Raw genomic sequence first — 132,965 nt, 5'->3', positions numbered from 1 at the left:
GGCAACATTCACACTGAACTAAAGGGTAGAGCTGTCGCTTTCAAGGTGCGGGACTCTAACCCGGAAGCTTACAATAAATCCTGCTATGCCCTGCGATGAACCATCAAACAGGCAATGCGTCAATACAGGGCTAAGATTGAATCATACTACACCGGCTCCGACAATCGTCTTATGTGGCAGGGCTTGCAAACTATTACAGACTACAAAGGGAAGCACAGCTGCGAGCTACCCAGTGACACGAGCCTATCAGACGAGCTAAATCACTTCTATGCTCGCTTCGAAGGCAAGCAACACTGAGGCATGCATGAGAGCATCAGCTGTTCCGGACGACTGTGTGATCACGCTCTCCATAGCTGACGCGAGTAAGACCTTTAAAACAGGTCAACATACACAAGGCTGCGGGGCCAGACGGATTACCAGGACGTGTGCTCCGGGCATGTACTGACCAACTGGCAGGTGTCTTCACTGACATTTTCAACATGTCCCTGATTGAGTCTGTAATACCAACATGTTTCAAGCAGACCACCATAGTCCCTGTGCCCAAGAACACAAAGGCAACCTGCCTAAATTACTACAAACCCGTAGTACTCACGTCTATAGCCATGAAGTGCTTTGAAAGGTTGGTAATGGCTCACATCAACATCATTATCCCAGAAACCCTAGACCCACTCCAATTTGCATACCACCCAAACAGATCCATTGATGATGCAATCTCTATTGCATTCCACACTGCCCTTTTCCACCTGGACAAAAGGAACACTTATGTGAGAATGCTATTTATTGACTACAGCTCAGCGTTCAACACCATAGTACCCTCAAAGCTCATCACTAAGCTAAGGATCCTGGGTCTGAACACCTCCCTCTGCAACTGGATCCTGGACTTCCTGACGGGCCGCCCCCAGGTGGTGAGGGTAGGTAGCAACACATCTGCCACACATTGAGCTACCATACCGAGAGGGTTTGGACGTCTGTTTTGAAGCCAGGGCATGAGTCTGAGTCATATTTCTGTGTTAGTATTACACAAATAATTGTACATTTTCAGTTATAAAACAGAACATTTTTATTTTTTATTTGAAGTACTGGTGATGGGTGTACTGTTGCTTCATGTGTTGTACATGTGTGCTTACTGTGACTGTCACCCTGATATTGGCTACTACAGTAGGTAGCTACTTCCCACGCCTTTGCCGGACATTAGTGCTTGACAAACGGGAGCAAAGGGCACTGTGTCCTGGTGTTGTTGCCGTTCATACCCTCCCCATTGAGTAGTATAGTGTATGTACTGTGTGAATTAATGTCACATCTAGATGGTTTTTAATATTACTTATTGCGTATGCTGCTATCCAACTTGAAATAGAATAATGGGATGGTAAAACGTGGTCACGTTAGCTATCGCAGGCGACACGACCATGATATAGCTGTTCACTGGTCGCTGGCTTATCGTCATTCAGCAAAATCAACCATGCAAAACAGTCTGGATTGGCAACAAATCTGCACAATCAGCTGATTTGTTTCCATACACCCAATCGTTTCGACACACCCACTCGCCCATACTGCAGTATGGCTGCAGCTACCCATACTTGTTTTTAGCTCATGATCATATCATGCAGACCTGTCTGGGTGTCAGTGCTACTAACCCACTGGTTCCCAAACCTTTTTGCCCGTAACTCCATTTTGATATACATTATGTAGTCAACGGCCAATGATTACTTTTATAATTGGAGCTATGACAGACTATTACAAGTCAGTACTTTTGACAGTTTTTTCAATGTGAAGGAAGTAAGGTTTGAAGTGACTGAAATGCATCCGAAAAGCATTGGGAAGTTGAGATGATCATCAGGCAATAATGTTGTATGATATTTTGTGTAGAAAAGAACATCATCATTGACGATATTCTTTGTTCCACAGTCTGATTTAGTTCCTGATCTTGTCCAGTCTGTTCTGGCTTCTGGGAATTGTAGAGGGAAACACAAGACACATACGTGTTCCTGAGAGTATTATCCTTCAGTGATGGGGTCATAATATTTTGTAGTTTAAATCATTCCTAAGAAGGAGTCACATTTGTAGGAAGAAAACTGAAACCGCTCTATTTACTACAACTGCATCTAGCGGCTACTAGAGGTTACTGACGTAACCCCGGTATTATGAACCAGCGGATATGTTATTATTTTATTTCAGAGTTTCTCTGGCGACCCTTAGTTTAAAATCAGGTGACCCCACATCAGGCGACCCCTAGTTTGGGAAACGCTTCACTAACCAATATTATTAGGTCAACACTGGCTCCAGCCTTGTAGTTCCTGTCACCTCACACAGTGGTTGATGCATTTGTCACCTTTCTAATGTCAGTTATAAAACAAACAGCAGGAAATGGCCATTAGCTGACACCTATGAAGGACTCTTTTCACGCTTGAATCAAACTCTGCTGACGCAATAAACTGCGGTTTAAGTGACCGATCACACATAGGCATGTTATTCCTGGTGGACTTTGGAGAAAACGTACAGTAATTAATACTGTTCTATTTAATTTCACTTGAAAATATTGTTCATTAATGTACATATAAGTGTAGATATAGTGTAAAAATTTGAAACATGTTAATGTTAATCATCATCTGATTATTCAGGACTTTATTAACTTCAGAGTTCACTGTTAGAAGCAGGACTGATGATACAGTAGGGTGTCCTCTTCCTTCTCTCTGCTGGTCTCAGAGCAGCCAATCAGGCCTAGGGACCATCATTATAGTCATGTAAGACAGCCAACCCCCTGCTTCTCACTCTAATCTGACAGACAGAATGACTAGTATACACCAGTGGTGGTCGGTGCCGTTTAAGATAAGGGAGGATGATAATTTTTTGAATGAACATGGCCTTATTTCTATAACAGCATATTGGATGACTGTCATTCATATTCCATTCACCCAGCTCAACGTAAAATCAATATGTTTTGTCTACTATATGATTTTAAAATATTCCCTGTACTCATCATGAGGTTGCTACAATCTAGCCTATGAATGAAAGTTTACAACGTAGGTTCACTGGTCGAGAGAATTTGGAGTAATCAAGATGCCAGACAGTGACACATTCAATACCGCCTTGCACACTGTTTCCTGCATCTAGTTGATCAAGGGTGTAATCATTAGTCCAACAGTTGCAAACAAGAGTTTTTATTGGACAAACTCAGGTATGCTTATCCTCATTTTGTTCCGTTTGCTTCCGTTTTAGAAAGTTTTTCAACAGAATCGGTGCAATGAATACACCCCTGATCGCATGCAAACACAGTTCACTTTCATAGCATCCACATACAAACAGCTCGTTGTATATATAATTCCTTCTTGTATCTATCTATCATTGGCTAAAGAGAACCACATAACATTTCGACATTCTGATGGAAAATAAACTGAAATTCAAATTGGAAACATAGTTTGCTACTAAACTTTCAGTTTCTTCACTGACCTTCATGGCATATGCACCATCTCCAAAATATTATTCATTATACCAGAATATTCCACAATGATACGAACCAACATCAGTATGGGCAAATTAAAACTCAAGTCATCCTTTGCAGCTCAAGACAAAATGTATTTGCGGAATCTCCCTGGAATTACATAGTAAGTTGGTACATGGGTACAAGTCCTTGTCCCGGTGGTCACAATATTGGAGATAGCTTCATGAGATCAGACATGCACCCTGAGCCCACTCAGACACTCTTGACACACATTTCAAATGGGAACTACAAATGTGTCTCATGCGCACAGTGCAATATCACAATAAAAACATCCTTCTTTAGACACCCACATACAGGTAGAAAAAACCCTGTTCGGGGTATCACCTCATCTCCTGTTCATGTGGGAAAGCCTATGTAGGACAAATGAAAATACAATTAAAACAACGCATAGCTGAACACCGCAGCTCAATCAGGTGTAAGAACATTGACTATCCAGTAGCAGCTGACATTGTTGAAGCTAACCATCTAATCTCCTCCCTCAAATACACAGGCAATGAGCATGTGGCTCAACCAAGGAGAGGAGGTAACATTGAGATCCTACTTCGACAAAGGGAGGCTTACTGGATATCCTATGTAAAAACATTGACCCCTAGTGATCTGAATATTGACTTTGATCTCAGGCCCTTCTTATGAACAATGATCTTTTTCATGAAAAAGTCTTATAAATTGATATATTCTTTCTAGAGCTAATCAGCGCACACCCAATATGTTCCCCCTGTTAATGATGCTTATTATGCATTATGGTTGAACCAAAAAAACGATTAAATATGTGAAATTGAATTAAACTATAATGTATGTTGATGTTAATATTATGTACACTATCATTCAAAGGTTTGGGGTCACTTAGAAATGTCCTTGTTTTTGAAAGAAAAGCAATTTTTTTTTCAATAAATAACATCAAATTTATCTGAAATACAGAGTAGACATTGTTAATGTTGTAAATGACTATTGTAGCTGGAAACGGCAGATTTTTTATGGAATATCTACATACAGAGGCCCATTATCAGGAACAATCACTCCTGTGTTCCAATGGCACGTTGTGTGAGCTAATCCAAGTTTATAATTTAAAATGTTAATTGATCCCGTTTGCAATTATGTTAGCACAGCTGAAAATGGTTGTCCTGATTAAAGAGGCAATAAAACTGGCCTTTAGACTAGTTGAGTATCTGGAGCATCAGCATTTGTGGGTTCGATTCCAGGCTCAAAATGTCCAGAAACAAAGAAATTTCTTCTGAAACTCAGTCTATTCTTGTTCTGAGAAATGGAGCTATTCCATGCGAGAAATTGCAAAGAAACTGAAGATCTTGTACAACGCTGTGTACTTCTCCCGTCACACAACAGTGCAAACTGGCTCTAACCAGAAGAGAAAGAGGAGTGGGAGACCCTGGTGCACAACTGAGCAAGAGGACAAGTACATTAGAGTGTAGTTTGAGAAACAGATGCTTCACAAGTCCTCAACTGGCAGCTTCATTAAATAGTACCCGCAAAACGGTGTTAAATCAACAGTTTCTTTGATACTTTGAAAACTCCATACAAATGTTTGTTACTAAAAGCAGTTTTATTATATTACAAATAGTAACATTTCTTCTTGTAGTCTTTGTGACAGTGGTGACATCAGAGTACACTGCATCCTCTCTGCTGGTCTTCTCTCTTGCTCTTCTAGAGGAGGACTTCTTCTTGGGGGTGAAACTGACAGCTGCATAGTTCAACACGTCACTGTCTTGATTCTGAGGGGGGTGGAGCCATGAGGGAATACATTATGATGACAGCATGATCTACTATATAATGTTTCTATTCTCCTGTGGAAGAAAACACTCTACAAAATGCATGACTGTTCAGACTGTACACCCACTACGATGACCTGACAGTCAGTGGAACAGTGACAGACAGAAGTTCCACAGAAAAATGTAAAACGATCACAAAGATAAGTAGGCTACATCTAGCACAGTGACCTATTACTTCCAAGAAAACTTAATAACAAAAAATGCACAAATAAGCTGAATACTAGCTGTAACGAAAGTTAAATGGCAGTTTCTTGTAAAAACTACAAATATTATCTATTTATAACTGTTGACAAGTTTAACTGATTTCCCTGAGATGTTGGGACATCTATCCTCCCTTCAAAGAGATTGAAATTGAGAAAGGCCAGCTATTATTTTTTATGACAATCTGTCTATTTTTAACCTCATGTAGTTAATTAACAATGCTGATGTGTTGGGCATTTAATGGATATTTACAGAATGTACATTGCATAGAGATGCATTTAACATTAGATACATCAGCTATAACATTAGATACATTAGATATAAAGTAATACCTCTGCAATCTCTGTTCAGAGTCTTGCACAGCGCCCAGACAAGTAGAAGGGTCACTATTCCCAGAACGATGTTGGAGACGACCAAGGCCAGAACAGTAGGACTCAGATCAAATGGAGAATCATGCTCTGGAACTGTAGAAAGGGTATTAGAGAATTCATATTGTATTCATGAGCGCTTAGGAAGATCATCAAACAGTAAAATATGGAATCAAAAGCTAATGGTGATATTGTATAGCTTGTTGAGACAAGTTAATGAGGTCATTTGGAGGTAGGCAGTCTGCACGAATATACTGTATTGTTGGGGATATTTACAGAATAAATGGGATTTACCTTGAATGTTCAGCTTGGTCCCATTCCCAAACAGTATCACCCCACATGAGGCATAGCACAGTAATGAGGCACAGCACAGTAATAAGTGCCAGCATCAGAGAAGCTGAGGTTCCTCTTGGGGAGGTTGAAGACACAGCTCCGTGTATGAGACCCGGCCTCAGGGCTCTTCTCACACTGATCACTCCTGTATCCATGGGAGTAAATTATTCCTGGACGGGATTCTCTTGAGCCATGTCTGAACCAATAGACACTGTGTTCTCCTACACAGGTCTCAGTGTGTATTGTACAGTTCAGAGTCACAGAGTCTCCTGACTGGATTGACATCCAAATCGAGGGCGGACATCTCATAAGCAGAGAAATATAAAAGTTGGACTTACCCATCTCTACAAGAAGTGGAAATATCAGACACAGTGTGATCCTCTTTGAAGGTGTCATCCTCCTCACAACTTGTCTTGAGTGGAAAAAGTCCACCTATGTAGACAACACTTCAACAATGGAGTTGCAGGTGATTAGTCGAACTGGACCCATCATTTTTGTTGACGCCTTATTCCGGTACGGCAATCTTCTTCACATTGTACAGAGTCACAGAGTATAGATTTAGTACAAATTTAGAAATAGTCATTCAAGTTTGACATCCCTTATGCTTTATCACTACAGCTAATGTTGTCTACGTCAAGAGACTCAGTTGTGAACTTGTTAGGAACATGCATGCAATGACACTGTCATTCACTAGGGCTTCTATCACCACACGGTCACTTCACCTCACTAAAAAACATCTATGGAAAAAATATATTTCAGGACTTACACTCAATTGGATTGGCTGGATAGAATCCATTCCCATGATTTTGTTATTGAGGAGGCAGATTCCTCTAGACCTATAGGTGATGATAACACTTCACAGTTAAAACTGTGTTGTGTTTGACTAAGAACTACAGATCTAGGTGAAATGACCTAATAAATAGTACTCCCTGTTAACCCATGACTGAATAGCCAAGCACGACTCCAACACCATTATTACATTTTCAAAAGACACAACGGTGGTAGTCCTGATCACCAACAACAATGAGACACCCTATAGGGAGGAGGTCAGAGACTTGGAAGAGCGGTGACAGGATAACAACCTCTCCCTCAATGGGATCAAGACAAAGGAGATGATCGTGGACTACAGGAAAAGGAGCACCAAGCATGCCCCCATTCTCATTGACGGAGCTGTAGTGGAGCAGGCTGAGAGCTTCAAGTTTTTTGGTGTCTACACCAACAACAAACTATCATGGTCCAAACACCCAAAGATAGTTTTGAACAGGGCACGGCAACGCCTAATTCCCCTCAGGAGACTGAAAGGTTTTTGCATGTGTCCTGAGATCCTCAAAAATGTCTCAAGCTGCACCATCGAGAGCATCCTGACTGGTTGCATCACTGCCTGGTATGGAAGCTGCTCGGCCTCCGACTGTAATGTGCTACAGAGGGTAGTACGTACGGCCCAGTACATCACTGGGGCTAAGCTTCCTGCCATCCAGGACCTCTATACCAGGCTGAGTCAGAGGAAGGCTCTAAAAATTGTCAAAGACTCCAGACACCCTAGTCATAGACTGTTCTCTATGCTACCGCATGGCAAGTGGTACCGGAGCACCAAGTCTAGGACCAAAATGCTTCTTAACAGCTACTACCCCCAAGTCTTAAGACTGCTGAACAGCTAATCAAATGGCTACACGTACTATTTGCATTGACCCCCCCCCCCCCACGCCTTTTTTCACGCTGCTGCTACTCGCTATTTATAATCTATTATCTATGAATAGTCACTTTACCCCTATGTACATATTACCTCAATTAGCTCGACAAACCTGTACCCCAGCACATTGACTCGGTTCCGGTTCCCCCTGTATATAGCCTCGTTATTGTTATTTTAGTGTTGCTTTTTAAAATTTTACCTTAGTTTATTTAGTAAATATTTTTCTTAACCCTTGTTATTCTTAAAACTGCATTGTTGGTTAACTGCTTGTAAGTAAGCATTTCACGGTAAGGTTGTTGTATTCGGCGCATGTGACAAATAAAACTGATTTGATTCAATCTCATTGAAAGCAAGTCTAAGAAGTGGTAGATCTGTTCTATTGGCTCTATTTCTAAGCATCCCGTTCTTAAGTTTAGTTTTTGCATCTTTTACTTTCAGTTATGTACATCAGTTTTAAACAGCTGATAATACAATATTTTTGGTTATTAGAAAGATATTTCACAGCGGTTTAGATTGTACAATGATTCTCTACACTATGCATTGCTTGTTTTGTCACATAAACTGAAATTACGTGAACTATTTGAATTTTAGCAACCAGGAAATGGCATAGCGATTTCTGCATATTGCACCTTTAAAGATTCCTGAGTTTGGCCTAAATACATACATTCAACTTCCTTTGTCTTGACTGTTGTTAAACGCTTTATTCATCTTTTGTCACGTTCTGACCATAGTTCTTTTGTGTTTTCTTTGTTTTAGTGTTGGTCAGGACGTGAGCTGAGTGGGCATTCTATGTTGTGTGTCTAGTTTTCCAGTTTCTGTGGTTGGCCTGATATGGTTCTCAATCAGAGGCAGGTGTTAGTCATTGTTTCTGATTGGGAACCATATTTAGGTAGCCTGTTTTGTGTTGGGTTTTGTGGGTGGTTGTCTTCAGTCTTCGTGTGTCTGCACCAGATAGAACTGTTTCGGTTTTTCACATTTGTTTTTTTGTATTTTGTAGTGTTCACGTTTATTGTCTTTAATTAAACATTATGGACAATTACCCCGCTGCGCTTTGGTCCTCTCCTTCTTCCACAGAAGAAAGCCGTTACATCTTTTCACAAGCAAGTCCATTTAAAAGGAGTCTGGCAGAGAAGCAATGCACTTCATTCAAGTAGCTACAGTAACTATTAGTTACAGTAATACAGATAATAATGTTAATAAATTGAGAGTTGATAAAAAGTGAATTCATTGTACTGTTTCATTCATCCAGTTCTACTGTCTGATCCCAGCGTACACCACTGTCTCCATGTGACCTCTCTGTCTTCTAGACCTGTTCTTCTTGTTGCTCAGATTCAGAGCTACTTAATGGAGACTGTCTCCATCTTGGTCATGTGAGAAACAATTATAAAGGGGGAGGGGGAAATATGACTATGTTATTATTCAATATAAAAATGTTCATACATATTTTTATGGTAATACAAAATAAGGAATTCTACTTACCCCTGCATCCGTAGAAGAGACTGCTGGACATGGTGTCAGAGAGACTGATCCTGAAAAGAAACACACCAAAGATAAAGATGCAACTCCTTCTTCCAATGCAGATGTCCTGACTAGAGTCCTGACTAGAACCAAAAAATTTGATCATATTACTCCAGTGCTAGCCTCCCTACACTGGCTTCCTGTTAAGGCAAGGGCTGATTTCAAGGTTTTACTGTTAACCTACAAAGCGTTACATGGGCTTGCTCCTACCTATCTTTCCGAGTTGGTCCTGCCGTACATACCTACACGTACGCTACTGTCACAAGACGCAGGCCTCCTAATTGTCCCTAGAATTTCTAAGCAAACAGCTGGAGGCAGGGATTCTCCTATAGATCTCCATTTTTATGGAATGGTCTGCCTATCCATGTGAGAGACGCAGACTCGGTCTCAACATTTAAGTCTTTACTGAAGACTTATCTCTTCAGTAGGTCATATGATTGAGTGTAGTCTGGCCCAGGAGTGTGAAGGTGAACGAAAAGGCTCTGGAGCAACGAACTGCCCTTGCTGTCTCTGCCTGGCCGGTCCCCCTCTCTCCACTGGGATTCTCTGCCTCTAACCCTATTACAGGGGCTGAGTCACTGGCTTACTGGTGCTCTTTCATGCCGTCCCTAGGAGGGGTGCGTCACTGGAGTGGGTTGAGTCACTGACGTGATCTTCCTGTCTGGGTTGGCGCCCCCCCTTGGTTTGTGCCGTGGCGGAGATCTTTGTGGGCTATACTCGGCCTTGTCTCAGGATGGTAAGTTGGTGGTTGAAGATATCCCTCCAGTGGTGTGGGGGCTGTGCTTTGGCAAAGTGGGTGGGGTTATATCCTTCCTGTTTGGCCCTGTCCGGGGGTATCATCGGATGGGGCCACAGTGTCTCCTGACCCCTCCTGTCTCAGCCTCCAGTATTTATGCTGCAGTAGTTTATGTGTCGGGGGGCTAGGGTCAGTTTGTTATATCTGGTGTCCTGTGTGAATTTAAGTATGCTCTCTCTAATTCTCTCTTTCTCTCTTTCTTTCTCTCTCTCGGAGGACCTGAGCCCTAGGACCATGCGTCAGGATTACCTGGCATGATGACTCCTTGCTGTCCCCAGTCCACCTGGCCGTGCTGCTGCTCCAGTTTCAACTGTTCTGCCTGCGGCTATGGAACCCTGACCTGTTCACCGGACGTGCTACCTGTCCCAGACCTGCTGTTTTCAACTCTCTAGAGACCGCAGGAGCGGAAGAGATACTCTTAATGATCGGCTATGAAAAGCCAACAGACATTTACTCCTGAGGTGCTGACTTGCTGCACCCTCGATAACTACTGTGATTATTATTATTTGGCCATGCTGGTCATTTATGAACATTTGAACATCTTGGCCATGTTCTGTTATAATCTCCACCCGGCACAGGCAGAAGAGGACTGGCCACCCCTCATAGCCTGGTTCCTCTCTAGGTTTATTCCTAGGTTTTGGCCTTTCTAGGGAATTTTTCCTAGCCACCGTGCTTCTAGACCTGCATTGCTTGCTGTTTGGGGTTTTAGGCTGGGTTTCTGTACAGCACTTTGAGATATCAGCTGATGTACGAAGGGCTATATAAATAAATTTGATTTGATATTAAAGAAGAGCAACTTCTCTAAGGTTGTTACATACCTCTGCACTGCAGACACTTTCTCTGGTTCATCTTGTACATGATGCAAGCAAGGACAATGATCAGGATTAACAAGAAAGCCAATCCTACACCCAGGCAGTACACCAAGAGAAGAAGGTCTGCCCTATGGCCTGTGGAGATTCAAACATTGATAGAGGACACTCAGAATAGCAAGTAAAGTATATTCTACACAGTAGATTAGTAAAATAAAGAAAAAGATTTCAGCCGTATCAACTACCTTGAATGTCCAGCTTGGTCCCGTTCCCAAACAGTATCTCCCCACACAAGGCCACAGCACAGTAGTAAGTCCCAGCAACCTCCCCAAGAGGCTGAGGTTCCTCTTGGGGAGGTTGTAGACACAGCTCTGTGTAGGAGACCCAGCATCAGGGCTCTTTTCACACTGATCATTCCTGTCTACATGCGAGTAAAGGATTCCTGGATGGGATTCTCCTGAGCCATGTCTGAACCAATAGACACTGTGTTCTCCTACACAGGTCTCAGTGTGGATTGTACAGTTCAGAGTCACAGTCTCCTGGCTGGACTGACTCAGACACAGGCTGCTGGAGCACAGTCATGTTTCTGGACCCTTATCCTGACAAGAGGATTTATAAGTCAGTAAATCTGTCCCCAATGTTGTGTCCCAAGTTATCATTGTTTAAATCATACACAGTCATATCTGATTATGCAAATATAGCATATTTAAGCCATTGTATCCAAAACGTAAAGTTCAAAAGCCCTCAAGATTATAGTTGCAGAAAATTTGTTACAATTTTCTTTCTTTGTAAATTCAGATATTGTCCCTTTCACAATGAGAATGGCTCCTTCTTCAAACTCCACCTGGTTGGCATAAGAGTTCCCACAGTAATATGTGGCTGAATCAGAGTCTGAGATCTTTAGGTCATTCATTCCTTCACCGCTTTGCACTGAGAAGTGAGTGTTACCCTTAAATTCATGTTCAAATGTTGCATTCTTGTTATACTTGTAAAAGACTGATAAGATTTGAAGATTGTCACCCATTGTTTGCTGGTACTACATAAAGTACAGTGCCAGGTTGTCTTTATAGAAGCCGTGCAAAGTCACTGTTTCTCCAACATTGGCTCTAACAAGATGAATTTCCAAGGATTGTGTAGCAGCTAGAATACACACAGAGACATGATCCATTACTTACGCAAGTCCTTTATATACATCAATAAAGTACCTGAGTCTACACCCCTTAAACAGAGAAATTTCACAGTTGGACTTACCCATCTCTACAAGCAGTGCCAGTATCAGACACAGTGATATCATCTTTGAAGTTGTCCTCTTCACAACCTGTGTCTTGAGTGGAACAGTCCACCCATGTAGACAACACTTCAACTATGGGGTTATTTGTGATTGGTCGAACTGGACGTGTCATTTTTGTTAACACCTTATTCAGCCAACCATGGTCTTCGTAAGTGAAAATCTCTCATATAATCCATGCAAAGTGAACCAATGCTTACTGTTTAGGATATTTTGTTGAGGGTGGGTGAAGCATAGACACTTTGTGGTGTCTAGAATATTTTTGGGGGGGAGGAAACGTATAGTTTGCTGTGTGGGCACCAGCTGAATCAAAGATGTCCAACAATGAGGCAGTGTGTAAAGAGAATATATGAATATCCTTAATTTAATGGGGTTAAAAGTATAATATTATCTGGTAAGTATGCAGTACATTTTCAAGCATACATTACAAAAGAATGTACCTGTATCCTCTTGTTATTAAACTCAGTTGTGTGCCTAAGATAGATTTAGCCCCACCCCATGTAACAGTTACAGGCAGTACTCCTGATGACCTATAGGGGGACTGTTATACATAGAACATGTCCTGATATGTAGGGTGAACAGGGGTGGAGCATTACTGTGAGGGTATGTGGGGGAAACACATACAGAATGAAAGTCAGTCTTATCCCTGTCATTCATGTACTAACTCAAGTGTAGGCTACTAGTTGAGCGTTTAGTAGGGGTGTACCTCGTGTGTAGGCCTCTTCACTGTAGCCTAATATACATTAATACAATTTCTACTTTAAACTCTGTAAACAAATGATTGTAGTTTGAATGAATTAAACCTATGATCTTGTAAGTGACAAGATACAGGCTACATGGCATACAGTATATAAATGGACTGTGATGTTAATTGTCATGGTTGTGAACAACATTGAAAGAATGAGAGAAAACAGAGTGACACCACATAGACATCCTGCTGAAAACCACATAGAGACACAGGGTGTGGAAAAGGCCAGCAGGCCTGTCCAAAGCGTAGAGACGGACTTGTTTTGTGCTCACAGCAGACCGCAGTGTGCAGGTACCTGTAAACATCTCGCTGTGTGGGTGCATGAATGGGTGGGACTAGCATTTATCAGTAGATTGGGTCTGCAGAAGCCCTCTGCACAAGTCTATTTTAGTCAGTATCAGTTGTTTAAATGGATATTTAATAATACTAAAAGAAGCAACTTATACATGGATTTCAGAAGAGCAATTTAATCAACTGACATACAACTTTTTAAACAAGGTCACTGGCCATTTATTTTTAGAATGCAAAACAACTCAGCAATCTCAACAAATACTCATTTTCAATACAAGTTGATGATATTTCCAACATTTACTGCAAAAAGTCCATCGACATTTGTCTTAGATTTATGTATTTCCTGGTGGTGTAGATGATGATGAAGATGGTCAGACAGCAGAGGAGAACTCTAGTTCTTATGATGGGAGAATGACCAGGATTCTCATCTGTGGATCATCAGAGTGACCACGCTCAACATCCAGTTTGGTTCCGTTCCCAAACACTATCTCCCCACATGAGGCCACAGCACAGTAGTAAGTCCCAGCATCAGAGAGGCTGAGGTTCCTCTTGGGGAGGTTGTAGACACAGCTCTGTGTAGGAGACCAAGCCTCAGAGCTCTTCTCACACTGATCACTCCTATCTCCATGTGTTTAAATGATTCATGAGCAGGATTCTCCTGAGCCATGTCTGAAGCAATAGACACTGTGTTCTCCTACACAGGTCTCAGTGTGTACTGTACAGTTCAGAGTTACAGAGTCTCCTGGCTGGACTGACTCAGACACAGACTGCTGTGCAACAGACATGCTGTTGGACTCTAATTCTGAAAAGAGTGACAAAGTGAGATCATGGTGTGTCAATTGTTTGTCCTGCTAGATTTTTTTATGAACAATTTATTTTGTATATTTAGAATTTCATGAATGCAAAATGAAAATCCAAAACAAAGACTTAAGTTAGTTACCTTTGACAATCAAATCTGCTCCTTGTCCAAATGTGACTTTGCCCACTTCAATAGCAACACAGTAGTATGTAGCTGAGTCCCCTAACTGTGCATTAGAGATGGTCAGGTTAAAGCTGTCAACTCCTCTCTTCACAATCAGACGTTTAGTCCCAGTGAAGTCCTTGGTAAAGTAATATAACTTACTTATTTGTTTGAGAATTAGAAATATCTTAAACAGTGTCACCATCTGTGAATATATCATCTTGAGTGGAGAAAGTCTACCCAAGTGTACAACACAACGGGCAACACAAAGGGCTAATGGGTGATTTGTTGATTTGGACCCAATCTTCTTTCTTGACACCTCATTCAGATGACCATGGTCTTGTTGTCTATTGCACCCTACAGAGTCACACAGTCTACTGGCTGGACTCAGACACAAGATGCTGTAGAATGCAAGTAACTGTCTTGAAGGTTTTACTTGTTTGGTGGTTTGTGGTTTTCACAGCTCTCTGGAGAACCCTGGTTCAAAATAGTAGTCTATTTGTTTTCTCACCTCTCTGGAGAACCCTGGGTCAAAATAGTAGTCCATTTGTTTTCTCACCTCTCTGGAGAACCCTGGGTCAAAATAGTAGTCCATTTGTTTTCTCACCTCTCTGGAGAACCCTGGTTCAACATAGTAGTCCATTTGTTTTCTCACCTCTCTGGAGAACCCTGGGTCAAAATAGTAGTCCATTTGTTTTCTCACCTCTCTGGAGAACCCTGGTTCAAAATAGTAGTCTATTTGTTTTCTCACCTCTCTGGAGAACCCTGGTTCAACATAGTAGTCCATTTGTTTTCTCACCTCTCTGGAGAACCCTGGGTCAAAATAGTAGTCCATTTGTTTTCTCACCTCTCTGGATAACCCTGGTTCAACATAGTAGTCCATTTGTTTTCTCACCTCTCTGGAGAACCCTGGGTCAAAATAGTAGTCCATTTGTTTTCTCACCTCTCTGGAGAACCCTGGTTCAACATAGTAGTCCATTTGTTTTCTCACCTCTCTGGAGAACCCTGGTTCAACATAGTAGGCTATTTGTTCTCTCACACTTACTTAAGTTAAATCAAGTGTATCTTGCCTCCGTTGCAGAAGACAAGAAAAACCAAGTGTACCTAAATAATTTGAAAGAAAACAATTATTATTTTGAACAGGTCATTCAGCAGTCAAAGTACTCCAGATTACCCATAGGAGGGCTGTTTTACATCGACCATGTCTTGTCGAACGGTTAAGATCATTGGGCCAGGAACCAAAATGTCGCTTGTTTAGGTCCCCGAGCCGACTAGGTGAAAAATCTGTCTTTTTTTTTCACCTAATACACATGACACACTATATCCACTCTATATCACTATCTGGTTAGTGTGGTTCTCGTAGGAGGCAATCTATCAGAAGGAGTGTCCTCCTCTATTGGTCTCCTGACAGAGAACCCTGCAGTAGTCCTAGAACACTTGTCTGATTGAGAATGCACTAGTTCTCCCATGACGTCATCTTAAAATGGCCCCTCATCCTGAGCAGATAGATATAGAATAGATGGTTCTGTATTATGACATGAGATGCTTATCTTGGAGAGTTCAATAGAGTTCATTACCAGTTCATTGTGGTTTGAAACTGATTTCAGATAACTATTTTATGTCCAAGTAAGTTTATAAAGAACTGGTTTGCTGTGACTGCAAGCTGTCAGTAGAAACATGAACAACAGTAACAAATGTGAAAACAACAGACTGACACCAGATAGACATCCTGCTGAAAACCACAGAGACACAGAGAGCAGGTAAGAGGGTCCTGTGTGTACAAGGCCAACAGGCCTAACCAAAGAATAGATATAGCCACGTACTTAGAGTAGACCTCAAGTACCTGTGAACTTGTTAGCTGTGTGTGGGGGGATGTGAGTGTCATGCGATCAACTCGTCTAAAAAATAGGTTGTGTGCCTTACTTATGCAAATTACAAACAAATGAGTCATTGTCTTCATCATACAGTTCACTCTACTACCGGTTTCATTTTGAGTGATTGTTGCTCCTTGTTACTAAGCTACACGTTATTATAACTATGTTGAGGTTAGTAGTAATGATCCAGGGACGATGACTGTCTGGCCTGTTTGGTGGTTGCTATTTAAATACGCTGGAAATGATTTCGAACATGTTATAGATGTGTAATAAGCATGTAATAACTATATTACCTTGTTATAGATTCTTCATAGCTACAAGTTGCTGCCAACTTTACTGTTGAGGCAGTTGTGGGGACTTCCATGTACTTTGCTGCTCCCTGTTGAAAAATAAATGGATTGGAGTCCTGCAATGTGCACTTATACATATTCACATGTTGTCAATAGTTTGTGAAAACTGCTCCGTTACAATGTGAACATGGTCATATTTATTATCAGTCTCTCAACCATATCAATTCTGTTCAAAGTATATTCAGCAAAGAAGTTTATTTTTAGTTCAGTCTTTTGTTATGGAGAGAGAGAGTTGGGCTCTTAGTGACATGAATGTTGGTGGTTTTGATGGTGTGTGAAGAGAGAGTGTGGTGAGGACTGATGGTCATTGCTGGGGGTTAGAGTTGAGTTTACGTGAGTGGAACATCTATTCAGGGCAGTCAGAACACCACAGAGACCTGTGATACAGGATACAGCTAAAAGAAGACAGTTTGAGAGGCTAAAACACCAGCAATAGATACATATTTACAGTTATTTTGCAACACACCATAATTTTTACATTGAGGATAGGCTTGAGATGGTTGTTGCACACTGAATCTGTGGGTGAAAGTGTAGAAATGTAACGAAAGAAATATGAATGCTAATCAAACAATTCCTCTTAATGAAAGCAGTTTAATGTTTTATTTGATCAAAATGGAACAACAGTATCAATGTAAGTAATTGTAACTTACAATTAAAAAGACACAGTCAAACATACAGTGTAGAAAACACAGAGTCAATGCAAATTAATAAAGAGTAAAAGTTTACATTTCTGTCCATGTTTTGGCGTCTCACACCAGAGTACACAGTGTCTGTCTCCATGGCGCTCCTCTGTCTCCCGGCCTTTGGTTTCTTGTGGACGACGTTCAGAGCGGCGTAATGGAGAGTAACAGGCTCTTGATCCTAAGAGGAATAACAAAAATGAAAATATTTGCAAGTAGACTAAATATTACAGTATAGTGAAACAATCCTCTAATAAAATGCATATTTTCATATTTTGATTGAAGAAAAAATACATTGATTCAGCAACAGCTAAACAAGTGTTAGGTCAGATTACCTGGTTATCGTGACTGGGGACTGCAGGAGCACTTGGCTGAAGTTGGGTTCCTTTTTATCAAACACAAATAATCAATTTAATCATCATCATCATACAATGAAGAGCTTTTTTGACCAATTTTGACCAAACATGTCAACTAATGTAACTGTACAAACAAATGATAAGCATACTGTATCTTGCACAATAATATTGCTTACCTATGCACTTGATCATCTTGTACAAAACACAAGTAAGGACAATGATGAGGATGACACACAGACCCAATGCTACACCCAGGCAATACATGAACAGAAGATGGTCCTCCTTACAACCATCTGTGAAACATCAAATAGACACTGAGGGATAAAGCTATGACAATGTTAGAGACACCAACAAGACTCGGCCTGATCTGAGTCGTATTTTATTCTCTCATATACAAAGATATCTGAATGATATAAGAAAAACAAAGATATCTGAATGATATAGAATAACAAAGATATCTGAATGATATAGAAAAACAAAGATATCTGAATGATATAGAATAACAAAAATATCTGAATGATATAGAAAAAACAAAGATATCTGAATGATATAGAAAAACAAAAGATATCTGAGTGATTTAGAAAAACAAAGATATCTGACTGAATTAAAACAAAGATATCTGAATAATTAAAAAAGTATATGAACGATACCTTGTCTGCAATCTAAAGAACTTTGATTATATAGATGTCAGAAGTATCACTTACGGGCAATGTCCAGCTGGGTCCCGTCTCCAAACAGTATCTCCCTACATGAGCCCACAGCACAGTACCCAGCAGGTGTGAGGTTCCTCTTGGGGAGGTTGTAGACAGCTCTGTGTAGGAGACCCAGCCTCAGAGCTCTTCTCACACTGATCACTCCTATCTCCATGTGTTTAAATGATTCATGAGCAGGATTCTCCTGAGCCATGTCTGAACCAATAGACACTGTGTTCTCCTACACAGGTCTCAGTGTGTACTGTACAGTTCAGAGTTACAGAGTCTCCTGGCTGGACTGACTCAGACACAGGCTGCTGGAGCACAGACATGCTGTTGGACTCCGAGTCTGAAGAGAGTGAGTAACTAATGTAAGACTAACTGGGTGAAAAACAAGCCATGTATTCATCGCTAGCATTTGATTGTGTAGTTGCAGAAACATACCAATATACAGTGCAATACATTTTTAAAATGAATTAGCAAATGTTTCGTTACCTTTGACAATTAAAATAGTTCCGTCTCCAAATGTTTGCATAGATGGCTGTAGTGGAACAATAGTATGTAGCTGAGTCCCCTGGCTCTGTCTTGGATATGGTCAAGTTAAAGCTGTAGTCTCCTCTCCTCACAACCAAACGTTTGATCTCTGTAAATTCCTTGATAAAATTGTTGGAATGATAACTATCTTGGCCAACATAAAGAGATGATGACATGAGGAGGGGTTTCTGTCCAAAACTCTGCTTGAACCAACCAAGCCTGGTCACTGACACTTTGGGACACTGTCTCTATACTGTGGCCATGAGGAGATAATCTCCTCCAGGAATTTACGACCTGAGTTCGCAGCAGCCTAGTGTAGGAGACAGAGACAGGGGGATGGGCTTGCTTTACCCAAAGAGGGCAACGTCATGACAACTGTATAGTCTGTGGGTCTGACAGTGGGACATCTTATATGCATCTTATATATGACGGCACTTTACATGTACCTATCATGCAGTAGGAGGGAACACTGAAAAGAGAGATTTTATTGGCCGACTACAATCTTAGAAGTGTGTCCTCTGGCTTACCATTGTTTGAGCTTCCTTGTATACTTTTTAAGACATTATAAAGCAGGTCAGAGTAACTGGATCAAGGAAATCAAATATTTGCTTGATACGGTTGCTTCTTTTTTGAGAGAAATTAAACATTTACTTAAATTCTTTCTCTTTTGATGTTTGGAAATTATACAATGAATGATCTTTAGTGCTGCTAAAACTACCGACGCAAACCCAGCCCAGCTGTCACGACTTCGACCGAGGCAGGCTCTCCTTCCCGTTCGGGTGGCGTTCGGCGGTCGTCGTCACCGGCCTATTAGCTGCCACTGATCCTTTTCTCCCCCTCCCTATGTGTTTATTGGGTGCACCTGTTTTGTATGAGGGTGTAATTAGTTGGGCTTATTTAGTCAGCCGGCCCGCACGTTTCTTTGTGCGGGATTGTTTGTATGTAAGTGTGGTGTTGGTTTTGTGCTTCACGTTATTCTGGACTGTGTTCATTTTCCCCCGTGTCTGGGGTAGTTTATAGTGGACTCTCAGTGTGTTAATAGGGTGGCCTATTTTGTTACGTGTTCATTAAAGAACATTTATATTTGCACCTGCTGCTCCTGCGCTTTTCCTTCACACTCCGACACCCAGGCCTTACACCAGCCCAATGGTTAAAGGTACCCATCATGTAAATTTACCCACCACTGCATAAAAGCTGCACCAATAAAATCTAATATTAGTTGTAACCGCAATAGCATTGAATAATATGTTGTTGTTTTTTCAAACCTTTGTTTGGTACCAATACTTTCTCTTTTTTCATGAAGGAAGACTTGACAAAACTATTGAGCTGACACTCAATTTTATCTGCACTTTGTCCTCTTGTTGAATGTTTACTGTAGGTTTCTTAAACGTTTTCAACTCGAGACCCAATTGAGAAATTGGCTGTCCTCCCATGACCAAAATCGTCCTCCAACGACCAGAAATGTGAAGAAATAGCCTGGGATTATAGATGTTTTCTCATAACTCAGGACCTATAGTTTAAGAAACCCTGCACAGTTTAGGGTTTAGGAAATGCTTTTAGCTTCTGGTTTGTATTCTTGACATACTTTGCACATCTAGCGGCAGGTGTCTGGAGTTTACGGTCCAGATGAACAGAAGAGTTGTGTTTACTCTTACACACAAATATTTTCCCGTACTATCTGTCGGCAGGTGGACTAGAGAGCGAGAGAGCGCGAGAGAGCGCGAGAGAGCGAGAGAATAATGGACATTTCATCCCCCAGTGTTAGTCTATGAGAGACCCAGCGATGTTCAGCTCAGCAGGTCTTACTCTACACTGAGCTGCTCATTCCTGTCACTCACACCACAGGAAGTGATGCGTACCCTCACTGGCCCCTCCTCTACCTCAGACCGCAATCATATTCTCCTTATAAACTGCTTCTCGGAATAGATGGCTTTGATTGTCCCCAAAAAATTGTCAAAGACTCCAACCACCCTAGTCATAGACTGTTCTCTCTGCTACCGCACGGCAAGCGGTACCAGAGCGTCAAGTCTAGGTCCAAGAGGCTTCTAAACAGCTTCTACCACCAAGCCATAAGACTCCTGAACACCTAATTAAATGGCTATCCAGACTATTTGCATTGCCCACCCCCCCCCTTTTACTCCATTGCTATTCTCTTTTTTTACCTTTCTTTAACTAGGCAAGTTAGTTAAGAACAAATTCTTAATTTCAATGACAGCCTAGGAACAGTGGGTTAACTGCCTTGTTCAGGGGCAGAACGACAGATTTTTACCTTGTCAGCTCGGGGATTTGTATTTGCAACCTTTAAGGACTAGTAATAGTCCAACGCTCTAACCACTAGGCTACCCTGCCGCTCACCTGCTATTCTCTGTTTTTATCATCTATGCATAGTCACTTTAATACCTCCACCTACACGTACATATTAACTCAACTAACCGGTGCACCCCTCACATTGACTCTGCACCGGTACCCCCTGTATATAGTCTCGCTATTGTAATTTTACTGCTGCTCTTGTTACTTGTTACTTTTATTTCTTATTCTTATCCCTATTTTTTTAAACTGCATTGTTGGTTAGGGGCTCGTAAGTAAGCATTTCAATGTAAGGTCTACTACACCTGTTGTATTCGGCGCATGTGACTAATAGAATTTGATTTGATTTGATCAGTACAAAGCCAAGACAGGAAATACTAAGGGGTGAATAACATCATGACAAAGGCAATTTTGGTTTAACTCTTTATTTGTCTTTAGAAGTGATCAGTATAATACAGTTGTCTACTGCTGGGTACTTTGTCCCTCAGGGTCACACTATAAAAAAAATAACCAAATCACTAACACACACAACAGAGATCTAAGTTAAGAGAGGCCAAAAGAGGCAACTACTCCTCTGCAGCCATTAAATAGTTGTGTTTTGACTTCTAACTCCTCCTCTCTATCCACACCCTGTACCACTGAGCTGTGTGACCTAACTGAGTTGGAGAGGGCTACAGTAGCCCTGAGGTACAACTCACAAACATACACTGCAGAGATCGATTGATTTACATTTAAATAAATGTCAATAAATGTCATATAACTACACAGATACAATATAGCAAGATTTAATCTTGTATTCAAACATATAGTAAATCAATGTACTCAAAGATATGGACAACTATTTGTCCTCCTCTTCCATCCTCCTCCACTTTATCTTCTTGTGGCAGCATACACTACATGGGGGTCCAGCTCCTTCTCTCTTCTCCTCTCCGTCTTCCTCTTCTTGGAGGTGAAATTCAGAGCGGCATAATTCAATGCATCTGGATCTTGGTCCTGTAGATTTGCAAAACACCATGTAGTAGTTGTCATTTTCTCCGTTTCTGAATTGCTGATAATTCCGTATTTAATCATGCACTATTTACCTGATCATTGTGTTGTTGTCTTTGAGAATCAGGTCCTGAATATCAAAGAGAGATGAGAGAACGAACTAATGGATCAATCCATTCTAGTGAGCACACCGACTCCTCTGATCGTGTACAGTATGTCATGGGAAAAACATCTAAATTAAAGGTATAGTTCCAAGGTCCCATATTATCATGAAATGGGCTCCTACCTGTGTTGTGTCTGTTTGCGTCTCGTCTGATCTTGAGGACCAGGATGATGATGACTATCAGTAGAACAGCAGTCACAACACCCAGGATCACAACCAGGGGAAGGAGGTACATGGTGCCATCATCATCCTCTCCTACTAGACTGATCGTTCCATTACAATCTCCTATTAGATTACAGTTTATTAAATCACTTGGTGATCCTTTAATGACAGACCTAAACATTTTGTCATGTAGACATTTTGTCACACTCTTTAGGTGACTCTGGTGTTTCCTCACCTCCGTTGTGCCCTGTAGCATTGCGATTAGTAATAATAGAGAAGTTTTTTTCAAAATTATAATGCTGAAAAATATGTCCATCAATGGTTTGCCTTTGTTTCATGATAACTCCTGATTAGGTTGATGAACATTTTCAAATGTATCAAAAGCCAGATAAATAGTTGAAAACGTACCTTTAGTTTTTAGATATGTTGAGTTGACAAAGAACATGTGGCTATTGGGATGCAATCCACAGAAATACAGACCACAATCAGCTATTTCCACTTTTGTGATTTTCAGAAAGATAGTGGTGTGGTTGCTGAACATTTCAAAATGGCTCCTTTGAAAACCATTGTGGAGAACAGGTGTTGAATTAAAGTCGTACAAAGACGAGATACACACAGGCACTGATCCGTTGACTTGCTTGAACCATGCTGTATGTCCCACAGCCGTTGTAACATTGGAGCACTGCAAGGTGATGGTATCCCCAGTACGGACCTCCATAGTCTGAGACTGAGAAGCCAAAACAGAGACCAAACCTGAAACACAAAGAACAAAGTCCAACATTAATGACTGTAATCGGTGATATCACATTTACATGTTAGAAATCAGGAAGCGCTGTACTGAACATTCTGGTTATACTTGACGAATGCAGTCAATCTTACTCTGTCTCCATGTTAGATTTAACAGTAGCGTACTTACTCAATCCATAGAGCAGTAGAGCTGGTAGGACCGTTTTGGCCATTCTGTGTGTATGTCTATTCTGCTCTGTCTGGTTGTGAATCAGAGAACACCTCTTCATTCACTCTGAGATCACAGTGAGATCAAAGGTGATATCATTGGTAGTGGGCGTGGTAGTTGGTATTGGACCACAATGTCTATTTACAGAGAGCAGAATTGACAGAGACATTTTATATGGAGTGTAAAAAAAAAAGTTTAGCATAGTTATATTGAATTAAAATGGAGATAAGTGTTTGGGTTCATATACAGTAGGTGTTTGGGTTCATATACAGTAGGTGTTTGGGTTCATATACAGTAGGTGTTTGGGTTCATATACAGTAGGTGTTTGGGTTTAGTGGGGTTAATAGGTGACAACAAGACTTCACCTTATCAGGGTTAGTGGTCTTAAGGCTTTATTTGTATTTTCCCCTACAGATGGATTATACCAGTTCAAACGAACTATCCACTACCCAGCTAGCAATGAGGAATCTGGCCAGAAGCGGCCTTCTTCCAGGGGACTGGAACTGATTGAATCCGCCTGGAATCTGGTGTCGGACTCGGCCCGGAATCAAAATGAATGACTGCCCAGAATCGGCCCAAGTACATCGGGCCGTTTCCGTCTAAATGAATTCAGGCGACTATGGTGGGATCTTACCAGAATCCCCCCATAAAGCGTCCTGATGCAATTTTAAATAAATGTATACAAAATTACCCGATTTACTCATTTTAAATATTACTATTATACATTTTTTACATACAAATTATACCCATCCACAATTTAAAAAAATTATTGTATGTATTTATTACACCCTTTTCGTGATATCAAGTTGTCTTGTTCCATCGCTGCAACTCCCGTACGGCCTCAGGTGAGGTGAAGGTCGAAAGCCGTGCGACCTCAGAAAAACAACTCTTATTTTAATAAATACTTATTTTCCACCATAATTTGCAAATAAATTCATTAAAAATCCTACAATGTGATTTTCTGGATTTTTTTTCTCATTTTGTCTGTCATAGTTGAAGTGTATTACAGGCCTCTCTCATCTTTATAAGTGGGAGAACTTGCACAATTGGTGGCTGACTAAATACTTTTTTGCCCCACTGTATATATATTTCTCATTTACAACTGCGACCTGGCCAAGATAAAGCAAAGCAATTCGACACATACAACAACACAGAGTTACACATGGAGTAAAACAAACATACAGTCAATAATACAGTACAAAAACAAGTCTATATACAATGTGAGCAAATGAGGTGAGATAAAGGAGGTGAAGGCAATAAAAAGGCCACGGTGGCAAAGTAAATACAATATAGCAATTAAAAACACTGGAATTGTAGATTTGCAGTAGGTGAATGTGCAAAGTAGAAATGCTGGGGTGCAAGGGAGCAAAATAAATAAATACATTAGGGGATGAGGTAATTGTTTGGGCTATTTATAGATGGGCTATGTACAGTTGCAGTGATCTGTGAGCTGCTCTGACAGCTGGTGCTTAAAGCTGGTGAGGGAGATAAGTGTTACCAGTTTCAGAGATTTTTGTTGTTCGTTCCAGTCATTGGCAGCAGAGAACTGGAAGGAGAGGTGGCCAAAGGAGGAATTGGCCCTGAGGGTGACCAATGAAATACACCTGCTGGAGCGCGTGCTACGGGTGGGTGCTGCTGAGATAAGGCGGGACTTTACCTAGCAGGGTCTTGTAGATGACCTGGAACCAGTGGGTTTGGTGACTAGTATGAAGCGAGGGCCAGCCAACGAAAGTGTACAGGTCGTAGTGGTGGGTAGTATATGGGGCTTTGGTGACAAAGTGGATGGCACTGTGATAGACTGCATCCAATTTGTTGAGTAGGGTGTTGGAAGCTATTTTGTAAATGACATCGCCGAAGTCAAGGATCGGTAGGATGGTCAGTTTTACGAGGATATGTTTGGCAGCATGAGTGAAGGATGCTTTGTTGCGAAATAGGAAGCCAATTCTAGATTTAACTTTGGATTGGAGATGTTTAATGTGAGTCTGGAAGGAGAGTTTACAGTCTAACCAGACACCTAGGTATCTGTAGTTGTCCACATATTCTAAGTCAGAACCGTCCAGAGTAGTGATGCTGAGCGGGCGGGCAGGTGTAGGCAGCGATCGGTTGAAGAGCATGCATTTAGTTTTACTTGTATTTAAGAGCAGTTGGAAGATACGGAAGGAGAGTTGTATGGCATTGAAGCTCGTCTGGAGGGTAGTTAACACAGTTTTCAAAGAAGGGCCAGAAGTATACAGAACGGTGTCGTCTGCGTAGAGGTGGATCAGAGACTCACCAGCAGCAAGAGCGGCAATGTGTACAGTTGAAGTCCGGATGTTTACATACACCTTAGCCAAATACATTTAATCTCAGTTATTCACAATTCCTGACATTTAATCCTAGTAAAAATTCCCTGTCTTAGGTCAGTTAGGATCACCACTTTATTTTAAGAATGTGAAATGTCAGAATAATAGTTGATTTATTTTAGCTTTCACATTCCCAGTAGGTCAGAAGTTTACAAACACTCAATTAGTATTTGGTAGCATTGCCATTAAATTGTTTAACTTGGGTCAAACGTTTCGGGTAGCCTTCCACAAGCTTCCCACAATAAGTTGGGTGAATTTTGACCCATTCCTCCTGACACAGCTGGTGTAACTGAGTCAGGTTTGTAGGCCTCCTTGCTTGCACACGCTTTTTCAATTCTGCCCAAAAATGTTCTATGGGATTGAAGTCAGGGCTTTGTGATGGTCACTTGCAAGCCTCCCACTTTTTCCTCCAAACATAACAATGGTCATTATGGCCAAACCGTTCTATTTTTGTTTCATCAGACCAGAGGACATTTCTCCAAAAAGTACGATCTTTGTCCCCATGTGCAAACCGTAGTCTGGCTACCGTAGGCTGGTTTTGGAACAGCGGCTTCATCCTCGCTGAGCAGCCTTTCAGGTTATTTCAATATACGACTCGTTTTACTGTGGATATTGATACTTTTGTACCTGTTTCCTCCAGCATCTTCACAAGGTCCTTTGCTGATATTCTTGGGTTGATTTGCACTTTTCGCACCAAAGTACGTTTATTTCTAGGAGACAGAACGCGTCTCCTTCCTGAGCGATATGACGGCTGCGTGTTCCCATGGTGTTTATACTTGCATACTATTGTTTGTACAGATGAACATGGTACCTTCAGGTGTTTGAAAATGTATAATCTGTCTGTAAACAATTGTTGGAACATTTACTTGTGTCATGCACAAAGTAGATGTCCTAACCGACTTGCCAAAACTATGGTTTGTTAACAAGAAATTTGTGGAGTGGTTGAAAAATGAGTTTTAAAAACTCCAACCTAAGTGTATGTAAACTTCCGACTTCAACTGTATATCTATGAGGTATGTAGAGTCAGAGAGATTCTTGCGGTGTGCAAGCACAAGGTCTCTCTTGAATTATATATATATATTTTTTTAAATTTCAACTAGACTAAACATAATTAAATAAAGGTTCAATAAAAAGGCACTTCATCTGTGATAAAAAATGTAAATGTGTATATGTGGTCGCAGAGATGTTCTGCAGACAGAGAATAGAGATGTACGGAGTGTAAAATTGTATGGTTTATTATGTTATATCTTTAAAAATATATATATATAATGACGGCTGACTATGGCCTGTCCTCGTTCTGTGGTGCTGGCTACTGTGCAACTTTCACTATGAGTAGATCTATTGCAAGAGGCCTAAATCATTTTCCATAACATGTGGTACTGCTAGACATCACATCATTAAGTCAACTTTGACCTACACATTTGTGTTGATTGGCCTTTGCTGCACTAAGGGTCTGTTTCACACCCACTAAGTAGTGTGAACAGTAAGGGGCCCTAAGGGACAAAGTAGAGAGCAGTGTGGGTGCAGGTCAGTCTTCCTGTGTTAAATGTCTATAAGAGGTTAGTTTCCATCAGTGGAAAGTTACTGCAAAACTTCCACCTTCACCACAAGGCTTTGTAAACAGACCATAATGTCTGAGACAGTTAAGAGCATCTGTCTGTAAAAAGCGCCATATCATCATAGTATGCAATGAGTTCAATTTATTCAAATTCAAACAGTTGGAAACACTTTATTTTTCTTCACACAAGTAACTATTTTACTGTTGCTAAAATGGGCACACAAATAAATACAAATAATAACAGTCTGACGCTGTGCCCTTGAGCAAGGCACTTAACCCTAATTGCTCCAGGGGTGCTGTACAATGGTGACCCTGGCTGTGAACCCACTCCCTGCGGGAGTCTCAGGGGGAGTTGGGATTAGCATAAAAATAACATTTCCATTACACACTTGTGTACCAAGACAAATATAAGCACCACCCCAAATTATTATTATTATTATTATTCAAATAAAAAAATAGCAATGCATTCAATTATTCCAACATTGAATAACAAAATAGCTATGACCACTGTTTTCATCACATTTGAACTGCTTATGCGTTCATAGATAGTTAATGAAGCTAGAACTAGTTATTAAAGAGTTATCTAGTATAAAATGATCTTTGGTTCATTCATCCAGTTCTACTGTCTGATTCCAGCGTACACCACTGTCTTCATGTGACCTCTCTGTCTTCTAGACCTGTTCTTCTTGTTGCTCAGATTCAGAGCTACGTAATGGAGACTGTCTCCATCTGGGTCCTGTGATAGTGAAGTTGGTTAAAGACAGGCTTCACGATAGACTTCAGACAATATAAAATGATTTCTGCTTACCCCTGCGTCTGACCGGGTAACTGCAGGACCTCTGGTCTGTGAGACGAGTCCTGAAAAGAATGACACAAAAGATTAGGATACTTCTACTTCTTCCACTACTGAAACAACAACAAATGGTGACATCAACGAATAGCAAGGGATAGTAACTTACCTCTGCACTGCACACATGTTGTGTTGTTCATCTTGTACATGATGCAAACCAGGACAATGATCAAGGTGAACGTGACACCCAATACTACACCCAGGCAGGACACCAAGAGAAGAGGATCTGCTCTATGGTCTGTTGAAATTCAAACAGTAGTAGAAGAAACCAGAATGGCAAGTAAATGTATGTTCTACACAGTAGACTATACAGTAGATATAAAATGAAATAGAAGCTGTATCATATACCCTCAATGTCCAGCTTGGTCCCGTTCCCAAAGAGTATCTCCCCACATGAGGCCACAGCACAGTAGTAAGTCCCAGCATCAGATAGGCTGAAGTTCCTCTTGGGGAGGTTGTAGACACAGCTCTGTGTAGGAGACCCAGCCTCAGGGCTCTTCTCATGCTGGTCACTCTTGCCTCCATGGGTGTAAATGATTCCTGGACGAGATTCTCCTGAGCCACGTCTGAACCAATAGACACTGTGTTCTCCTACACAGGTCTCAGTGTGTATTGTACAGTTCAGAGTCACAGAGTCTCCTGGATGGACTGACTCAGACACAGGCTGCTGGAGCACAGACATGCTGTTGGACTCTGAGTCTGAAGAGAGGGAGTAACTAAAGTAAGACTAAGTGGGTGAAAATCATGAAAAGCCATGTATTCATTACTAGCATTTGATGAAGCAGTTGTACTAACACACCAACATACAAGGCCACACATTTTGACATTGAAGAAGCAAATGTTTAGTTACTTTTGACAATTAAAACAGTTCCCTCTCCAAATGTTTGCTCATAGATGGCTGTAGTGGAACAATAGTATGTAGCTGAGTCCCCTGGCTCTGTCTTTGATATGGTCAAGTTACAGCTGTAGTCTCCTCTCCTCACACCCAAATGTTTTGTCCTGGTAAAGTCCTTGATAAAGTTGTTCGAATGATAACTGTCTTCGCCAACATAAAGAGATGACGTCATGTGGAGTGGTTTCTGTCCAAAACTCTGCTTGAACCAATTAAATCTGGTCACCGACACATTATGACAAAGGCAAGTGAGAGTCACAGTGCCTCCCAGCTCAGTAACCATCACAGGGGTTGGTTGGATTACGTTTGGTTCGGTGAAAGCACAAACTGTCAAAGCAAACAAACAAAACGGAACAAAGTCACAGGCATTTCTACCCATTACAGACAACATCCACTTCACTTATCATATTCAAACTACATACATACTACAAATGATTAAATAAGGAACTCAATTAAATGTCTTACACTTACCCAAGTTGATGTAAAATATAAATACTTCTCTATTCATCATTGTAACATTAGTCCCTTCTTCACTGTATAGTGTGTGGGTCTGACAGTGGGTGACTTTATATGCACCTTGTATATGATGGCACTTTACATGTACCCATCATACAGTAGGAGGGAACACTGAAACTAGAGATTTTATTGGCTGACTACAATCTCAGAAGTGTGTCCTCTGGCTTACCATAGTTTGAGCTTCACGGGAATGACTTTTCAAGAAGACATTATAAAGCGATTCAGAGTTACTAGATCAAGGCAATCAAATATTTGCCTGATATGGCTGTTTCTTTTTTGAGAAAAATTTTACATTTTCTGAAATGAGATGTTTGGACAAGAAACAGTGAAATATCTCTAGTGCTGCTAATACTACCGACCCCAACCCAACTCAGCCCAGCCCAGCCCAGCCCAAGGGTTAAAGTGATTCATAATGTAAATTTACCCACCACTGCATTTCTGGCTATTGGTTTTCATCATAAGCCTCCAACATTAAATACGAATATTATTTGTAACCGCAATAGCATTCAATAATATACGGTACCAGTCAAAAGTTTGGACACACCTACTCATTCAAGGTTTTTTTTACACTGTAACTCTGTTTTCTATATTGTAGAATAATAGTGAAGACATTAACACTTTGAAACACATATGGAATCATGTAGTAACCAAAAAAGTATTAAACAAATAAAATTATATTTTAGATTTTAGATTCTTCAAAGTAGCCAACATTTGCCTTGATGACAGCTTTGCACACTCTTGACATTCTCTCAACCAGCTTCAGCTGGAATGCTTTTCCAATAGTCTTGAGTTCCCACATATGCTGAGCACTGGTTGGCAGCTTTTCCTTCACTCTGCAGTCCAACTCAACCCAAACCATCTCAATTGGGTTGAGGATGGGTGATTGTGGAGGCCAGGTCATCTGATGCAGCCCTCCATCACTCTCCTTCTCGGTCAAATAGCCCTTGCACAGCCTGAAGGTGTGTTGGGTCATTGTTCTGATGAAAAACAATGATAGTCCCACTAAGCGCAAAACAGATGGGATGGTGTATCGCTACAGAATGCTGTCGTAGCCATGCTGGTTAAGTGTGCCTTGAATTCTAAATAAATGACTGGCAGTGTCACCAGCAAAGCACCCCCACACCATAACACCTCCTCCTCCGTGCTTCACGGCGGGAACCAAACATGCGGAGATCATCCATTCATCTACTCTGCGTCTCACAAAGACACGGCGGTTGGAACCAAAAATCTCAAATTTGGACTCATCATGACCAAAAGACAGATTTCCACCAGTCTAATGGCCATTGCTCGTGTTTCTTGGCCCATTAAGTCTCTTCTTCTTATTTGTGTCTTTGCAGTAGTTAGACCATGTAGGCCTGATTCACACAGTCTCCTCTGAACAGTTGATGTTGAGACGTGTCTGTTTGTCACGCCCTGAACATAGAGAGCCCTTAGTTCTCTATGGTGTTGTAGGTCAGGGCGTGACTTTGGGTGATCTAGTACAAATATTTCTATGTTGGTGCTAATGTGGTTCCCAATTAGAGGCAGCTGTTTATCGTTGCCTCTGATTGGGGATCATATTTACGTAGGCTTTTTCCCCACCTGTATTTGTGGGATATTGTTTTGTGTTTGTGCATGTGCACCACTTAGTCACATTTAGTTGTTCGTTTATTTGATTTATTGTTTTTTTCTTTAAGTTTCACTTTGCAATAAATATGTGGAACCCAACATCCGCTGCGCCTTGGTCCCGTTCTCATGACAACTGTGACAGAATATCCCACCAACCAAGGACCAAGCAGCGTGCTACGATGGGGAAAATAAGTTGAACCTGGGAAGAAATCATGGAAGGACAGGAGACCCTTCCTTGGCAGGAGTCGCAGTGGACGCAAGAAGGACGGCGACGACGCCAGGGACCACGACCACAGAAACCCCAATAATTTTTTTTGGGGGGGGGGGGCACATGGACCTGGCCGGCTGAGCAGAGGGAAGAGCCAGAGAACATATGGGAGGAGATAGAGAGGTTGTCGGTCGACCCAAGGAGAGTACCAGAGCCCACCTGGGAGTCAATGGAACAGTGTGAGGAGGGATACCGGAGAATGGAGTTGGCTAGGAGTATGCTTCAACGCAGGCGTTTGGAGGAGCGTGTCATCAGTCCGGTGAAACCTGGGCCGGCTCCACGCATCTGGCCTCCAGTGCGCCTCCCCAGTCCGGTACGTCCTGTGTCTCCTCCTCGCACTCTCCCTGAAGTGCGTGTCTCCAGCCCGGTACGTCCTGTGCCTGCTTCCTGCACTCGCCCTGAAGTGCCAGAGATGGTCAGGGAGGCATTGGTGAGGTTAGGAGAGAGAGAGATGAGAGAGATGTTGTGCAAGTGTGTTCTGCTCAACATCCGACCAGGGGATCCGGTTAGCAGCAGTCTGGTGCAACTTGGGCTGGCTCCACCCTTCACGTCTCCAGTGCGCCTCCCCAGTCCTGTGTCTCCTCCTCGCACTCGCCATGAAGAACGTGTCACCAGTCCGGTACCACTTGTGTCGGCTCCGCGCACTAGGCCTCCAGTGCGCCTTCCCAGTCCGGTATGTCCTGTGTCTCCTCCTCGCACTCGCCCTGAAGAGCGTGTCACCAGTCCGGTACCACCTGTGTCAGCTCCACGCACTAGGCCTCCAGTGCAAAGAGGAGGAAGAGTTGACAAAACTATTGAGATTACACTCAATCTTTATCTGCACTATTCCCTCTTCCTGAATGCTTTCGGGTTCTTAAATGTTAACTCGAGACCCAAATGAGAAATTGACTGTCCCACCGTGACAAATCAACTTCCAATGACTCAAAGTAAGACGAAATAGTGTGTGATTATAGATGTATTCTCAGACCCCATAGTTTAAGAAACCCTGCACATTTTGGGGTTTGGAAAATGCTTCAGCTTGTTGCTAGTATTCTTGACATGGTTGGCACATCTAACTGAGCGGCAGGGGTCTGGTGTTTACCGTTCAGATGAAGAGAGGTGTGTAAAGTGTCCCACACCCTCAAATCACCCAGGCATTTACTCTTACACACAACTATTTTGCACATTCTATCTGTTGGCAGGTGGACTGGAAATATGGCGAGACATACTGAGAGAGAGAGAGAGAGAGAGAGAGAGAGAGAGAGAGAGAGAGAGAGAGAGAGAGAGAGAGAGAGAGAGAGAGAGAGAGAGAGAGAGAGAGAGAGAGAGAGAGAGAGAGAGAGAGAGAGAGAGAGAGAGAGAGAGAGAGAGCATAAGGGACATTTCATCCCGCAATGTTAGTCTATGAGAGACCCAGTGATGTTCACCTCAGCAGGTTTCACTCTACACTGAGCTGCTCCTTTCTGTCACTCACACCACAGGAAGTGATGCGTACCTTCACTGGGCCCTCCTGTACCTCAGACCACAATCATATTCTCCTTATAAGGTGCTTCTCGGAATAGGGGGCTGTGATTAGTGCAAAGCCAAGACAGGAAATACTAAGGGAAGAATAACATCATGACAAAGGCAATTTTGCTTTAGCTCTTTATTTGTCTTTAGAAGTGATCAGTATAATGCAATTCTCTACTGCTGGGTACTTTGTCCCTCAGGGTCACCCTATAAAAAAATAACCAAATTACTAACACACACAACAGAGATCTAAGTTAAGAGAGGCCAAATGAGGCAACTCCTCTACAGCCATTAAACAGTTGTGTTTTTACTTCTAACTCCTCCTCTCTAACCACACCCTGTACCACTGAGCTGTGTGAACTAACTGAGTTGGAGAGGGCTACAGTGGCCCTGAGGTACTTACTGAGATATTTACTGATTTACATTTCAATACATTTAATTTATCTACACATACAATATAGAAGGATTTAAACTTGAATTCAAAGACATGGCAAATCAATGTATTCAAAGATATGGCCAACCAAACTTCCATCCTCCTCCACTTTATCATCTTGTAGCAGCATACACTACATGAGGGTCCAGCTCCTTCTCTCTTCTCCTCTCCATCTTCCTCTTCTTGGAGGTGAAATTCAGAGTGGCATAATTCAAACACCATGACATAACCAACATATGCTATTTTCAAGATTTCTGAACTGCTTATATTTCACTATTTAATCATACAGTATTTACCTGATCATTGTGTTGTTGTCTTTGAGAATCAGGTCCTGAATATGATATAATAGATAGACGAGACAACGGATTCATGGATCATTCCATTCTAGTGAACTCACTGACTCATGGGAAAAACATCCTCATTAAAGGTGTAGTTCACAGGTCCAATATAATCATGAAGTGGAATCCTACATGTGTTGTGTCTGTTTGTGTCTCGTCGGATCTTGAGGACCAGGATGAGGATGACTATCAGTAGAACAGCAGTCACAACACCCAGGATCACAACCAGGGGAAGGAGGTACGTCGTTCCATCGTCATCCTCTCCTACTAGACTGATAGTTCCATTACAATGTCCTATTAGATGACATTTTATTAAATCACTTGGTGACCCTTTAATCACAGACCTGAACATTTTGCGTTTTTGTTCCTTAATTATAATGTTTACATCTACTTGACAAACATTGAGAAACTCACTCTCTTTAGGTGACTCTGGTGTTTCCTCACCTCCGTTGTGCCCTGTAACATTGAGAAACTCATTATATTTAGGTGACTCTGGTGTTTCCTCACCTCCGTTGTGCCCTGTAACATTGAGAAACTCATTATACTTAGGTGACTCTGGTGTTTCCTCACCTCCATTGTGCCCTGTAACATTGAGATTAGTAAGAGTAGAGAAGTATTTTTTCTCAAAATTATAATGCAAAAAAATATGTCCATCAATGGTTTGCCTTTGTTTCATGTTAACTCCTGATTCGATTGATAACATTTTATCAAAAGCCAGATAAATAGTTGAAATCTTACGTAGAGTTTTTAGAACTGTTCTGTTGACAAAGAACATGTGGCTATGTGGATACAGTCCACAGAAATACAGGCCACAGTCAGCTATTTCCACTTTTGTGATTTTCAGAAAGATAGTGGTGTTGTTGCTGAACGTTTCAAAATGGCTCCTTTGAAAACCATTGTGGAGATCAGGTGTTGAATTAAAGCTGTACATAGACGAGATACACACAGGCTCTGATCCGTTGACTTGCTTGAACCAGGCTGTGTGTCCCACAACCGTTGTAACATTGGAGCACTGCAAGGTGATGGTATCCCCAGTACGGACCTCCATAGTCTGACACTGAGAAACCAAAACAGAGACCAAACCTGAAACACAAAAAACAAAGTCCAACATTAATGACGGTAATCGGTGATATCACATTTACATGTTAGAAATCAGGAAGCGCTGCACTGAACATTCTGGTTATACTTGATGGATGCAGTCAATCTTACTCTGTCTCCATGATAAACTACAGGACTGTTTTGCTATCACAGACTGGAACATGTTGGAACACCACATCAGTCACTGGCTTTATCAATTGCATTGAGGACGTCGTCCCCACAGTGACTGTACATACATACCCCAACCAGAAGCCATGAATTACAGGCAACATTCACACTGAGCTAAAGGGTAGAGCTGTCGCTTTCAAGGTGCGGGACTCTAACCCGGAAGCTTACAATAAATCCTGCTATGCCCTGCGATGAACCATCAAACAGGCTTAGCGTCAATACAGGGCTAAGATTGAATCATACTACACCGGCTCCGACAATCGTCTTATGTGGCAGGGCTTGCAAACTATTGCAGACTACAAAGGGAAGCACAGCCGCGAGCTGCCCAGTGACACGAGCCTATCAGACGAGCTAAATCACTTCTATGCTCGCTTCGAAGGCAAGCAACACTGAGGCATGCATGAGAGCATCAGCTGTTCCGGACGACTGTGTGATCACGCTCTCCGTAGCCGACGTGAGTAAGACCTTTAAAACAGGTCAACATACACAAGGCTGCGGGGCCAGACGGATTACCAGGACGTGTGCTCCGGGCATGTACTGACCAACTGGCAGGTGTCTTCACTGACATTTTCAACATGTCCCTGATTGAGTCTGTAATACCAACATGTTTCAAGCAGACCACCATAGTCCCTGTGCCCAAGAACACAAAGGCAACCTGCCTAAATTACTACAAACCCGTAGCACTCACGTCTATAGCCATGAAGTGCTTTGAAAGGTTGGTAATGGCTCACATCAACATCATTATCCCAGAAACCCTAGACCCACTCCAATTTGCATACCACCCAAACAGATCCACTGATGATGCAATCTCTATTGCATTCCACACTGCCCTTTTCCACCTGGACAAAAGGAACACTTATGTGAGAATGCTATTCATTGACTACAGCTCAGCGTTCAACACCATAGTACCCTCAAAGCTCATCACTAAGCTAAGGATCCTGGCTCTGAACACCTCCCTCTGCAACTGGATCCTGGACTTCCTGACGGGCCGCCCCCAGGTGGTGAGGGTAGGTAGCAACACATCTGCCACACATTGAGCTACCATACCGAGAGGGTTTGGACGTCTGTTTTGAAGCCAGGGCATGAGTCTGAGTCATATTTCTGTGTTAGTGTTACACAAATAATTGTAAATTTTCAGTTATAAAACAGACAATTGTTATTTTTTATTAGAAGTACTGGTGATGGGTGTACTGTTGCTTCATGTGTTGTACATGTGTGCTTACTGTGACTGTCACCCTGATATTGGCTACTACAGTAGGTAGCTACTTCCCACGCCTTTGCCGGACATTAGTGCTTGACAAAAGTGAGCAAAGGGCACTGTGTCCTGGTGTTGTTGCCGTTCATACCCTCCCCATTGAGTAGTATAGTGTATGTACTGTGTGAATTGATGTCACATCTAGATGGTTTTTAATATTACTTATTGCGTATGCTGCTATCCTACTTGAAATAGAATAATGGGATGGTAAAACGTGGTCACGTTAGCTATCGCAGGCGACACGACCATGATATAGCTGTTCACTGGTCGCTGGCTTATCGTCATTCAGCAAAATCAACCATGAAAAACAGTCTGGATTGGCAACAAATCTGCACAATCAGCTGATTCGTTTCCATACACCCAATCGTTTCGACACACCCACTCGCCCATACTGCAGTATGGCTGCAGCTACCCATACTTGTTTTTAGCTCATGATCATATCATGCAGACCTGTCTGGGTGTCAGTGCTACTAACCCACTGGTTCCCAAACCTTTTTGCCCGTAACTCCATTTTGATATACATTTGTCTTTGCCACCCAACCATGTAAAAAAAGTTATGTAGTCAACGGCCAATGATTACTTTTATAATTGGAGCTATGACAGACTATTACAAGTCAGTACTTTTGACAGTTTTTTCAATGTGAAGGAAGTAAGGTTTGAAGTGACTGAAATGCATCCGAAAGGCATTGGGAAGTTGAGATGATCATCAGGCAATAATGTTGTAGGATATTTTGTGTAGAAAAGAACATCATCATTGACGATATTCTTTGTTCCACAGTCTGATTTAGTGCCTGATCTTGTCCAGTCTGTTCTGGCTTCTGGGAATTGTAGAGGGAAACACAAGACACATACGTGTTCCTGAGAGTATTATCCTTCAGTGATGGGGTCATAATATTTTGTAGTTTAAACCATTCCTAAGATAGAGTCACATTTGTAGGAAGAAAACTGAAACCGCTCTATTTACTACAACCGCATCTAGCGGCTACTAGAGGTTACTGACGTAACCCCGGTACTATGAACCAGCGGATATGTTATTATTTTATTTCAGAGTTTCTCTGGCGACCCTTAGTTTAAAATCAGGTGACCCCACATCAGGCGACCCCTAGTTTGGGAAACGCTTCACTAACCAATATGATTAGGTCAACACTGGCTCCAGCCTTGTATTTCCTGTCACCTCACACTGTGGTTGATGCATTTGTCACCTTTCTAATGTCAGTTATAAAACAAACAGCAGGAAATGGCCATTAGCTGACACCTATGAAGGACTCTTTTCACGCTTGAATCAAACTCTGCTGACGCAATAAACTGCGGTTGAAGTGACCGATCACACATAGGCATGTTATTCCTGGTGGACTTTGGAGAAAACGTACAGTAATTAATACTGTTCTATTTAATTTCACTTGAAAATATTGTTCATTAATGTACATATAAGTGTAGATATAGTGTAAAAATCTGAAACATGTTAATCATGTTAATCATCATCTGATTATTCAGGACTTTATTAACTTCAGAGTTCACTGTTAGAAGCAGGACTGATGATACAGTAGGCTGTCCTCTTCCTTCTCTCTGCTGGTCTCAGAGCAGCCAATCAGGCCTAGGGACCATCATTATAGTCGTGTAAGACAGCCAACCCCCTGCTTCTCACTCTAATCTGACAGACAGAATGACTAGTATACACCAGTGGTGGTTGGTGCCGTTTAAGATAAGGGAGGATGATCATTTTTTGAATGAACATGGCCTTATTTCTATAACAGCATATTGGATGACTGTCATTCATATTCCATTCACCCAGCTCAACGTAAAATCAATATGTTTTGTCTACTATATGATTTTAAAATATTCCCTGTACTCATCATGAGGTTGCTACAATCTAGCCTATGAATGAAAGTTTACAACGTAGGTTCACTGGTTGAGAGAATTTGGAGTAATCAAGATGCCAGACAGTGACACATTCAATACCGCCTTGCACACTGTTTCCTGCATCTAGTTGATCAAGGGTGTAATCATTAGTCCAACAGTTGCAAACAAGAGTTTTTATTGGACAAATTCAGGTATGTTTATCCCCATTTTGTTCCGTTTGCTTCCGTTTTAGAAAGTTTTTCAACAGAATCGGTGCAATGAATACACCCCTGATCACACGCAAACACAGTTCACTTTCATAGCATCCACATACAAACAGCTCGTTGTATATATAATTCCTTCTTGTATCTATCTATCATTGGCTAAAGAGAACCACATAACATTTCGACATTCTGATGGAAAATAAACTGAAATTCAAATTGGAAACATAGTTTGCTACTAAACTTTCAGTTTCTTCACTGACCTTCATGGCATATGCACCATCTCCAAAATATTATTCATTATACCAGAATATTCCACAATGATACGAACCAACATCAGTATGGGCAAATTAAAACTCAAGTCATCCTTTGCAGCTCAAGACAAAATGTATTTGCCGAATCTCCCTGGAATTACACTTTTTCATAGTAAGTTGGTACATGGGTACAAGTCCATGTCCCGGTGGTCGCAATATTGGAGATAGCTTCATGAGATCAGACATGCACCCTGAGCCCACTCAGACACTCTTGACACACATTCCAAATGGGAACTACAAATGTGTCTCATGCGCACAGTGAAATATCACTATAAAAACATCCTTCTTCAGACACCCACATACAGGTTGAAAAAACCCTGTTCGGGGTATCACCTCATCTCCTGTTCATGTGGGAAAGCCTATGTAGGACAAATGAAAATACAATTAAAACAACGCATAGCTGAACACCGCAGCTCAATCAGGTGTAAGAACATTGACTATCCAGTAGCAGCTGACATTGTTGAAGCTAACCATCCCATCTCCTCCCTCAAATACACAGGCAATGAGCATGTGGCTCAACCAAGGAGAGGAGGTAACATTGAGATCCTACTTCGACAAAGGGAGGCTTACTGGATATCCTATGTAAAAACATTGACCCCTAGTGATCTGAATATTGACTTTGATCTCAGGCCCTACTTATGAACAATTATCTTTTTCATGAAAAAGTCTTATAAATTGATATATTCTTTCTAGAGCTAATCAGCGCACACCCAATATGTTCCCCCTGTTAATGATGCTTATTATGCATTATGGTTGAACCAAAGAAACTATTAAATATGTGAAATTGAATTAACCTATAATGTATGTTGATGCTAATATTATGTACACTATCATTCAAAGGTTTGGGGTCACTTAGAAATGTCCTTGTTTTTGAAAGAAAAGCACATTTTTTGTTCAATAAATAACATCAAATTTATCTGAAATACAGAGTAGACATTATTAATGTTGTAAGTGACTATTGTAGCTGGAAACTGCAGATTTTTTATGGAATATCTACATACAGAGGCCCATTATCAGGAACCATCACTCTTGTGTTCCAATGGCACGTTGTGTGAGCTAATCCAAGTTTATAATTGAAAATGTTAATTGATCCCGTTTGCAATTATGTTAGCACAGCTGAAAATGGTTGTCCTGATTTAAAGAGGCAATAAAACTGGCCTTTAGACTAGTTGAGTATCTGGAGCATCAGCATTTGTGGGTTCGATTACAGGCTCAAAATGTCCAGAAACAAAGACATTTCTTCTGAAACTCAGTCTATTCTTGTTCTGAGAAATGGAGCTATTCCATGCGAGAAATTGCCAAGAAACTGAAGATCTTGTACAACGCTGTGTACTTCTACCGTCACACAACAGCGCAAACTGGCTCTAACCAGAAGAGAAAGAGGAGTGGGAGACCCTGGTGCACAACTGAGCAAGAGGACAAGTACATTAGAGTGTAGTTTGAGAAACAGATGCTTCACAAGTCCTCAACTGGCAGCTTCATTAAATAGTACCCGCAAAACGGTGTTAAATCAACAGTTTCTTTGATACTTTGAAAACTCCATACAAATGTTTGTTACTAAAAGCAGTTTTATTATGCTACAAATAGTAACATTTCTTCTTGTAGTCTTTGTGACAGTGGTGATATCGCTCACTGCTGCTGCAGGTGCCTGACATCAGAGTACACTGCATCATCTCTGCTGGTCTTCTCTCTTGCTCTTCTAGAGGAGGACTTCTTCTTGGGGGTGAAACTTACAGCTGCATAGTTCAATACGTCACTGTCTTGATTCTGAGGGGGGTGGAGCCATGAGGAAATACATTATGATGACAGCATGATCTACTATATAATGTTTCTATTCTCCTGTGGAAGAAAACACTCTACAAAAGACATGACTGTTCAGACTGTACACCCACTACGATGACCTGACAGTCAGTGGAACAGTGACCGACAGAAGTTCCACAGAAAAATTAAAAACGATCACAAAGACAAGTAGTCTACATCTAGCACAGTGACCTATTACTTCCAAGAAAACTTAATAACAAAGAATGCACAAATAAGCTGAATACTAGCTGTAAAGAAAGTTAAATGGCAGTTTCTTGTAAAAACTACCAATATTATCTATTTATAAATGTTGACAAGTTTAACTGATTTCCCTGAGATGTTGGGACATCAGTCCACCCTTCAAAGAGATTGAAATTGAGAAAGGCCAGCTATTATTTTTTATGACAATCTGTCTATTTTTAACCTCATGTAGTTAATTAACAATACTGATGTGTTGGGCATTTAATGGATATTTACAGAATGTACATTGCATAGAGATGCATGTAACATTAGATACATCCGCTATAACATTAGATACATTAGATATAAAGTAATACCTCTGCTATCTCTGTTCAGAGTCTTGCACAGCGCCCAGACAAGTAGAAGGGTCACTATCCCCAGAACGATGTTGGAGAAGACCAATGACAGAACAGTAGGACTCAGATCAAATGGAGAATCATGCTCTGGAACTGTGGAAAGGGTATCAGTGAATTCATATTGTATCATCATCAAACAGTAAAATATGGAATCAAAAGCTAATGGTGATATTGTATAGTTTGTTGACACAAATGAATGAGGTCATTTGGAGGTAGGCTGCGTGCACGAATATACTGTATTGTGGGGATATTTACAGATTAAATGGGATTTACCTTGAATGTTCAGCTTGGTCCCGTTTCCAAACAGTATCTCCCCACATGAGCCCACAGCATAGTAGTAAGTCCCAGCATCAGAGAGGCTGAGGTTCCTCTTGGGGAGGTTGTAGACACAGCTCTGTGTAGGAGACCCAGCCTCAGGGCTCTTCTCACACTGATCACTCCTGTATCCATGGGTGTAAAGGATTCCTGGACGGGATTCTCTTGAGCCATGTCTGAACCAATAGACACTGTGTTCTCCTACACAGGTCTCAGTGTGTATTGTACAGTTCAGAGTCACAGAGTCTCCTGGCTGGACTGACTGGACTGACATCCAAATCAAGGGCGGACATCTCATAAGCAGAGAAATAAAAAAGTTGGACTTACCCATCTCTAGAAGAAGTGGAAATATCAGACACAGTGTGATCCTCTTTGAAGGTGTCATCCTCCTCACAACTTGTCTTGAGTGGAAAAAGTCCACCAATGTAGACAACACTTCAACAATGGAGTTACAGGTGATTGGTCGAACTGGACCCATCATTTTTGTTGACGCCTTATTCCGGTACTGCAATCTTCTTCACATTGTCCAGAGTCACAGAGTATAGATTTAGTACAAATTTAGAAATAGTCATTCAAGTTTGACATCCCTTATTCTTTATCACTACAGCTAATGTTGTCTACGTCAAGAGACTCAGTTGTGAACTTGTTGGGAACATGCATGCAATGACACTGTCATTCACTAGGGCTTCTATCACCACACGGTCACTTCACCTCACTAAAAAACATCTATGGAAAAAATATATTTCAGGACTTACACTCAATTGGATTGGCTGGATAGAATCCATTCCCATGATTTTGTTATTGAGGAGGCAGATTCCCCTAGGCCTATAGGTGATGATAACACTTCACAGTTAAAACTGTGTTGTGTTTGACTAAGAACTACAGATCTAGGTGAAATGACCTAATAAATAGTACTCCCTGTTAACCCATGACTGAATAGCCAAGCACGACTTCAACACCATTATTACATTTTCAAAAGACACAACGGTGGTAGTCCTGATCACCAACAACAATGAGACACCCTATAGGGAGGAGGTCAGAGTCTTGGAAGAGCGGTGCCTGGACAACAAACTCTCCCTCAATGGGATCAAGACAAAGTAGATGATCGTGGACTACAGGAAAAGGAGGACCGAGCATGCACACATTCTCATTGACGGAGCTGTAGTGGAGCAGGTTGAGAGCTTCAAGTGTTTTGGTGTCTACACCAACAACAAACTATCATGGTCCAAACACCCAAAGACAGTTTTGAACAGGGCACGACAACGCCTAATTCCCCTCAGGAGACTGAAAGGTTTTTGCATGTGTCCTGAGATCCTCAAAAATGTCTCAAGCTGCACCATCGAGAGCATCCTGACTAGTTGCACTGCCTGGTATGGAAGCTGCTCGGCCTCCGACTGTAAGGTGCTACAGAGGGTAGTATGTACGGCCCAGTACATCACTGGGGCTAAGCTTCCTGCCATCCAGGACCTCTATACCAGGCTGAGTCAGAGGAAGGCTCTAAAAATAGTCAAAGACTCCAGACACCCTAGTCATAGACTGTTCTCTATGCTACCACATGGGAAATGGTACCGGAGCACCAAGTCTAGGACCAAAAGGGTTCTTAACAGCTACTACCCCCAAGTCTTAAGACTGCTGAACAGCTAATCAAATGGCTACACATACTATTTGCATTGACCCCCCCCCCCCCACGCCTTTTTTTACGCTGCTGCTACTCGCTATTTATAATCTATTATTAGTCACTTTACCCCTATGTACATATTACCTCAATTAGCTCGACAAACCTGTACCCCAGCACATTGACTCGGTTCCGGTTCCCCCTATATATAGCCTCGTTATTGTTATTTTAGTGTTGCTTTTAAAATTTTTACCTTAGTTTATTTAGTAAATATTTTTCTTAACCCTTGTATTTCTTAAAACTGCATTGTTGGTTAACTGCTTGTAAGTAAGCATTTCACTGTAAGGTTGTTGTATTCGGCGCATGTGACAAATAAAACTGATTTGATTCAATCTCATTGAAAGCAAGTCTAAGAAGTGGTAGATCTGTTCTATGGGCTCTATTTCTAAGCTTCCCGTTCTTAAGTTTAGTTTTTGCATCTTTTACTTTCAGTTATGTACATCAGTTTTAAACAGCTGATAATACAATATTTTTGGTTATTAGAAAGATATTTCACAGCGGTTTAGATTGTACAATGATTCTCTACACTATTCATTGCTTGTTTTGTCACATAAACTGAAATTACGTGAACTATTTGAATTTTAGCAACCAGGAAATGGCATAGCGATTTCTGCATATTGCACCTTTAAAGATTCCTGAGTTTGGCCTAAATAAATACATTCAACTTCCTTTGTCTTGACTGTTGTTAAACGCTTTATTCATCTTTTGTCACGTTCTGACCATAGTTCTTTTGTGTTTTCTTTGTTTTAGTGTTGGTCAGGACGTGAGCTGAGTGGGCATTCTATGTTGTGTGTCTAGTTTTCCCGTTTCTGTGGTTGGCCTGATATGGTTCTCAATCAGAGGCAGGTGTTAGTCATTGTCTCTGATTGGGAACCATATTTAGGTAGCCTGTTTTGTGTTGGGTTTTGTGGGTGGTTGTCTTCAGTCTTCGTGTGTCTGCACCAGATAGAACTGTTTCGGTTTTTCACATTTGTTTTTTTGTATTTTGTAGTGTTCACGTTTATTGTCTTTAATTAAACATTATGGACAATTACCCCGCTGCACTTTGGTCCTCTCCTTCTTCCACAGAAGAAAGCCGTTACATCTTTTCACAAGCAAGTCCATTTAAAAGGAGTCTGGCAGAGAAGCAATGCACTTCATTCAAGTAGCTACAGTAATTATTAGTTACAGTAATACAGATAATAATGTTAATAAAGTGAGAGTTGATAAAAAGTGAATTCATTGTGCTGTTTCATTCATCCAGTTCTACTGTCTGATCCCAGCGTACACCACTGTCTCCATGTGACCTCTCTGTCTTCTAGACCTGTTCTTCTTGTTGCTCAGATTCAGAGCTACTTAATGGAGACTGTCTCCATCTTGGTCATGTGAGAAACAATTATAAAGGGGGAGGGGGAAATATGACTATGTTATTATTCAATATAAAAATGTTCATACATATTTTTATGGTAATACAAAATAAGGAATTCTACTTACCCCTGCATCCGTAGAAGAGACTGCTGGACATGCTGTCAGAGAGACTGATCCTGAAAAGAAACACACCAAAGCTAAAGATGCAACTCCTTCTTCCAATGCAGATACATCTGTAGATGTCCTGACTAGAGTCCTGACTAGAACCAAAAAATGTGATCATATTATTCCAGTGCTAGCCTCCCTACACTGGCTTCCTGTTAAGGCAAGGGCTGATTTCAAGGTTTTACTGTTAACCTACAAAGCGTTACATGGGCTTGCTCCTACCTATCTTTCCGAGTTGGTCCTGCCGTACATACCTACACGTACGCTACGGTCACAAGACGCAGGCCTCCTAATTGTCCCTAGAATTTCTAAGCAAACAGCTGGAGGCAGGGCTTTCTCCTATAGATCTCCATTTTTATGGAATGGTCTGCCTATCCATGTGAGAGACGCAGACTCTGTCTCAACCTTTAAGTCTTTACTGAAGACTTATCTCTTCAGTAGGTCATATGATTGAGTGTAGTCTGGCCCAGGAGTGTGAAGGTGAACGAAAAGGCTCTGGAGCAACGAACCGCCCTTGCTGTCTCTGCCTGGCCGGTCCCCCTCTCTCCACTGGGATTCTCTGCTTATAACCCTATTACGGGGGCTGAGTCACTGGCTTACTGGTGCTCTTTCATGCTGTCCCTAGGAGGGGTGCGTCACTTGAGTGGGTTGAGTCACTGACGTGATCTTCTTGTCTGGGTTGGCGCCCCCCCTTGGTTTGTGCCGTGGCGGAGATCTTTGTGGGCTATACTCGGCCTTGTCTCAGGATGGTAAGTTGGTGGTTGAAGATATCCCTCCAGTGGTGTGGGGGCTGTGCTTTGGCAAAGTAGGTGGGGTTATATCCTTCCTGTTTGGCCCTGTCCGGGGGTATCATCGGATGGGGCCACAGTGTCTCCTGACCCCTCCTGTCTCAGCCTCCAGTATTTATGCTGCAGTAGTTTATGTGTCGGGGGGCTAGGGTCAGTTTGTTATATCTGGAGTACTTCTCCTGTCTTATCCGGTGTCCTGTGTGAATTTAAGTATGCTCTCTCTAATTCTCTCTTTCTCTCTTTCTTTCTCTCTCTCGGAGGACCTGAGCCCTAGGACCATGCGTCAGGAATACCTGGCATGATGACTCCTTGCTGTCCCCAGTCCACCTGGCCGTGCTGCTGCTCCAGTTTCAACTGTTCTGCCTGCGGCTATGGAACCCTGACCTGTTCACCGGACGTGCTACCTGTCCCAGACCTGCTGTTTTCAACTCTCTAGAGACCGCAGGAGCGGAAGAGATACTCTTAATGATCGGCTATGAAAAGCCAACTGACATTTACACCTGAGGTGCTGACTTGCTGCACCCTCGATAACTACTGTGATTATTATTATTTGACCATGCTGGTCATTTATGAACATTTGAACATCTTGGCCATGTTCTGTTATAATCTCCACCCGGCACAGCCAGAAGAGGACTGGCCACCCCTCATAGCCTGGTTCCTCTCTAGGTTTATTCCTAGATTGTGGCCTTTCTAGGGAGTTTTTCCTAGCCACCGTGCTTCTACACCTGCATTGCTTGCTGTTTGGGGTTTTAGGCTGGGTTTCTGTACAGCACTTTGAGATATCAGCTGATGTACGAAGGGCTATATAAATACATTTGATTTGATATTAAAGAAGAGCAACTTATCTAAGGTTGTTACATACCTCTGCACTGCAGACACTTTCTCTGGTTCATCTTGTACATGATGCAAGCAAGGACAATGATCATGATTAACAAGAAAGCCAATCCTACACCCAGGCAGTACACCAAGAGAAGAAGGTCTGCCCTATGGCCTGTGGAGATTCAAACATTGATAGAGGACACTCAGAATAGCAAGTAAAGTATATTCTACACAGTAGATTAGTAAAATAAAGAAAAATATTCAAGCCGTATCAACTACCTTGAATGTCCAGCTTGGTCCCGTTCCCAAACAGTATCTCCCCACATAAGGCCACAGCACAGTAGTAAGTCCCAGCAACCTCCCCAAGAGGCTGAGGTTCCTCTTGGGGAGGTTGTAGACACAGCTCTGTGTAGGAGACCCAGCATCAGGGCTCTTTTCACACTGATCATTCCTGTCTACATGCGAGTAAAGGATTCCTGGATGGGATTCTCCTGAGCCATGTCTGAACCAATAGACACTGTGTTCTCCTACACAGGTCTCAGTGTGGATTGTACAGTTCAGAGTCACAGAGTCTCCTGGCTGGACTGACTCAGACACAGGCTGCTGGAGCACAGTCATGTTTCTGGATCCTTATCCTGACAGAGGATTTATAAGTCAGTAAATCTGTCCCCAATGTTGTGTCCCAAGTTATCATTGTTTAAATCATACACAGTCATATCTGATTATGCAAATATAGCATATTTAAGCCATTGTATCCAAAACGTAAAGTTCAAAAGCCCTCAAGATTATAGTTGCAGAAAATTTGTTACAATTTTCTTTCTTTGTAAATTCAGATATTGTCCCTTTCACAATGAGAATGGCTCCTTCTTCAAACTCCACCTGGTTGGCATAAGAGTTCCCACAGTAATATGTGGCTGAATCAGAGTCTGAGATCTTTAGGTGATTCATTCCTTCACCGCTTTCCACTGAGAAGCGAGTGTTACCCTTAAATTCATGGTAAAATGTTGCATTCTTGTTATACTTGTAAAAGACTGATAAGATTTGAGGATTGTCACCCAATGTTTGCTGGTACAACATAAAGTACAGTGCCAGGTTGCCTTTATAGAAGCAGTGCAAAGTCACTGTTTCTCCAACATTGCCTGTAACAAGATGAATTTCTGAGGATTGTGTAGGAGCTAGAATACACACAGAGACATGATCCATTACTTACGCAAGTCCTTTATATACCCAAAAAATCCATGAATTGCATCAATAAAGTACCTGAGTGTACACCCCTTAAACAGAGAAATTTCACAGTTGGACTTACCCATCTCTACAAGCAGTGCCAGTATCAGACACAGTGATATCATCTTTGAAGTTGTCCTCTTCACAACCTGTGTCTTGAGTGGAACAGTCCACCCATGTAGACAACACTTCAACTATGGGGTTATTTGTGATTGGTCGAACTGGACGTGTCATTTTTGTTAACACCTTATTCAGCCAACCATGGTCTTCGTAAGTGAAAATCTCTCATATAATCCATGCAAAGTGAACCAATGCTTACTGTTTAGGATATTTTGTTGAGGGTGGGTGAAGCATAGACACTTTGTGGTGTCTAGAATATTTTTTTTGGGGGGGAAACGTATAGTTTGCTGTGTGGGCACCAGCTGAATCAAAGATGTCCAACAATGAGGCAGTGTGTAAAGAGAATATATGAATATCCTTAATTTAATGGGGTTAAATGTATAATATTATCTGGTAAGTATGCAGTACATTTTCAAGCATACATTACAAAAGAATGTACCTGTATCCTCTTGTTATTAAACTCAGTTGTGTGCCTAAGATAGATTTAGCCCCACCCCATGCAACAGTTACAGGCAGTACTCTTGATGACCTGTAGGGGGACTGTTATACATAGAACATGTCCTGATATGTAGGGTGAACAGGGGTGGAGCATTACTGTGAGGGTATGTGGGGGAAACACCTACAGAATGAAAGTCAGTCTTATCCCTGTCATTCATGTACTAACTCAAGTGTAGGCTACTAGTTGAGCGTTTAGTAGGGGTGTACCTCGGTGGGTAGAAATCTTCACTGTTGCCTAATATACATCAATACAATTTCTACTTTAAACTCTGTAAACAAATGATTGTAGTTTGAATGAAACCTATGATATTTTAAGTGGTAAGATACAGGCTACATGGCATACAGTATATAAGTGGACTGTGATGCTTATTGTCATGGTTGTGAACAACATTGAAAGATTGAGAGAAAACAGAGTGACACCACATAGACATCCTGCTGAAAACCACATAGAGACACAGGGTGTGTAAAAGGCCAGCAGGCCTGTCCAAAGCGTAGAGACGGTCTTGTTTTGTGCTCACAGCAGACCGCAGTGTGCAGGTACCTATGAACATCTCGCTGTGTGGGTGCATGAATGGGTGGGACTAGCATTTATCAGTAGGTTGGGTCTGCAGAAGCCCTCTGCACAAGTCTATTTTAGTCAGTATCAGTTGTTTGAATGGATATTTAATAATACTAAAAGAAGCAACTTATACATGGATTTCAGAAGAGCAATTTAATGAACTGACATATAACTTTTAAACAAGGTCACTGGCCATTTATTTTTAGAATGCAAAACAACTCAGCAATCTCAACAAATACTCATTTTCAATACAAGTTGATGATATTTCCAACATTTACTGCAAAAAGTCCATCGACATTTGTCTTAGATTGATGTATTTCCTGGTGGTGTAGATGATGATGAAGATGGTCAGACAGCAGAGGAGAACTCTAGATCTTATGATGGAGAGAATGACCAGGATTCTCATCTGTGGATCATCAGAGTGACCACGCTCAACATCCAGCTTGGTCCCGTTCCCAAACAGTATCTCCCCACATGAGGCCACAGCACAGTAGTAAGTCCCAGCATCAGAGAGGCTGAGGTTCCACTTGGGGAGGTTGTAGACACAGCTCTGTGTAGGAGACCAAGCCTCATAGTTCTTCTCACACTGATCAACCCTGTCTCCATGGGTGTAAATCATTCCTGGACGGGATTCTCCTGAGCCATGTCTGAACCAATAGACACTGTGTTCTCCTGCACAGGTCTCAGTGTGTATTGTTCAGTTCAGAGTCTCAGAGTCCCCTGGCTGGACTGACTCAGACACAGACTGCTGTGCAACAGACATGCTGTTGGACTCTAATTCTGAAAAGAGTGACAAAGTGAGATCATGGTGTGTCAATTGTTTGTCCTGCTAGATTTTTTTATGAACACTTTATTTTGTATATTTAGAATTTCATGAATGCAAAATGAAAATACAAAACAAAGACTTAAGTTAGTTTACCTTTGACAATCAAATCTGCTCCTTGTCCAAATGTGACTTTGCCCACTTCAATAGCAACACAGTAGTATGTAGCTGAGTCCCCTAACTGTGTATTAGAGATGGTCAGGTTAAAGCTGTCAACTCCTCTCTTCACAATCAGACATTTAGTCCCAGTGAAGTCCTTGGTAAAGTTATATAACTTACTTATTTGTTTGAGAATTAGAAATATCTTAAACAGTGTCACCATCTTTGAATATATCATCTTGAGTGGAAAAAGTCTACCCAAGTGTAAAACAAAGGGCTAATGGGTGATTGGTTGAACTGGACCCAATCTTCTTTGTTGACACCTCATTCAGACGACCATGGTCTTGTTGTCTATTGCACCCTACAGAGTCACACAGTCTACTGGCTGGACTCAGACACAAGATGCTGTAGAATGCAAGTAACTGTCTTGAAGGTTTTACTTGTTTGGTGGTTTGTGGTTTTCTCACCTCTTTGGAGAACCCTGGTTCAAAATATTAGACTATTTGTTCTCTCACCTCTCTGGAGAACCCTGGTTCAAAATATTAGACTATTTGTTCTCTCACCTCTCTGGAGAACCCTGGGTCAACATAGTAGTCCATTTGTTTTCTCACCTCTCTGGAGAACCCTGGTTCAAAATAGTAGGCTATTTGTTCTCTCACACTTACTTTAGTTAAATCAAGTGTATCTTGCCTTCGTTGCAGAAGACAAGAAAAACCAAGTGTACCTAAAGTATTTGAAAAGAAAACAATTATTATTTTGAACAGGTCATTCAGCAGTCAGAGTACTCCAGATTACGCATAGTAGGGCTGTTTTACATCGACCATGTCTTGTCGAACGGTTAAGAGCATTGGGCCAGTAACCAAAATGTCGCTTGTTTAGGTCCCCGAGCCGACTAGGTGAAAAATCTGTGGCACTTAACCCTACTCGCTCCGGTAAGTTGCTCTGAATAAGAGTGTCTTCGAAATTACTAAAATGTATGTGTGAACAGGAGTAGAACATTGGAAGTGTATATGGGATAAACACCTACAGCATGAAACAAGTCAATTTTATGTCAGTCTCATTCCCTATCATTCACAGAAATATGCACAAACTGAAGTGTAACAGCTGAGAGTGCATCACTGATTGGACTCACCAGCCTAATATAACCAATACACATGACACACTATATCCACTCTATATCACTATCTGGTTAGAGTGGTTCTCGTAGGAGGCAATCTATCAGAAGGAGTATCCTCCTCCATTGGTCTCCTGACAGAGAACCCTGCAGTAGTCCTAGAACACTTGTCTGATTGAGAATGCACTAGTTCTCCCATGACGTCATCTTAAAATGGCCCCTCATCCTGAGCAGATAGATATAGAATAGATGGTTCTGTATTATGACATGAGATGCTTATCTTGGAGAGTTCAATAGAGTTCATTACCAGTTCATTGTGGTTTGAAACTGATTTCAGATAACTATTTTATGTCCAAGTAAGTTTATAAAGAACTGGTTTGCTGTGACTGCAAGTTGTCAGTAGAAACATGAACAACAGTAACAAATGTGAAAACAACAGACTGACACCAGATAGACATCCTGCTGAAAACCACAGAGACACAGAGAGCAGGTAGGAGGGTCCTGTGTGTACAAGGCCAGCAGGCCTGACCAAAGCCTAGATAAGGCCTTGTACTTAGAGCAGACCGCAAGTACCTGTGAACTTGTTAGCTGTGTGTGGGGGGATGTGAGTGTCATGCTATCAACTCGTCAAAAAAATAGGTTGTGTGCCTTACTTATGCAAAGACTCCCCGGAACTCAATTACAAACAAATGAGTTATTGTCTTCATCATACAGATCACTCAACTGCCTGTTTCATTTTGAGTGATTGTTGCTCCTTGTTACTAAGCTACACATTATTATAACTATGTTGAGGTTAGTAGTAATGATCCAGGGACGATGACTGTCTGGCCTGTTTGGTGGTTCCTATTTAAATACGCTGGAAATGATTTTGAACATGTTATAGATGTGTAATAAGCATGTAATAACTATATTACCTTGTTATAGATTCTTCATAGCTACAAGTTGCTGCCAACTGTACTGTTGAGGCAGTTGTGGGGACTTCCATGTACTTTGCTGCTCCCTGTTGAAAAATAAATGGATTGGAGTCCTGCAATGTGCACTTATACATATTCACATGTTGTCAATAGTTTGTGAAAACTGCTCCATTACATATTACATATTTATTATCAGTCTCTCAACCATATCAATCCTGTTCAAAGTATATTCAGCTAACAAGTTTATTTTTAGTTCAGTCTTTTCTTATGGAGAGAGAGAGTTGAACTCTTAGTGACATGAATGTTGGTGGTTTTGATGGTGTGTGAAGAGAGAGTGTGGTGAGGACTGATGGTCATTGCTGGGGGTTAGAGTTGAGTTTACGTGAGTGGAACATCTATTCAGGGCAGTCAGAACACCACAGAGACCTGTGATACAGGATACAGCTAAAAGAAGACAGTTTGAGAGGCTAAAACACCAGCAATAGATACATATTTACAGTTATTTTGCAACACACCATAATTTTTACATTGAGGATAGGCTTGAGATGGTTGTTGCACACTGAATCTGTGGGTGAAAGTGTTGTAGAAATGTAACTAAAAAAATATGAATGCTAATCAAACAATTCCTCTTAATGAAAGCAGTTTAATGTTTTATTTGATCAAAATGGAATAACAGTATCAATGTAAGTAATTGTAACTTACAATGAAAAAGACAAAGTCAAATATACAGTGTAGAAAACACAGAGTCAATGCAAATTAATAAAGAGTAAAAGTTGACATATCTGTCCATGTTTTGGCGTCTCACACCAGAGTACACAGTGTCTCTCTCCATGGCGCTCCTCTGTCTCCCGGCCTTTGGTTTCTTGTGGACGACGTTCAGAGCGGCGTAATGGAGAGTAACAGGCTCTTGATCCTGAGAGGATTAGCAAAAATGAAAATATTTGCAAGTAGACTAAATATTACAGTATAGTGAAACAATCCTCTAATAAAATGCATATTTTCATATTTTGATTGAAGGAAAAATACATTGATTCAGCAACAGCTAAACAAGTGTTAGGTCAGATTACCTGGTTATCATGACTGGGGACTGCAGGAGCACTTGGCTGAAGTTGGGTTCCTTTTTATCAAACACAAATAATGAATTTAATCATCATCATCATACAATGAAGAGCTTTTTTGACCAATTTTGACCAAACATGTCAACTAATGTAACTGTACAAACAAATGATAAGCATACTGTATCTTGCACAATAATATTGCTTACCTATGCACTTGATCATCTTGTACAAAACACAAGTAAGGACAATGATGAGGATGACACACAGACCCAATGCTACACCCAGGCAATACATGAACAGAAGATGGTCCTCCTTACAACCATCTGTGAAACATCAAATAGGTATAGAGACACTGAGACACTGAGGGATAAAGCTATGACAATGTTAGAGACACCAACGTCACCAAGACTCGGCCTGATCTGAGTCGTATTTTATTCTCTCATATACAAAGATATCTGAATGATATAAGAAAAACAAAGATATCTGAATGATATAGAACAACAAAAATATCTGAATAATTAAAAAAGTATATGAACGATACCTTTTCTGCAATCTAAAGAACTTTGATTATGTAGATGTCAGAAGTATCACTTACGGGCAATGTCCAGCTGGGTCCCGTCTCCAAACAGTATCTCCCTACATGAGCCCACAGCACAGTACCCAGCAGGTGTGAGGTTCCTCTTGGGGAGGTTGTAGACAGCTCTGTGTAGGAGACCCAGCCTCAGAGCTCTTCTCACACTGATCACTCCTATCTCCATGTGTTTAAATGATTCATGAGCAGGATTATCCTGAGCCATGTCTGAACCAATAGACACTGTGTTCTCCTACACAGGTCTCAGTGTGTACTGTACAGTTCAGAGTTACAGAGTCTCCTGGCTGGACTGACTCAGACACAGGCTGCTGGAGCACAGACATGCTGTTGGACTCCGAGTCTGAAGAGAGTGAGTAACTAATGTAAGACTAACTGGGTGAAAAACAAGCCATGTATTCACCGCTAGCATTTGATTGTGTAGTTGCAGAAACATACCAATATGCAGTGCAATACATTTTTAAAATGAATTAGCAAATGTTTCGTTACCTTTGACAATTAAAATAGTTCCGTCTCCAAATGTTTGCTCATAGATGGCTGTAGTGGAACAATAGTATGTAGCTGAGTCCCCTGGCTCTGTCTTGGATATGGTCAAGTTAAAGCTGTAGTCTCCTCTCCTCACAACCAAACGTTTGATCTCTGTAAATTCCTTGATAAAATTGTTGGAATGATAACTATCTTGGCCAACATAAAGAGATGATGACATGAGGGGTTTCTGTCCAAAACTCTGCTTGAACCAATCAAGCCTGGTCACCGACACTTTGGGACACTCTGTCTCTATACTGTGGCCATGAGGAGATAATCTCCTCCAGGAATTTACGACCTGAGTTCACAGCAGCCTAGTGTAGGAGACAGAGACAGGGGGATGGGTGTCACGATCGTCTTCTTGAGAAAGAGAGGACCAAGGCGCAGCGCGTGAAAAATACATCTTCTTTAATGAAGGAAAAAAACAACCACTTACAAAATGAACAAAAGTGAAGCTAAACAGAACTAAGTGCACACATGCAACATAGAACATAGACAACTACCCACAAAAGCCTACTGCCTATGGCTGCCTTAAATATGGCTCCCAATCAGAGACAATGAATGACAGCTGTCTCTGATTGAGAACCAATCTAGGCAGCCATAGACATAACTAGACAACTACACTCTTCTCTGCCCCATACACATACAACACCCCTAGACTAGACAAAACACACAAAGACAACCCACCCCAACTCACGCCCTGACCAACTAAATAAATAAAAGAAAAAGGAACAATAGGTCAGGAATGTGACAATGGGCTTGCTTTACCCAAAGAGGGCAACGTCATGACAACTGTATAGTCTGTGGGTCTGACAGTGGGACATCTTATATGCACCTTATATATGATGGCACTTTACATGTACCTTTCTTGCAGTAGGAGGGAACACTGAAAAGAGAGATTTTATTGGCCGACTACAATCTTAGAAGTATGTCCTCTGGCTTACCATAGTTTGAGCTTCCTTATAATTACTTTTTAAGACATTATAAAGCAGGTCAGAGTAACTGGATCAAGGAAATCAAATATTTGCTTGATACGGTTGCTTCTTTTTTGAGAGAAATGAAACATTTACTTAAATTCTTTCTCTTTTGATGTTTGGAAATGATACAATGAATGATCTTTAGTGCTGCTAATACTACCGACCCAAACCCAGCCCAGCCCAATGGTTAAAGGTACCCATCATGTAAATTTACCCACCACTGCATAAAAGCTGCACCAATAAAATCTAATATTAGTTGTAACCGCAATAGCATTGAATAATATGTTGTTGTTTTTTCAAACCTTTGTTTGGTACCAATACTTTCTCTTTTTTCATGAAGGAAGAGTTGACAAAACTATTGAGCTGACACTCAATTTTATCTGCACTTTGTCCTCTTGTTGAATGTTTACTGTAGGTTTCTTAAACGTTTTCAACTCGAGACCCAATTGAGAAATTGGCTGTCCTCCCATGACCAAAATCGTCCTCCAACGACCAGAAATGTGAAGAAATAGCCTGGGATTATAGATGTTTTCTCATAACTCAGGACTTATAGTTTAAGAAACCCTGTACAGTTTAGGGTTTAGGAAATGCTTTTAGCTTGTGGTTTGTATTCTTGACATACTTTGCACATCTAGCGGCAGGTGTCTGGAGTTCACGGTCCAGATGAACAGAAGAGTTGTGTTTACTCTTACACACAAATATTTTCCCGTACTATCTGTCGGCAGGTGGACTAGAGAGCGAGAGAGCGAGAGAATAATGGACATTTCATCCCCCAGTGTTAGTCTATGAGAGAACCAGCGATGTTCACCTCAGCAGGTCTTACTCTACACTGAGCTGCTCCTTCCTGTCACTCACACCACAGGAAGTGATGCGTACCCTCACTGGCCCCTCCTCTACCTCAGACCGCAATCATATTCTCCTTATAAACTGCTTCTCGGAATAGATGGCTTTGATTGTCCCCAAAAAATTGTCAAAGACTCCAACCACCCTAGTCATAGACTGTTCTCTCTGCTACCGCACGGTAAGCGGTACCAGAGCGTCAAGTCTAGGTCCAAGAGGCTTCTAAACAGCTTCTACCACCAAGCCATAAGACTCCTGAACACCTAATTAAATGGCTATCCAGACTATTTGCATTGCCCACCCCCCCTCTTTTACTCCATTGCTATTCTCTTTTTTTACCTTTCTTTAACTAGGCAAGTTAGTTAAGAACAAATTCTTAATTTCAATGACAGCCTAGGAACAGTGGGTTAACTGCCTTGTTCAGGGGCAGAACGACAGATTCTTGTCAGCTCGGGGATTTGAATTTGCAACCTTTAAGGACTAGTAATAGTCCAACGCTCTAACCACTAGGCTACCCTGCCGCCCACCTGCTATTCTCTGTTGTTATCATCTATGCATAGTCACTTTAATACCTCCACCTACACGTACATATTAACTCAACTAACCGGTACACACCGCACATTGACTCTGCACCGGTACCCCCTGTATATAGTCTCGCTATTGTAATTTTACTGCTGCTCTTGTTACTTGTTACTTTTATTTCTTATTCTTATCCCTATTTTTTTAAACTGCATTGTTGGTTAGGGGCTCGTAAGTAAGCATTTCAATGTAAGGTCTACTACACCTGTTGTATTCGGCGCATGTGACTAATAGAATTTGATTTGATTTGATCAGTACAACGCCAAGACAGGAAAAACTAAGGGGGGAATTACATCATGACAAAGGCAATTTTGGTTTAACTCTTTATTTGTCTTTAGAAGTGATCAGTATAATACAGTTGTCTACTGCTGGGTACTTTGTCCCTCAGGGTCACACTATAAAAAAAAGAACCAAATCACTAGAGATCAGAGATCTAAGTTAAGAGAGGCCAAAAGAGGCAACTACTCCTCTGCAGCCATTAAATAGTTGTGTTTTGACTTCTAACTCCTCCTCTCTAACCACACCCTGTACCACTGAGCTGTGTGACCTAACTGAGTTGGAGAGGGCTAGAGTAGCCCTGAGGTACAACTCACAAACATACACTGCAGAGATAGATTGATTTACATTTAAATAAATGTCAATAAATTTCATATAACTACACAGATACAATATAGCAAGATTTAATCTTGTATTCAAACATATAGTAAATCAATGTACTCGAAGATATGGACAACTATTTGTCCTCCTCTTCCATCCTCCCCCACTTTATCTTCTTGTGGCAGCATACACTACATGGGGGTCCAGCTCCTTCTCTCTTCTCCTCTCCGTCTTCCTCTTCTTGGAGGTGAAATTCAGAGCGGCATAATTCAATGCATCTGGATCTTGGTCCTGTAGATTTGCAAAACACCATGTAGTAGTTGTCATTTTCTCCGTTTCTGAATTGCTGATAATTCCGTATTTAATCATGCAATATTTACCTGATCATTGTGTTGTTGTCTTTGAGAATCAGGTCCTGAATATCAAAGAGAGATGAGAGAACGAATTAATGGATCAATCCATTCTAGTGAGCACACCGACTCCTCTGATCATCAGTGTACAGTACGTCATGGGAAAAACATCTAAATTAAAGGTATAGTTCCAAGGTCCCATATTATCATGAAATGGGCTCCTACCTGTGTTTTGTCTGTTTGCGTCTCGTCTGATCTTGAGGACCAGGATGAGAATGACTATCAGTAGAACAGCAGTCACAACACCCAGGATCACAACCAGGGGAAGGAGGTACATGGTGCCATCATCATCCTCTCCTACTAGACTGATCGTTCCATTACAATCTCCTATTAGATTACAGTTTATTAAATCACTTGGTGATCCTTTAATGACAGACCTAAACATTTTGTCATGTAGACATTTTGTCACACTCTTTAGGTGACTCTGGTGTTTCCTCACCTCCACTGTGCCCTGTAGCATTGCGATTAGTAATAATAGAGAAGTTTTTTTCAAAATTATAATGCTAAAAAATATGTCCATCAATGGTTTGCCTTTGTTTCATGATAACTCCTGATTAGGTTGATGAACATTTTCAAATGTATCAAAAGCCAGATAAATAGTTGAAAACGTACCTTTAGTTTTTAGATATGTTGAGTTGACAAAGAACATGTGGCTATGTGGATGCAATCCACAGAAATACAGACCACAGTCAGCTATTTCCACTTTTGTGATTTTCAGAAAGATAGTGGTGTGGTTGCTGAACATTTCAAAATGGCTCCTTTGAAAACCATTGTGGAGATCAGGTGTTGAATTAAAGTCGTACATAGACGAGATACACACAGGCTCTGATCCGTTGACTTGCTTGAACCAGGCTGTGTGTCCCACAGCCGTTGTAACATTGGAGCACTGCAAGGTGATGGTATCCCCAGTACGGACCTCCATAGTTTGAGACAGAGAAACCAAAACAGAGACCAAACCTGAAACAGATAGAACAAAGTTAATTACTATATTCATTGAAATCACGTTAGAAATCAGGAAGAAGTGCTGCACTGAACATTCTGGTTATACTTGATGGATGCAGTCAATCTTACTCTGTCTCCATGTTAGATTTAACAGTAGCTTACTTACTCAATCCATAGAGCAGTAGAGCTGGTAGGAAGGTTCTCGCCATTCTGTGTGTAAATCTATTCTGTTCTGTCTGGTTGTGAATCAGAGAACACCTCTTTATTCACTCTGAGATCACAGTGAGATCAAAAGGGATTTCATTGGTTGGGGGCGTGGTAGTTGGTATTGGACCACAATGTCTATTTACAGAAAGCAGAATTGACAGACATTTTATGTGCCGTGTAAAAACAGAAATGTAGCATATTTGTGTTGAATCAAAATAGAGATGGTGTTTGGGTTCGGTTGGGTTCATATAGGTCAGCGTTTCCCAAACTGAAGGTTGCGACCCCAGGTAGTGTCTGTCCCCTGATTTAAAAATGGGGACATGAGAAAAAATCTGAAATAAAATGTACAAACTGCTCTTGTATCATAGAACCAGGGTTACATCAGTAACCTACGGTAGCTGCGAGTTGCAGTTGTAATAAACAGAGCGGTTTTTGTTTTCTTCCTACCAATGTGTTTCTATCATTTGAACGGTTTAAGTTAAAAAATATTATGACCCCAACCCCGAAAGATAAGAATCTTATGAACAATTATGTGTCTTCTGTTTCCCTCTACAATGTCCGCAATCACTCAGGACACATTTGTCACGCCCTGACCGTAGAGAGCTTTTTATGTCTCTATTTTGGTTTGGTCAGGGTGTGATTTGGGTGGGCATTCTATGTTCTTTTTTCTATGATTTGTATTTCTGTGTGTTTGGCCGGGTGTGGTTCTCAATCAGAGGCAGCTGTCTATCGTTGTCTCTGATTGAGAACCATACTTAGGTTGCCTTTTCCCACCTGTCTGTGTGGGTAGTTATCTATGTGAAGTTGCATGTCAGCACTGTGTTATTATAGCTTCACGTTCGTTTTGTTGTTTTTGTTAGTTTGTTTAAGTGTTCTTCGTTTTATTAAAGAAGAATGTATTCACATCACGCTGCGCCTTGGTCTCCTCACTTTGACGAACGTGACAGAACTACCCACCACCAAAGGACCAAGCAGCGTGGAAGAGAGGACTGGACATGGGAGGACATCCTGGACGGCAAGGGATCCTACACATGGGAGGAAATCCTGGCTGGAAGGGATCGCCTCCCATGGGAACAGGTGGAGGCAGCCAGGAGAGCGGAGGCAGCAGGAAAAGGGAACCGGCGCTATGAGGGAACACGGCTGGCAAGGAAGCCCGAGAGGCAGCCCCCCAAAAAATTTGGGGTGGGGCACACGGGGAGTGTGGCTGAGTCAGATTGGAGACCTGAGCCAACTCCCCGTGCTTACCGTGGCGGGCGTCGTACTGGTCAGGCACCGTGTTATGCGGTGGAGCGCAGGGTGTCTCCAGTACGCGTTCTTAGCCCGGTGCACTACATCCCAGCTCCCCGCATCTGCCGGGCTAGGGTGAGCATCCAGCCAGGAAGGATCGTGCCAGCCCTGCTCTCCAGACCCCCAGTACGTCTCTACGGCCCAGGATATCCTGCGCCGGCTCTGCGCACTGTGTCTCCAGTGCGTCTGCTCAGCCCAGTGCGTCCTGTGCCTGCGCCCCGCACGTGCAGGGCCAAAGTCACCATCCAGCCAGGACGGGTTGTACAGGCTCTTAGCTCGAGACCTCCAGTGCGCCTCCACGGCCCAGTGTATCCGGTGCCTCGGCCAAGGACAAGGCCTCCTGCATGTCTCCCCAGCCTGGTGAGTCCTGTGCCTGTGCTAAGAACTAACCCTCCTGCATATCTCCCCAGCCTGGTGAGTCATGTGCCTGCTCCCAGAGCCAGGCCTCCTGTGTGTCTCTCCACTCCGGTGATGATCCATGGCACGAAGCCTACAGTGATGATCCATGGCAAGAAGCCTCCAGTGGTGATCCATGGCACGAAGCCTCCAGTGGTGCTCCATGGCAAGAAGCCTCCAGTGATGATCCATAGCACGAAGCCTCCAGTGATGATCCATGGCACGAAGCCTCCAGTGATGATCCATGGCACGAAGCCTCCAGTGGTGATACATGGCACGAAGCCTCCATTGATGATCCATGGCAAGAAGCCTCCAGTGATGATCCATGGCACGAAGACTCCAGTGGTGATCCATGGCACGAAGCCTCCAGTGATGATCCATGGCAAGAAGCCTCCAGTGGTGATCCATGGCACGAAGCCTCCAGTGATGATCCATGGCACGAAGCCTCCAGTGATGATCCATGGCAAGAAGCCTCCAGTGATGATCCATGGCAAGAAGCCTACAGGGGTGAGACATGGCACGAAGCCTCCGACGGGGGTCTCCAGTCCGGAGCCTCCAGCGACGGTCTCCAGTCCGGAGCCTCCAGAGACGGCCTCCAGCCGGGAGCCTCCAGAGACGGCCTCCAGCCCAGAGCCTCCAGAGACGGCCTCCAGCCCGGAGCCTCCAGAGACTACCTCCAGCCCGGAGCCTCCAGAGACGGCCTCCAGCCCGGAGCCTCCAGATTCGCTCTCCAGCCCGGAGATTCAAGCGACGCCCTTCAGTCCGGAGCTTCCAGAGACGCCCTCCTGTCCGCAGCTTCCAGAGACGCCCTCCAGTCCGGAGCTCCCAACAAGGGTCCCCAGTCCGGCCCCCACAGCGAGGGTCCCCAGTCCGGGGCCCGCTACGAGGGTCCCCACTCTAGAGGCGCCACCTAAGTGGCCCGAGGTGGAGCCGGGTCTACGTCCCGCACCAGAGCCGCCACCGCTGTGAAATGCCCACCCAGACCCTCCCCTATAGGTTCAGGTTTTGCGGCCGGAGTCGTAGCATTTAATCTGTCTAACCCGTAGCATTTAATCTGTCTATGCACACTAGGTAAGACCTGGGCGGACCACCCCCTGAATTTTGGTTAGCGCGCCAGGTGGTGCTAAAGGTTAGGTTAGAAGGCAGGTAAGGTAGGAGAGGGGATTCCTTAATGTTTACTTTCTTTGCTTTAGTTCCATCCAGCCCGTTTTTCCCCACATTACCGTGTGTTAGGAATAATACATTCCCTGTAAACGGTATTCTCTGCCTCTGTCGTCCTTCCCCGCACCTACGATCACATACTTTTTTCACTCCACAGGGAGTTGAAATGTAGCAGGGTCTTGCGTTCCCTCCAAGAGGCATACGCAACAATGTTCAAACTAACTGTTCACCAACCCTAACCCTTAACTCTAACTCTACCCTAACTCTAGCCCTAACCTCAGCCCGAACCCTAGTCTTAGCTGTAACCCTAGCCTAGCCAAACCCTAACCAACCCAAACCCTAGTCTTTTATTTATTTAACTAGGCAAGTCAATTAAGAACAAATTCTTATTTACAATGACGACCTACAAAAAGGCCTCCTACGGGGGCCTGGGATTAAAAAATAAATATAGGACAAAACACACATCACAACAAGAGACAACACTACATAAAGAGAGACCTAAGACAACACAGCAAGGCAGCAACACATGACAACACAGCATTGTTGCAACACAACATGGTAGCAGAACAAAACATGGTACAAACATTATTGGGCACAGACAACAGCACAAAGGGCAAGAAGGTTGAGACAACAATACATCACACAAAGCAGCCACAACTGTCAGTAAGAGTGTCCATGATTGAGTCTTTGAATCAAGACTAACCCTAACCCTAACTGTCCAGTTTGAGGGCTTTTTACAGCTCATTCCATCGCTAGCTGCAGCGAAGTGAATAGAGGAGCGACCCAGGGATGTGTGCTTTGTGGACTTTTAATAGAATGTGACTGGCAGAACGGGTGTTGTATGTGGAGAATGAGGGCTGCAGTAGATATCTCAAATAGGGGGGAGTGAGGCCTAAGAGGGTTTTATAAATAAGCATCAATCAGTGGGTCTTGCGACGGGTATACAGAGATGACCAGTTTACAGAGGATTATAGAGTGCAGTGATGTGTCCTATAAGGAGCATTGGTGGCTAATCTGATGGCTGAATGGTAAAAACATCTAGATGCTCGAGAGCACCCTTACCTGCCGATCTATAAATTATGTCTCTGTATTCTAGCATGAGTAGGATGGTCATCTGAATCAGGGTTAGTTTGGCAGCTGGGGTGAAAGAGGAGCGATTACGATAAAGGAAACCAAGTCTAGATTTATCTTTAGCCTGCAGCTTTATGTGCTGAGAGGACAGTGCACCGTCTACTAGCCATACTCCCAAGTACTTGTATGACGTGACTACCTCAAGCTCTGCCTGTGACTCACTGGGTGACAGGCAGTGGCTGAGACAGCAGATTTTCTGACTTTATACACTGCACTCTTTGAGAGGTAGTTAACTTCTTAGGTATAGGGGGCGACATTTTCACTTTTGGATGAATTTGTGCCCAAATTAAACGGCCTCGTACTCTGTCCTAGATCATATGATATGCATATTATTATTACTATTGGATAGAAAACACTATGAAGTTTCTAAAACTGTTTGAATTATATCTGTGAGTAAAACAGAACTCATATGGCAGGCAAACTTCCAAAAAGGAAGTGAAAATTCTGAAATGGGTTGCTGTGAAAGGAATCGCCTATTCAATTGCCTTATATTTATGGATCTGTATGCACTTCATACGCCTTCCACTAGATGTCAACAGGCAGTAGAACGTGGAATGAAGCATATAGCTTCATGTGGGACCGGATGAGAGCCTTTGGAGTGACAGGTAGGGCAGATTGCCAGTTCTTGGCTACGCACAGAAGGCATGTGATGTCTTTGTCTGCACTGCGTTAGATAGACATGAAGAAATGCTCCGTTTGGGACGTTATTGGATATATATGAGAAAAACATCCTGAAGATGTCACGAATCCCGCCGAAGATGGTGCCTCTTCCCGTTCGGGCGGCCCTCGGCGGTCGTCGTCTCCGGCCTACTAGCTGCCACCGATCCCCTTTTCTGCTTCATTTAGTTTTGTCTGATTTGTTGCACCTGTTTTGTGTTTAGGTTTATTGTGGGCTATTTAAACCCAGTTGGCCCGCCGACTTTTGTGCGGGCTTGTTTTTCTGTTTGTGGTGTTTCGTTATTTCTTGTGGTGTCTGTTCCGATTAGATTTAGTCCTGTTTGTTTTGGACTGTGACTTGACGCGCCCTTGTGTGTGTGGCGTAGCCGTCTCGCTGTTATTTTTGGAATATTAAATCCACTTGCTTCTGAACTCCCTGCTCTCTGCGCCTGACTCCTTCAATCACCACTTTTGGAATTGTGACAGAAGATTGATTCTCAACTGAGTTTGACCAGTTTATTCGACTTGTAATACCACTTTTTGAAGTTTTCGTTCAACGTTTTCATTCAATTGCGCAAGTGTTTGGACACGTGTACTACACATGCTAGCCAAAGTTGCTAATTCGACAGAAGTAATGGACATTATAAAACAAAACAACGATTTATTGTGGAACTAGGATTCCTGGCACTGCATTCTGATGAAAGATCATCAAAGGTAAGGGAATATTTATGATGTAATTTCGTATTTCTGTTGACTCCAACATGGCGGAGAATGGCTGAGCGCTGTCTCAGATTATTGCATGCTGTGCTTTTACTAAAGTTATTTTTTAAATCTAACACAGCGGTTGCATTAAGAACCAGTGTATCTTTAATTATATGTTAAACATGTATCTTTCATCAAAGTTTATGATGAGTATTTCTGTATTTCACGTTGCTATCTGTAATTACTTTCGCTATTTTGGAGCCATTTCTGAACATGGCGCCAATGTAAAACCACGATTTCTGGCTATACATATGCACATAATCGAACAAAACATAAATGTATTGTATAACATGATGTCATATGACTGTCATCTGATGAAGTTGTTCAAAGGTTAATGATTAATTTTATCTCTATTTGTGGGTTTTGTGAAAGCTATCTTTCCTGTGAAAAAATGGCTGTGTTTTTTGGGATATGGTGGTGAGCTAACATAAATATATGTTGTGTTTTCGCTGTAAAACATTTAAAGAATCGGACATGTTGGCTGGATTCACAAGATGTTTATCTTTAATTATGTGTACAACATGTATTTTTCATCAAAGTTTTATGATGAGTATTTCTGTATTTCACGTTGCTCTCTGTCATTATTCTGGCTATTTTGGAGCCATTTCTGAACATGGCGCCAATGTAAAACCATGATTTGTGGCTATAAATATGCACATAATCAAACAAAACATAAATGTATTGTATAACATGATGTCATATGACTGTCATCTGATGAAGTTGTTCAAATGTTAGTGATTAATTTTATCTCTATTTGTGGCTTTTGTGAAAGTTATCTTTCCTGTGAAAAAATAGCTGTGTTTTTTGGGATATGGTGGTGAGCTAACATAAATATATGTTGTGTTTTCGCTGTAAAACATTTTAAAAATCGGACATGTTGGCTGGATTCACAAGATGTTTATCTTTCATTTGCTGTATAGGACTTGTGATTTCATGAAATTATATTATATTATATCCCTGTGGCACTAGGCTAGGCTATGCTAGTCAGCGTTTCTGATGACAGTTATCCCGGATCCGGGATGGGTGGTCCAGAGAGGTTTTAACAAACCAGGTCAAAGACCCCTCAGAGACACCAATACTCCTTTGCCGGCCCACTAGAATGGACTGGTCTACCGTTTCAAAAGCTTTGGCCAAGTCAATAAAAATAACAGCACAATATTTCTTAGAATCAAGGGTAATGTTGACATCATTGAGGACCTTGCAGTGACCTTGCAGTGACACATCCATAACCTGAGCAAAAACCAGATTGAATTCCCGAGAGAGTACTATAGACATCAAGAAACCAGTCAGTTGATTATTGACACGTTTTTCCAACACTTTTGATAAACAGGGCTAAATAGAAACAGGCCTATAACAGTTAGGATCAACTTAATCTCCCCCTTTAAATAAAGGATGAACTGTGGCTGCCTTCCAAGCAATGGGAACCTCCCCAGAAAGGAGAGACAGGCTTGGCGACGATAGGGGCAGCAACCTGAAAGAAGGGTCTAAACCATCTGACCCAGATGTTTTTTTGTGGTCAAGTTTAACCGTTTTCCAGAACTTCTTGGGGTTAGATCCACAGAAAGAGTACTGCTCTTAAAGTAACTAACGATAGCCTGTCAGCCTGAGTATGCGTGTGCCGAGCCTTTCGCCAAATGCAATTCTTGAGGTGGAGTGACTCTGTAAGATCACAGGCGAACCAGGGGCTGAACCTGTTTTGATTTTCATTTTCTTTATGGGGGCGTGTTTGTTAACAATACCACCACACATCAAAAAATAAGGTCCAAGCGCCTTCGACAGAGGGTTTCAAGCTGATTCTATACCATTTTACAGAGGCCAGTTCATGAAGGAAGGCTTGCTCATTAAAGTTTTTTAGCAAGCATCTATGACAAATCAGAACCGGTCGTTTCACTGAGCAGCCATTAAGAACACAGGCTGTAAAACAGCGATCACTAAGGCCATTACAGAAAACACCAGACTGATACCTATCAGGATTATTTGTGAGGATCGAGGAGAGTGGCCTTTTCTGGGTGTTTGAAGTCATACCTTGTCGGATTGGTAATCTGAAAAAGATTTAGGGAGTCCCATTGCTTTAGGACTTGGTCAGGTGGTTTAAACATGTCCCAGTTTAGGTCACCTAGCAGGACAAATTCAGACTTAGTGTAAGGGGCCAGGAGAGAGCTTAGGGCAGGTAGGGTACAGGCCGGTTCTGATGAAGGACGATAGCACCCAGCAACAGTCAACAAAGAGCTATTTGAAAGTTTAACGACTTATGGTGTAACTGTGATAACATACAGGAACTCAAGTCCTTCTGTTCACCCGACCTAGAATATCTCACAATTAAATGCAGACCTTACTATCTCCCGAAATAATTTTAGTCAACAATAGCCACAGCGGTCTATACCCCCCCAAGCGGATACCACGGCGGCCCTCAAGGAACTCCACTGGACTTTATGCAAACTGCAAACCACATATCCTGAGGGTGCATTTATTGTAGCTAGGGATTTTAACAAAGCAAATTTGAGGAAACGGCTCCAGAAATTCTATCAGCATTTTGATTGCTGTACTCGGGCTGCTAAAACCCTCGACCATTGCTATACTACCTTCCAGAACGCATATAAGGCCCACCCCCGCCCTCCTTTTGGCAAATCGGACCACAATTCCATCTTTCTCCTCCCCTCCTATAGGCAGAGACTCAAACAGGAAGCACTCGTGGTGAGGACTATTCAACGCTGGTCTGACCAATCGGAATCCACGCTTCAAGATTGTTTTGATCACGCGGACTGGAATGTGTTCAGAGTTGCTTCAGAAAATAATATCGACACATGTACCAATACAGTGAATGAGTTTATCATGAAGTGCATCGGAGATGTTGTACCCACTGTGACTATTAAAATCTACCTGAACCAGAAACCATGGATAGATGGAAGCATACACCAAAACTGAAAGCGCGAACCATCGCATTTAACCAAGGCAAGAAGACTGGGAACATTGAAGTATACAAACAGTGTAGTTATTCACTCCGCAAAGCAATCAAGCAGGCTAAACGTCGGTATAGGGACAAATTTGAGTCCCAGTTCAACGGCTCAGACACGAGACGTATGTGGCAGGGTCTACAGACAATCATGGATTATAAAAGGAAAACCAGCCATGTCGCGGACACCGACGTCTTGCTTCCAGACAGGCTGAACACCTTCTTTGCTCACTTTGAGGATAATACAGTTTCACCGACACGGCCCGCTACCAAGGACTGTGGGCTTTCCTTCTCCGGGCCCGACCTGAGTAAGACATTTAAGCGTGTTAACCCTCGCTAGGCTGCCGGCCCAGATGGTATCCCTAGCCGCATCCTCAGAGCATGCGCAGACCAGCTGACTGGTGTGTTCACAGATATATTCAATCTCTCCCTATCCCAGTCTGTTGTCCCCACATGCTTCACGATGGCCACCATTGTCCCTGTACCTAAGAAAGCAAAGGTAATTGAACTGAATGACTATCGCACCGTAGCACTCACCTCTGTCATCATGAAGTGCTTTGAGAGACTAGTCAAGGATCATATCACCTCCACCTTACCTGCCACCCTAGACCCTCTTCAATTTGCTTACCACCCCAAAAGATCCACAGACGATGCAATCACCACCACACTGCACACTACCCTGTCCCATCTGGACAAGAGGCTGTTCATTGACTATAGCTCAGCATTCAACACCATAGTGCCCTCCAAGCTCATCATCAAGCTCGAGGCTCTAGGTCTGAACCCAGTCCTGTGCAACTGGGTTCTGGACTTCCTGACGGGTCGCCCCCAAGTGGTGAAGGTAGGAAATAACACCTCCTCTTCACTGATCCTCAACACTGGGGCTCCACAAGGATGCGTGCTCAGCCCCCTCCTGTACTACCTGTTCACCCATGACTGCGTGGCCAAGCACACCTCCAACTCAATCATCAAGTTTGCAGACGACACAACAGTAGTAGGCTTGATTACCAACAAAGATGAGACAGCCTACAGGGAGGAGGTGAGGGCTCTGGGAGTGTGGTGCCAGGAAAACAACCTCTCACTCAATGACAACAAAACAAAGAAGATGATCGTGAACTTCAGGAAACAGCTGAGAGAGCACCCTCTATCCACATCGATGGGACCGCAGTGGAGAAGGTGGAAAGCTTCAAGTTCCTTGGCGTACACATCACATCACTGACAAACTGAAATGGTCCACCCACACAGACAGTGTGGTGAAGAAGGTGCAACAGCACCTCTTCAACCTCAGGAGGCTAAAGAAATTTGGCTAACACCTAAAACCTTCACAATCTTTTACAGATGCACAATTCAGAGCATCCTGCCGGGCTTTATCACCGCCTGGTACGGCAACTGCACCGCCCACAACCGCAAAGCTCTCTACAGGGTGGTGCGGTCTGCCCAACACATTACCGGGAGCAAACTTCCTGCCCTCCTGGACACCTACAGCACCCGATGCCTTAGGAAGGCCAAAAAGATCATCAAGGACATTAACTATCCGAATCACTGCCTGTTCACCCCGCTATTATCTAGAAGGCGAGGTCAGTACAGGTGCATCAAAGCTGGGACCGAGATACTGAAAAACAGTTTCTATCTCAAGGCCATCAGACTGCTAAACAGCCATCACTAGCACATCAGGGGCGGATCCACTTTAGAAATGGATCTCTAGCCACTTTAATAATGTTCCGTATCTAGCATTACTCATCTCATATGTATAAACCGCACTCCACACTATTCTACAGTATCTTAGTCACTTTTAAACTGTGTTTACATATTGCGTCACCCATTTCATATGTATATACTGTAGTGTATTCTAGACTACACCACTGACTGTTAAATAGCCTTCTCCACCACATCAGAGGCTGCTGCCAAAAGACATAGATTTGGAATCTCTGGCCACTTGAAGGAAATGAATCACTAGCCACTTTAATAATGACTCCGTATCTTGCATTACTCCTCTTGTGTGTATAAACTGTACTCTATACTATTCTACGGTATCTTAGTCACTTTAATTGTTTAAAAATATTGCATCTCTGTCAGGCATGTGCGTACTGGTGCTGAAGTAAGGTGCAGGAGAGCAGAGAATTGTGAACAGGCGCACACTTTATTTCAGCAGGAGAGAATATACAGACGGATGCAGATGCGTCCAAAAACCTCCAACCAACAAGGCAAAGTGTAAAACAAGCACAAACAGTCACAACCATCAAGTGTATACAAACAGGCTTTGTGAAATAACACGAGAGAAAAAGCACGCAAGCCTAGTGCATACAAAAACACGTACCACATAAACAATCTTACACAAAGACATGAGGGAGAACAGAGGGATAAATACATGTAGTGTGATTGGGGAATGAAAACCAGATGTGCAGGGAACAAGACAAAACAAATGGAAACATGAAAAATGGAGCGGCGATGGCTAGAAAGCCGGTGACGTCGACCGCCGAACGCCTCCCGAACAAGGAGAGGAGCCGACTTCGGCGGAAGTCGTGACAGTACCCCCCTCCCTGACGCGAGTCTCCAACGGTGGAACTCCCGCAGCAGTTCAGGGTCCAATACATCCGCCACTGGAACCCAGCACCTCTCCTCCGGACCGTACCCCTCCCACTCCACGAGGTACTGAAGGCCTCTCGCCCGACGCCTCAAATCCAGGATGGAATGGACGGAGTACGCTGGGGCCCCCTCGATGTCCAAAGGGGGTGGAGGAACCTCCCGCACCTCAGACTCCTGGAGTGGACCAGCCACCACCGGCCTGAGGAGAGACACATGGAACGAGGGGTTAATATGGTAATCGGGGAGAAGCTGTAACCTGTAACATACCTTGTTCACTCTCCTCAGGACTTTAAATGGTCCCACATACCGAGGACCCAGCTTCCGGCAGGGCAGGCGGAGGGGCAGGTTTCAGGTCGAGAGCCAGACCCGGTCCTCCGGGGCGAAAACACCGGGGCCTCACTTTGGTGGCGGCCCGCGCTGGTCTTTTGGGGCAGCGCGCTCTGCTGGAGGTGACCATGGGCGGCTTCCCATGTCTCCTCCGCGCACCTGAACCAATCGTCCACCGCAGGAGCCTCAGTCTGACTCTGATGCCACGGTGCCAGAACCGGCTAGTACCCCAATACACACTGAAAGGGGGAGAGGTTAGTGGAGGAGTGGCGGCCATCTCTGCCCAGGGCACGAACGCCGCCCACTCCCCTGGCCAGTCCTGGCAATAGGACCGCAGAAACCTGCCCACATCCTGGTTCACTCTTTCCACCTGCCCATTACTCTCGGGGTGGAAACCCGACGTAAGGCTAATCGAGACCCCACGACGTTCCATGAACGCCCTCCAGACTCTCGAAGTGAACTGGGGACCTTGATCAGACACTATATCCTCAGGCACCCCGTAGTGCCGGAAGATGTGTGTAAACAGGGCCTCCGCAGTTTGTAGGGCCGTAGGGAGACCGGGCAGAGGGAGGAGACAACAGGACTTAGAGAAATGATCCACAACGACCAGGATCATGGTGTTTCCCTGTGAGGGAGGAAGATCCGTTAGAAAATCCACCGACAGGTGTGACCATGGCCGTTGTGGAACGGGTAAGGGATGTAGCTTACCTCTGGGCAGGTGTCTAGGAGCCTTACATTGGGCACACACCGAGCAGGAGGAAACATAAACCCTCACATCCCGAGCCAAGGTGGGCCACCAGTACTTCCCAGTCAGACAGCGCACCGTCCGACCGATCCCCGGAAGACCAGAGGAGGGTGATGTGTGGGCCCAATAGATCGACTGGTTACGGACAGCAGATGGAACATACTGACGCCCGACGGGACACTGGAGTGGAGCGGGCTCTGTACGCAACGCCTGCTCAATGTCCGCGTCCAGCTCCCACACAACTGGCACTACCAGGCAGGAGGCCGGAAGAATAGGAGTCTGATCCATGGGCCGCTCCTCTGTGTCATACAGCCGGGACAGTGCGTCTGCCTTCACATTCTGGGAACCTGGTCTGTAGGACAGGGTAAACAAAAAACGGGTAAAGAACATGGCCCACCTTGCCTGATGAGGATTCAGTCTCCTAGCTGCACGGATGTACTCCAGGTTGCGGTGGTCAGTCCAGATGAGGAAAGGGTGTTTAGCCCCCTCAAGCCAATGTCTCCACACCTTCAACGCTTTAACCACAGCCAACAGCTCCCGGTTCCCCACATCATGGTTCAGCTCCGCTGGGCTGAGGTTCTTCAAGAAGAAAGCACAGGGGCGGCGCTTCGGTGGCGTGCCCGAACGCTGAGAGAGCACGGCTCCGATCCCAGCCTCGGACGCGTCCACCTCCACTATGAACGCCAAAGAGGGATCCTAATCGGCCAGCACGGGAGCCGAGGTAAACAGAGCTCTTAGGTGCCCAAAAGCCCTGTCCGCCTCAACCGACCACTGCAGACGTACAGGACCCCCCTTCAGCAGTGAGGTAATGGGAGCAGCCACCTGGCCAAAACCCCGGATAAATCTCCGGTAGTAATTGGCAAACCCTAAAAATTGCTGCAACTCCCTTATCGTGGTGGGAGTTGGCCAATTACGCACGGCTGCAATGCGGTCACTCTCCATCTCCACGCCTGATGTGGAAATGTGATACCCTAGGAAGGAGACGGCCTGCTGAAAGAACAGGCATTTCTCAGCCTTGACGTACAGGTCATGCTTCAACAGTCATCCAAGTACCTTGCGCACCAAGGACACATGCTCGGCGCGTGTAGCAGAGAATGTCATCGATATACACCACTACACCCTGCCCATGCAGGTCCCTGAAAATCTCGTCTACGAAGGATTGGAAGACTGATGGAGCATTCATCAACCCGTACGGCATGACGAGGTACTCATAATGCCCTGAGGTGGTACTAAACGCCGTCTTCCACTCGTCTCCCTCCCGGATACGCACCAGGTTGTACGCACTCCTGAGATCCAGTTTAGTGACGAAGTGCGCCCCGTGCATTGACTTAATCGCCATGGCGATAAGAGGTAGCGGGTAACTGTACCTCACCATTATTTGATTGAGACCTCTATAGTCAATGCACAGCCGCAGACCTCCATCCTTCTTCTTCACAAAAAAGAAACTCGAGGAGGCGGGTGAAGTGGAGGACCGAATGTACCCCTGACGCAGGGATTCTGAGACATATGTCTCCATGACCACCTTCTCCGCTTGCGACAGAGGATACACGTGACTCCTGGGAAGTGCAGCGTCTACCAGGAGATTTCTCGCACAATGCCCCTGTCGATGGGGTGGTAATTGAGTCGCCTTCTTTTTACAGAAGGCGAGAGCCAGATCGGCATATTCTGGGGAAATGCGCACGGTGGAGACCTGGTCTTGACTTTCCACCATGGTAGCACCAAAGGAAACCCCTACACACCTCCCGAGCACTCTCGCGACAACCCCGTGAGAGCCCTCTGTTGCCAGGAAATAGTGGGGTTATGACGAGCAAACCAGGGAAGGCCTAGTACCATGGGAAGCGCAGGAGAGTCAATGAGAAAGAGACTGATTCTCTCCTCGTGACCCCCCTGCGTCTCCATGGCCAGGGAGATGGTGGCTTCCCTGATTAGCCTGGACCCTAATTTGTCGACTATCCAGAGCGTGAACCGGGAAAGGTCTAACCACAAGAATAATGGGGATCCCTAAACTAAGAGCTAACGCTCTGTCGATAAAATTCCCAGCTGCACCTGAATCGACAAGCGCCTTATGCTGGGAATGCGGGGAAAACTCAGGGAAACAAACAGGTACAAACAGGTGGACAACAGAGGACTCTGGGTGAGAGAGGTGCAGACTCACCAGGGGTGACGCCAGAGTGCCCTGCCTGCTGCCTTGACTCCCAGAGGAACCAACCCGGCACCGACCGGCAGTGTGCCCTCTGCGGCCACAGATGGTGCACATGAAGGCCCCTCCTCCAGCCTCCCTACGCGCAGCCCTTCCCAACTCCATGGGCACCGGAGCGGGAGTGCTGGGAGATGGAACCGACAGAGCCCCCTCAGGACGTCCACGGGTGACCAGCAGGTTATCCAACCGGATGGACAGATCCACCAGTTGGTCAAAGGTGATGGTGGCATCCCTGCAGGCACACTCCCGTTGGACGTCCTCGCGCAGGTTGCATCGATAGTGGTCGATGAGGGTCCGGTCGTTCCATCCTGCTCCGGCGACCAAGGTCCGGAAGTCAAGCGCGAACTCCTGTGCACTCCTCGTCACCTGCCTCAAATGGAAGAGTCGTTCCCCCGCCTCGAAGCGGTCCAACGCCGCGTCTTCCTCTCCCCACACGGCGTTTGCCCACTCCAGAGCTCTCCCCGAGAGGCAGGAGACGAGGGCGGACACTCTCTCCCTTCCTGAGGGAGCTGGGTGAACGGTGGCCAGGTATAAGTCCAGTTGTAAGAGGAACCCCTGGCACTGTGCGGCTGTCCCATTATACTCCCTGGGAAGGGAGAGACGCATCCCACTGGAGCTGGATCCGTACGGGACGGGTAGAGGTAATCCCGGTTGCGCTGGTCGAGGCGCTGGAGAGACTTCCTGTCTCTCCCAGTGGTCCATGGTCTGGACAACGCGATCCATCATGGCACCGAGATGATGTAGCATTGCCGCGTGTTCCTGGACGCGCTCCTCGACTCCTCTGACTGGGGTACCTGCTCCTGCTGACTCCATGGTAGGTGTAAGATTCTGTAAGGCGTGTGCGTACTGGTGCTGAAGTCAGGTGCACGAGAGCAGAGAATTGTGAACAGGCGCACACTTTATTTCGGCAGGAGAGAATATACAGACGGATGCAGATGCGTCCAAAAACCTACAACCAACAAGGCAAAGTGTAAAACGCACACAAACCATCAAGTGTATACAAACAGGCTTCGTGAAATTACACGACAGAAAACGCATGCAAGCCTAGTGCGTACAAAAACACGTACCACATAAAGGGGGAACAGAGGAATAAATACATGTAGTGTAATTGGGGAATGAAAACCAGGTGTGCAGGGAACAAGATGGAAACATGAAAAATGGAGCGGCGATGGCTAGAAAGCCGGTGACGTCGACCGCCGAACGCCTCCCGAACAAGGAGAGGAGCCGACTTCGGCGGAAGTCGTGACAATCACCCATCTCATATGTATATACTGTACTCTATACTATGCCACTGTATCTTAATCCAATGCCGCTCTGACATATATGTACTGTATATATATTCTTAATCCATGTCTTACTTAGCTTTACGTGTTTTTTGGGTACATGTTGTGAAACTGTTAGATATCACTTGTTAGATATTACTGCACTGTCAGAGCTAGAAGCACAAGCATTTCGCTACACTTGCAATATCATCTATCATCATTGTATGTGACCAATTAAAATTGGATTTGATTTGAAGTATATTTCATATTTTCAGAACCAAACACTATCTAGGTGCTCTCCTCCTCTCAAATACCATCCTTCTCTGTTTGAGCCAGGTGTTTGAGTAGGCTTAACAGCTCCAGTGCCACTCTTGATAAGGGCAAACATTTTGTATTTTTTGGAGGAGGGTGAAAGGATAGCAGGCCCAGCTGTCAAAGTGAGAGAGTAGTCTATTCTGGGTTAAGCAGGTTTTTGCCTTAGCACTACACAGCTGATTCAAATGATCAAGTCATCATCAAGCTTCAAGTGGTATGTATGTATTCATTTGTGATGCTATCCTTGATCTGATCCTGCTATTGTCACATGCTACACCTGCACATGTATCTATCTATCCAATGTTATCTTGTTTTGTTATAAATGATATTATACTTATAATAAACAGGAAGTATTATTAAAGAGATGCTTTAAATTGAAATACAGTCCCAGAGTTAATTATCCAAGGTCAGTTTTGCATTTCACCTCCTGATGATTATGATGACTGACCGTGTTAGAATAAAAAAAACAAAGCTTAATCATGCTCTCTCTCTACCCATCTGTCTCTCGTCTGCAGGTATGTTTTGACGTGAGAGAGAAAGCCAGTCCCGTCATCGCCACCTCACCCCCTCTTAAGATAACTTTCGGGCCGACTGGGAGCCCAAGGCTGGTTAGGAGACACAGCAAGAATCAAATCAAATCAAATGTATTTATATAGCCCTTCTTACATCAGCTGATATCTCAAAGTGCTGTACAGAAACCCAGCCTAAAACCCCAAACAGCAAGCAATGCAGGTGTAGAAGCACGGTGGCTAGGAAAAACTCTCTAGAAAGGCCAGAACCTAGGAAGAAACCTAGAGAGGAACCAGGCTATGAGGGGTGGCCAGTCCTCTTCTGGCTGTGCCGGGTGGAGATTATAACAGAACATGGCCAAGATGTTCAAATGTTCATAAATGACCAGCATGGTCAAAAAATAATAATCACAGTAGTTGTCGAGGGTGCAGCAAGTCAGCACCTCAGGAGTAAATGTCAGTTGGCTTTTCATAGCCGATCATTAAGAGTATCTCTACCGCTCCTGCGGTCTCTAGAGAGTTGAAAACAGCAGGTCTGGGACAGGTAGCACGTCCGGTGAACAGGTCAGGGTTCCATAGCCGCAGGCAGAACAGTTGAAAAGAGACACTATGTAATTGTGATGAACTGAGAGAATATTAGGGTAACACTGTAATTCATTAATCTTATGCTGTCTTCCCTGCTCCTCTGTTTTACCTCTTTCCTTTTCTGTCGTCTACAACTCTCTCCCCACCTGCTTTCTTCCTCTTTATAATGCACACCATAGGTGCTTTGAAGTACATATTGAACTTGAATTTATAATAGAATATTACAATTATAATATTTATAATGCATGTGTTATGTATTTATAACACCTTGATAATTAACTTTCAATGAAGCGTTTCACATTCTCCGCTGGTTGAAATTAGATACGTTATTTGCCAATTAAGTATCTTATTGGAATACTACACCTATCCTGTGTCCTCAGATTAATGCAGATGAAGGGAGTTAGATAGGCATAGGTGTATTTATGTATATATGAATTACAAATCAGCCTTTACTTAAATCTTGTTTCTAGTCTATTGCATAGTTACAATGTGTAATCATTGATGTTCCAGGAGCAGGAGTGGTAAACACTGTTGAAGTGTATAATTGTAATACGTACACGCAGACACAGCATCATTCAAAGAATGGAGTTTGATACACCTGGTATTGGATATGACTGAAAAAGAATGTCTCACAGAGATTCATACCTGAGCCGCACCTTTATTTGCCAAGGAAGAGTACATGATCAGTGAATATATTCAATGTACAAGCTACAATGTGGGGATCTTTTGCGTGGAATTAACTACAGTACATGTATATAGGACTTGCATCCTTGGCACAATAAAGTTATTATATTCTACTCTATCCATAGGCTTCATTAATGCCATTCAGACGTGAAGTCGATACAACAACTATGATAGCTGAGGTTCACAGATAGGTTCTGAACTAATATTCATAACAAAAGTTTTAGGGTCCATACACAGATTGGCTACATACTGTAGCTAGCTACACATCCATAGGCATACTGTTATTTTCATCCTCCACTACACAATAAGCAAATAAATAGTTAGCTAGCTATGTTACTTCAGCTGTATTGCCTGGCAAATATAAGCAAGGCAAGCTAACACAATTGTACTTTCAATTTACAGTAAATGCTTTAGCTAGCTATATTCTTTATGTCCACTGTTTCACAAGACGACAGCCTGGTTTGCTGGTTTTCACAGGAGTCCCTAAAACATGAACAACACGAATTACAAATTCATTCTCATGTCATAACAATAGCAAGCTAGCTTCTTGTCACTATAGGGGGTGCTGTTTCAACTTTGTAAAATATCGTCCCCAAATTAAACTGCCTCGTACTCAATTCTTGCTCGTACAATATGCATATTATTATTACTGTTGGATAGAAAACACTCTCTAGTTTCTAAAACCGTTTGAATTATATCTGTGAGTTAAACAGAACTCGAGTTGGAGCAATTTTCCTGTGAGGAAGTGAGAAGTCTGAAATCATGCAGGCTGTTCTGAGGTCGGTTTATTAATTTGCCTGTCTTCTATTGGTTGAGATGCACTGCATACGCCTTCCCCTGGATGTCAGCAAATAGTGAGAATTGGAATGGAGTTGCTAGGCAGATCTGAGGCCTTATAAATAGGCTCGGAACGTGATGTCCTCTCTTTCCTTCGTTCGCCATGACGCAAGGCAGACCTCAGGATGGCGTTCTAGAAAGCTCCCGTTATAGCCCTTAGATATATCCGGCTCTGATTTTATTCGATATAGGTGTTAGAAACATCATAACGTAGTTATTTTAAACCGAGTTATTTCAGTTTATGTGAGTATATTGCGATTTTCGAAATTTTCTTTGTGCTGCGCAATAGTGAGTTGGGCACGTCTTCGCCACATGGCTAATGTTTACAGCTAATTCCAAAGTTGAAGGCGACAATCTACAACCGAGCAACGATTCTTTTGGACAAAGGACAACTTGCCCAAGATTCTGATGGAAGCTCATCAAAAAGTAAGAACTATTTATGATGTTAATTCGTTGTTCTGTGGAAAAATGTAAAATGATTATTCCTCCATTCATTTCGGTGGGGTCTCACTATAACGCACCCTGTATGTCGTAGTAACGTTAATTTAAAAATCTAACACAGCGGTTGCATTAAGAACTAATGTATCTTTCATTTGCTGTCCAACCTGTATTTTTTAGTCAAGTTTATGATTATTTATTGATTAGATTAGGTGCCTCTCCAAGATGGCGCCGGCCAGATTGCCTGAAATGTTGCTACTAATCACATTGTATAACCACGATTTGTGCTGCTAAATATGCACATTTTCGAACAAAACCTATATGCATTGTGTAATATGATGTTACAGGACTGTCATCTGATGAAGTATATCAAGGTTAGTCAAAAATTATATATCTTTTGCTGGATTGTTACGATCGCTAACCTTTGCTGCTGGTAAATTGCTTGTGTTTCTGGCTATTGTGGTAAGCTAATATAACGCTATATTGTGTTTTCGCTGTAAAACACTTAAAAAATCTGAAATATTGGCTGGATTCACAAGATGTTGGGCTTTCATTTGCTGTACGCTGTGTATTTTTCAGAAATGTTTTATGATGAGTATTTAGGTATTTGACGTTGGTCTCTGTAATTATTCTGGCTGCTTCAGCGCTATTTCAGATTGCAGCTGCAATGTAGAACTGTGATTTATACCTGAAATATGCACATTTTTCTAACAAAACATATGCTATACAATAAATATGTTATCAGACTGTCATCTGATGAAGTTGTTTCTTGGTTAGTGACTATTTATATCTTTATTTGGTCGAATTAGTGATGGCTATCTATGCAGGAAAAAAATGGTGGGAAAAAAAAGTTGTGTCTTTTGCTATGGTGGTTAGCTAATAGAAATACATATTGTGTCTTCCCTGTAAAACATTAAAAAAATCGGAAATGATGGCTGGATTCACAAGATCTGTATCTTTCATCTGGTGTCTTGGACTTGTGATTTCATGAACATTTTATTATATGATATCCCTGTAGCTTTAGGCTAGGCTATGCTAGTCTGCTTTTTTGATGGGGGGATCCCGGATCCGGGTTTGTGACTCGTTAGAGGTTTTAACTGGCTAATGTTAGCTTGTCAGCTAACTTGCTAAATAGCGATTTTCGTAAATTTACTTTATGACAAAAAAATATGCACCAACATTTGCCTCAACCTTAACTTAGATCTCTGTTGTGTGTTAGAGATGTTTTTATTTTTTTATAGGGTGACCCTGAGGGTCAAAGTACCCAACAGTAGACAACTGTATTATACTGATCACTTCTAAAGACAAATAAAGAGTTAAACCAAAATAGCCTTTATCATTATCTTTTTCTTCCCTTAGTATTTCCTGTCTTGACTTTGCACTGATCACAGCCCCCTGTTCCGAGAAGCACCTTATAAGGAGAATATGATTGAGGTCTGAAGTAGAGGGGCCAGTGAGGGTGCGCATCACTTCCTGTGGTGTGACTGACAGTAAGGAGCAGCTCAGTGTAGAGCGAGACCTGCTGAGATGAACATCACTGGGCTTCTCATAGACTAACACTGCGGGATGAAATGTCCCTTATGCTCTCTTTTTCACTCTCTTTCGCTCTCTTTCGCTCTCTCTCTCTCTGTGTGTCTCTGTCTCTCTCTCTCTGCGTGTGGAAAAGTAGATACCTGGGTGATTTGAGGGCGTGGGTGGTCTTTACACACCTCTCTCTCTTCATCTGTTCATCTGGACGGTAAACACCAGACCCCTGCCATTCAGTTAGATGTGCAAAGTATGTCAAGAATACATACAACAAGCTAAAATCATTTTCCAAACCCTAAACTGTGCAGGTTTTCTTGAACTATGGGTCCTGAGTTATGAGATTACATCTATAATCATGCACTCTTTCTGCTTACTTTAGGTCGTTGGAGGACGATTTGGGTCTTGGGAGGACAGTCAATTTATCATTTGGGTCTCGTGTTGAAAACATTTAACAACCCTAAAGCATATAACAAGAGGACAAAGTGCAGATAAAGATTGAGTGTCTCAATAGTTTTGTCAACTCTTCCTTCATGAAAAAAGAAAGTATTGGTAACAAACAAAGGTTTGAAATTAAGCCAACATATATTATTCAATGCTATTGCGCTTACAAATAATATTAGTATTTATTGTTGGAGCCTTATGATGAAAACCAACAGCCAGGAATTTAGCCTTTATGCAGTGGTGGGTAAATTTACATGATGGATTACCTTAGCCTTTGGGCTGGGCTAGGTTGGGATAGGTAGTATTAGCAGCACCAGAGATCATTCACGGTTTCCTGTCCAAACATCAAAAGAGAAATAATTTCACAAAATGTTTAATTTCTCTCAAAAAAGATGCAGGAGTATCAAGCAAATATTTGATTGCCTTGATCAGGTAACTGAATTGGGCCGGCAGGTAGCCTAGTGGTTTACCCCCGAGCTGACAAGGTAAAAATCTGTCGTTCTGCCCCTGAACAAGGCAGTTAACCCACTGTTCCTAAGCCGTCATTGAAAATAAGAATTTGTTCTTAACTGATTTGCCTAGTTAAATAAAGGTAAAATAAAAATAAAATAAAATTGCTTAATAATGTCTTCTTAAAAAGTAATTCCCGGGAAGCTCAAACTATGGTAAGCCAGAGGACACATTTCTAAGATTGTAGTCAGCCAATAAAATCTCTCCTTTCAATATTCCCTCCTACTGCATGAAAAGTACATGTAAAGTGCCATCATATATAGGGTGCGTGTAAAGTGCCCCACAGTCAGACCCACAGACTATACAGTGAAGAAGGGTCTAATGTTACAATGATGAATAGAGAAGTATTTATATTTTACATCAACTTGGGTAAGTGTAAGACATTTAATTGAGTTCCTACATTTATACTATGTAGATTGAATATGATAGGTGAAGTAGGATGTTCTGTCTGTAACGGGTAGAAATGGTTTATCCATGTATTTGTCTTTGATCCATTTTGTTTGTTTGCTTTGACAGTTTGTGCTTTTACCGAACCAAACGTAATCCAACCAACCCCTGTGATGGTTACTGAGCTGGGAGGCACTGTGACTCTCACTTGCTTTTGTCCACATGAGTCAGTGATCAGATTTAATTGGTTCAAGCAGATATTTGGACAGAAACCTCTCTACATGACGTCATCTCTTTATGTTGGCCAAGATAGTTATTACTCCAACAACTTTATCAAGGACTTTACTGAGACCAAACGTTTGGGTGTGAGGAGAGGACACGACAGCTGTAACTTGACCATATCCAAGACAGAGCCAGGGGACTCAGCTACATACTATTGTTCAACTACAGAAATCTATGAGCTCACATTTGGAGAGGGAACTGTTTTAATTGTCAAAGGTGACTAAATATTTGCTTCTTCAATTTCAAAATGGGTGGCCCTGTATATTGGTATGTTTGTATGACTGCTACGTAAAATGCTAGCGATGAATACATGGCCTTTTATGTATTTCACCAACACATCTTAGTCTTACTTTAGTCTCTCTCTCTGTCTTCAGACTCAGAGTCCAACAGCATGTCTTTGCTCCAGCAGCCTGTGTCTGAATTAGGTCAGCCAGGAGGCTCTGTGACTCTGAACTGTACAATACACACTGAAACCTGTGTAGGAGAACACAGTGTCTATTGGTTCAGACATGGCTCAGGAGAATCCCGTCCAGGAATCATTTACACCCATGGAAACTGGAGTGATCAGTGTGAGAAGAGCTCTGAGGCTGGGTCTATTACACAGAGCTGTGTCTACAACCTCCCCAAGAGGAACCTCAGCCTCTCTGATGCTGGGACTTACTACTGTGCTGTGGCCTCATGTGGGGAGATACTCTTTGGGAACGGGACCAAGCTGGACATTGAGGGTATATGATACAGCTTCTATTTCATTTTATATCTACTGTATAGTCTACCGTGTAGAACATACATTTACTTGCCATTCTGGTTTCTTCTACTACTGTTTGAATTTCAACAGACCATAGAGTAGATCCTCTTCTCTTGGTGTCCTGCCTGGGTGTAGTATTGGGTGTCACGTTCACCTTGATCATTGTCCTGGTTTGCATCATGTACAAGATGAACAACACAACATGTGTGCAGTGCAGAGGTAAGTTACTATCCCTTGCTATTCGTTGATGTCACCATTTGTTGTTGTTTCAGTAGTAGAAGAAGAGGAAGTATCCTAATCTTTTGTGTCATTCTTTTCAGGACTCGTCTCACAGACCAGAGGTCCTGCAGTTACCAGGTCAGACGCAGGGGTAAGTAGGAATAATTTTATATTGTCTGAAGTCTATCGTAAAGCCTGTCTTTAACCGACGTCACTATTGTGGGTAAAAAAAACTACATTTAAAATAATTTGTTGTCAACAATGCTTTTTTGTGCTTCACAGGACCCAGATGGAGACAGTCTCCATTACGTAGCTCTGAATCTGAGCAACAAGAAGAACAGGTCTAGAAGACAGAGAGGTCACATGGAGACAGTGGTGTACGCTGGAATTAGACAGTAAAACTGGATGAATGACACAATGATCATTTCATACTAGATAACTCTTTAATAACTAGTTCTAGCTTCATTAACTATCTATGAACACATAAGCAGTCAAATGTGATGAAAACAGTGGTCATTGCTTTTTTGTTATTTAATGTTGAAATAATCGATTGCATTGCTTCTCTGACAACATTTTTTGTTTTAATAATAATAATAATAATAATAATAATTTGGGGTGGTGCTTATATTTGTCTTGGTACACAAGTGTGTAATGAAAATGTTTTTTGTTGTTGTTGTTGTTGCTAATCCCAACTCCCCCTGAGACTCCCGCAGGGAGTGGGTTCACAGCCAGGGTCACCATTGTACAGCACCCCTGGAGCAATTAGGGTTAAGTGCCTTGCTCAAGGGCACAGCGACAGATTATTATTCTTCTTATATTTTTTTGTGCCCATTTTAGCAACAATAAACCAGTTGCTTGTGTAAAAAAAAAAGTGTTTCCAACTGTTTGAATGTGAATAAATTGAACTCATTGCATACTATGATGATATGGTGCGTTGTACAGACGGATGTTCTTAACTGTCTCAGACATTATGGTCTGTTTACAAAGCCTTGTGGTGAAGGTGGAGGTGTTGCAGTAACTTTCCACTGATGGAAACTAACCTCATTTAACACAGGAAGACTGACCTGCAGCCACACTGCTCTCTACTTTGTCCCTTAGGGCCCTGTATAGTTCACACCCCTTGGTGTGAAACAGCAACTTAGTGCAACAAGGACCTCTCAACACAAATGTGTAGGTCAAAGTTTACTTAATTATGTGAAGTCTAGCAGTACTGCATCATGTTATGGTAAATTATTTGGACCTCTTGCAACAGAACTACTCATAGTGAAAGTTGCACAACAGCCAGCACCACAGAATGAGGACAGGCTATAGTTAGGCCTCATTCTGTTGCAGTGTTATTTTTTAAATTAAGACATCTGCCTACTCATTGCATGTGACACACCCCCTCACATACACAGCAACCTATTTAAAGGTACGCTTTGTTCTGCTATGAACAAAACACAAGGTTGTAACTAGCTACACTTTGGTGAGGCCTGCTGGACTTCTGCGCAGGACCATCTCTCTCTCTCTCTCTTTATCTTTCTCCTTCATTCTCCCTCTCTCTCTCTCTCTCTCTCTCTTTATCTTTCTCCTTCATTCTCCCTCTCTCTCTCTCTCTCTCTCTCTCTCTCTCTCTCTCTCTCTCTCTCTCTCTCTCTCTCTCTCTCTCTCTCTCTCTCTCTCTCTCTCTCTCTCTCTCTCTCTCTCTCTCTCTCTCTCTCTCTCTCTCTCTCTCTCTCTCTCTCTCTCTCTCTCTCTCTCTCTCTCTGTGGTTTCCAGCAGGATGTCTCAGTGGTGTCAGTTAGTTGTATACATACTCTATACTTGCTCTTCAAGTTGCCCATTTTAGCAACAGTAGACCACTATAATCATGAGGCAGCTTGATATCTTTCTATTGGGTCATTTGACCTAGACATCTGAAGTACTTTTCCTAACACACATGACAGTTTTAAGTGTGATGTAAAGCATCATCATCATCTGGGACAAGAAGAAAGAGCTTCCTCATATTTATATCATGGGAGGGCTTTTATCCGTCCATACATTGGAGAATACTTTGTAGATGAGATATTGCTGGTTAAGCAAAGACAATTATCATGTTTTCTGTAGATATTTCTTTGTGTTAGAAGCCCTACAGGATGACAGTGTCATAACATGCGGCCAACAAGGTCACAACTACTGTATGACTCCCATGGACCACAATGGCAAGAACAACAGACGAAGCAAAGTGATCCATTGATGCTTGTGGTTATGTCTTATACTTTCAGGTGGACAAGCAATCAGGTGGACGGCTGTCGTACATAGTATTGTAGACAGTATGAGCTGTATTTATGTCTTATAAAGAATAAATTCACAGTCACATTCAGTTAAAAAAAGTGCAATTAACATAGTCATTCAAACTTGCAATTTGATGAAGTTGTGCAACACATGTTCAAGCTGTACAACAACATGAATGTACAGCGTTTGTTGCATTCGTGAGCCAATCAAATTTGAACATCCAGATCAGATGGTACCGGAGATCAACCAATGAAAGCAAACACAAGTTTCCTTTCTCTTCTGTAGAGAGAATGCATTTCACACAGGTCAATATCATCACTTGAAGGAACAAGCAAGATGGACCAACTCTTCATCTTTCTTTTCATCTAGAAAGCTTGTAAGTAACATCTAGGTCAATTTACTAATCTTATAACTGTTAAACATACCTCACAGGTTCTTACTATATTTGGTGCATGTGCTTTCAACATGGTACATTTATTATTTTAATTCAGGTGTATCTAAAACACAATTCATTGTTCAGCCTGCTTCTTTCCAGAAGGAGGCAATGTGACTATTGATTGCCACATGACCAGTGAGAACATCAACTACATGATGTGGTACAAACTCACCACCAGAACTGTGCTTCAATACATTGCTAAATCTTCCAAGTACCAGAGTGATGTGCAATTCTACAACGAATTTGATGATGGGTGATTCTCTGTGTTGGCTGGCAAAAACACATTTCACCTCAACATTTCTGCCACATGGCAAGAGGACCTTGGGACCTACAATTGTGGGAAGATTTTCTTGAATCATATGCTGTTTGCTGATGGAATCCTGATAATGCTGGCAGGTGAAAATATAACAAAATACTTTATTTTGTTTATATACACCACCGTTCAAAAGTTTGGGGTCACTTAGAAATGTCATTGTTTTTGAAAGAAAAGCACATTTTTTGTCCATTAAATTAACATCAAATTGATCAGAAATACAGTTTAGACATTGTTCATGTTGTAAATGACTGCTGTAGCTGGAAACGGCAGATTTTCTTATGGAATATCTACATAGGTGTACAGAGGCCCATTATCATCAACCATCACTCCTGTGTTCCAATGACACGTTGTGTTAGCTAATCCAAGTTTATCATTTTAAAATGCTAATTGATCATTAGAAACCGTTTTGCAATCATGTTAGCACAGCTGAAAACTGTTGATCTGATTAAAGAAGCAATAAAACTGGCCTTCTATAGACTAGTTGAGTATCTGGAGCATCAGCATTTGTGGGTTCTATTACAGGCTCAAAATGGCCAGAAACAAAGACCTTTCTTCTGAAACTCATCAGTCTATTCTTGTTCTGAGAAATGAAGGCTATTCCATGCGAGATAATGCCAAGAAACTGAAGATCTCGTACAACGCTGTGTACTACTCCCTTCACAGAACAGTGCAAACTGACTCTAACCAGAATAGAAAGAGGAGTGGGAGGCCCCGGTGCACAACTGAGCAAGAGGACAAGTACATTAGAGTGTCTAGTTTGAGAAACAGACGCCTCACATGTCCTCAACTTGCAGCTTCATTAAAAAGTACCTGCAAAACACCAGTCTCAATGTCTTTCAATTCTGGTTAGAGCCAGTTTACGCTGTTCTGTGTGTAATGTTACATGCATCTCTATGCAATGTACATTCTGTGAAGATCAATTAAATGCCCAACCAATAAGCATTGCTGATAGATTGTCATAAAAAATAATAGCTGGCCTTCCTCTATTTCTGTGAGGACAGACGCCAGGAACAAGAAGCAGGTACAGGGAGTGAACATTTAATGAATAATGGACATGAAACAGAACAGGAACTGAATACGGACAGCGTTTGGACGGGGGAAACGGAAACGACAACAATGTTGATACAGGGAATACACAGGGAAGCACACAGAAAGAGGGAGGGCAATCAACAAATTAAAGGAGTCCAGGTGATTCCATTGACGCCCTGCTGCGCGTGATGGTGACCGGTGATGAAGAACAGGTGCGCGTAAAGATGGTGACAGGTGTGCGTAATGAAGGCAGTCTGGCACCCTCGCGTGCCAGAGAGGGAGAGTGGGAGCAGGTGTGACAATTTCAATCTCTTTTAAGGGAGGACAGATGTCCAAACGTCTCAGGGCAATCAGATAAATTTGTCAACATTAAGTAAATAGAGTATATATATATATATTTTTTTTACAAGAAACTGCAATTTAACTTTCCTTACTGCTAGTATTCAGCTTATTTGTGCATTTCATTATATTAAGCTTTCTTGGAAGTAATAGGTCAATGTACTAGATGTCGCCTTCTGATCTTTGTGATCGTTGTTCTTTTTTCCATAGAACTTCTGCCTGTCACTGTTCCACTGACTGTCAGGTCATTGTAGTGGGTGTACAGTCTGAACAGTGATGTCTTTTGTAGAGTGTTTTCTTCCACAGGAGAATAGAAACATTATATAGTTGATCATGCTGTTATCATAATGTACAGTGCCTTGCAAAAATATTCATCCCCCTTGGTGTTTCTCCTATTTTGTTGCATTACAACCTGTAATTTAAATAGATTTTTATTTGGATTTCATGTAATGGACATACACAAAATAGTCCAAATTGGTGAAGTGAAATGAAAAAAATAATCACCCCCTTTGCTATGAAGCCCCTAAATAAGATCTGGTGTAACCAATTACCTTCAGAAGTCACATAATTAGTTAAATAAAGTCCACCTGTGTGCAATCTAAGTGTTACATGATCTGTCACATGATCTCAGTATATATACAGTTGTTCTGAAAGGCCCCAGAGTCTGCAACACCACTAAGCAAGGGGCACCACCAAGCAAGCGGCACCATAAAGAACAAGGAGCTCTCCAAATAGGTCAGGGACAAAGTTGTGGAGAAGTACAGATCAGGGTTGGGTTATAAAAAAATATCCGAAACTTTGAACATCCCACGGAGCCCCATTAAATCCATTATTCAAAAATTGAAAGAATATGGCACCACAACAAACCTGCCAAGAGAGGGCCGTCTTCCAAAACCCACAGACCAGGCAAGGAGGGCATTAATCAGAGAGGCAACAAAGAGACCAAAGATAACCCTGAAGGAGCTGCAAAGCTCCACAGCGGAGATTGGAGTATCTGTCCATAGGACCCCTTTAAGCCGTACACTCCACAGAGCTGGGCTTTACGGAAGACTGGCAAGAAAAAAGCCATTGCTTAAAGAAAAAAATAAGCAACCACGTTTAGTGTTTGCCATAAGGCATGTGGGAGACTCCCCAAACATATGGAAGAATGTACTCTGGTCAGATGAGACTAGAATGTAGTTTTTTGGCCATCAAGGAAAACGCTATATCGTTGTACAAACCCAACACCTCTCATCACCCCGAGAACACCATCCCCACAGTGAAGCATGGTGGTGGCAGCATCATTCTGTGGGGATGTCTTTCATTGGCAGAGACTGGGAAGCTGGTCAGAATTGAAGTGATGATGGATGCCGCTAAATTCAGGGAAATTCTTAAGGGAAACCTGTTTCAGTCTTCCAGAGATTTGAGACTGGGATGGAGGTTCACCTTCCAGCAAGACAATGACCTTAAGCATACTGCTAAAGCAACACTCAAGTGGTTTAAGGGAAAACATAGCTACGTATACTCAAGTTTTCCGTTTTTTTGTCTTATTTTTTGTTTGTTTCACAAGAATACATATTTTGGTGGTAGGCATGTTGTGTAAATCAAATGATACAACCCCCCCCCAAAATCTATTTTAATTCCAGGTTGTAAGACAACAAAATAGGAAAAATGCCAAAAGGGTGAATACTTTCGCAAGCCACTGTATGTTATCATGGCTACATGGCTACAGTTTTGGCAAGTCAGTTAGGACATCTACTTTGTGCATGACACAAGTCATTTTTCCAACAATTGTTTACAGACAGATTATTTAACTTATAATTCACTGTATCACAATTCCAGTGGGTCAGAAGTTTACATATACTAAGTTGACTGTACCTTTAAACAGCTTGAAAATTCCAGAATATTATATCATGTCTTTAGAAGCTTCTGATAGGCTAATTGACATAATTTGAGTCAATTGGAAGTGTACCTGTGGATGTATTTCAAGGCCTACCTTCAAACGCAGTGCCTCTTTGCTTGACATCAAGGGAAAATCAAAGGGAATCAGCCAAGACCTATAGGGAGTAGTTCCAATTTGTAAGTCGCTCTGGATAAGAGCGTCTGCTAAATGACTTAAATGTAAATGTAAATGTGAAGGTAGGCAACAACACCTCCACTACACTGATCCAACAAAGGGCCCCACAAGGGTGCATACTCAGCCGCGCACGTATTCAATTGAATCCTCAAGTTTGAAGACAACACAACAGTGGTAGGACTGATTACTAACAACAACGAGAAAGCCTAAAGGAAGGAGGTGAGGGCCCTACCGGAGTGGTGCCATGAAAATAACCTCTCCCTCAACGTCAATAAAATGAAAGAGCTGATCGTGGACTTCAGGAGACAACAGAGGGAACAAGCCCCCATCGAACATGGCCGCAGTGGAGAAGGTGAAAAGCTTCAAGCTCGTTTGCGTTCACATCCCCGACAATCTGAAATGGTCCACCCACACAGACAGTGTGGTGAAGAAGACGCAACAGAGCATCTTCAACTTCAGGAGGCTGAAGAAATTTGACTTGGCCCATAAGACCCTCACAAACTTTTACAGATGCACCATTGAGAGCATCCTGTCGGGCTGTATCACCACCTGGTATGGCAACTGCACCGTCCGCAACCTCAGGGCTCTCCAGAGGGTGAAGCGGTCTGCCCAACGCATCACCGGGGGCCACTGCATGTCCTCCAGGACATCTACAGAAACCAGGTCTCACAGGAAGACCAAGAAGATCATCAAGGACCTCAGCCACCTGAGCCACGGCCTGTTCACCCCGCTACCATCCAGAAGGCAGGGTCAGTACAGGTGCATCACATCTGGGACAAAGAGACCGAAAAACTTCTATATCAAGGGCATTAGACTGTTAAACAGTCACCACTAGCCGGCCCCCGACCAGTACCCTGCCCTGAACTTTAATCACTGTCAGTACACGGTTACCACCAGGTTACTCTACCATGCACCTTAGAGGCTGCTGGAGAACAGTATGTACCTAGTCATGGAACACTGGTCACTTTATTAATGGAACACTGGTCATTTTAAATGATGTTCACATACTGTTTTACCCACTTCATATGTACAGTGCATTCTGAAAGTATTCAGACCCCTTGACTTTTTTTGATACATTACAGCCTTATTCGAAAATGGATTCAATAAAATGCTACAAACAAGACCCCATAATGACATAGCGAAAACCAGTTTAGACATTTTTGCAAAAAAAAGAAAAGGAAAAAGAAATACCTTATTTACATAAGTATTCAGCACCTTTGTTATGAGACTCGGAATTGAGCTCAGGTGCATTCTGTTTCCATTGATCATCCTTGAGATGTTTCTACGACTTGATTGGATTTGGAAAGGCACACACCTGTCTATATAAGGTCCCACAGTTGACAGTGCATGTCAGAGCAAAAACAAAGCCATGAGATCGAAAGAATTGTCTGTAGAGCTCCGAGACAGGATTGTATCAAGGCACAGACCAGGGGAAGGGTACCAAAAACATTTCTGCAGAATTGAAGGTCCCCAAGAACACAGTGGCCACCATCATCCTTAAATGGAAGAATTTTGGAACCACCAAGACTGTTCCTGGAGCTGGCCGCCTGTCCCAACTGAGCAATCATGGAGAAGTGCCTTGGTCAGGGAGGTGACCAAGAACTCGATGGTCACTCTGACAGAGCTCCAGAGTTCCTCTGTGGAGATGGGAGAACCTTCGAGAAGGACAACCATCTCTGCAGCACTCCACCAATCAAGCCTTTATTGTAGAGTGGCCAGACGGAAGCCACTCCTCAGTAAAAGTCACATTGGAGTTTGCCAAAAGGCCCCTAAAGGACTCTCAGACCATGAGAAACAAGATTCTCTGGTCTGATGAAACCAAGATTGAACTCTTTGACCTGAATGCAAGTGTCACGTCTGAAAGGCACCATCCCTACAGTCAAGCATGGTGGTGTCAGCATCATGCTGTGGGGATATTTTTCAGCTGCAGGGATTGAGAGACTAGTCAAGATTGAGGGAAGGATGAATGGAGCAGGTACAGAGAGATCCTTGATGAAAACCTGCTCCAGAGTGCTCAGGATGTCAAACTGGGGTTCATCTTCTAATAGGTCAACGACCCTAAACACACAGCCAAGACAATGCAGGAGTTGCTTCGGGACAAGTCTCTGAATGTCTTTGAGTGGCCCAGCCAGAGCCCAGACTTGAACCCGATTGAATATCTCTGGAGAGACCTGAAAATAGCTGTGCAGTGACACTCCCCGTCCAACCTGACAGAGCTTGAGAGGATCTGCAGAGAAGAATGGGAGAAACTACCCAAATACAGGTGTGCCAAGTTTGTAGAATCATACCCAAGAAAACTTGAAGCTGTAATCGCTGTCAAAGGTGCTTCAACAAAGTACTGAGTAAAGGGTCTGAATACTTGTGTAAATGTGATATTTCAGTTTTACATTTTTTATACATTTGAAAAACATTCCACAAACCTGTTTTTGCTGTGTCATTATGGGGTATTGATGAGGAAAAAACAACAATTTAATCAATTTTAGAATAAGGCTGTAACATAACAAAATGTGGAAAAAGTCAAGTGGTCTGAACACTTTCCGAATGCACTGTATACTGTATACTAGTCAAGACCTATCCTAATGAACTATTGCTGGAGATTTACTATTATTCCGGCAAACTACATATTCTATCCATATACTGTCCATATTGTCTATATATCCCATCATATATACATATTTATACTACACAATCTGACATTAATCGTCCCAATATTTCTAGATTTCTTAATTCCATTCTTTTACTTTTTAGATTTGTGTGTATTGTTGTGTATTGTTAGTGACGACTAATAAAATTTTATTTTATTTGATAAATATATGTATGCGACCAATAACATTTGATTTGAACCTAATGTAACTAATACACATGACACACTTTATCCACTCTGTACCACTGTCTGGTTAGTGTGGTTCTCATAGGAGGCAATCTATCAAAAGGGGGATCCTCCTCTATTGGTCTCCTTACAGAGAACCCTGCAGTAGTCCTAGAACACTTGTCTGATTGAGAATGCACTAGTTCTCCTATGACATCATCCTACAATGGCCCCTCCCCCTGATCCCATAGCTATAGAATAGATGGTTCTGTATTACACATGACATGAGATGCTTAACTTGGAGAGTTCAAATATAGGTCATAACCAGTTCTTTGCAGTTTGTTACTGATTTCAGATAACAATATATATGCGAGTAACTTCATAAAGAACTGGTTTGTTGTGACTGCAAGCAGTCAGTAGCAACATGAACAACAGTAACAAATGTGAAAACATTAGATAGACATCCTGCTAAAAACCAGAGACACAGATAGCAGGTAGGAGGGTCCTGTGTGTACAAAGCCAAAGCCTAGAGAAGGCCTTGTACTTAGAGCAGACCGCAAGTACCTGTGAAGTTGTTAGATGTGTGTGGGCGGATGTGAGTGTCATGCTATCAACATGTCTAAAAGAAGGTCAAGACATTTCAGAGAAGATATGACTTGAATAAATAGGTTGTGTGCCTTATGCAAAGACTCCCTGGAACTCAATTACAAAACTACACACTACAACAAATTAGTCATTGTCTTCATCATATAGTTCACTCTACTACCGGTTTCATTTTCAGTGATTGTTGCTCCTTGTTACTAAGCTACACGGTATTATAACTATTTTGAGGTTAGTAGTAATTTACATTTTTGGCATAAGTTTGACTGCTATTTAGGCTAGACACATAAACTATCACAGAAAAGCACCCTGTTAATGATACTTCATCAAATTTGTGGACATTTTGAACACTTCTACAAGTTGCTGCCAACTCTACTGTTGAGGCAGTTATGGGGACTTCCATGTTCACTGCTGCTCCCTGTTGAAAGACAAATGGATTGCAGTCCTGCAAGGTGCACTTATACATATTCACATTTTGTCAATAGTTTGTGAAAACAGCTCAGTTACTACGTGAACAGTGTCATATTTGAAATCAGTCTCTCAACCATATCAATTCTGTTCAAAGTATATTCCGCTAAGAAGTTTATTTTTAGTTTACTTATCTCATGGAGCAGTGGAGATTCCTCAGTGGAGGAAGTGATTTCATAAAATAAAAACATTTAAAAACTTATTTATAATTTTTTAGATAAAACTATACTAAATATAATCACTTCACCAAATATTTGACTAAAACATACTATTTTGCAAAGAAGGTCTACAGTAGCTTCAACAGCACTCAGTAGGGTAACACCATGGTGTAGCTGGTGGACAGCTAGCTTCCGTCCTCCTCTGGGTACATTGACTTCAATACAAAACCTAGGAGGCTCATGGTTCTCACCCCCATCCATAGACTTACACAGTAATTACAATAACTTCCGGAGGATGTCCTCCAACCTATCAGAGCTCTTGCAGCATGAACTGACATGTTGTCCAACCAATCAAAGGATCAGAGGATTAATCTAGTACTGAAAGCATAAGCTACAGCTAGCTAGCACTGCAGTGCATAACATCTGGTGAGTAGTTGACTCAAAGAGAGAGAAAGACAATAGTTGAGCAGTTTTGAACAAATTAATTTCTTCCAAAATGAAGGATTTTTTTTCACTTTTCAGTTTCACTTACTTAGCTAGCAAATACAGCTAGCTAGTTTAGCCTACTGATACACCCTGCTCAAACAGAGGGATGCTATGTTAGCTAGCTGGCTATGACTATCCAACACAATACTGGAACTCTTCCAATCTTCCAAGTCAAGGTAAGCTTTTGACTTTACTAATTTCTTGTCACCGGGGCCCGCCGGTGTACGGACCATACACTGTAAAGTTAATGCATGATTGTAGCGAGTTTACTAACGCGTTAGTTCTATTAGCTATGCTGACTATGACGTTACTTTAGCTAATATGGTGACAACGATGTAGGCTGTGTGTAGCAGTTTGGCTTGGAAAGGTTTTTTCCCCTGGTCACATACAGCTGATGTGCTGTCCATTGAAGTCCACAAGCGGTTCTGTTGAAAACGTTTCTTTAATGGTAGCAAACAGAACAAAAAGGGGATTAACATACTTGAATTTGTCCAATAGACACTCTCATTTGCAACTGTTGGACTAATGATTTTCTCCTTGTTCAGCTAGATGAAGGCAAGAGTGTGCAAGGCATATTGAATGTCACTGTCTGTCCATGTGTCACTGTCCATCACCTCACATTTGTCTTCCGACCTGTGTGCACCTACGTTGTAAACTTTCGTTCATAGGCTAGGTTGTAGCAACCTCATGATGGGTATAGGGACAATTTGAGTACCATGTAATTGCCTAAACCAATTGCTGTTACATTGAACGGGGTCACAGTCACCCATCATGCTGTAATAGAAATAAGGCAATGCTCATGAAAAAAAAGTCTGAACGCCACTGTCATGGAGAGGCAGAATTGTGTTCTTAGTGAAATGGATCTTTGTTGTTTGGATGGACAGAGGTGTGTAAAGAGAGAGTGTGGTGAGGACTGACGGTCATTGTTGGGGGTTAGAGTTGAGTTTACGTGAGTGGAACATCTATTTAGGGCAGTCAGAACACCACAGAGTGTTCTGACATATATTAGACAAATATATTAGACATATATTAGACAAAGAAGACAGTTTGAGAGGCTAAAACACCAGCAATAGATACATATTTACAGTTATTTTGCAACCAACCATTTTTTTTTACATTGAGCATAGGCTTGATATGGTTGTTGCACACTGAATCTGTGGGTGAAAGTGTAGAAATGTAATGAGACAAATTTGAATGCTAATCAAACAATTCCTCTTTATGAAAGCAGTTTAATGTTTTATTTGATCAAAATTGAACAACAGTATCAATGTAAAAATGAGCATGGCAGATTACAAGTCATTGTAACACACTGAAAAACCCATAATTATACATACAGTGTAGAACACAAAATCAATTCAAGTTTTTAGAGAGGAAAAGTTCACGTTTCATGTTTTGGAGTCTTACACCAGAGTACACAGTGTCTGTCTCCATGGCGCTCCTCTGTCTCCTGGCCTTTGGTTTCTTGTGGGCGACATTCAAAGCGGCGTAATGGATTGTGTCAACACCTTGATCCTGAGAGCAATAGCAAAAATGTAAATCCAAAATTTGGTATTAGACTAAACATTGTGGTATTGTGAAAAAACTTCTAATAAAATGTATATTTTCATATTTTGATTGAAGGAAAAATACATTGATTCAGCAACAACTAAACAAGTGTTAGGTCAGGTTACCTGGTTATAATGACTGGGGACTGCAGGAGTACTTGGCTGAAGGTGGGTTCCTTTTAATCAAACACAAATAATCAAAATAATCATTATCATCATCATCCTACAATGAAGAGACTTTATGACCAATTTTGACCAAAACATGTCAACTAATGTAACTGGACCAACAATTGATAAGCATACTGTATCTTGCACAATAATATTGCTTACCTATGCACTTGATCATCTTATACAAAACACAAGTAAGGACAATGATGAGGATGACACACAGACCCAATGCTACGCCAAGGCAGTACATGAACAGAAGATGGTCCTCCTTACAACCATCTGTGAAATATCAAATAGGTGTAGAGACACTGAGACACTGAGGGATAAAGCTATGACAATGTTAGAGACACCAACAAGACTCGGCCTGATCTGAGTCATATTTTATTCTCTCATATACAAAGATATCTGAAGCATGTAGAAAAACAATGATATCTGAATGACATAGAAAAACAACGATATCTGAATGATATAGAAAAACAAAAGATACCTGAATGATATAGAAAAACAAAAGATACCTGAATGGTATAGAAAAACAAAGATATCTGAATGATACAGAAAACAAAGATTTCTGAATGAAAGAGAAAAACAAAAGTAACTGAATGACACCTTCCCTGCAATCTAGATTATAACAAAACACAATGTCAGAAGTATCACTTACGGTCAATGTCCAGCTTGGTCCCGTTCCCAAACAGTATCTCCCCACATGAGGCCACAGCACAGTAGTAAGTTCCAGCATCAGATGGGGTGAGGTTCCTCTTGGGGAGGTTGTAGACACAGCTCTGTGTAGGAGACCCAGCCTCAGGTCTCTTCTCACACTGATCACTCCTGTCTCCATGGGTGTAAATGATTCCTGGATGGGATTCTCCTGAGCCATGTCTGAACCAATAGACACTGTGTTCTCCTGCACAGGTCTCAGTGTGTATTGTACAGTTTAGAGACACAGAGTCTCCTGGCTGGACTGATTTAGACACAGACTGATGTACAACTGTCTTACTGTTGGACTCTGAACCTGAAAATAAGTAAATATTTTTTATTTTTTTACCCCTTTTTTTCCCCAATTCCCGTGATATTCAATTGGTAGTTACAGTGTTGTCCCATCGTTCCATAGATGGGTAGGCCATAACAGTTTGTAGGCCAAACCGATCGAAAACTACAGACGATTTTGTGAGAAGACAGATTTTCGGAATGTCTCATGGTCTGACAAACACCGCTCTAGCTCTGTCACCTTTCACCGCAGATGTGGAAGAGCGAGATAGGCAGTTGCAGTGGATTGAGACTCATCCAATGCAAAAAACAGATATCTCTAGCATAAACTGAAGGATTTGTTTGTTTTTGTGTGTATTATGCTAATTAGATTAGACATTTGATTGTCACAATAATTCAATTTCCTTTAGCTATTATTCTACACTCTTTGTGTATAATCTAAGATTTTTAACTATCTGAAAATAAGAATTCTCTCTGTACCTTTCACAATGAGAATGGTTCCTTCTCCAAACTCCATCTTGTTTCAATAAGAGCTCCCACAGTAGTATAAGGCTTAATCAGAGAGTTCCATGTCTGAGATCCTTAGGTGATTATTTTCCTTTGTCACTTTCCACTGAGAAGCGAGGGTTACCTAAAAATAATTTTGCATTTTTTTTTACCCCTTTTTCTCCCCAATTCCGTGATATCCAATTGGTAGTTACAGCATTGTCCCATTGCTGCAACTCCCGTTCGGAATCGGGAGTGGCGAAGGTCGAGAGCCGTGCGTCCTCCGAAACACGATCCCGCCAGACCACATGGCTACTTGGTACAATGACGATGTCAGTAAATCTTTTGAATATCCAAAACATCCCTACCTAACATTTGTTGAATAATGATAGGATCTCATTATGACAATACTTTACCCATAAGAGTCACTTTCTATTTTTTACAACCCCTTTCTTTTTTTTACTAAAGTGTCTAAGCCCTGTCTAAGCCGGCGAAGGTGGTGGGGGATTCTACTAACATATATGGACTTGTTTTAAGAAGGTTATACCAAGGATCATGTTGCTATTTGATTATTAATTTTAAGACCCCTTGAAGTATCCCACAAAAAATATTAAACAATTATTTGATTGAAAATTGTACTTGGCTTTAATGCTATTAGCACATACAAAGACATTGAATAACATATTCACTACATGGAACAACAGATAGTCCCCCCCAAAAAAATCTTAAGGAAGTTTGTTCTGGAGTGTCTGTCCTTTGTCTGAGAGATATAATATATATTTTTTAAACATTTACTTAACCCCTTATTTTTGGCAGTAAACAGTCTCCATATATACCTCCATGCTCTAGACTCAGACGAGTCTAGTGCAAAACAACCGACATGTACGTTTTCGTGAAAGTCAGAGCGGTGATATTAGTGTGTAGCCCAAACTGTTCAGACATTACAGACAGAAGTTGGCAGATCGGCTGTACCGACTGCAGACAAGTCCCAAGACGCAAAACGTAGAACACCATCATGTTCATGAGAGTCTCATCGTTCCATAGATGGGTAGGCCATAACAGTTTGTAGGCCAAATCGAATGGTACAGACGATTTTGTGAGAAGACGGATTTTCGGGAATTGTCTCATGGTCTGACAAACACCGCTCTAGCTCTGTCACCTTTCACCGCAGATACGGAAGAGTTGGATAGGCAGTTGCAGTGGATTGAGACTCATCCAATGCAAAACAGATATCTCTAGCTTAAACTGAAGGATTTGTTTGTTTTTGTGTGTATTATGCTAATTAGATTTCCACGGGGGCGAGGACATCAACCTTTTATGTACATTCGATTGTCACAATAATAAGATTTCCTTTAGTTATTATTCTACACTCTTTGTGTATAATCTAAGATTTTTAACTATCTGAAAATAAGAATTCTCTCTGTACCTTTCACAATGAGAATGGTTCCTTCTCCAAACTCCACCTTGTTTCCATAAGAGCTCCCACAGTAGTATAAAGCTGAATCAGAGAGTTCCATGTCTGAGATTCTTAGGTGAATTTTTCCTTTGTCACTTTCCACTGAGAAGCGAGGGTTACCTTTAAATTCATGGTAGAATGTAGCGCCACTATCATACTTCAAAAAAAATGTTGACATGACGCGAGGAATATTTCCAAAGGGTTGCTTGTACCAGGAGAATGTTACTGCCATGTCACCTTCATAGAAACAGTGCAAAGTCACTGTGTCTCCAACATTGGGTGATATGAGACGAATGGCTGAGGATTGTGCTACAGCTGGAACTTGATCTATAACACACACATCAACAACAAAAATTGCTTAGCTACTCACATATATTAGACAGCACATACTTAAAAATGCTATCATTCTAGGTGGATTGCCTGAAATCGACTGTAATAAATGTTATAGTACACATCACACAAGCAGAGAAATAAAACAATTTTACTTACCCATTTGTTTAAGGAGGAGAAATATCACACACAGTGTGATCATCTTTGAAGGTATCACCTTGAGTGGAAAAAGTCTAACCATGTGTACAACACTTCAACAATGGGGTTATTGGTGATTGGTCGAACTGGACGCGTCATTTTTGTTTACGCCTCATTCAGACAATCTTTGGTCTTGTATTGTACCCTGACTCCTGAATGGTCTTGCAAGAAATTGTGGTTTGTATCTCTCCAATTCACTCTGGTCAGACCTTTGTGAAAATTTTATTTTCTATCTGTTTACCATTTGTGTTCCCGCAGTCACTTTTTTAGGCGCGTTTGATGTAGGCTATCTTGTTTCCATTGCACTAGTTAAGATAAATCAAGTGCCCCTAAAGATAACATATACTCTTTTGACCTAGTCATTTAATCAGATGACAGGATAAAACAAATCAATTGTATGGCAGTCTCATTCCCTATCATTCACAAAAACATCTACTGCACCACTGATTGGAAACCTCAGCCAATCACTCTCTGGTGAATGTTGTTCTCATAGGAGGGAATCTATCAAAAGGAGGTTCCTCCTCTTTTGGTCGTCTTCCAGAGGACCCTGCAGTAGTCTTTGTGCCTCACAATAAATGTCTGATTGCGAAAGTACTGAAATTTCTCCCATGACATCATCACTAACTTGTCCCTCCCCCTGGACTGAGATTGTTAACTCAGAAGGTTCAAACAGAGTTCACTAGCAGGTCCTTGTGGTTTGGAACTGATTTCAGATAACTATACACATATCAGAGTAGGTTTACGGCTGCAAATTGTCAGTGGCAACAAGTAAAGATTGTAAGAACAACAAACTTACATCAAATAGACATCCTGCTGAAAACCACAAGGAGACACAGAGTGCAGGTAGCAGGGTAGATACGGCCTCATCTTGCTTAGAGCGGACCGCAGTGTACCTGTGAACTGGTTCTCTGTGTGTAGGTGGGTGTGAGTGGCATGATATGGAGACGTCTGAAAGAGGACAAAACATTTCAGGGGAGGGGCCTCCCGGGTGGCGCAGTGGTCTTAGGCACTGCATCGCAGTGAACCAGTTCACAGGTACACTGCGGTCCGCTCTAAGCAAGATGAGGCCGTATCTACCCTGCTACCTGCACTCTGTGCCACCAGAGATTCTCTGTGCCATCAGAGATTCTGGGTTCGAGCCCAGGCTCTGTCACAGTCAGCCGCGACCGGGAGGCCCATGGGGCGGCGCACAATTGGGGCCGGCAGGGATATCGGGCAGGGATATCCTTGTCTCATCTCACACTAGCGACTCCTGTGGCAGGCCGGGCGCAGTGCACGCTGACCAGGTCGCCAGGTGTACAGTGTTTCCTCCGACACATTGGTGCGGCTGGCTTCTGGGTTGGATGTGCATTGTGTCAAGAAGCAGTGTGGCTTGGTTGGGTTGTGTTTCGGAGGACGCATGGCTCTCGACCTTCGCCTCTCCCGAGTCCATATGGGAGTTGCAGCGATGAGACAAGACAGTAACTACTACCGATTGGATACCACGAAATTGGGGAGATACGGCCTCATCTTGCTTAGAGCGGACCGCAGTGTACCTGTGAACTGGTTCTCTGTGTGTAGGTGGGTGTGAGTGGCATGATATGGAGACGTCTGAAAGAGGACAAAACATTTCAGAGGAGGGGCCTCCCGGGTGGCGCAGTGGTCTAAGGCACTGCATCGCAGTGAACCAGTTCACAGGTACACTGCGGTCCGCTCTAAGCAAGATGAGGCCGTATCTACCCTGCACTCTGTGCCACCAGAGATTCTCTGTGCCATCAGAGATTCTGGGTTCGAGCCCAGGCTCTGTCACAGTCAGCCGCGACCGGGAGGCCCATGGGGCGGCGCACAATTGGGGCCGGCAGGGATATCGGGCAGGGATATCCTTGTCTCATCTCACACTAGCGACTCCTGTGGCGGGCCGGGCGCAGTGCACGCTGACCAGGTCGCCAGGTGTACAGTGTTTCCTCCGACACATTGGTGCGGCTGGCTTCTGGGTTGGATGTGCATTGTGTCAAGAAGCAGTGTGGCTTGGTTGGGTTGTGTTTCGGAGGACGCATGGCTCTCGACCTTCGCCTCTCCCGAGTCCATATGGGAGTTGCAGCGATGAGACAAGACAGTAACTACTACCGATTGGATACCATGAAATTGGGGAGAAAAAGAGAAAAAAAAATCTAAAAACATTTCAGAGGAGAGATGACTTGAAGAAATAGGTTGTGTGCCTTACTTACGCAAAGACTTTCTGGAACTAAATTAAAAAACTACACACAAAAACATGTCACTGTCTTCATTATATCGCTCTACTACCTGTTTCATTTTGAGTGATTGTGGCTACTTATTTGACATAAGTAGTAATGATCCTATGAGGAGGACAGTTTGACCTGTCAGATCCTGGCTATTCTATGAAGCTGAAATATATTTATAACATGTTATAAATGTGTAAAACAATTGTTAACATTTAAACTGCATTTTTTAAATTGGTTTTCCATTAAAACAATAAGAAAAATGTCGCAAATTTCATATAAATTCACAATGCAGCACTGCTGCTGCCAGCACCGCTTTGGGTTTCACAGTGCGTCCCTTTCAGATGGCTAAGCATTGCACCTTTACTACTATTACTGTATCTCATTTCCACCTCGCAAAGTTAGCATTTTATTCTCATTTAATTTCTCAAATTATTGTCATACAGGACTTTGCTGCTGTTGCTTGCCTTTCTCTGCGATTCTTCCAACTGTTAACGACTTTGACGTAGTGGTGGAGAGTCTACACCAAAATAATTGATTCCTCTACTCCCGCCTTCCGAAAGGAATCGACTCCTAAGATTCAGTATTTTTGGAACGGAGGAAACTGATTAGTTACTGTACTTCTGATGCCCGTACACATTGTGATGTATTTCATTACACCTTATGTAATCTTTACGTCTGTAATCTTTAAGTCTTACCCCAGTATACGGAACGGACAAGTGTAGTGTTTCTAACGCAAGTCTCTTGTCAGAGATCACATTTATTTTGGGAGATTGCAAAATATGACCTTTTCATTCAAAACAGGAAAAAGATATTGTTTCATGTGATAATAGAACATGTTTTGTTTAGTTATTTTTTTCCTCGAGCTAGCTTGCACTGAAGAGCGGCTAGCTAGCTAGCTAAAAGCTAGGCTAGATTAAAGACACCACTAGTAGCTAGGAACCTCTACCTAATAATTATCATCAAAAACAAACATCATTACCATCACAAAAAAATTAAACAGGAGGCAACAGTCATATAATATAATTGGCTTAACGGCCAATGTGTATTTTTTAAATTAGTATTGAAAAAATAACTCACTTATAGGAATGGGTAAATGTTTACAAGTTGGCAGCTATCCCAGAAAGCCCATCACCGAAAACCACATATTTTCATCTTCTTCTCTGGTTTGGTAACTTCCTGTTCTTCAAAGGACTCTGGCAGGACTGAAGACGACGCAAAGTTTGAAAAATGTCTAAGTATGCCGTGTCCAACTCACAACGGAGTCTTCAACTGCAAGGGTGCGTTGCGATTCCACTCCATTGTGGACGTTCCCATTTAAATGCATGACAACCGGCGCAACCTAACAGAGTTCTTATGGGTAATGTGAACTAGGCTTGAGAACATAAACACTTGCATCTTTCATAGCGAACTAGCGAGGGACGGAGAGAGAGGGAAGGCAGGCAGACAGTCAGGCACCTGAATCCGTGCACTAGACCTATCTATGGGAAAAGCAAAAGCTGTAACTCACAATAGAATGCTGTATATCGCAAATTCTTGGCTTGCAGTGTCTAGCAACATCAGTAAAGCAGGGCCTATCTTCGATGAATAGGCTAGGATATTCTATGTGCAAAACACTGAAGACTGAACACACTCACTGAAAACTGAACACACTGGCATTATTAGTGAAGAGAAAGAGCAGGCAAGCCAGTGTGAGGCTGTATCGCATTAGTGGAAACCAAGGCTGTTCTCAGGACTGGTCTGCAGACTTTTTGTAGCAGGTTACGAGAACTTACGCAGCAGGTTAAGATAATTAACATGGCAGGTTCGGAGTATTAATGTGGAGAATTAGGTTAAGGTTAGAAAATAGTTATCTAAAATGTCACAAAAAATCCAGATGACGTGACTTCAGAATAATATTGTCTATTGTATAATTTGTTGGACCACTATTTCTACTAGACTCATGAGATTCCACAGGAAAGTGAGTTCAATGATTGTTCATCAAATTAGTGAACTTTTTTGACAACTTCTACAAGTTGCTGCCAACTCTACTGCTGAGGCAGTCATGGGGACTTCCATAATAGTACACTGCTGCACCCTATTGAACAATACATGAATTGCAGTCCTTCATTCTGCACAGATACATATACTATATTTAAACAAGTATGTGGACACCCCTTCAAATTAGTGGATTCTACTCTTTCTGCCACACCCGTTGCTGACAGGTGTATAAAATCGAGCACACAGCCAGGCAATCTCCATAGACAAGCATTGGCAATAGAATAGCCTCACACAACGGGACCGCCGAGCTTCATGAAATGGGTTTCCATGGCCGAGCAGCCACACACAAGCCTAAGTTCACCATGCGCAATGCCAAGCGTTGGCTGAAGTGGTGTAAAGTTCACCGCCATTGGACTCTGGAGCAGTGGAAACGCGGTCTCTGGAGTGATGAATCACGCTTCACCATCTGGCAGTCCGACGGACGAATCTGAGTTTGGCGGATGCCAGGAGAACGCAACCTGCCCGAATGCATAGTGAAAACGGTAAAGTTTGGTGTAGGAAGAATGATGGGCTGGGGCTGTTTTTCATGGTTCGGGCTAGACCCCTTAGTTCCAATGAAGGAAAATCTTAATGCTACAGCATATAATAACATTCTAGACGATTCTGTTCTTCCAACTTTGTGGTAACAGTTTGGGGAAGGCCCTTTCCTGTTTCAGTATGACAATTCCCCCGTGCACAAAGCGAGGTCCATACAGAAATGGTTTGTCGAGATCGTTGTGGAAGAACTTGACTGGCCTGCACAGAGCCCTTATCTCAACCCCATCGAACACTTTTGGGATGAACTGAAACGCCGACTGTGAGCCAGGCCTAATCACTTAACATCAGTGCCCGACCTCACTAAATATCTTGTGGCTGAATGAAAGCAGGTCCTCACAGCAATGTTCCAACATCTAGTGGAAAATCCTCCCAGAATAGTGGAGGCTGTTACAAAAGCAAAGGGGGGACCTACTCCATATTAATGCCCATGATTTTGGAATGAGATTTTCGAAGAGCAGGTGTCCACATACTTTTGGTAATGTATTGTATGTAGGGTGAACATGGGTGAAGCATTACTGTGAGGGTATATGGGGGAAACACTTACAGAGTGAAAGTCAGTCTCATCCCTGTCATTCATGTACTAACTCATGTGTAGTCTACTAGTTGAGCGTTTGGTAGGGGTGTACCTCGTGGGTAGGCCTCTTCACTGTAGCCTAGTATACATTAATACAAGTTCTTATTTAAACTCTGTAAACAAATGATTGTAGTTTGAATGAATTAAACCTATGATCTTGTAAGTGACAAGATACAGGCTACATGGCATACAGTATATAAGTGGACTGTGTTGTTAATTGTCATGGTTGTGAACAACATTGAAAGAATGAGAGAAAACAGAGTGACACCACATAGACATCCTGCTGAAAACCACATAGAGACACAGGGTGTGGAAAAGGCCAGCAGGCCTGTCCAAAGCGTAGAGACGGACTTGTTTTGTGCTCACAGCAGACCACAGTGTGCAGGTACCTGTAAACATCTCGCTGTGTGGGTGCATGAATGGGTGGGTTTTGTATTTATCAGAAGGATGTGTCTGCAGAAGCCCTCTGCACACATCCATACAGACATACTGTACAGAACACAAGAGAAGAAACAAGTCTATTTTAGTCAGTCAGTTGTTTAAATTGATATATATTAATACTAAAAGAAGAAGCATACTCAGGGATTTCTGAAGAGCTATTTAATCAAATGACATCCAACTTTATAAACAAGGTCGCAGGTCATTAGATTTAAAAAAAAAAATGCAATATTAAACAACTCAGAAATCTCAATAAATAATAATTTTCAAGACATAGTGATAATATTTCCAACATTTAATGCAAAAAGTCGATCAACATCTAGCTTTGATGTATTTCCTGGTGGGGTAGATGATGATGAACAAGTTCAGACAGTAGAGGAGAACTCCAGTTCTTATGATGGAAAGAAGGACCAAGATTCTCATCTGTGGATCATCAGAGTGACCACGTTCAACATCCAGCTTGGTCCCGTTCCCAAACAGTATTTCCCCACATGAGGCCACAGCACAGTAGTAAGTCCCAGCATCGGATAGGGTAAGGTTCCTCTTGGGGAGGTTGTAGACACAGCTCTGTGTAGGAGACTCAGCATCAGGGCTGTTCTCACACTGATCACTCCTGTCTCCATGGGTGTATTTGTATTTGTATTTGTCATGGATCCCCGTTAGCTGCTGCAAAGGCAGGAAAGGATTAGTCCTTCCAACAGGACAACGACCCTAAGCACACAGCCAAGACAACACAGGAGTGGCTTTGGGACACTCTCTGAATGTCCAATCAAGTTGTAGAAACATCAAAGATGATCAATGGAAACAGGATGCACCTGAGCTCAATAGCAAATGATCTGAATACTTATGTAAATAAGATATTTCTCTTGTTTACATTTGCAAACATTTTGAAAAACCTGTTTTTGCTTTGTCTTTATGGGGTATTGTGTGTAGGTTGATGAGGGAAAAATTTTAGAAGAAGGCTGTAACGTAACAAAATGTGGAAAAAGTAAAGAGGACTGAATTCTTTCCGAATGCACTGTACAAATACAGGTTTGCCAAGCTTGTAGTGTCATACCCAAGAAGACTCTGTAATCGCTGCCAAAAGTTTTTCAACAAAGTACTGTGTGAAGGGTCTGAATACTTATTGGTTTTGGGATATAGATTTGATATTTCAGTCATTTTCTAATACATTTGCAAGCATTTATAAAAATCAGTTTTTGCTTTGTCATTATGGGGTATTGTGTGCAGATCAGGGTTCGTAAAAAATATTTTAGCTTGTTTGTTTCCAAAAGTGTTTTTTTAGCTGTCCCAATAGGATAGCCCTTTTTGGTTACAGCTAAAACCCTTTTCAAAGAGGGTTTAACATAGAACCCAAAGGGGATCTACCTGGAACCAAAAAGGGTTCTCCAAAGGCTTCTCCTATGGGGACAGCCGAATAACCCTATCAGGTTCTAGATAGGACTTTTTTTTAAAGAGTGTACTTTTCACATTTAACTGAGGGGCAAAAGTCTGGAGTTTATTGTCCAGATGAACAGATGAAGAGAGGTGTGAAAAGAGCATGTGGTTTTGATGCACTGAGACGTGTGGTGAGAGCTGAATGCCAGTCTTCCTGTAGTGCAGGTTGTTTGTCTTCAGCAGAGAGAGAGAGAGAGAAAGAAAGAAAGAAAGCGAGTGAGAGCGGGAAAGAGAGAGAGAGAGAGAGAGAGAGCGAGAGAGATAATGACGCATGTAAGGCTCACCACAGTGGAAAATAACAGTTGGTCAGTGTCACTGTCTAACCCCCTTAATTCTTATGGCTGCAAGCCCGAAGCCGGGCACAATATGACAACAGCCAGCTCAAGTGCAGGGCGCGAAATTTAAAATATATTTTTTAGAAATAATTAACTTTCACACATTAACAAGTCCAATACAGCATTTGAAAGATAAACATCTTGTGAATCCAGCCAACATGTCCAATTTTTAAAATGTTTTACAGCGAAAACAACACGTATATTTATGTTAGCTCACCACCAAATACAAAAAAGGACAGACATTGTTCACAGCACAGGTAGCATGCACAAAACCAACCTAACTAACCAAGAACCAACCAAACTAACCAAGAAACAACTTCATCAGATGACAGTCTTATAACATGTTATTCAATAAATCTATGTTTTGTTCGAAAAATGTGCATATTTGAGCTATAAATCAGTTTTACATTGCAGCTACCATCACAGCTACCATCAGAAATGGCACCGAAGCAGCCAGAGTAATTACAGACACCAACGTCAAATACCTAAATACTCATCATAAAACATTTCTGAAAAATACATGGTGTACAGCAAATGAAAGACAGGCATCTTGTGATTCCAGCCAATATTTCCGATTTCTTAAGTGTTTTACAGCGAAAACACAATATAGCATTATATTAGCTTACCACAATAGCCAGAAACACAAGCCATTCCCCAGCAGCAAAAGTTAGCGATCGTAACAAACCAGCAAAAGATATATAATTTTTGACTAACCTTGATAAGCTTCATCAGATGACAGTCCTATAACATCAGGTTATACATACACTTATGTTTTGTTCGAAAATGTGCATATTTAGAGCTGAAATCAGTGGTTATACATTGTGCTAACGTAGCATCTTTTTCCCACAACGTCCAGATATTTTTCTGGCACTCACATATTCTGACCAAATAACTATTCATAAACATAACTAAAAAATACATGTTGTATAGGAAATGATAGATACACTAGTTCTTAATGCAATCGCCATGTTAGAATTCTAAAAAATAACTTCATTACGATATGCAGTTTACGTTATGGCGAGAGCGTGCCCAAAACCTGGCCGCAAACTACTAGTACATCATGTTCGACAGATATATGAAATAACATCATAAAATGGGTCCTACTTTTGATGATCTTTCATCAGAATGTTGTACAAGGGGTCCTTTGTCGGTAACAATCGTTGTTTGGATTTAGAATGTCCTCTTCTCCAGTCAATTAGCACGGAAAGCTAGCAAAGTGGCGCTAAGCTCTCCTTCGTGAACAAACGCAGACAACGCAACACGCCTAACGTCCCGAAAAAATTTCAATAATCTAATAAAACTATATTGAAAAAACATACTTTACGATAATATTGTCACATGTATCAAATAAAATCCAAGCCGGAGATATTAGTCGTCTATAACGACAGCTGTACAGAAGGCAAAACCAGGTCCCTTCACGCGCTCTCCAGAAAACAGGAAACTGGTGACACGTCATACAAAGAGCATTTATTCGAGCCCAGATCAAGTTATACACTCAATTTTTTCTCTCACTGCCTGTCGACATCTAGTGGAAGACGTATGAAGTGCATGTATTCTAATAAATATCAAGGACCTTTATAGGCAGGCCCTAGAAGAGAGCATCGATTTCAGATTTTCCACTTCCTGTCAGGAAGTTTGCTGCAAAATGAGTTCTGTTTTACTCACAGATATAATTCAAACGGTTTTAGAAACTAGAGAGTGTTTTCTATCCAATAGTAATAATAATATGCATATTGTACGAGCAAGAATTGAGTACGAGGCCGTTTGAAATGGGCACCTTTTATCCGGCTACTCAATACTGCCCCTGCAGCCCAAACAGGTTAAATCATCCCTTCATTTACAGTCACTTAAATACTTTGCCCATTAAAAAAAGAGATTCAACAGCGAGAAAGAGCGAGAGGAAATACTAAGGGACGAATAACATCATGACAAAGGCAATTTTGGTTTAACTCTTTATTTATCTTTAGAAGTGACAAATACTGCTGGGTACTTTGGCCCTCAGGGTCACCCTATAAAAAAAATCAAAATCACTAACACACACAACAGAGATCTAAGTTAAGAGAGGCCAAAAGAGGCAGCTACTCCTCTGCAGCCATTAAACAGTTGTGTTTTGACTTCTAACTCCTCCTCTCTAACCACACCCTGAACCACTGAGCCGTGTGGCCTAACTGAGTTGGAGAGGGCTACAGTGGCCCTGAGGTACAACTCACAAACACTCCAGAGTTATTTTCTGATTTACGTTTCAAAACATTTAATTTATCTACACATACAATATAGCAAGATTTAAACTTGTATTCAAAGACATGGCAAATCAATCTATTCAAAGATGTGGCCAACCAATTTTCCTCTCCTTCCATCCTCCTGTACTACGGAGCTGTGTGGCCTAACTTAGTTGGAGAGGGCTTACAGTAGCCCTGAAGGACAACTAACAAACATAGATTGTAGAGATTGATTGCTTTACATTTAAATCCATTTAAATCCATTTAATATAACTAAACAGATTCAATTTAGCAAGATTTAAACTTGTATTCAAAGATATGGCAAATCAATGTATTCAAAGATGTGGCCAACCAAACTTCCATCCTCCTCCACTTTATCATCTTGTAGCAGCATACACTACATGGGGGTCCAGCTCCTTCTCTCTCCTCCTCTCCATCTTCCTCTTCTTGGAGGTGAAATTCAGGGCAGCATAATTCAATGCATCTGGATCTTGGTTCTGTAGATTTGCAAACATCATGAAATAGGCTACGGTTGTAATTTTCTGTTTCTAAATTGCTTACAAAATAATGTCACTGAAAATAGAGTATTTAACGATACAGTATTTACCTGATCATTTTGTGGTTGTCTTTGAGACTCAGGTCCTGAATATGATGTAAAAGAGAGACGAGAGAACGGAATAATGGATCATTCCATTCTGGTGAGCACACTGTCTCTTCTGATAGTCAGTGTGCAGTATGTCATGGGAAAAAATTTCACATTTGAAGTGTAGTTCACAGGTCGCATATTATCATGAAATGGGCTTCTACCTGTGTTGTGTCTGTTTGCGTCTCGTCTGATCTTGAGGACCAGGATGAGAATGACTATCAGTAGAACAGCAGTCACAACACCCAGGATCACAACCAGGGGAAGGAGGTACATGGTTCCATCATCATCCTGTCCTACAAAACCAATAGTTAAACTATACCCCATTAATCTAACAATTACTTGCTCAGATTAAAGATATGGGTTAAAATGTATGTTTTAAATGATTTTCACCACACAATAACAGACTAAGCATACCTTCAGGACATTGCTCTGGCTCTTTGTCAGAATCCTTGTAACCTTTTGGATGAATAGGAGAGTTTAATATTCCAGCTACATAAAAGTTGATTGAAAGCTAACTTGTTTCCAACCCTTTTATGTGCATACCTGTAGCACAACATTTCATTGCATCCAGTTGTCACAGCTGAGAATTGATTGAAAAGATTACCTTTAACCATCAGGAAAGTCATGTTGGTGAAGATGAAGTACTGATCGAACATTCCACAGCAGTACAGACCAGAATCAGCTACATCCACCTCTGTGATTTTGAGGAAGATTATTCTATTGTTGATGAATATTTCCATATGGCTGGGCTGAAAACCATTGTGATGCGTGACATACGGCTGAGAGCTGTACATCGACGCGATGCACAGAGGCTCTGAGACGTTGACTTGTTTGAACCAAGCAACGTGTCCTGGACTTTTCAGGACATCAGTGCACTGTAAGGTGACATTATCCCCAGGATGGACCACCATTGAGGGTGGCGGAGAGACCAACATGACAGGGGTCAAAACTGAAAGAGAGAAAACTAATTTAGAAACATAACTTTCTGTGTAAATCGTATGGAATGTATATCTGGTGTGATTTAATAAAAAGCTATTGTTCACACACAAAATAATTTTTGCACACATATACAACATACACACCTAGACACAGTCACAACGCTTTGAATGACCAATTCTGTTAAAATCTGAACTGAAGATAGAGTAACTTACAGAAGCCGTAGAGGACCAGAGCTGGTACATATACACGTGCCATTCTGTGTGTACATCTACTCTGCCAGACCATTAAGGAAGGACTGAATCTTAAAATAAGAGAGAGTAACGTAATTTCGAATAATGGGCAGGACATAGTGTGACAACCATATAGCTGCATACACCACAGATTATTAACAAGCCACTAGTTTTCCACTTTTGCATTTGGTTTGAGAGAGAGAACGATAAGACTGATTTATATCATGATCATAGGGGTTCCCAAAATCTAAAATTGTAAATACTCAAAATTGATCAAATCTATTTCAGTAGACCAGCTGGTTAAACATTTTTTGTTCAATTTAAAGTAATAACTTTTGAAAAAAAGAGTCTGTATTAGAGTATATATTTCAAGTATGAATCTGTTTTCTCAATGATGATGCACAGCATGGTTGGATCTAATCTAATAATTGCATTGGTCAGGAGACAGAGTGGGTAAGTATTGGCGGGAATTGGTGGTGGTTAACAATTGGGGGCACTCTTCTGACTGCACCAAGTAGATCACTTAATTTAGGAACTCTTACGGTTGGCAGGAGCCAGGGGCGGACCAGCCATCTGATATTTCGGGAAAATGTCAGATGGGCTGATCCATCTTTAGCCCAATGGGCCTGTCTAACTTTATTTATTTTTTGCACAAAATGTTCATTATCTGGCTAGTAATGAAATTCATGAAATTGACAACTTACTAAACATCTGAAAACATTCATTTTCTGGCCATCTCTGAAAGACACTTAGATAATTCCTTTGATGATGCAGTAGCAGCTATACATGGTTATAGCATATACAGGAAAGATAGGATTGCAAAAGAAGGTCTTGCTATGTATGGCCAGAGACACATATGTTTTTTGTTTTTTTTACATTAGATAAAAGTATAGACTCAGAGCTAGAAAATGTTTGAGAAACAATGGGAAAGTAATTATGTTTTGGAAGTAGATAAACTTGAAACCTCCCTTTTGAGAAACCCTGCCCTTAATTGTTTTAGTGCACCTACTGGAGAGCTCTTCTTTATCCACACCCATTAGGCATTGTTCACACCCTCTAAAGCCTTAGCCCGACCCATCTCTTTAAGGATTCACATGTGAGGCCATGTACAAATCAACCAAAGACTTAAAGACTTAAAATTGGTTTATACCATGGGTGTGTTCGTAAATTTAATCTGGAGTGCCAGTGTGCTCTGGACGTTCGTAAACTTAGAGCGTTGTCAGATTGTCCGTTGTCAGATTGGACGCTCTGGCCGAGGAGTAGGGTTGATCCGCGCATTCTGACCTTACAACAGCAGTCAGGCTCCCAAGCTAACTGGCTAACGTATACTAGCTACTTCCAGACACAACTTAGAGAACAGCTCACTTTGACCATTTTACTCGCCCTAGCCGAGCTGGTTAGGCTGTTCTTATGTTATCCAGAGCGTTGGTGACTGCAACTATGCTTCTGGCAACAATTTAATTACGCTCTTTTGTTATCGTTTACTGACACCAGCCAAATTCAACGGGTGTTGAGCATTCGTAAATTCATCTGTTATTCTACGCTCTGGCACACTCAGACGAGAGTGCTCTGAAATCGGAGTAGATAGCCAGAGCGACAGTTAGACGTAACTGGTAAATTCATGAACATTCTTTTGAAATGGTTACTTGTAGAGTAGGTTATTTTGTCTAGACATGTAGCTAGCTAGCTAAACAATGAAAAGATAATCCCAACTCATAATGTTACTACCCCGTATGAATATTCAGGTAGCTAACCGACCAGGTTCAATGTTAGCTAGCTAACATTAGGCTATAAGTAGCCTAAAGGCTCTGAGATATAAATAATATTACTACTCAGATCATACACGTAACTTTAATGTATCGACTTGACTCAGACGAATCATTGACTTTATTGCACTTTATTCCTGGTCTCTTGTCAGCTCGGGGATTCAATCTTGCAACCTTTTGGTTACAAGTCCAATGCTCTAACCACTACCTGCCGCCCCTAATCTATGCATTATAACGTAACAAAACATTATCTAGTACTCAAAATAAAGTACCTCTTGTATACAGTATTAACATATTTTCCAACAACATTGTTTATTTTCTACTTTCTTTAAACTACCAACCATAACTCTGGATACATTGCTGGAACTCTTTTGTTAACAATGTTTATTTGCCAAGAATTCTTGCCGGAACTTTTCTGTGATGGCTAAGGGTAGACTGTCCTGACATTGAGACTGTGCCGGAGATTATTCTGCTCCATTATGGCAACATAGTCCTTCAGATGCACAACTTGTTGTCTTGAGTTTTCATGGTCAAGGCTGTAGTTGAATGGCCTCGTCAGGTGCAGGCACTTGTCTAGGCAGTGTGTTAGGCTCTGCCACTTGTAGTCCATTGTGTCTCTGCCACTTGTAGTCCATTGTGTCTCTGTCACTTGTAGTCCATTGTCCTGACTGTGGTTGTATCCAAAGTTTCACAAAAGAAACGGCTCATGATGCTTTTGTGAGTCTTCTCAGTGGTTTAGATGTGGTTATCAGATTAGGGATAAATCTGCCACAGCAGTTCACTAGTCCTAAGTAATGCCTTACTTCAGCAGCGTTCGTCGGTCTGCGTGTGTTCTGCACCGCTTCCACCTTTGACTGAGCTGCTCCAATGCCGTTCTTAGAGGCAATGTAGCCCATGAACTCCATCTCCTTCAGTCAAAATTCACATTTGTCTGTTTTATAATTTTGTATAGCAGGTGAGTTTGTGACTTGGTTTACATTCAGTTTTGTCTTTGTCCTGTACATTTTGGAGAAATGTCCATCTTTCACATTTTTTGCATTGTTTACCTTGTGTGATGGAACATGCCCGTCCAGTATGGTCCTCCTGACCACATCTGAAACATTTAACAGTTTGGTCATCATTAGATGGCTTGCTTTTGTTGGATGAAGCAAATATTGAAGCAAATATTTTTGCTCTTGCTTCATTCATTATTGCGGTAAGAGTGTGGTCCTTCTTGCGCAGAAACCATTTGCGCAACACATTTGAGTGACACTTGTCAATCACTTGGTCCCTTATGAAATCACATTTCAAATCTCCATAATCACATGTAGCAGCCAACTGTTTCAGTCTGCTCACAAACGTGTCCAATTATTCCCCCTGCACTTGTTCAGCTTGCCTAAACAAATGTCACTCGAACGTGTTACGCAAATGGTTTCTGCGCAAGAGGGGCCTCACTGTCACCGCTCTAATGGATGAAGCAAGAGCAATGGAGGCTGTTGACCAGCAGGCGTGGAGTGAAGTACTTGTTTATCTTTGTCACTGCGATTTCATAGTCCTTGTCTTCCCCCGTGTCATCTAACGTGGCGAATATACCCTGCAAATCCGAACCTCCCAAGTGCAATAAAATAGCTTGTTTTTTTGCTGCATCTTTGACTCTTGAAGCAGTGATGAACAGTTTGAAACTATTAATCCATTTTGCCCATCGCAAACCAACACTGGCTGGGTCGGAATGCACATCAAACGGCGGGAGAGAAGGTAAGCTCAGTGCCATTATTCTTAGCTAGCTGGCACACTTGTTTGCTTGTTAGCTGTGATAACTGAACGGCTAGGTTTTTGTGAAAAGTCCCTTTACAAATTCACTTTTCCTGCACTTTTCCTGCTTCTTGAGTGGATAAGGTTTATTTTAATTCCATGTCTCCGTCACTAGTTGAATCGACTTGACTCAGACTCGGGAATCATTGACTTGTACTTTATTCCTGGTCTCTCAAGCTTAGCCTCCCTCTGTTCCTCCAGTGACTCCTTATGCCCCGCTGGTATTGCACTACTAGGTGTCGCTAATACACTACACTAACGTTAGCTAGCGAGCCAGCCAGCTAATATTAGCTAGCTAGCTAACAGTACACTTTAACTTGAAATGAAAATGACTTTCTGACAAAAATAATAACTTGTAATATCTCAATATTTTTTATTTGTATTTACAGATGGCATACAAGTTTGTTAATAAGGCACATGAAAGTTCACATGTTCCAGAAGGCATTTCTGCCAAAAAAACGCGTTCAAATGGCTCTCGTGTGAAGTAGTGACGTGCGACATTTCCTGAGCCTAGTTTCCTGAAACAAGTTACATAGTCCTGTTAGGCTGACAAGGGACCTAATCTCAGATGATGTGAAAGTAATATGGCTACAGGTTCATTTGCCTCACCTAAAACCTATTTTTGTAGGAAGATGCTATAGACCACCAAGTGCTAAAAGTCAGTATTTGGACTTTAAGTGTGAAATGCTCAACAATGCATGTGATATCAACAGAGAGTTATATTTTCTGAGTGACCTAAATGTTGACTGGTTGTCATCAAGCTGTCCACTCAAAAAGAAGCTTCAAGCTGTAACCGATGCCTGCAATTTGGTTCAAGAAATCTGTCAACCTACCAGCATAATTATAAACAGAAGAGGAACCTAAATGTTGACTGGTTGTCATCAAGCTGTCCACTCAAAAAGAAGCTTCAAGCTGTAACCGGTGCCTGCAACAGAAGAGGAACTAAATCCTCCATGTGTATTAACCACATTTTTCTAATTTGGCAGAAATCTGCTCTAAATCAGTATCCACACCCATTGGATGTAATGATCAGAATATAATAGCCATATAGACTGGGACTAAAATTGTGTATAAGTGATCAAAGGGTTCCAAAAGGGTTCTTCAGCTGTCGCCATAGGAGAACCGATTTTGGGTTCCATGAAGAACCCTCTGTGTAAAGGGTTCTACAAGGAACTCAAAAGGGTTCTACCTGGAACCAAAAATGGTTCTTCAAAGGGTTATCCTATGGGGACAGCCGAAGAACCATTTTAGGTTCTATAATAGCGCCTTCTTTTCTGAGGGTACAAGAGGTGAGTGATATACAATGATTCCTATGTCAAAGACATGAAACATATTTGTTGGTTTGATTTGTGTAATGAGGGACAACCTGACGATGCACTTGAAGCATTTACTGTATGAAAATGCTCCTTCCGGTTACTGAAAGGCATACGCCAATCAAGAAACTGACTATTAGAACTGCCAAATCCCCATGGATAGATGATTAATTCAAAAACTGTATGGCTGAGAGGGATGAGGCAAAGGGAAGAGCAAATAAGTCTGACAATATAGCAGATTGGCAAATATTCAGTAAATTGAGAAATCCTGTAACTAAACAAAAAGAAGAAGAAACTATAATATGGAACAAAGATACAATTATATAAAGAATGCTTAATTGAGTCAGATGGCTTGTTCATCACAAAGCCCTTTGATAATGCAAACCACTGTAATTAGTGCGCTGAGAGTCGGGAAGCAAGTTCAGGGAGTGAGTGTTTTAATAAATAAATGAAACAATAAACACGTAACACAAACAAAGCACCGACATGAAAACAGAGTCAATAACAGGAAAGGACAAAGGGGAGTGACAGATTTAGGGAAGATAATCAAGGAGGTGAACTAGTCCAGTTGAGTGTCTTTAGGCGCAGGTGCGCAAGACGATGGTGACAGGTGTGCAGGATAATCAGCAGCCTGATGACCTAGAGGCTGGAGAGGGAGAATACGTGACAGTACCCCCTCCCCAACATGTTGCTCCAGCCGCAGGACACCATCAAAGGGGACGAACGCAGGGATCAGTAGCGGACCGGTCACCCCTGCTGATACGCGAGAACCTGTCATGCCAGCTGAGGCACGGGAACCTGTCGAGTCAGCTGGGGCGTGGGAACCTGACAGATCAGTTGAGGAAGGGGAGCCTGGCGATCCGGCTGAGGCATGATAACCTGACGAGCCGGTGGTAGCAGGGGAGCCTGGTGATCCGGTTGAGGCATGAGAGCCTGTAGAAGTTCCTGACCCGACGTCATTACTCTGACACAAAAGATTAAAAAACACTTCCCTGATTACCTTCCCTATATCTGTCACTCTTTGGTTCCTTCCCCAGGCGTCATTGTTTCTGTTTCTGTGTCATGTCTGTGCGTTGTTCGTGTTTTCTTGTTTTGTATCATGTTACGTTTATTTATTAAAACACTCACTCCCTGAACTTGCTTCCCGACTCTCAGCGCACATCGTTACAACCAATTTAATAGCTTTTTTGTTGACAAGATTAACAAACTTAGGCAAGACATGCAAACAACAAACGCTGAGCCTTCATATTCATGCATAATGGACCAAATAATGAAAGACAAGCACTGTAGTTTGTGTAATTATTGCTATTTATAAATAAGGATAAACCACCTGGTACCAACAACAAGGATGGTAAATTACTGAGGTTGGTAGCGGAATACATTATGAATTCTATTTGCTTCATCTTCAATTTAAGCCTAGCAGACGGTGTGTTCCCTTAGGCCTGGAGGGAGGCAAAGGTCAAACAGCCTGGTTCAAACAGCCAACCAATCAGCATGTTAATGGTGTTGATGCAAACTTTTTTTTTAATCCTGGTTGACCAAATATAATTTTATTTAACAGAAAACAGAATAACAACAGACTTTCAGCATGCTTACTGGGAAGGGCACTCAACATGTTTGGCACTGACACAAATGACTAATGATTGGCTGAAAGAAATTGATAAAAAGAAGATTGTGGGAGCTGTTTTGTTAAACTTAGGTGCAGCTTTTGATATCATTGACTATAACCTATTGCTGAAAAAACGTAGGTGTTCCGCATTTACAGGCTCTGCCTTATCATGGATTGACCATTACCGATCTCATAGAAAACAGAGGGTTTTCTTTAATTGAACTCTCTCGAATGCAAATTCGGTATGGTGTACCGCAGGGCAGCCGGGCCATTTTTGTTTTCTGTTTTTAATAGTGACCTTCCAATGACCTTAAATGTAGCCTGTTTGTCTATGTATGCCGACAACTCAACCGTATACACCAGACCTGGGCAAAGGCCGGCCCGGGGGCATATGTGGCCCGCGACCTGATTCAAAACGGCCCGTGGAATCATGCTCAGATCACATAAAGAATTTGCGATAGTAAAGTTTTGAAAAACGTATTAGTTATTCAAATTAAACGCCCAATCAATACTCGCCTTTGTGTAATGATTTAACTCCCACCGGTTGTGGAACATTTATTTTTGAAGACACATATAAATAACAACTGCACAAGGACAGACAGTGACTGACAGGCTGACACACACGTCACAGTTACAAATAGTAGCTAGCTAAGAAAAGGAAAGCTGACAATGAATGTTGGGTGTTCCAGCAAGAGTGGGCATCGAAATACTTCTTTATTTGAGTTATCAGGGAAAGCTGTGTGCTTCGTGTGCAAAGAGAGCATCGCTGTCTTGAAAAACTACAACTTGTCCTGACACTTCCAGACGAAGCATGCAGAGAAATGCAGGAATATGTCTTCTGAGCAGGAGGCAAATGCATCGAAAGAGTTGCTTTCTCAGTTGTAAAATCAGCACGGACTTTTCACAAAAGTGCATTCAGCAAATGACGGAATTGCGAGAGTTAGCTATGTACTGTCCCACAAAATTGCTAAACATAGCAAGCCATTCCCTGAGGGCGTTAAAGAATGTTTAATTGACTCTGCAGCAATACTTTGCCCCGACAAGAAAGAGCTGTTTGAAAATGTTTCCCTGTCAAGACAAACAGTGACACGGCGTGTTGAGGACATCACAGAGAATATGGAACAACAGTTGAAAAACAAGGTAAAGGATTTCACCTATTTCTCCTTGGCCCTGGATGAGAGCGGTGATGCAGGTGACACGGCGCAGTTGTTGATATTCTTACGAGGCATAACCCCAGACTTTGAAATTACAGAGGAACTTGCTTCACTGCAGTCAATGAAGAGCACAACCACAGGGAAATATTTATTGGAGGAGGTTAATAAGTGTGGCAAAGCTGGGACTGAGTTTTGAAAAGTTATCCAGTGTGACCACTGATGGGTGCCCAAACTTGACAGGAAAAAACGTTGGCCTTTTGAAAAGGATACATGATCAAGTAGCTGAGCTGAACCCAGATCAGAAAATGATTTTCCTGCATTGCATTATTCATCAGGAGGTGCTCTGTAAATGTGTTCTGAAAATGAGCCATGTTGTGGATACAGTCACTGAAGTGGAAATCTTCATAAGAGCAAACTCTTTAAACCACAGACAGTTTGTCTCACTGCTGGAAGAGACAGTCGGGTCATGCAGATCTCTCCTACCACACAAGATGGCTGAGTTTGGGGAAGGTGCTTAAAAGGGTGTGGGACCTGAAGTCGGAGATTGCTGAGTTTTTGCAAATGAAAGGAAAATATGTGGATTTCTCTTAACTGCAAGATAAAGAATGGTTAGCTGATTTTGCCTTCATCGTGGACATCATGGCCCTCATGAATGAACTGAATTCTAAACTACAAGGGAAGGGCCTTTTTGCACATCAGATGTACAGCCTTGTCAAAGCCTTCAAGGGAAAATTACTCCTCCTGACCCGCCAAGTAGAAGCCCACAATCTTACCCACCTTCCGACACTACTAGTCTGTTCCCTATCAGATGACCAGCGGGAAAAGTATACATCGCTGCAGCATACTTTGAGCGGGGAGTTTTCTTGTCGTTTTTGGGGATTTGGAAAATGACATGCTGTTGGTTTCCTCTCCTTTCACCTTCAATGTGGATAACACTCCCACTGACCTGCAAACTTTTGAATGGAAGTGTATATATATTTCTCTTTGACCTGCTGCTGCTGACTATCAGGCAGTGAGCAGGCTGTGAGTGAGTGAGTGAGTGAGTGAGTGAGTGAGTGAGTGAGTGAGTGAGTGAGTGAGTGAGTGAGTGAGTGAGTGAGTGAGTGAGTGAGTGAGTGAGTGAGTGAGTGAGTGAGTGAGTGAGTGAGTGAGTGAGTGAGTGAGTGAGTGAGTGAGTGAGTGAGTGAGTGAGTGAAGGGTGGAGAGGACGGAGGGGTGTGTGTTGCATTGAGAGCACTGGTTGAGAGAGTGCTGCAACCATCCGTAGCAATGAAAAAAAAGCCATGAAGTGCTTTGAAAGGCTGGTAATGGCTCACATCAACACCATTATCCCAGAAACCCTAGACCCACTCCAATTTGCATACCGCCCAAACAGATCCACAGATGATGCAATCTCTATTGCACTCTACATTGCCCTTTCCCACCTGGACAAAAGGAACACCTATGTGAGAATGCTATTCATTGACTACAGCTCAGCGTTCAACACCATAGTACCCTCAAAGCTCATCACTAAGCTAAGGATCCTGGGACTAAACACCTACCTCTGCAACTGGATCCTGGACTTCCTGACAGGCTGCCCCCAGGTGGTGAGGGTAGGTAGCAACACATCTGCCACGCTGATCCTCAACACTGGAGCCCCTCAGGGGTGCATGCTCAGTCCCCTCCTGTACTCCCTGTTCACCCACGACTGCATGGCCGGGCACAACTCCAACACCATCATTTAGTTTGCAGACGACACAACAGTGGTAGGCCTGATCACCGACAACGACGAGACAGCCTATAGGGAGGAGGTCAGAGACCTGGCCGGGTGGGGCCTATCCCTCAACATAACCAAGACTAAGGAGATGATTGTGGACTACAGGAAAAGGAGGACCGAGCACGCCCTCATTCTCATCGACGGGGCTGTAGTGGAGCAGGTTGAGAGCTTCAGTTTCCTTGGTGTCCACATCCCCAACAAACTAGAATGGTCCAAACACACCAAGACAGTGAAGAGGGCACGACAAAGCCTACTCCCCCTCAGGAAACTAAAAAAGATTTGGCATGGGTCCTCAGATCCTCAAAAGGTTCTACAGCTGCAACATCGAGAGCATCCTGACTGGTTGCATCACTGCCTGGTACGGAAATTGCTCGGCCTCCGACCTCAAGTCACTACAGAGGGTAGTGCGTACGGCCCAGTAATTCACTGGTAAGCTGCCTGCCATCCAGGACCTCTACACCAGGCAGTGTCAGAGGAAGGCCCTAAAAATTGTCAAAGACCCCAGCCATCCCAGTCAGACTGTTCTCGCTACTAATGCATGGCAAGCGGTACCGGAGTGCCAAGTCTAGGACGAAAAGGGTTCTCAACAGTTTTTACCCCCAAGCCATAAGACTCCTGAACAGGTAATCAAATAGCTACCCAGACTATTTGCATTGTGTGCCCCCCCAACCCCTCTTTTACGCTGCTGCTGCTACTCTCTGTTTATCATTTATGCTTAGTCACTTTAACTATACATTCATGTACATACTACCTCAATTGGCCTGCACTTTGGCTAACCGGGCTATCTGCATTGTGTCCCGCCACCCACCACCCGCCAACCCCTCTTTTACGCTACTGCTACTCTCTGTTTATCATATATGCATAGTCCCTTTATCCATATCTATATGTACATACTACCTCAATCAGCCCGACTAACCGTTGCCTGTATATAGCCTCGCTACTGTTATAGCCTCGCTACTGTATATAGCCTCGCTACTGTTATTTTTCACTGTCTTTTTACTGTTGTTTTTATTTCTTTATTGTTCACCTAATACCTTTTTGCACTGTTGGTTAGAGCCTGTAAATAAGCATTTCACTGGTCTACACCTGTTGTATTCGGCACACATGACAAATAAACGTTGATTTGATTTGAGTAGAGGCAGCTGAGGCACTGAGACAGAGCAGCACGCGACCACATCATGACCTACTTACAACTTTTTACCAGTTGTAAGTAGGCGATTTAGATAGGTCATCATCAAGCGAAGGGTTTTACTCATGCTCAGATCTAGGGTCTGGAGCGCTGGCCGAGTGGAAGTTATGGAACTCCCTCGCATGCTTGTGTTATGGGAAAAAGTCCAAAATGAAAATTACATTAAATGTGGAGAGTGATAGGCTACATTTGCATCTGTTAGCCATCAAGTAGGCTATTAATTTATATGTCATTGTATGCTACTGTAGCCTACCAGTTGATACAATAAAAAAAATAATTGCAAATCAATTTGTGCCACTTGTGTAGCCTACCTGGTGCTGGCAAACGGATTTAATAAATAACCTATAACTCAGTTTGTTCTTGTAGCATTGTGTAATTATGCAATTATAAATAAAGGCCATGTTTAGTTAATTAAATTGCAAGTTATTAATTGTGATCATGGTCACAGACCTATCAAAAATATATCACTCTCTACATTTTTTTTTTTTTTTTTTTTTTTTTCATACTAGATCAAGTGTAATATTTTTTTGGGTAAATATATATATCCATTCACGTATGCATACATATACACATATATACATACACATACCTACATAGACATACATACTTTTTTAAAGAGTATACCTTTATTATTATTCCCCGCAAACCCTACCACCGATCCCCCAATTGGAGTAAACTGATAAACATTTCTGTTTTTACCTTCAATTTATACATCTTATACACATTTTACAGACACAGTCTACTTTATAATAGTTCTCTCTTGTTTGTTCTTAGTCCTTCCTCTATTTCTGTTGTCCATCCAGTTTGATTTCCACTTGTAACTGTGCTATTTCACAATAGCTCCGCACCTATACACATTTCACAGATCCCGTATGCCCTACATTGTTTATCTTGTTATTAGTCCCACCCTTCAGCTCCACTCAACCTTTCCCATCTATCTTCCAACATCATCCATTTCGGATTTTTATTTGCCATATATTTTTCAACTGTGCTGTGATGCTTCACAAAAGATTTGAATCTTCCTATTCTCATAGCTTCCACGGATTGTAAATTAAAAATAAACATTTTTGCTAAAATAATTATTATATTATTGATTGATTGACTATGGCTTTTCAAATCCCCCAGTATTGCTATCTGTAGCGTTAGTTCTACGCAAATGTTGCAATTCTTCAACCATTCCTGGACCTGTGACCAAAAACGAGCTACATGCGGACAATACCAAAATAAATGGTCTAATGACTCTGCCTCCTCACAGCAGAATCTACAGAGCTGGGAAGATTGTATCCCCCATATATATAACATTCTATTAGTTGCAAGAATTTTGTACAATAATTTAAATTGAAAAATTCGAAGTTTTGAATCCGGCGTTGTTTTGCGTATCAATTCATACACCATGTGCCATGGAATGGGTACATCGAAAATCTCTTCCCAACTATTTTGCAATTTATATGGCACAGCTGTAAGTTTTTTGGTCCTTAAATGAAATTGGTATATGTTTTTATTTATCACACTTTTCTTTAACCATTTATGTTCTTTAATATAAGGCCGACATACAAGTTCCTTACTTTTATCCCCTTCCACCTGCCTCTTCCATTTTTGTGGTAATGCTGCAATTAATTGGTTGTAATTTTGGGTAGAGCAGACATTTCCATATGTCTGTGTTAGCTGCATGTGTGACATTACTCCACCAGTCCTATTTATGATATCATTCACAAAAATTATACCTTTTTTAAACATTTCTTCGATAAATACAGTTTTTTTATCAATTACTATATTTGAATTTAACCACAAGATTTGTTGTACTATTTGTTCCGTCCTTTCAGGTGGATTAAACTGAAATTGCAACCAACTTTCTAAGGCTTGCTTAAAAAATAAAGATATTTTGGAGATTATTTCCTTTTCAAGCAACCGAAAGTGAGCAGGTGTAATCTGAATAAAGGGAAAAAGGCCCTTCTTGAACATAGGATGAGACATTCGTACCAATCTACTAGAGAACCAGTTTGGATTTAAGTATAACTTTTGTATGACTGATGCCTTTAGTGAGAGGTCTAATGCTTTAATATTTAATAATTTCTGCCCTCCGAATTCATATTCGTTATATAAATAGGCCCTTTTAATTTTATCTGGCTTGCCGTTCCAAATAAAATTGAATATTTTTTGTTCATATAATTTAAAAAGCAGGTCACTAGGTGTAGGCAAAACCATAAGCAAATAGGTAAACTGTGATATGATTAAAGAGTTAATCAGGGTGATTTTCCCACAAATAGACAGGTATTTTCCTTTCCATGGTAGCAAGATCTTATCTATTTTTGCTAACTTTCTATAAAAATTTATTGGAGTGAGATCATTTCTTTCTTTTGGGATTTGTATACCGAGTATGTCCACATCACCGTCAGACCATTTAATTGGTAAACTACATGGCAATGTAAAATGTGTATTTTTTAGTGATCCAATACGTAATATGGTACATTTATCATAATTTGGTTTTAATCCAGAGAGGATAGCAAATGTATCTAGATCCTCTAAGAGGCCGTGGAGAGATTCTAGTTGTGGTTTTAAAAGAAAACATGAATCATCAGCGTACAATGACACCTTAGTTTTTAGGCCCTGGATTTCTAATCCCTTAATATTAATGTTTGATCTAATTTTAACAGCTAACATTTCGATGGCAATAATAAATAGATATGCCGATAGTGGACAACCTTGTTTTACTCCTCTAGATAGTTTAAAACTTTCTGAGATGTAGCCATTATTTACTATTTTACACCTAGGGTTACTATACATAATTTTTACCCATTTTATAAGAGATTCCCCAAAATTGAAATATTCTAGGCATTTATATATAAACTCCAGTCGTACTTTATCAAAAGCCTTTTCAAAATCAGCTATGAAAACCAGGCCTGGTGTCCCCGATATTTCATAGTGTTCTATTGTTTCCAGTACTTGCCTTATATTATCTCCAATGTATCGTCCATGTAAAAAACCTGTCTGATTAGGATGAATAATATCTGACAAAACTTTTTTTATTCTATGCGCCAAGCATTTTGCTAGGATTTTTGCATCACAACACTGAAGTGTAAGAGGTCTCCAATTTTTTAAATGGACTGGATCTTTATATATACCACTTGGGTCCTGTTTCAGTAATAATGATATCACACCTTCTTGTTGCGTGTCTGATAATCTATCATTTATATAGGAGTGGTTAAAACAAGCTAATAATGGTCCTTTGAGTATATCAAAAAAATGTTTGTATACTTCCACTGGTATGCCATCCAGTCCTGGAGTTTTCCCATCCTTAAAGGCCCCAATTGCATCAAGTAGTTCCTCCTCTGTAATTAGGCCTTCACATGAGTCTTTCTGTACAGATGTTAATTTTACATTATTATTAGGGAAAAAATCCATACAATTAGTTTCAGTTAGTGGAGATGGAGGAGCCTGAAACGAAAATATATTCTTAAAGTACTTTACTTCCTCTTTCAAAATATCATTTGGTGAATCATGCGTGACTCCATCATTTGTAACAAGTTTTAATACGTTTTTTTTGGTAGCATTTCTATATTGAAGATTGAAAAAGAATTTGGTGCATTTTTCCCCATATTCCATCCAGTTCGCTTTATTTTTGTAATATATTACACTGGATCTTTCTTGAATAAGTTCCTCCATTTCTTTTTGTTTTTCCTCTAACTTATTCTGTGCCTCTATGGTACCGTTTTTATTGTTATCTAACTGTACTGTTAGTCCTTCAATTTCCTTTGTTAATATGGACTCTTTTGATCGAAATTGCTTTTGTTTTATAGATGAGTACTGAATTGCATGGCCTCTAAAGCCACACTTAAAAGTGTCCCATACAATATGGGGATCTGCTGTACCTATGTTATGTCTAAAAAAGTCAGTTATAAATTCTTCTGTCCTAGTTCTAAACAATTTATCATCTAGTAGGCTTTGATTAAATTTCCAATATCCTCGCCCACGTGGAAATTCTGTAAGAGTAATATATATGCCAATTATGTGATGGTCCGACCGCATTCTGTCCCCTATCAAACACTTTTTAACTTTTGGTGCCAGAGAGAATGATATAAGAAAGTAGTCAAGGCGACTAGCTTGATTAAGCCTCCGCCATGTATATCTCACTAGGTCAGGGTATTTAAGTCTCCATATATCCACTAATTCCAATATATCCATGACATTCCTGATTTCCTTAAGTGCCTGAGGGTGATAGTTTGTAGTGTGATTTCCTTTCCGGTCCATAGAGGTATTTAAGACCGTATTAAAATCTCCCACTATAATAATAGAGTCTAGTGTTGCTTGTAGAGTTGATACATTCTTATATATATTGTCAAAGAAGCTTGGATCATCATTATTCGGACCGTATAGGTTAATAAGCCATATATGTTTATTGTCCAATAACATATTTAAAATAATCCATCTACCTTGAGGATCTGTTTGGACAAGTTGCACATTTGGATCAAAGTTATTATTAATTAAAACCATCACCCCTTTTGAATTTCTTTGCCCATGGGAGAAATATATTTCGCCCCCCCAGTTCTTTTTCCACAAAACTTCATCTAAAACTGTCGAATGGGTTTCCTGTAAACAGTAGATATTATAATCCTTCTCTTTTAGCCAGGTAAATACTGATCGTCTTTTCTTATTATCTGCTAAGCCATTACAATTGTAACTGGCTATACTTATTTCACCACTTACCATAATGAGACACACCTTTCAATTATTTTTATCAAAATATATGTTTGTAAACGTCCTATTAAAAAGTAACATAATGATTGAGTGTCTATATAGTTGTACCATGACATTTGCATCTCCACTAAGCAAACCTCCAATTGGTCCCCACTATTCCACCCGCCAAAAGCCCCCATCTCGAGTTGGGTTGTCATCCCAATGACCGGCAGACCACCCCCGACCCCCCGCATCGCACAGCCCCGGACCGACTGGGATCCATCCTTCGAAAAGTGCACACAGCGCCATCCACCGAACCGAAGCAGATCCATTGCCAAATGCATTTCCATCGCCCTCACCTCTATTTTTATTACATATTGCTGTGAATCATCCTCTATAGTCCCTAACATCTTTTACTTCTTCCTTCGCAACAGTTGTGGGATACACACATACACCCACACACATTCAGCCCTTACCCCCACACAACCATAAGCTCACCCTCTCAACAATTGCACCATCCCAGAGCCCAACTCAAGATGGATCATGATTTACAAATGCACTTGCAGTTGCAGCTGCATGAGAAGGCCTGCAAGACCGCGCAAAAAATGAGCATAAATGTAGAGATTTATTTACCATTGTCACATCCTAAATGATGGAGGTCAAATGTACACCTTCTTCCTGAAACACCCACAATACGGTCATCCATTTTGACCATGTTCCCAAGCATCTCCATGCAGTCCGACTTGATTTCGTGCCACCAGGGCCACAATAATATACCCCCTCTCTGAATGTCCGAGTGTGACCCCCTCCCCATGGGTTACTGCAGCTAGTGTTGCCAGCACTGCCACTGCCTGGGTGGGGGCACCCCACCGGAATCCCCACCGGCTAGGTACAAGGTCGTCAAGGTTCTCATTAGCAGCTTTGAGAATTTCCTTGTTTATTATGCTCTCCCTTTAGGGGGCTTTGGCTTTGCAGGACCAACCCTGCCAAGCAGGCTCAGAATCTTGAGGGGGCAGTGCTGCTCTTGGTCCCTGACCTCATTTTGGCTGCATACAGACCGCTTACAGCATGCACATAAAACAGTTAGGGACTTCTCCTTAGTATCTGGGCCATTCATGTGGGTGTCTAGGGTATAGGGCCATGGACCGTACCATTAAAATAGGATAATAAATAATTAGATATAATTTATTTTAAAAATGTAGTTCCCCATGATAGGACAATAAATAAATAAGACGTATAATTCATTATAAAAGTATATCCATCATCTGAACAACATTGAAAGCCCTCTCATACCCGGCCCACAGCAATACACTGGCTCTGGGATATGCAACTATTTCATTACTCACTCACTCAACTTTCCAAACATAACAAATAAAAATAAACACACACCACACCATCCACACATACTGTGCCTTCTGTTTACTTAGTTTTTATCTTCACTATGTAGAAATAGTGCTTGTGTTCAATTAGTTATATATGAAGATTTATAGAAAAGCTATATTTTGTATTGTATTGTTACAATCAATAACCGGGCTTGAATTGTGTTTATTTTCCTCATCTATGAGAACTTTGTAATTTTTAAAATAACCATGGAGTAGTCTTTGTGTCTCTGAACAACTGGTTATCAATATATAGTTTATCAACGACGAGAGCTACTCGTTTCGCTTTTAATCTATTTTCTTTGAAAATTGGATACAGAACTTTGCGCCGTTCTGCAATTTCTTTCGGAAACTGATCATTCATGCCAATTTTGGTCCCAGCAAGTCTTTTACCCAGGCTTTTAACCATTATTTTATCTTTAAATGAAGCAAATTTGGCAACGATTGGGCGTTCGTACCTCTGCCCTCTCTGTCCGAGGCGGTGTACACGTTCAAGTTGGATCTTATCGATAACTTCGTGTGGAATCTGAAGCGCTGCAAAAAGGAACTCTCTAACTACAGATTCAGGAACCTCTCCTTCTTTCTCTTGGATACCTGTAAGTACCAAATTCTCTCTCATGGATCTAGTTTGTATGTCTAGTAAGCATTCCTTCAGAACGGTGTTCTCCTTTTTCATTTCATTCATTTCGGTTTCAATTTTATTGACTGTCCCTTTTAGCGCGCGTGTTTCCTTCTCCAATGTCGCAGCTTTTTCATCACTCATCTCTAGGCTTGCCTTCAACTCTTTTATATCTTTACTAACTAATTCAAGTATACCCAGTTTGTCATTTATTGATTTTAACAGATCGGTTTCGACCTTTACCATTGCCGGTGGTGAGAATATTAAATCATCAGTGTCGGTTGAGGAGTCACGTTTTCGTTTTTGAATCGGTTCCCCTGTCTTACTCTCCGTCATGTTTGGGTGTTGCTTGTTTTCGTAATATTTGTCGATAAATGTCTCTAATCTTAGGATTTGTTTTGTGTTATTATCCAGATTGAAGGTTATCACCCACCAGATTATTTAGTGCTAATATTTTAGTCTAATTTAGCAGATATTTCGAATATTATGTTTTATCTTGAGGTGCTCTACATAACTTCGTTCAGTCCGCCATTACCTTTACGTTACCTTTACGTCCGCCGTCCTACGTCCTCCTACGTCTACCTCCTACCTCCTACCTTGTTTGTGTAACTCTCTGAGGCACTGAGACAGAGCAGCACGCGACCACATCATGACCTACTTACAACTTTTTACCAGTTGTAAGTAGGCGATTTAGATAGGTCATCATCAAGCGAAGGGTTTTACTCATGCTCAGATCTAGGGTCTGGAGCGCTGGCCGAGTGGAAGTTATGGAACTCCCTCGCATGCTTGTGTTATGGGAAAAAGTCCAAAATGAAAATTACATTAAATGTGGAGAGTGATAGGCTACATTTGCATCTGTTAGCCATCAAGTAGGCTATTAATTTATATGTCATTGTATGCTACTGTAGCCTACCAGTTGATACAATAAAAAAAATAATTGCAAATCAATTTGTGCCACTTGTGTAGCCTACCTGGTGCTGGCAAACGGATTTAATAAATAACCTATAACTCAGTTTGTTCTTGTAGCATTGTGTAATTATGCAATTATAAATAAAGGCCATGTTTAGTTAATTAAATTGCAAGTTATTAATTGTGATCATGGTCACAGACCTATCAAAAATATATCACTCTCTACATTTAATGTCAGTTTCATTGTAGTCTTTTCCCTGAAATGAGATGTTGGCATATTGGCCTATGAGGGGCTGTAAGCTACCTGTATCTAGCTCAGCAAACCATCGCAAAGTTGAATTGCAATTAAAAACCAGATTTTAGTCAGTAACCTTTGCCTATTGAAATAACAAGTCAATCTTACAAATAGGCAATAAATAACTACCTCTGACGGTTTAGAGCTTGAGGTAGTCACATCATACAAGTACTTGGGAGTATGGCTAGATGGTGCACTGTCCTTCTCTCAGCACATATCAAAGCTGCAGGCTAAAGTTAAATCTAGACTTGTTTTCCTCTATCGTACTCGCTCCTCTTTCACCCCAGCTGCCAAACTAACTCTGATTCAGATGACAATCCTACCCATGTAAGATTACGGACATAATTTATAGATCGGCAGGTAGGTGTGCTCTTGAGCGGCTAGACGTTCTTTACCATTCGGCCATCAGATTTGTCTCCTTATAGGACACATCACTGCACTCTATACTCCTCTGTAAACTAGTCATCTCTGTATACCTGTCGCAAGACCCACTGGTTGATGCTTATTTATAAAACCCTCTTAGGCCTCACTCCCTTCTATCTGAGATATCTACTGCAACTCTCATCCTCCACATACAACACCGTTCTGCCAGTCACATTATGTTAAAGGTCCCCAAAGCACACACATCCCTGGGTTGCTCGTCTTTTCAGTTTGCTGCAGTGGGTCGCTAGCGACTGGAACGAGCTGCAACAAACACTCAAACTGGACAATTTTATCTCAATCTCTTCATTCAAAGACTCAATCATGGACACTCTTACTGACAGTTGTGGCTGCTTTGCGTGATGTATTGTTGTCTCTACCTTCTTGACCTTTGTGCTGTTGACTGTGCCCAATAATGTTTGTACCATGTTTTGTGCTGCTACCATGTTGTGATGCTACTATGTTGTTGTTATGTTATGTTGCTACCATGCTGTGTTGTCATGTGTTTCTGCCTTGCTATGTTGTTGTCTTAGGTCTCTCTTTATGTAGTGTTGTGTTGTTTCTCTTGTTGTGATGTGTGTTTTGTACCATATTTTTATTTATTTATTTAAATTCTTTTTAATCCCAGGCCCCCGGTCTCCACAGGAGGCCTTTTGCCTTTTGGTAGGCCGTCATTGTCAATAAGAATTTGTTCTTAACTGACTTGCCTAGTTAATTAAAGGTTAAATTAAAAAAATGTAAACCTAAATAACGGTTTGTCGGCTTAACATCTGTCACATAATAACGGCACAGTTGCCAGAAAATATCATAGCATACATTTTTTTTTCCTATTGTTTCTTGCACAGAGATTTCGAGATCCTTTATCCAACTTTCATCACTCAAACTCTCCTGTCGGATTTATCTATAGTTACGCACATGAGCAAAAGGGATTTATTTACAATATTAAACTGGATGGTTTGAGCCCTGAATGCTGATTGGTTGAAGGCCATGGTATATCATACATGTACCACAGGAATGACAAAAAAATACATTTTACTACTCAAATTAAGTTTGTAACCAGTTTATAATAGCAATAAGGCACCTTAGGGGTTTGTGGTATATGGCCAATATACCACGGCTAAGGGCTATGTCCTAAGAAGAGCCCTTAGCAATGGCATATGAGCCATATACCACACCTCCTCTCCTCGGGCCTTATTGCTTAATCATAGCAGTCAAAACAAGTTAAATCGACATCCATTAATGGAAAATTATCTGTAGACTTTAATAAGGGCAATTTATCTTTTCTCTTGCAACATATTCTTAAACTCGCAACTCCTCTCTTGCTGCCAAAACCTTTTTGGGGCTAGTTTTCAGAAATTGTGTGCGGGTTTTCAGAGGTAATTGGGCTATACATTTTTGCTAGACCCTGCAAACCTCACTGCAGGCTCACTTGTGCTGTGTATGTTGTTAGCGTTGTTCTGTTAGCTCTCATGACATCTCATGCTCTTAGAGTTTGAGTCTTTCCATTTGGTGTCCCCATAGCATAGGATACTATGTGACCTAAGATAGCGGTTGTGTTTTGTAGTCGGCGCAGTTCATCGCTTCCAGTTGCTGGTTTTATTCCTTGTTAGCATGATTAGCATCCTAACTCAACATGGTAAATACACTATTTAGCTTGCCTAACTGGATTGTTAGCATTGCTAGCGTCATTAGCATGATTAGCAGCTGAGCTCACCCTTGACCCCGCTAATCATCTCTGAACGTTTTAACATCTTGGCCATGTACTGTTATAATCTCAACCCGGTACAGCCAGAAGAGGACTGGCCACCCCTCAGAGCCTGGTTCCTCTCTAGGTTTCTTCCTAGGTTCCTGCCTTTCTAGGGAGTTATTCCTAGCCACAGTGCTTCTACATCTGCATTGCTTGCTGTTTGGGGTTTTAGGCTGGGCTTCTGTATAGCACTTTGTGACATTGGCTGATGTAAAAAGGGCTTTATAAATACATTTGATTGACTGATTGCTGTGGCCTCATGTGGGGATATACTGTTAGGAGAAATGTATTTTGTCACCCTACACCAATCGCGATCACGACACTCAGGTTAAAATATCAAAACAAACTCTGAACCAATGACATTAATTTGGGGACAGGTCAAAAAGCATTAAACATTTATGGCAATTTAGCTAGTTAGCTTGCACTTGCTAGCTAATTTGTCCTGGGATATAAACATTAGGTTGTTATTTTACCTGAAATGCACAAGGTCCTCTACTCCGACAATTAATCCACACATAAAACGGTCAACTGTCACGCCCTGGCCTTAGTTATCTTTGTTTTCTTTATTATTTTAGTTAGGTCAGGGTGTGACATGGGGAATGTATGTGTTTTTGGATTGTCTAGGGGTTTTGTATGTTAAATGGGTCAGTGGCTTGTCTAGGTGTTTGTATGTCTATGGCTGCCTAGATTGGTTCTCAATTAGAGGCAGCTGTGATTCTTTGTCTCTGATTGAGAGACATATTTAAGGCAGCCATAGGCATTGGGTTTTGTGGGTAATTGTCTATGTCTATGTTGCATGTTAGCACTTAGTCGTTTATAGCTTCACGTTTGTCTGTTTGTTGTTTTTGTTCGTTTGTTAGTATTCTAAAAAAAAAGAAGATGTATTATTCACACGCTGCGCCTTGGTCCACTCATTGTCCTCAAGACGATCGTGACAGAATTACCCACCACAAAAGGACCAAGCAGCGTGTAAAGCAACAGCGCACGAAGGAGGAATGGACATGGGAGGATGTTTTGGACGGCAAGGGTTGCTACACATGGGAGGAGATCCTGGCTGGAAAAGATCGCCTCCCATGGGAACAGCTGGAGGCAATTAGGAGAGCAGAGGCAACCGGAGAGAGGAACCGACGTTATGAGGGTACGCGGCTAGCACGGAAGCCTGTGAGTCAAGCCCAAACATTTCTTGGGGGGGGGAGGGCTACAAGGGAGTGTGGCGAAGTCAGGTAGGAGACCTGCGCCAACTCCCCGAGCTTACCGTGGAGAGCGAGAGTACGGGCAGACAACGTGTTATGCGGTAAAGCGCACGGTGTCTCCTGTATGTGTGCTTAGCCCGGTGCGGGTTATTCCACCTCCCCGCACTGGCAGGGCTAGATTGAGTATTGAGCCGGATGTCATGAAGCCGGCCCAACGCATCTGGCCTCCAGTGCGTCTCCTCGGGCCGGCATACATGGCACCAGCCTTACGCATGGTGTCCCCGGTTCGCCTACATAGCCCAGTGCGGGTTATTCCACCTCCCCGCACTGGTCGGGGTACGGGGAGCATACAACCAGGTAAGGTTGGGATGGCTCAGTGCTCAAGGGAGCCAGTACGCCTGCATGGTCCGGTATATCCGGCGCCACCTCCCCGCCCCAGCCCAGTACCTCCAGTGCTTACACCACGCACCAGGCTTCCTGTGCGTCTCCAGAGCCCTGTTCCTCCTCCACGCACTAGCCCTATGGTGCGTGTCTTCAGCCCGGTACCACCAGTTCCGGCACCACGCACTAAGCCTCCTGTGCGTCTCCAGATCCCTGTTCCTCCTCCACGCACTAGCCCTATGGTGCGGGTCTCCAGCACATTACCACCAGTGCCTACACCACGCACCAAGCCTCCTGTGCGTCTCCAGAGTCCTGTGCGTCCTGTTGCTGCTCCCCGCACTAGCCTGAAGGTGCGTGTCCTTAGCCCGGTACCTCCAGTTCCGGTACCACGCACCAGGCCTACAGTGCGCCTCAGCCGGCCAGAGTCTGCCGTCTGCCCAGCGGCGCCTGAACTGCCCGTCTGCCCAACGCCGTCTGAGCTGTCTGTCTGCCAAGCACCGCCTGCGCTGCCCGTCTGCCCAACGCCGTCTGAGCTGTCCGTCTGTCCTGAGCCTTCAAAGCCGCCCGTCTGTCCTGAGCCTTCAAAGCCGCCCGTCTGTCCTGAGCCTTCAAAGCCGCCCGTCCGTCCTGAGCCTTCAGAGCCGTCCGTCAGTCAGGAGCCGCTAGAGCCATCCGCCAGACAGGAGCCGCTAGAGCCGTCCGCCAGACAGGAGCCGCCAGAGCCGTCCGCCAGACAGGAGCCGCCAGAGGCTTCCGCCAGACAGGAGCCGCCAGAGCCTTCCGCCAGACAGGAGCCGCCAGAGCCTTCCGCCAGACAGGAGCCGCCAGAGCCTTCCGCCAGACAGGAGCAGCCAGAGCCTTCCGCCAGACAGGAGCAGCCAGAGCCTTCCGCCAGACAGGAGCAGCCAGAGCCTTCCGCCAGACAGGAGCAGCCAGAGCCTTCCGCCAGACAGGAGCAGCCAGAGCCGTCATCCAGCCATGACCAGCCAGAGCCGTCATCCAGCCATGACCAGCCAGAGCCGTCATCCAGCCATGACCAGTCAGAGCCGTCATCCAGCCATGACCAGCCAGAGCCGTCAGCCAGCCATGACCAGCCAGAGCCGTCAGCCAGCCATGACCAGCCAGAGCCGTCAGCCAGCCATGACCAGCCAGAGCCGTCAGCCAGCCATGACCAGCCAGAGCCGCCAGCCAGCCAGGATCTGCCAGAGCCGCCAGCCAGCCAGGATCTGCCAGAGCCGCCAGTCAGCCAGGATCTGCCAGAGCCGCCAGTCAGCCAGGATCTGCCAGAGCCGCCAGTCAGCCAGGATCTGCCAGAGCCGCCAGTCAGCCAGGATTTACCAGAGCCACCAAAGCGGGTATTGACGGTGGTGGAGTGGGGGCCACGTCCCGCGCCCGAGCCGCCGCCATGATGGGGCCCACCCCGGACCCTCCCCTTCTGTGTCAGGTTTTGCGGCCGGAGTCCGCACCTTTTGGGGGAGGGGGGGGGTACTGTCACGCCCTGGCCTTAGTTATCTTTGTTCTCTTTATTATTTTAGTTAGGTCAGGGTGTGACATGGGGAATGTATGTGTTTTTGGATTGTCTAGGGGTTTTGTATGTTAAATGGGTCAGTGGCTTGTCTAGGTGTTTGTATGTCTATGGCTGCCTAGATTGGTTCTCAATTAGAGGCAGCTGTGGTTCTTTGTCTCTGATTGAGAGCCATATTTAAGGCAGCCATAGGCATTGGGTTTTGTGGGTAATTGTCTATGTCTATGTTGCATGTTAGCACTTAGTCGTTTATAGCTTCACGTTCGTCTGTTTGTTGTTTTTGTTCGTTTGTTAGTCTTCTAAATAAAAAGAAGATGTATTTTTCACAGGCTGCGCCTTGGTCCACTCATTGTCCTCAAGACGATCGTGACATCAACCGAGTCATTTCTAGTCATCTCTCCTCCTTCCAGACTTCTTCATCTTTGAACTTATATGGTGATTGGCATCTACACTTTCGT

General features: G+C 42.2%; 1 protein-coding gene and 5 pseudogenes across 1 annotated transcript; 1 reads left to right on the top strand and 5 right to left on the bottom strand.

Moving 5' to 3' along the window:
* Positions 1-6,182: 6,182 nt before the first annotated feature.
* LOC120049509 lies at positions 6,183-12,253 on the bottom strand (annotated as a pseudogene).
* Positions 12,254-13,723: 1,470 nt separating this feature from the next.
* Positions 13,724-22,464, bottom strand: LOC120049508 (annotated as a pseudogene).
* Positions 22,465-27,865: 5,401 nt separating this feature from the next.
* LOC120049507 lies at positions 27,866-34,859 on the bottom strand (annotated as a pseudogene).
* A 5,304-nt stretch (positions 34,860-40,163) lies between these two features.
* On the bottom strand, positions 40,164-73,063 carry LOC120049506 (annotated as a pseudogene).
* A 6,693-nt stretch (positions 73,064-79,756) lies between these two features.
* On the top strand, positions 79,757-81,456 carry LOC120049505 (annotated as a pseudogene).
* Positions 81,457-92,982: 11,526 nt separating this feature from the next.
* Positions 92,983-97,177, bottom strand: LOC120049504. Its single transcript, XM_038995762.1, has 7 exons — positions 97,135-97,177; positions 96,616-96,972; positions 94,378-94,728; positions 93,882-93,998; positions 93,678-93,727; positions 93,390-93,519; positions 92,983-93,002 (listed from the first exon to the last, which is right to left on the bottom strand). The coding sequence occupies exons 1-7, from the start codon at positions 97,175-97,177 to the stop codon at positions 92,983-92,985; spliced, it is 1,068 nt and encodes a 355-aa protein (XP_038851690.1).
* Positions 97,178-132,965: the final 35,788 nt, after the last annotated feature.

The sequence above is a fragment of the Salvelinus namaycush genome, chromosome 6, assembly GCF_016432855.1.
Source record: "Salvelinus namaycush isolate Seneca chromosome 6, SaNama_1.0, whole genome shotgun sequence".
In the NCBI taxonomy this organism is placed as follows: domain Eukaryota; kingdom Metazoa; phylum Chordata; class Actinopteri; order Salmoniformes; family Salmonidae; genus Salvelinus; species Salvelinus namaycush.
The sequence above is the reverse complement of the archived record's forward strand: the minus strand, read 5'-3'. Positions and strand labels throughout refer to the sequence as shown.

What these genes read in the sequence shown, in the direction of transcription:
- LOC120049504 (XM_038995762.1), bottom strand. Translation starts at nt 97,177, where the DNA reads ATGATCACACTGTGTGTGATATTTCTCCTCCTTAAACAAATGG. An exon ending in GACCAAGCTGGACATTGACC is followed by an intron (nt 93,999 to 94,377) that starts GTAAGTGATACT and finishes GATATTTCACAG; the next exon opens with ATGGTTGTAAGGAGGACCAT. An exon ending in TAAGATGATCAAGTGCATAG is followed by an intron (nt 93,728 to 93,881) that starts GTAAGCAATATT and finishes TTTGATTAAAAG; the next exon opens with GAACCCACCTTCAGCCAAGT.